Genomic DNA, 144,179 nt, shown 5'->3' with positions numbered 1-144,179 from the left:
GCTTATTCCGGATTACTAAGCGTCCCGGAAAGTGTCCCGCATTGATTAATTTTTTAATCGAAACCGTTCCTAAGGAAGAAACATAGGAAATTATGTTACATTGCATGAAAAAACCTATTGCTAACACCGCTCGTCAGCCGGTGCACACTCCTCAGTCACGGCTCGGCCAGCCGGCACCTCGAACTGTTCTCTTCATCTTCAGCTTTCGCTTCCTTATCTTTCAGTATTTTAATACTGGACGAACCCGGGGACTTCGCTCGTTTGAGATAAACTGAAGTTAATTGTCCATTGTAGCATGCATGCTGAAACTGCAGCAGGCTATCATTGGACTTTATGAAGGGCAAAATCCGCCTGGTGTGGTGAGGCACCTACCCCTGCGTATTTTCGAATTCTTATCCGTCACAAAACATTGGTTTTCACACGGATGCCAAAGAAACAGATCCCTTGCCAAGTCATGATCTTTTATCACGAACCCATCCACAAAATTAATCACGAATCTGCTACAAACCCTACCGTGAGCCACAGCATGAAGAATTTAATCGCTGGGTTCGGCTGAAATCGGCCTTCTTTGAAGCTTATTGATCATCGAGTCGGACACATGCATCGCGTTTTGTCCCCACCCGGTCGCACAGCCTACGAGACCGCATTCTAGCCTTTGTTTATTGCTTGAGGCTCCTGTTGGGCTTCCCGCCTGCTCGGTAACACTTGTAGCCATTCCCAGACAAATTCGCCGTACAGTACAGTGGTCAGTATTCAGTTTTTTCACTAAAGCACAATCCGTGAGCTGAGATCAGCCTTGACTTTCCGAATGTTGACGATCAAGAGTTCAACTCCAACGTCTGGCCTGCGCCTTGTGGACAGCCCTGAGAGTTTCCTTGCACCCCTCAATTACTCACACTACAGCTCTTTTAGGATAATCCGTCAGTCCCGCCAGCTCTCAAAACGACGCTGATGGATTCTGCAGATGACCGCACACAATTACTTTCATGTCTCCATCTGCATGATGAATATCTCGATACCACGTTACCTTTGAACTGCGAAAAAAAACGTACCGAGCAGAACTGTTTACAAATAACACAACGCTACCAAAAGCTAGCATCCTTGGCCATTGGGAGCGCCGCTATCGGCAAAATGCAGTGGCAATTTCTAAATGATCCCATCTTTACTACCGAACCGGTTAAGCAAATAAGCCATTCAATATGTCCCGCATTCATCAAAAAAAATCTGGCCACTTTGAATTACACTGAAGTCGCTTTCTACGCGAATTTCGGAATTAACGCGGTTTTGGTTTACGCAGAACGCATCCATCACGAGCAACATGTCAAAAGGTCCAATGTGCGAATGAGAGATTCTCTTTGCGTCTCCTCTAAAAAAAGGGAATGAAAATTCCAATTTTCTGTTCATTCGTTCACTCTACCTTTGAATAATGCCAACACTGCTTTCTCTCACATTACTGGGACTCGTATACAAATAGTGGCCGTATGTACATGGAATACGTCGTATACGCAACTTAGCAGGCGCTACGTGAATGCCCGCTATTGTCTGTATTTTGAGAGGGTTAGTAGTAAAATAGCCATATATTTTACCAAAAGATTTTTAAGTAGCATTTGAAATTAATTAAGGCTTATGGTGTTTGTATTGCATTAGTAATCGGGCATGATATGATCACTTTTACTCAATTTTGATTCATTTGACTGTATCGTCTCAGCCAAGTAGAATTTGAATGTTCACCTGGCTACCAACGGGATAGCAGCATTGTAGTTTTGTAGATACAAAAGATAAAAGGCAAAAGCAAAGCAAAGCCTAGGTGCTGCATTCCGTCACCGAAACTTAACCTTCTGTTCTTATATGACAGATTTCGCAGCCAGCTGTTAGAATACAGGACAAGTGCAGGGCCAGTTGCTACAATCTTATTGATTCCAACAGCCTCTCCCAGCTGAGATTCGATCATACGACGACTGGCTTTCTAGGCCAGCATCATACATCGAGGCCAACTGGAAGGCCAAAATACAAAAGATACAGCAAAACTTTATTCAGCAATATTGTAGATAGTAACTAGTTCTACAAATGCTCTATATGCAACTTTTCCAAATTCTGCTTTGATAAGACGGTACTCTCAAATGAATCAAAATTGAGTAAAAGTGATCATGCCATACCTGTTAGTCATGCTTATTTTACCTAACTGGGGATGCTTGAATCCAATTTCTTCCACTTGAAGTATAAAACCAATTTTTTCCTTCTCTCGACACAGCTACCCAAAACACGCAATCACAACAATCGCTACCACCGGTTTCCTACGTGAAGGCCATCGACGTCTGGATGTCGTCCTGTTCGGTGTTCGTCTTTCTGTCGCTCATGGAATTCGCGGTGGTTAACAACTATATGGGCCCGGTTGCGACCAAGGCGATGAAGGGTTACTCGGACGAGGACCTGTCGGAGGCGATCGACTTCAACAATAAGAACGGTTTCAACAAAACGCATCGATCGTCCGATATACCGCAGTACGATACGTTCTGCCACGGCCGGGAGACGGCCCTGTGCATCGACAAGTTTTCGCGCTTTTTCTTTCCGTTTTCATTTTTCATACTGAACGTCACCTACTGGACGACCTTTTTGTAGGGCGACCAAAGTTAGAAGGAAACGAGATCTGTCGCTTTGCAGCCTCTAGGATAAACAGTTTAAACCTAAGCAGCCTCAGTGCGTCTAGTAGTGTAACGGTCTAGCTTATAATTAAACAATGTTTCACGCGATAATACACTTGTTGAGCGATATCATTTAAAGAAGTATAAAGTGAAAAACTTACGGCCGGATTTTTCTTCATATCTGTAAAAGTGAATCCACGTGGATCCGAGTAAGGACTGCGTGCCATACCACGCGCCGGTGCAATCTACAATAGAAAAATAAAGCGGTACTATTAAATTTATTCAGAAGTTTGTTATTCTTTTGTGAAAAACCATTCTTACTTTGGCAGTCTGTACCTGCAGAAAGTGGCGGTAGTACGGCGTTGATACAAAACGCAACGACATGATGAGCTTTGTCTTTAGACCTGTCCGCTCTGATAGACGTTTATCGATTGCTGTTGCCTGTAATAAGACAGAATTGTTTGGTCAAAATGTGCTGAATCATTATGAGCAACATCTTCGATTAACACTTGGAAGTGAATTTCTCGTCAAACTTTTATTGGAAATGGTCACATGAGTGAAAGCAATCAACCGTTGTATTCTTAATTGTGAGAAATATACGTAATTGATCTACTTTTCAAAGTAGATACGTTACTATTAGGGTACTTCAACTGGAATCTGGAAAGTCAGGATAAACCTGTAAGCATCGGTGGCCATCATAATAAGCTGGAAAAAATGTTTGTTTAAACAGGTAAATAACTATATAAACCGACCGGAAAGCTTAATTGCGCTTCTAGTTGTATTTAGTATAATGTCTATAAAGTTACTTTTTCAAAACTGTCAGCAACATAATTGAGAGATTCCTTCACAAAAACAGATTAAAACTATCCACGTAAAAATACAATGCTTAACTTTTACGAGTATCCAATGGACAAGACACAACACATATCGCTTTTACAAAACAATCCCATCTGGTGAATGACCGTCTGAACTGAAACCGCATAAAAACTATCCTATTAAATATTTTCTAACACACGGATTTGCAATAACCTACAAAAGTACCTGTACACTACATGATTTTTTGTGCGATCTAAAAGATAAAATCCTTCTCGAAGTCTCGAATAGTTATTTAGGGCCCTTTGAATTGCCTAGCTACATAGGATAAACGCCGCTCCATAGGATATCCGCCAGCTAGCAACCAAACAGGTCGCTTAAGCAGACCAATTTGGTTGTTTGGCAGTCAGTGCTCGAAAGCTTTACGATTGAGAATTGACTAAATTCGGCGGATGGATTATCATGGATGGTGAGACGCACGTGAAGGTAAAGGCTGCGAACCGATACCAAAATAATGGTCTTACAGAATATTTGCAGTTGCGGCCAGAAATCTTTCGTGTTTATCACAGATAACACGGCGAAATTGTATCGTTACAAAAAGGAGTGCTTCCAGAATCGTTTTTGTCATTCAACCGGTGAGATGTTTATTAATAATTAATTAGAGTTTATTTTAGAAACAAGATTTGTGCGAACGTCTTATTTGTACCATGCTCACTGACGCTACTGCCGTCAGTCTAGCGTGTTATCAGAAGAGGCAAGTTTGGGGTGTTCATACAGACCGGCATAACTACTACCATAGTTACCGTAATTGGATGGTTTGGTTGCCTGGGACATAAGAAGCATCATATGTCATGCTCTTGCAGGTGAAAAATCTTATACATATTGTTCTTAATTCGTATTAATGAAGGAATCTGATGTGAATCTGAAAAACAAAGTTTAATTATTAACGATCATTTGTCAATGATTCATCAATCGCTGCTTTACCAAGCGAAACTTTCACCTAAATTGTTAACCTTCTAACGGGTGACATCGTAAAAACAATACGATACAGATAACGACTATTTTTTCGCTTAAAAAAGCTCAAGTTTTGATTTTCATGAAAAAATGATTGTTTGGAGGAACGCCAAGAAATAAGTCCAAATTTTCCCAACCCAGATATTTTTTCAAATCAGTATAACAAAATTCAAAGTAAACGTGTAACGCTCGCAGAAAATTTTTGAGGTCAATCTTTTTATTCTAGATATTCTTTTTTTCAACAACAAAGCAAGAGGCCGCAAAAAGTTCAAACCTTATAATAAGATTTTAGATGGTGATCTGGCAAGACATAAGCATTCTTAATGATTTCAAACTAATGTAGCAGATTGGATGACAACGAAGACAAACTTGTCGCGGTTCGCTTTTAGTTTTAGAGCAAGAAATGGAGGTATTTAACGGATTCTCAAAACATCGTGGGGGAGTACAGTGATGGAGGCTCTCCTGTCTCCTGTACAAACGACTGTGAAGTAATCCACTCAGTGCACTCCGAGTAAAACCTCGTTGAGTCCTGTCCTAAGATTGTACTTGGTGGTAGATGATTAACAAGGTTCGGTTGACTCAATCCCACTCGCACGCCAAGCACATAAACTGGAGAATCGTAAAGAATAGAATCACGATTATGATTTTGGAAATCTGCTTTGGTCGTTTTAACTAATGCCGAAGGATTCCGGAGGACGATTTATTTGGTAAGTTTCTTTCTACTATTGCCATATTTGGGGGAACTATCCCTGAGCTGTGCATTCTGGATTCAGTGCTACGAAATTCGTGAATTACCTCCATTTTTTGTGGTTAATCCAGAGTAGTTAAGGAGACGCCATACTCTGTGGGTCTCAGCCGAACCGCTCCTGAGAAGCGAGTCCAGGCTTTAAAACGCTTCTGGTACATCCACTTTCTAGTGGGCGCAAAAGTACCGGAGGTTGATATAAAAAACGTCGCACGATTCACAGATCTACGGAGTTCCTTTTCACCCCTGCTTGTCTAGAAAGGAGGGTACAAACTATGACGTTCCCTTCAAAGTGGTTAAATTAAGCCGCTATGTTTGGGAGCACTGGACTACTCAGAGATTACTTCTTTATGACTTTGTACGCGGTCATGACATAAACCCCATTTTTGGGAGTGAGGAAGTGTCTAGTCAATTTGCAAATCGAGCAAGCAGCCAACGATGCCTGCTCACGCAAGCGATAAGCATAGCATTCAACACTTACGCCACTCACACAAGCGTAAGACAAGCAGCCGCCGTTGCTGTGTGTGAGGCGAACGCATAGCCTTATATCGTCTTTTTGCATCGTCCACTCCACAGTGCTCCAAAAGTGCGAAAAGTGGAACTTTTTTCCTAGTATCTTTTGCTTTCATTTTATCATTTATGGTCTTCAGCACTTTTGTTCGTATGAATATCCCCCCTAATATAAAACTGTCAAAAGTTAGTCATTGCTTACTATAATAAAAATAAAAAAATAACTTTTTTGTGTTGGGAAATATAGACATAGTTTCTGCGACAAAGTTATAAACATTGTAAAAAAAAGCAACTTTGCGAAAGAAATAAAATTTCTATCTTTATCGAGTGTTGAACTATAGGGCATATTCTTTGAAATTTCTTAAAAAAATAATTTTTCATTCTTAGCTTTTGTTAGTTGCATTTTACAAGAATACAATGTTCTAGGCAATTATCGAAGCAAGCTCTCAAAACACACGTTTTTGCAGAAGACCGCAAATCTCTGGGACTTTTACTTTCTAAGTTACCATATATTGAAGCTTTAAATTTTCGTAGCTTCACGAGCCTATAGGGTAAAATGGGGCAAGTGGATTTATGAAATCAGTGCTTCATGCCGTTTCTATATTGTTCGAGATTATAAAGTGTACGAGAGTTCTCGATGCTGCCAAAAATTATATAACCAAGGATCAACATGGTTTCATGTCTAGACGATCAGTTACGACAAACCTAATGAGCTTCGCGTCGAAGGTTATATCACAGTATGGATGAGAAAGCGCAAGCTGACTTAGTTTATACAGACCTAAAGGCGGCGTTTGACAACATTGACCACAGCATTTGGTTGCATAAGTTGTGCCGATTTGGTATTGTCAGGCAATTAATAGTTTGGTTAGAATCTCATTTTACGGGCGTAAACTTCGGGTGAAGATTGATGGTTGAGCATTCTCTAACAAATCTGGAGTCCCACAGCCACAAGGTAACAATGTCGGGCCGCTACTGTTCATTTTGTATTTCAAAGATGCTGTTTTTGTTTTGGATGGATGTTTTAAGCAGATGATTTAAAACTTTACATGATAGTGCGAACGCAAGAAGATTGTTTCCGTCTACAAAATTCGCCGATATCGTTTGCTGAATGGTGCCATTGAAACAAACTGGTTATTATCGTGTCAGAATGTCAGGTGATTACGTTCCATCGCTTGGTACAGCCGATTCTGTTCGATTACCACTAATTTGGGAATTCTACTGGATTCAAAAATGTCTTTCCGTATTTCAAGCAGATCTCTCCGAAATACGACGTTACAGCAGCCAATTTTTCAACGAACGTTGTTTGGATATTAACCTGTTTTAGCATTTATTCGCGCATTCACGGATGTTGAAGAGTTTTATGAGTTTAACGAACCAAGTAAGCATTTTTTGTATAGAATTAGACAATTAGATCGTTGTAAATGAACTTTATCAAATAAACAAAATAAACATTAATTAACCAAAGATAGCGAGCGGAATTATTAGTCTGTAAATTTTTTAAACACGGAAACGATTCAATGTGAAAATACTCACAGGTTATAATAAATTCATAAACTGAATATTTGTGGCATGATGTATATGATCAATCTATCTATCTTATATCTATCTTCTATATCTATAAGAGGCTTGTCTGTAGCCAAAACCAGGTATCTGTCAGGATGTCATAAGAGGTAACTAAAAGCAGGCCCCTGACTGGACGTCATGCTTTCGTAGCAATGGGTTGTATTCTCAGTCACTTCATTGGTCGACTGCTGGACTTGTCGATTGCTCAACTGGTTGACTAGACTGCTCGACTGGATTGGTTGATTAGACTGCTCGATTTGATTGTTCGACTTAACTGCACGATTGAATTCGACTCAACTGCTTGACTAGACAGCATTCTGCTGCTCGATTAAACTGTTCGACTGGACTGCTGTATTCAATTGCTCGACTGGACTGCTCGATTCGACTGTTCGTCCCAACTGCTTGATTCGACTGCTAGACTCGCCTGCTCAACTCGATTGCTTGTCGCGATATCATATGGTCAGTGTTAAATCAGACCGGACCAAGTCGCAAAATTTAAAAAAATGAGGTAGTGACAGCAAACTATCAAGAGTTTTCTAAGCAACATTTGACCACATTTGACTCTTATCTATACCTATAAAAAAGGATTTCTGTCTGTCTGTCTGTCTGTCCGTATGTTCCTTATAGAATCGAAAACTACTGAACCAATCGGCGTGAAAATTTGCATGTAGAGGTTTTTGGGGCCAGGAAAGGTTTTAGTGATGGTTAGAGACCCCTCCCACCACTAAGAGGGGGGGGGGGGCTCCCATACAAATGAAACACATATTTCTGCATAACTCGAGAACTAATCAAGCAAATAGAACAAAATTTGGCATGTGGGTGTTTTCGGTGACAAGAATTTATTCTATGGTAAATTGAGACCCCTCTCCTCTTTATAAGGGGAATTATAACTCCTCTCCCCTTCAAGAGGGGGAGCTTCCATACAAATTTCCTCATAACTCGAGAACTAATCAAGCAAATGGAACCAAATTTGGCACGTAAGTGTTTTTGGAGGCAAGAATTTTTTCTGTGATGAATTAGGACCTCTCCCCACATTAGGAGGGGGGCTCCTATACAAATGAAATACAAATTTCCTCATAACTCAAGAACTAATCAAGTAAATAGAACTAAATTTGTCATGTGAAGGTTTTTGGAGGCAAAAATATTTTCTTTGGTGAATTAGGACCCCTCCACACTTTAAGAGGGGGGGGGGGGCTTCTACATAAATGAAATACAAATTTCCTCATAATTCGAGAACTAATCAAGTAAATGGAACCATATTTGGCATATGGGTGTTTTTGGAGGCAACAATTTTTTCCATGATGAATTAGGACTTCTTACCTTTTTAGGAGGGGGGGCTCCCATACAAACGAAATACAAATTTCCTCATAACTCTAGAACTAATCAAGCAAATGGAACCAAATTTAGCATGTGGGAGTTTTAGATGGCACAAATTTTTTCTATGGTGAATTACGACCCCTTCCCTTTTTAAGAGGGGGCTCCCATACAAATGAAATACAAATTTCCTTATAATTTGAGTACTAATCAAGCCAATGGGACCAAATTTAGCATGTAGGAGATTTTTGATTCTTGAATTTATTTTATGATAGAGATCTCTCACCCCTGTGGTAGGGGGGTATGGACTCTCATACAAATAAAACAGAAGTTTTTGGGAAACTCAAAAACTAATCGAACTCGAGAAATTCGAGACTCTTCCATAAAACATTAGTCAATTAACTAGACCACAAAAACTATCTATAGTAACACTAGACCATTCAGGACGAGACGGCCGCGAGTGTTGCCGGTGACCCACCGTCGGAAGCGCCGCCCACTGGGGGGCTTGCAAAACTCGAGATTGTGACAAAGATCATCCGAGATTCATGATTTATGTACAACACAGGTTAATTTGTGGCAATACGAAATTTGGCGGATCAGCTAGTCAGATTATATAAATGTTGCAAACAGCCAGATTTATAAAATGATCCAATGACACACCATACAGAGCAGCAAACTTTGAATGCGTTTTTCTCGAAGTCAGAATTTTGTCACTTGGTTCTGCCTGATTTACCATCCACCATATCAATCGGTTCGCGGCAGAAAATGGACGGTTCAAAGTCACTCACACAAAAGAGACATTTTCCCCACCTATCAGAATCAGCACAGTGGAGATAATGTTTATATTCAGTTGAATAAAATCCAATGCGAGCATAAAAACTATTTGTTTCAGTTTCCGGCTGAGACTGTTTTATGTACAACATCTTAGAGCTATATTATGCAATATAAGAACTCAAAACGGTGAGATGCAGGAATTTTGCCATGCCTGTGATGTGCAATGATAGTACTGGTAACCTGCTTACCGACAAAACGGCGGTAGCAGCCAGGTGGAAGGAGCACTTCCAGACACTGTTGAATGGAGCGGTAAATGCGGAGATCAGCAGGGACAGGATATGAATTGTAAACGATGGTCAAGCTGTGGAGCCACCAACACAGGAGAAGGTTAAAAAGGCAATCAGTGAGCTGAAAAACGGTAAGGCTGCTGGGAAGGACGGTATCCCGACTGAACTTCTAAAAGCGGGGAGCGAGCGGCTATACGAAGCAATCCACCGGATCATTGTCAGGATCTGGGAGGAAAAACAAATGCCGGAGGAGTGGTTGGATGGCCTCATTTGCACAATTTTCAAAAAGGGACATCGACTGGAGTGTAAAAACTATCGAAGAATTACATTGCTCAAATCTGCCTACAAGGTGCTTTCCTGTATCCTGTTCTGCAGACTGAGACCGTTAGCCGAGTCCTTCGTCGGTGAATACCAAGCTGGTTTTCGTGAGGGTCGCTCCACGACGGATCAGATGTTTACCCTGCGTCAGTTGCTAGACAAGTTCTGGGAGTACAACTTGCAGACACACCATCTGTTTGTGGACTTCAAAGCGGCGTACGATTCAGTTAAATGAAATGAGCTGTGACAGATAATGCTAGAACAAGGTTTTCCGATGAAACTAGACCTATTTGGTGCTCAAATCAGATAACTCTACATACAAAGACCCGAATTTTCAATTCAAACCATGAATCCGAATTGCTGTATGTTTGCGAAGCGCAATGAGTCTCAGGGGAGACAACGCAAAAACTGCAAATTTTGATTAATCGCTACCTGCGATATCATTCGTGCCTGGTGGCCTGACAACTGGATATCCAACAAGGAACTTCACCGTGGATGTCATCAACGACCGATAGTAAGAGAAATTCGAGAATGTACGTGGAAGTGGATCGGAATTATCTTGAGCAATGGGGGGAACTTGGTCTGCAAAGTAGCACAACGACATCCGGGCAACCGTCGGCAGTGGAGATCTTTGGGGGATTTCATCTCTTTGTTCTGACGGACCGGCGGACATGGACCAATAAGTAAATAAGTAAGTTAAAAAAGCATCATAAAGCTAAAATCATGGTTTCCAAAACTCAAATGACCAGGTTTTCTTTGTTTTTGTGACGCAAATGGCGAATATGAAATAAAATGAATTTTTTTCGTAATACAAAACCTAATTTTTCACCAGATCGGAAAATTTTGCGAAAAACTTTCCACAGATGATATTTTTCTTTTTTTTTTAGTTCTACGATACTTAATTCACGAGTTATGAATTTTTGAAATCAGTGGTATTCGGAGTAATCGAAAAAAATCCAGTGGAGTTTACTGCAAAAATTAATAATTTCAATTTTTTAATGAATAATGGTTGTTTTTGTCCACTAGTCCATAAACTATGTCAATGAATAAATTGATATTTTGATTTCTGGTTCTCTAAAGTTAAAACATGCCGTCATCTTTAGAATAGGTTCTGCGCCTTGCATTTTTTCTAGAATAACAGTCGTAAATTTGAAAGCGTGAAGTCATAAAATATATATACAGCTTATGCATGTGGGGAAAACCCCTAAACACAACCAGAAGACAATTTTGTTTAGCTGATAGTCGGCTGAACAGTATCGTTATACAAGTTTGCCTTATCGTTATAATATGAACGGAATGACGGCGAAACGGCTGCCTTGCCTTGCATTAAAGGATGACTAATAATGTAAACCACAAAAATTCTCCAACCAAAACACGCATACGCACGTGAATGCAGATTCATTAGCTAGTGTTATGGTTTCAGTTGTGCTATCATGTGGTGCTTATAATTCAGGAATAGAGAGACCTTTTTGCTCCGTTTCCCTTTTTTTAGGAAGCGTCCATCGAATGCCACGTACGGAATCTCTAAACATGGTCGGGTTTCCGAGATACTTTCCGAGAAAAACGTTCGATATTTTTAGGGACGGCTGAGGCAATGCTTTTTTAATACTAATATGTTAAATCCAATTTCTGGTCCGCCATTTTTGGTTTAAAAACAGTTATGTTTTAGGTAGATTACATAACAAGCTTGATTGTAGTAATCAGCTAGACGAGTGTTAATGTGAATTGGGCTTAAGGTGGATTCCAAGCTTGATTGGGAGATTAATTTCGAAAGGGATTCGACTAAGAAAACTTTAAATCTAGGAATTTAATTAAGCCACATTTGTTTTGGTTGCGACAAAAATAACTCCTGTGGCTGCGCCAAGTCTGGCTGAGAGGTAGGTTCTTTCCGCTACCAATCCACTATCAGCAAATCCTAATACCGGTTAAACAAAAATTTCGTGCTTTCCTTACCTTACTTACGTCACTCGGTGTCCCGCACGGCACTGAGGCTCGTGAATATTGATTAAAAGCGGATTCAATATTAGTTTACTGTAATTCGATTCTGAGGAAAGTGTAAATACTCGAGAAGTTATCGTGCATTTTTTTTTGCGATATCAGCTCATTTGGCTATTTTGTTTTGTCTGAAATTCCATTGGCTGATGGGAAAATCGAGTGAGGGATTGTCATATCACACAGCAGGAATAGATTAGATTTACAATCACTGAAGAGACGTGGTGTGTTTATCTTTGGAGCATTTCACTGTCAAGCACAGTTGTTGGTAAACTTTGCAAATGACGAGGGTTCAAGCGGAATTGTAGTTATAGGCAGGCAGTCTTCTTTTAACATGGTTTTGGATGGTTTGACTAATTAGTAAGGTATTTTACCATTATTCTGCCCAGAACATGGTTTCTTTTTAAAGCTTTCATACTCCTAATACTGGTTTTCCACGGGTTTTCAAAAATACCACAGAAAAAGAGGGTTAAAATAGGTACAGCATATTGATGCAAGCTGTATTGAAAATTAAAAGGTGTAAAAAATCGCTAAAATCTTAGTACATTGCTAAGAATACTAAATATATTTAACATACGATTATCCTGATAAAATACTACAATAAAATAATGAACTCGGAATAGTAGAGTTCTGTTAAATCTTCACTGCAATTCACTTTTCACCTTTTACTTTAATGCATAAAATCAAACAGGTTCATAGATTTTGATGCTGTCCAAATTTCGGCCCCTCGCGGTAAACTAAATGCATAAAAAATAGAAGTGGAATGCAATAACTTGTTTGAGATGCGTCATGCGATGATTTTTTGAAATGTTTCTTTACGGTTCTCTAGATATTTGCTTGGAAGAGTTTTGACAAAATAACATGGTCATGAGGCAACACAGATGTATCTTTCCTAATGAAGCGCGAATGCAGATGCAAAACCTTTCACCCGATCTTCACATTCAATGCGTAATATTTGCTTTTTAAGTAAATGTATCTTTTGACGCAGTATTCTGACACATGTGTTAAATTTAACATCTTGACAAAACACACGAGCCCACTAACAGTAGAATGAATTACGGTATTTCCATAATTAGCCACACTGTCTCCAGCAGCACTCACCTTTTTACCGCAAGCACTAGTATCAGATCCGGTGCCGGAAAGCCTTTTTTCGTACAGTACAACCGCTAGTATAAGAAAGTTTCACCTCCTGGCGGCTCGCTATCGAGGATGCAGACTAACGAGCCGGTTTGCGCTGCCCTAGCCCAATCGGCAGAAATCCGTTTGAAGAGTGCAGATACTGCAGCAGATAACAAAGTTAGAAAACGCACGTAGCCACTTTTCGAATCGAGCGATATGTAAACTTTTAAAATTCGCACTTCTAATACTGTTGCTATATTTTTAGCGCTATATACCGATGCACGGTTTATCGCTGTGCTTGCGATTGGAGTAAGTGGATCCGATAAAACGATCGCTCGAACTCGGAACGATTTATTATCCGACACGTACCTGTAAGTACGCTGCTAATGTTTGAACAATTTCGCACTTACTTCCTTCTGGATTGGCTAATTAAAAGATTATTACCAAATGCCGATACCGAACAGCTAGGCTGATGCGTCTATCCGTGAGACCGTACGCCCAACGAATGAAGACGCCTGGTGGATAGTTGTTTTTAGGAAGGTTTACAAGCAAACGGAGCCGGTCGATGCCGGTTGTCGGATGCGTTCATCAGGGATGGTAAATATACAGTAGTGAATATATACCTACCGCTCGGTCGAAGGGTGGAAATGCCTGGGGGGTTGAAAATTGAAATTACGGTAGCGATTTTTTCTTTGTGCATTGCAGATACATTTCTCTTCCAGATATTTTTTGTTCAAATAATTTGTACAAAACGTGCCAATGTAGTATTGCTGTCCCGGAATTTGTTTGGTGTCGACATTGATGTAGATTTTATCATCCATCACAATGCTAAACGATTACCTATGTGAGCCACCTCCTGTGCAGCTTACTTGCGCGAGTCATGGCAACCGTGTATTGTTTGTCACTCCGGTTTGGTGCCTTCCGAATCTTGTATACATCTAGTCCAGAACACGTCATTGTTTTTTTGCCCAAAAAGAAGCCTTGGTCTTTTTTGTCACATCCCAAATCAAAATGTTCGTTATCTACCATCCCGGCCTTCTTCGGATTAAATGGTGAAACCTACATACTTCAAGACTACTAAAGGCTACTCATTAGTTTGATCGTCCTTCATTAGTTGATTCTTTTTGTTAGACGTGGCAACCTGTCACTATTCAATTTTTTTGTTTTCTTTTGTTTTATTGCTTTACAACTCATCTGACTTAAAGTCTAAATGAACTACTATTAGTCTCACTACAAAACACTAATAATAAAGTACGATAATTGTATTGTCACCAAACGCTTGAACTTATTCTACGGTTCACCGAATTCAAAATATTCCTCTACTTAGTTGAGAGTTTTTATACACGATGCAACTGGTTCATTACGGCCAAATTCAGTGCGATGAAATCGGTTAGTCAACAGCGACGTCGATCTCAGAGTCCTTTGAGATGCGCGGAAATTTAGAAGCGACAGCAACTTTGGGCAGTCAATCTCGCCATTCAGCAGTTTGGCCACGAACAAAGCCTGTTGCACCTTACGCCGACACTCAAGTTTGACCCAAGAGTGGTACAACGACAATGGCGTTCCTGTAGTTATCAAGGAGTGAAATCCGGTCAATAGCATTCCGGACGTTCGAGAAAAACTGGTGAATTGCAAAAAAAAGGGTGGAGTAGTTTCGGCGAAAATAGAATTTGGTATAGCGCTATTCCGGTCAATAGCCACTAGTCTCCAGTGCCTCGGTATCCAGTGCTCGCCAGATCTTGTTTCATCTGGTCTTGACTTTCGCTCACTTGTTCTGTACTGGGACATGACGTGACAAGTCGTGTTGCAAAGGAACCGATTTTCTGTAATAAAGAAGCCGGAATTCTGATTGATTAATTTTAAGCTTGCAGCTGCAGAAACAAGGTAAAATGAAGAGTAAAGTGTCGACTTCTCAAAGAAGGTAATATTCATTCTGTTTTTATGTAATTAGTGGCCTTTCAGTTTCGAGGTACGATGTTGGTCTAACAGTAATCGTATTGTTCAAATCTCAGTAGAGTCGTTTCACTAGGCCCGTAATTTCCCTGTACTCTAACAGGCAGCTTCGAAGCCTATTGAAGCTGGAATTCAAATATTCTTTGTAACGTATTCCGCTGCCAAAAAAACGCTGAAGAAGAACAAGAAGCCACTTGCCCTGTCCGGTGCTAGGTCTTGCCCAACGTATCCATCTGCCTTCAACTGCTTTCTGAATACTGGTTTTGCAGCAGGCACGCGCGAGTTCTTCGTCTTCATACGTCGTTCTTCTGCATGCCGCCAACGTTGTTCTTATCGCCCATGGTTCGGAAATTCAGAGTGCTCGTAGGTCCATTTTGAGCAGTGTCTTTTATTCAGTTTCATGTCCATAGATGACTTAGGGTACGGGAGGGTACATTTAGCCCATTAAGTGATTGCTTCTATTTTATCGGCCTAGGCCTAGTTTTAGTGGAAGAACAGCTGGTTTTGATGTTCTTTTAACAAAAAAACTAGATTAGTTACATTTTTGAGAAAATGATTGTAACATGTTAAAGTTATATATCGGCAGAATATACATTTAGCAAAAGAAAAGGAAAGTAAGCTGAATTTAGAAACAAGCTGAGAATACCCGTACCCCACTTATTTATTGGTCTATGTACGCCGGTCCGTCATAACTGCCGACGGTTACATCGACAGTATTTACCTTATGCCACTCCAGCACGACCTTTGCACAATGGCATGAAGTCAAATCTTACCAGAAACTCGTAGTATAGTTGTGAGACTTCAGAACTTCCCTTTATTGGTGAGAGCTTGTCTTGGTGACAGGTGAAAGCCATGACGTTTCAATGACGAAATTAAATATTCTTACACCAAACGATCGGAAAATCTTCTAAGAATTGACCCAAATGAAGAAAAATATGGATTCTTGATGTTCAACTATTGAAAAATTGAAAATAATGAACCCATGTTTTACCAGAATTCTTGCTTCGTGATTGGTTGTTGGAAATGACGTCATCAAAGTAGCAACGCGCTTTCACACTTCGGCTTATAATTCAGTCAATTTTCAATAGATTTCCAATATATTTACATCAATTGATCGGAAAATATTGAAAATATAGAAAACTATTGATTTTCAATGCGCGTCATTGAAAAATTGAATTATTTTCATATTTTTGCCTTCCCTCGTCAGTGCTTCCCTAGCACGGATGACAGAAATATATACGATATAAGCTATGGGTTAAGCTTCCTTATGATTGTATTTAATTTACGCCCTATAGAATCCGATCGAAAATTGTTGAGCAGATGCTGAGCGTGTGTTAGAGCTGGAGCACCCATTTCGCTGCCGTGATGGAATATCTGGCTGCTGAAGTTCTGGAATTGGGAGGAAATATACTGCTCACGACAACGAAACGATCAGAAATTATCGTCTCTTGCAGCTGGCCATCCGCAACAACGAAGAGTTTGCTGTCCCGTGTCACCACTGCTCAGAGAAGTGTCTTTCCGAACATCCAAACTGTTTTGTTGTTGCCCAAGAAGATGGAAAAAAAGGCTTCAATTTCCAACATATCACGTCGACAAAATGACAAAAGATTTGAGGAATTTTCGCTCACTGATTTTAATTCTATTTAATTTAGACTGATTCTAATTGTTCACTTCTAATCAAATAATTTTAACCGATCACCTCTCGCGCTTTTGTTCGCTTGTTGCTGCTGGTTGAGTTGGCCGTCTCGGAAGGTAAGAAGCAGTCAACAAATATACCAGCTCAATGTATTCGGTCAAGCGTCAAAATGCATAAAACCATTGCTTTTGCATCTTCATATAAGAATTTGTTCGTTCTTCAAAGAATGGTAATTTCGGTAATTGATGAAACCTAGGAAACTTGGAACTTAGGGCTTTCCACTCGGTTTTCTTTAGCAACATAAATTTATCCATCACCAATGCTACAGTAATAAAACGTAGCGTAATTTTTCTTTGGCGGCAAAAGGCAAACGGCTCACTGGTAACTTTGCTCTTTTGTTCAGACTAAAATTAAAATGCTCTATTATATTTAACATAGATGATAGAATGAAGGACCATGAAAAATAGGTGTGGCCGATTCTTGTCGCTTGCTCTGGTACATAATACGTGGTAAGCCGGCGAACAGCATTATTCAAACGCTAGCTGAGGTACTGCCAACATCGTTTGCCAGGGCAAACGAAAGTCAACTCGTGCACGTTTGCAGTTCCCGGTCGGCTACTGAGCGTGTAGGAGCTGGAGCACTCATTTCGCTGCCGTGATGCAATATCTGACTGCTGAAGTTTTGGAATTGGCAGGAAATATGCAGCTCGCGACAACAAAACGACCAGAAGCATCCCACGACACTTGCAGCTGGTCACGTGGCGGGTATTTCATCGTGATTCAGGACTATACACGAACGGCTTCGTTGATCGCATAGTTGCTGAGGCTTTCCGGCTGGTCCGTTGCAAGAAGCCCTGCCTGGTTAGCGGTTATCGGTACTCCAATTTACTGAACAGAGAATTACGTTAACTGCGTTAGTGCAAGTTTATTGCAAGCTGGAGTTATGATAGTCAAACAATCGGTCCTTTTAAGGGCGACGCAACAATTGAAGAGCTTATTATATTTTCATGCCCAGTTAATACCATAATAACACAGGCAACGAGGGAAAAGTTGAATTTTTCGCCATTGCGGACGACCAACAAATGATAGAAATAAGTTTTCTGGTCACGGGCGACATTTTCTGCGACTTCCAAAGCGTCTGCAGGTTGTAAATGCTTTATCAGTGTTCTTTTGTAAGCCGCAGAAAAGTTGCGCAAAACTTTCAACTTTTTGAAAACTCGCGCATACCATCTACCGATTACCAGAGGAAAAGCACTATTCAACGTAGAAACAGATCATAAAAATTTATTTACTGTTTGGTTTCGTTTTAATAAAATAGATTTAATCAATTCATGGATATAACTCCAAAATCGGATGAGGATTGAATGTATACAATGTTACTACTTTAATAAACGTTGCGTGTGTAGCTCGTATACATGAAGAATCGTAGTATTACATTCATGGATACATCCTACTATCACTACAATGATACTTACGTGGTCCTACGTCACCTATGCGGTTGTGTCTTGTGCACAACCCCTCTGATTTTTATAGACAGACTACGCAGCCGGTTATTATAGTACAGGAAAATTACGGAGCTAGTGCAAAGATCCTATTGACTCTATCGCAGCACCGCTTGTTAATCCAGCATCGCAACCCGTAGATAACTGGACGGGCAGTTCATAGGCCTCCGCTTTTCGTTCGTAGTCCACCAAAACTAATCCGCAACACCTTTCGTTCAAACACGGCAAGTGCACGTATATCTTCCGTAAGCAAAGTTACAGTCTCAAGTCCATAGGTAGAAGACTAGCGGTCTGATTAACGTTTTGTACACCATCAGCTTTGCACGGCGGTGTACGCTTTTTGATCGAAGTGTCTTGCGGAGGGAAAAGTAGGCCAAACTTCCAACTTAACTGCTTCGTTGAATCTCTTTGCTCATAATAATGTCGGAGTTGATTATAAATCCCAAATATATGAACTCCTCAACTACTTCGCGTTCCCCACCGTCAATAATCAGGAACTAATTCTTGGATATCCAGTTGTCTGGCCACCAGGCACAAATGATATATCGCAGCCATCTTTAATAAATACCTGCAGTTTTTGCATTGTTTCCGCTGAGACGCACGTTTCGCAAACATTTAACATTTAGAGCCTCAGTGATCCATGCGATTAGTTTAGTTTGATTATAGTGACGTTAAGGATTTTTCTTTACAGAGTTATCATTAAAAATTGTTGAAAACCCGGTACATTCTTTGAGGAAACTTGACAAGGAGGCCAAAATTTCTGAAAAATCCTCACGAAGACTTGCTTCCATCTTTCAGAGCGAAACGTTGCTTGATTACGGGGTGGGTAAAGGAGCTACTAGTGACTCGTCCAAAGAGTTTGCGTTCTTTGTTAACGGGAAATTAACAGTCATTAACTTTTCGTCGGAGAGCCCAATTTCGGAAGCAGTTTTTGGGCCCAAAAGCTGGGTTCTGTTTATAGAAATGTATTCACTGCATTCTTCTTGCCAGTCTGAACACAGCGAATATATTTTCATGTAGGTACAGAACTTTGGTTTCAAGCACAAAAAAACTGCTTTTGAAATTTGCAAAATCGATGACGACTCATTTCACCTTAAAGAAGAAAAAAATGATAATCTTGTTCTCCGAAGAAAAGCTGCCTTGATGAACCAAAAAGATTCGCAAAGAATCTCTGGGATTTCTCGCATTTGAATCGTGTGGTGGAATTCTGCATAAGATTCGTGCAGAATGCCGTGCTTATAGAACCAGGTTTCTTGTATGAGAATCCAACACGCGAATCCTCAGGATTTCTATAACTCGGTAAGTGAAGTGTGTATTTTGACCACGTGCTTGCCTGGGTGATCGACAACTTCTGTGAGGATCAATACGTTGTCCTACAGCAGGATGGAGCGCCATGTCACACGTCAAATCAGATCCAACGATAGTTGATTGAAAACATGAAGTTTTGGCCGAAGCATTTGTGGCTCCCTAGCCGTCCGGACCATAATCCGTTGGATTATTCGATATGGATAATATATTGAAGAACAAGCCTGCAAAACATCTCACACTAGTGTCAAGATCCTGAAGTCTGTCATAGCGCGCATATATCCGTCGATGTCGGAGGACTATGTGCGAAAGGTTCGAAAGGGTGTTCTGGTTTTCGGCGTCATATTGAGGATATCATTGATAGGAATAGAGGACACTTTGAGAAAATTTGTTTGAAAGGACGTAATAAAGAAAACTGCACTTGAAAATGTGGCTATTATTGCGGTTTATAAACTGTATTGGTATACAACAGGCCGGCTTCATGGAGGGTCGGTCTACAATGGACCAAATCGTCACCCTGCGGCAGATCCTCCAGAAGTACCGCGAATTCTGGCTCCCCACGCATCACCTGTTCATCGATTTCAAAGCCGCTTATAACTGTGTAAACGGACAAGAGCAATGGAAATATTTGGACGAAAACGGTTTTCCGGGTAAGTTTATTAGACTTATCATGGCTACGATGGATGGGATCCAGTGCTGTGTGAGAATCTCGGGTGGATTGTCGGACCCATTTGAATCTCGCAGGGGACTTCGACAAGGAGATGAGCTTTCCTGCCTGCTATTCAACATTACGCTTGAAGGTGTTATAAGACGAGCGGCGATCGAAATGCGGGGTACGATTTTCAACAAATTTAGTCAATTTATCTGCTTTGTTGACGACGTGAATGCTGTCGGTAGAATATTAGAGGCGGTGGAAGATCAGTACACCAGGCTAAAACCAGATCCCTGTCACGACAGCTGTCAGCTGAAGCCCCCTCCGATAGTGATGGTAATAGAGGTAGACAACAAATTTTGAAACAACAATTTAATATGCATATGCTGTACAACTACGGATACTACTGAAACTTTATTCATTATTCTTTTGGATATTTTATTATGGTCGCTATAAACCAATTCCGTCACGATGTTCTGACAGAAAAACTTCAAGTCAACAAATGTGGCTGGCTGATTGAGCTTTATTGTCTTAACAAGCTTTATGCTTTATAGCTTTCTCGAACAAAGCAAAAAGCTTCATTAAATTATGGCGGTTGCTGTCAAACAGTGAAAATCGGTTTTATTGCTGCTTCCAACAGAGTATAATAAGCTTGAGGTTATGACCTGACTCTAATAGAGGTTAAAAAACCTTTTGAAAAGTGGGCCACTTGGTCGAAAGGCAGTTTTATAACGGTCATCAGAGGGTTCTAGTGGAGCTCATAGTTTTATTAGCGATTTTATGAAATTGGCCATGTAAACCGCTAGAAGAACGTGGACATTAAATTGCTGCTTGGGATATTGTTAAACTGACAACAAAAAATATTTATGGAATTTTCATCGATCAAACCGCATACTTTCTACCGATTACACCCCTGCCACACATTGGCTCCAGCAGAGAGCGTATCGCTTACGCTAGTCTGTTGGTAAACGGAAAATTGTAAGCGCACTACCAAACAATTTGACACTCTACGAACATTTACGATGTTCATCATACCGTATCCAAATCCAGCAGCATCTGTAGGACTTCCTTCATTCCTTATTTCAAGTAAATCTGTAAGCAAGGAAAACTGTCACCACCGGAACAACCAGATCCGAGGCGAACGGCGGCGGCACTCGTTCCAAAAAATCAGCTGACATTGAAACTCCCGAAGAGTGTTATTTTTCTTTGGTCACGCACTAAAAAGGACATTTCAATGTCGTGAGCGAGTGCGCGGGTGCCGCCGGTGGGATCTATAAATGACGTAGCTGCTGTGTAAGTAGTATTATAGCTCGGCAATCAGTAGCATAGTCCTATACCTGATTACGTAGTACTATCGGCACAGCAGGCCGAACACCGGTTTATTTATGAATGGCGCAAAATAATGTTGCTGGCCGATTTTGATCAATAGCTGCGACTAACTGTGGAGGTGCGTGGTTGCTGAAAAGAAAATATGAAACATAAATGTAGACGCAATCACGTAGCGCAAAATTGGGCAGAAAACTGGTGATTGAAAATTAAGGCATTGAAGTAGGATTATATTGCTCAAAATCCAAAGGGATTTGCTGAGTAAATTTACTTTTACATTTTCATTGTGCAATGTTATTTAACGAATCTTGGACCAAGACAAGAGTTGTGCATTTTTTATACAACCGATGCGATGTCCGAGAAAAGCGGAATAAAATCCCTTGGCGTTTTTTGGGAAAATTGGAGACTTCGAATTTATAATTTTGGTCTAAATTAAAATATGAAAAACGCCCTTAGGTCACTTGACTACAAATGGCCTTAATTCTATGACTAAAAATCAAACCTACGGCCATTCTTTCGTCAATGGCGACTGTTTAAGTTTACTCTTCGCTTTCCCAAGATGATAACTGTTACAGATGACTTCATTCGTCTGTCAGAATGGCGTTGACTAGTACAATATGACAAACGAAACAAAAACTAATAAACTAGAATCACAGAAAATTTTATTAAATACCGATCTATCGCCTTTCTATCTGCATAAAAAATCCATCGTTCATTCGTAATAGAGCATCAAATTGAAATCGCATATCAGACTTTTGAATTTTAGTTGCGAATCGGAAGTTCTTTACCAAATAAACCATCATTATTTTCATGCTTATCATGGCATATCGAGCACCTGAAATGAAAAAATTATATCAATTTTCAGTATTGATCTTACGCTTTTTTTCCTTTTTGGTTTACCAATACAATTTCTCGAACCACCACTGAAGGCAAGAAAAGCGAACGGATGTCTATCCTTCGAACGTGCAGCAGAAAAGCGTTCTGGATCAAAACTCTCCACGTCCGGTCCCCATAGATCGGCGTTGTGGTGTAGATTATAGATATGCACCGCCAGTATACTGCCAGCGGGAATCTTATGACCTCCAACGAGCGTTCCTTCGAGGCTTTGCCTGGCCACCATTCCTGCAACCGGATACAGTCGGAGAGTTTCCTTCAGAAACATCTCCAAGCATTCCAACTGTTTCATTGAATCCGGTGAAAAGTCCGGCTCTTCTTCGGGATGGCTCTGCATTATCTCGTCGTGTAGTCGTTGCTGCCATTCTGGATGAAACGCCAACAACAGACACGCATAGCAAACCGTAAGTGCCGAGGTGTCCGTTCCGGCACCTATGATAGTGTAAACGTTATCGATTATTTCCTCGTCGGAAAAATGCTTCAACTTGTTGGTAAAAATTTCATCCACGAATATCTGCGGTCTTTTGACGTCGTTTTCGGGCTGGATGAGTTGTCGTTGTGGTTCGGCGTATCGGACAGCTACCTCGTTGACTATCTGCAATATTTATATTAAACAAGTTTTTCTACAGCCAGAGTCAGAAGCCAGAGCTTCAGGAAGCGGTCCTACCTTAGAAATAACTTGATCCAAACGGTCTCGTAAATATTGTTTTTCGCGATAAATGGTAGTCCGGCGATAAATAATATCTGCATAGTGGTAGATATTCAACAGTCGCTTAGAGGATAAAGAAATATAGCTGAAAATGGTAAAATAATGCTACCTATCTTACTTCAGCTATAATAAGAATCACAATATTTGCGATATTGGCTGGGAATGGTTTATGTACATTAACGAAGAGATAAAAATTTACCGTTCAACTTCGTGCACTATTGAATCTGCATCATCGATTGCATTGATATCCAATCCTAGAGTTGTCCCAAGCACCATCTCCATTGTATATCTGCCAACATACTGCATCATGTCAACCGTAGATCCGTCGGGAAATGTTAACAATCGATTCACTAATTTTTTAGATCCATCGGAAAATATTGGAATGAAACCATGCAGTATTTTTGTATTGAACGACGGATTCAACGCCTTCCGTTGACTCTTCCACAGCTGATCTAAGTAAAGTGTGAAGCAGAGTGTGAATTATATGACCTGCAAGTCGAAAATACCGCAGAATATTTACGTTTCGCTCCAAACAGGCCATAGCTCATGTCGAAAAATTCGTACAGAAAAGGTTTGTCCAACCACACCGGATCGGACATAATTTGCTGCGTTACATCGGGATCACTCGTTCCGAAGATCATCTTAGAGCCCAACCAGAATCGGAAAAGTGGTTCCTTTGTGTTGAACAAATTTCGCATGTTCCAAAACATTTTCTCACTACTTTTGCCCACGAAAAGATAAGCGCTACCAATCAAAGGATAACTTGGCTTAGCGCATGGCACGGTCGCTGCGACTTCATACTTTCTTCTGTAACTTAGATACTGAATCACACTGATTGCAACGGCAAATCCGAGCAATATAATCCACATGTTCTAACTTGTTTTACCTAGCCAGTTGTTGGGTTCTAAAGTGCGCACAAACTGAAGTCTAGAACTTCCCGACGTGATATTATAAGTTGCCTCATGCATATTTGTGACAAATGTAATCCATAAAATCTGATATAGTGTTTTTTTTGCTCCATTTCCAATGTAATATACCTTTCGTTTCTACTTTGTGACGAATGAAAACAATTAGAGACTGTTTTATTAGCAGAAAAACAACATCGACAGAGAAACCCACAATAAAATGCAGGTTCCGTAGAACGGGGTAAGGTTGGATTTTTTTTAGCGCCGTGTCATTGTTTTTCATGTTTCCGTGTTCTGGACTGTTTTGACAAGTGTTGTTGTTGTTGTTGTTGTGAATTTTTGTTTTTGCACAATTAATTCAACAATCAAAACAACCAGTAAAAAAGAATTAAGCGATGTAATTTAGAAGCTTATCAATTGATTTTTGTACAATTGAAGTCCATTATAAGTGTATAGAGTAAGACGAAATGCAAGTTCAACTCAGGATAATATGTCTATAGGATAGAAACAAATAGAAATCACAAACCTTCTCATGTAACTCTTCCTGTCAAGTATGATTATCACCACCGTACGGTAGAGAAGCATTTGAAAAAAAAATTCTACAGTAATTCAATGATGGAACAATCAAATTAAAAAGTTTAGTTGCAGTCTGATTTACGACTTCAGTTTGTTTTTCTTGTGCGTATTAATGCATTTCGCTGTAAGCATGTCATCCGAATTAGCGAAACTGGATGAGTAAGACGTCAATAAAATGTACGTCAATAAAATAAAATATTTCAAATCACCAGGAAAACAGTTAAGCCATTACAAATATTTTATAAAGTTTTTGTCCTTCCGGTGTTCGGTCACTGGAGGGGGGCGGGGCGAAAAAAAAAACAAAGTGAATTTTTTAATCGAGCAAAAAAAACATGGATTTTAAGAATTTTTAATTAAAGTTTAAACGTGAAAACCGAATCTATTCTTGCTTATAATATATACGTTATTATTTTCTATGCAAAAATATACGAAAAAAGACAAAAACGAAGGAAAATTTTTTTGGACGATTTTCGGAAATTCCATTGTTGGAATTTTCATTTCTGTTTCGTGCTAGAAGCGTTAATTCAACTCGGAGACTCATTTTTCGAGTTTTTCAGACTGTAGAGCCCACAGACAATTGGTTTTATAAAAAGAAATTTGACTTATATCCTACAAATTATTTTTTTGCCCCCCGATTTTTCAAGCCAATTTCCAGGGAAGGGGGGGAGGAGTGACAAAAACTTTAAATATGATTTGCAATGGCCTTAATAATAATAATATTAATCCTCTAGGGTTTAACCCGACCAATTGACGGGTTAGGCAAAAATCTCTATGAATCCTTATAAATCACTAGTACATATTTTTAATGTTAACATACACTCATGCCGTCTTATTGTAGACTAATCTATCTATTTAACTACATAGTTCGATTTATTACGTTAATTTGAAACATTTGTTTCGTGTTAAATAAAATAAAATCAAATAAACTGAGAAGCTTGTGCTAATTTATCAACTTATTTTTTTTTTATTTATTGAATTTATTTATTTCGTTCTTTTTTTGTGGAGAAGGGAAAAGCCCATTGGAGTTAACCCCTTTCAGGTTTCACCTTCAACAGGCATAAAACCTCCTCATCTTTTTAACTTACGTTACGTTGGTAGACATTTTACAATTTGTAATAGTAACCTCCAGTGAGCATTAGCAATTTTAAGGAAGTATGTTTGCGACATTATGCGATTAACTCAGCCATCATAGGCATTTTTTCGTATCAGTTCGATGTTACGTTGTAGGTGGGTGGCGGCGTTGAGTGATTGGGGGGCAGCGGGTGGCAGTTGACGATTGGTGGTGGTGGTGCGGTGTGGCGGAGTGGTATGGCGGAGCAATGTGGCGGTTGGCATCGGAAAATAAAGAAACGTTGAAGTGTTTTAAATTAGTGGCATCACGGAAGATATTGTTGGATCTTGTGTTTCAGCATTTGCTTCACAGCAAGCGTGAATTTTGCAATACTGGAAGTAGTTCTGGTGCTAACTGGGAGTTCATTGTATAATTTACAGCCGATATATGTAAGCTTTTTTCGTCCAAATTCGGTGTTGGGCGTTATTAGTGAGAAAGGACCAGTTTGCCGAGAGATGCGATTCCTTTGGATTGTTGTAACTGTTGTGTTATGATGCACTGAATTCGTTGCAATTCTGTGCATGTGAACCAAAGTTTGATGTTCGCATAGAGCTTTAACAGGTAATATGGAATCACTTGCAGAGTATAATGAGCTAGTTGGGTGGAAGTATGGCTTATTTAGTACGGTTTGCAGCTCACGTATGTTGGATCGGCTAGCTCTGCCCCAGTTCACAGTGAGATATTGGAGTCTGGAGTAAATCATCGAGAAATATAACTGTTTCATCCAATTTTGTGGCACAAAATAAGAAATTTTCCTCAGATTTCCACAGCAAGCTGCCAATTTCTTTTGCAGGTTGCGAATATGTGGCAACCAGCTCATGGTGGAATCGATAGTCAATCCTAGGAAGGTGTATTCGTTGACTTCCTCAATGACATGTCCTCTAATTTGTATAGTATCATGTGATGGGACACGTTTCCTTGGAGAATGTATCACCATAAACTTCGTTTTACCGAGATTCGAAAGCATATTCTTTTCGAAATAGCAATTTAATCATTCCAAGTCGTATTTGGTTTGACGTTGAATCAATTCGCATGTACTGGCTCTGTAAAATAGTGAAGTATCATCCGCGAAGAGTCTAACTTTACCGTATAAAGGCAATCTGGAGAGATCGTTAACAAACAAAAGGAACAGTACCGGTCCCAGGTGCTACCCTGGGGAACACCTGTTGTTATAGTTGTCGTGGAGCTTTTGCATTTTTCGATTGATACATATTGCGATCGATTAGATAAATAGGTTCTAATTAGTTGTAATGCTGTTCGCCTTATTCCATATGCTTGAATTTTCTCTAGAAGCAACTCGTGGTCAATGGTATCAAAAGCTTCTTTTAGATCAATGAAAACCGCTCCTGCTAAACTGTTGTTGTCTAGTGTGATTTAGATTGTGGAAAAACGTCTCGACACATGCAAGTCGGCTTACACCTGGTCGAGCCATCTAGCAGTTGGGTCCCTCTATTCCTGGTACCGGTGTGATTTCCATGCACAGTGGTCCGGTATTTCTGCGCCGTGGCCGGCCCACCGTAGTCTCCTGACTTTCGCCAGATGCACGGTGGGAATCTCTCCAAGCAATACCTACAGCTAGTGGTTCATACCACGCGACACGCCCCGATTTCCGTTTGTACTCCGCTATCCACCTTTTACCAACACCTTTCGTTCAGATACGGCGTGTGCTTGTATGTCTCCCGTAAGCAAAGTTACAGTCCCAAGTCCGTAGAGGACTACCGATATGATTACCGTTTTGTATATCGTCAGCTTTGTGCGGTGGCCTATACTCCTTGATCGAAGCACTTTGCGGAGGAAATAGTAGGCCTCACTTTTAGCTTGAATGCGTCGTTAAATCGCCTTACTCGTATTATTGTCGGCGGTGACCAGATATCAAGACAATCCGTCTCATTTTCTTACCCTGTGCGCGATTCGAAAGAACTCGAGAGTGCCCTGTTCTCGCGTATTATCAAATACAGTTGTTCGCGCTCGACTGTATCGTATGCTGCTCTGAAATCTACGAAAATATTATGTATGGGCACGCTGTACTCCCGATATTTCTGAAGCCCGCCTGATACTGCCTTATGAAATCTCTTGCTTTAGGGATAAACGATGTAACAAAATCTGGGAAAGCACCTTGTAGGCAGTGTTGATCAGCGCTAATTACAGCAATCGCCGATTTTTGTAGATGGGACAAACCTTTCATCCAGTCCTCCGGTAGTTTTTCCTCCTCACACATTCTTGAAATTATCCAGTGAAGTGCCGTTGTTAGTAGTTCGTTGTCTTTTTTTGTAGAGCTTTGTAGATTATTCTTAGCTCTTCGAGATCGGGAGCCAGGATAACAGCGTCTCGTCGTTTATAGGCACTCATAGGTTAACTTCCGTACGGTTTTCCGGACAAACTGAAGCGACTGATCAAAGCTACTCTGAGCTTTGATATAGCTTTGAGCTTTGAGCTAGCAGATGGTTGTGGCAAGGGGATGGACTGTCCTGTATGTTTTTCAATATCACTATTGAAGGTGTGATCCGGTGAGCGGGTATCGAAACAAGACGAACGATCTTCAGCAAAAGTAGCCAACTCCTAGTGTTCGCAGACAACCTTGACATAATTACTAGAAACCTTGGGACGGCGGAAGCAATCTATGCCAGACTAAACACGGAGGCTAGGAGGATTACAGGCTAGGGGAGGCTAGAGTTACGAATTAATGCGTCGAACCAAATATATGGTAGGAAGAGGCTCCAGATAAAGCAACGTTTGCCAGCTACGGACAGTGGCTATTGACGGTGATAAACTGGAAGTGGTTGATGAGTTCGTATATTTGGGATCTCTGGTCACCGCCGATAATAATACGAGTAAGGAGATCCAACGACGCTGAAAATCGAGCCTACTTTTCTCTCCGCAATACGCTTCGATCTAGGAGCATACGCCGCCTCACAAAGCTGACGGTGTACAAAACGCCAATCAGACCGGTAGTCGGACTACGGACTTGAGGCAGTAACTTTGCTTACGGAAGACATACGTGCACTAGCCGTATTTGAACGAAACGTGTTCCGGACTATTTTTGACGGAGTACGCTACAGGCTACAGGTACTGCTTGGAGAGATTCCCATCCCGTACACCAGGCGAAAGTTGGGAGACTACGGTGGGCAACCACGTCGCAAGGCTGCCGGACGATTGTGCAGTGAAATCTGTTCTCTTCAAGAACCCCTCGGCACCAGGAATAGAGGGACCCAACGTGCTAGATGGCTTGACTTACAATGGAGAGGAATTCTTGATGCCACCCCGACTCTCGGCTGCTAAAGTAGTAAGTAGTAGGTTAATTTCTGCCCCGTCTCCTTCTGTTATATCGGGATTGAGATGCCCATTGAAGAGCTGCTGCACCTGTTGACCACCTTGCGTTCGTTTGTGACCAGGTTTCTCTAATCGTCCTTACATATATCTGGTTTCGATGTGTGTCTTTTACGAGATTGGGCCATTTTCTCATAGAACTTGCGCATGTTATTACCTCGGAGTTGTTGTTGTTGTTGTTATTTTATTTGAGTGGTACCGTCAAACGGGGTAACTTGCAACAGTTCTCAACTATGAGTGCAAGTGAAAACTTATCTGTAGTACATTTGAGGACATTTAATTAATAGTCTAGCATAGAATAATTTCACATGTTGAGAAAAAATATGCGATCAATATTGGCAGTTGTAGAATTTATTAATTAATTTGTTACTAGTGGGTTACACTATGCACTATGCAAAATCGCGTCATGAAGTGGAGTGGGAGAGTTAAAAATCATCGATATCTTGGTTACGTAATATATGAAGGTTCATTACGAGTGTTTCGTAATTAGACACTGTCATATTGCTGGTCGATTCTCTCAGTGAGGTTATTTTCTTTTTGGACTCTTCTATGGCCATTTTCAGTATATCCAGAGAAAAACTGACGTATTTCCGACTTACCGAAAGTATCTTACACTCTTCAGGTGTGCTTTAGTATTGTTTGATGCAAAATTAAATGATAACTTGCCTCTTGAAGCTAACGGAACACAGCTTTTTATATCTACCAGCTGTTGCAAGTTACCCCGTTTAAGTAATTGTTTTACGAATAATGTGGTAACAAGTAAGATAAACAAAACTAGTCATCATAAATCGATTATTTTGTTTCCGATTATTTTCATTTTACTATAAAAAATATATGTTAGGCTTCTTTTATTTGAAGTGCCTGTGTGCGACACAAACGTTTTACTGACGAAAAATTGACGATGAATTTGACACCATCTTGCGGGATTTTTTAAAAATCACCAAAACAATAGAAAATCAACATAACAGTATCTAAGGTTTCTTTGAAGTGTTAACCACACGATTCAGTGAGTGATATAGATTAAAGTAAATTAAAGATTGAAGTAACAGATCAAAAAGTGCAGTAAATTGGATCGATATAGAGGGATTCCACGCCGAGTGACGAAAAAATAACATATTTTTTAATTTATCATTTTTGATTTAGCTGAAACTTTGCATGGCTGTTCTCCTTAAAAAATGGTGTCATTTGATCATATCAGGTATTTTTTTTAAGATGTCGACTGCTTTTTCAAAAGGGCCTAACCAAAAATGGTGCTAATCCATTAAATATTTTATATTGGAAAAATGGATTATTTGATCGAAATAGTGTCTTCAGCAGTTGTAGATGTAGATTGTGTAGTTGTAGATAATAAAATTGCCTTTCTAAAAAACATATGTGCACCGTAAAAAAATTTTTTTTGTTGAAAAAAAAAAACGAAAATAAATCTAAAAAGTTAAATATCTAAAAAAGCGCATTTAAAAAAAAAATATTTTTCGACATGTTAAAGGTAACAATATACACTACTTTTTCTAAAAGTGTCATTGCTGGCGAATGAAGGGCAAATAAGTAATAATATTTTGAAAATTTCATGTATTTTGTTATTTTTACCAAAAATAATTTTTTACAGTGTACAACTTTTTCTAAAGATGAGAATTATAATAATTCTTATAATTATAATTCTCATCTTTAGAAAAAGTTATACACCGTAAAAAATTATTTTTGGTAAAAATAAAAAAATACATGAAATTTTCAAAATATTATAAGGCCATTACAAATATTTTATAAAGTTTTTGTCCTTCCGGTGTTCGGCCACTGAAGGGGGGGGCGAAAAAAAAACAAAGTGAATTCTTTAATCGAGCAAAAAAAACATGGATTTTAAGAATTTTTATTTAAGGTTTAAACGTGAAACCCGAATCTATTCTTGCTTATAATATATACGTTATCATTTTCTATGCAAAAATATACGAAAAAAGACAAAAACGATGGAAATTTTTTTTTGGACGATTTTCGGAAATTCCATTGTTCGAATTTCCATTTCTGTTTCGTGCTAGAAGCGTTAATTCAACTCGGACACTCATTTTTCGAGTTTTTCAGACTGTAGAGCCCACAGACAATTGATTTTATAAAAAGAAACTTGACTCATACCTACAAGTTATTTTTTTGCCCCCCGATTTTTCAAGCCAATTTCCAAGGGGAGGGTGACAAAAACTTTCAATATGATTTGCAATGGCCTAACTTATTTGCCCTTCATTCGCCAGCAATGAAACTTTCAGATAAAAGTAGTGTATATTGTTACCTTTAACATATCAAAAAATAAAATTTAAAAAAAATGCACTTTTAGTCTTATTTTTCGTCTTTTAGTTTTATTTTAAATTTTTTAGAGTGCACTTTTTTTAGAAAGGCAATTTTATCATCGTCTTTGCTGAAGACACTATTTCGATCAAATGAACCATTTTTTCCAATATAAATTATTTAATGGGTTAGCACCATTTTTGGTTAGGTCAAAAGGGCCAAACAGCAGTCTAGAACTTAAAAAAATACCTGATATGATAAAATGACATATTTTCTTGTTATGTTTAGGAAAATGCAAAGCTATGCAAAGTTTCAGCTAAATCAAAAATGACAAATTAAAATCGATTTGCGAAACTCCGTGGAATCACTCTATAGTGTTGTTGCATGTTACCCCGCTGTTGCAAGTTATCCCGTTTGACGGTATTACACTGTCGTGCATTCGCCTCTATTCAATAATTTAAGTACATTGGTTCTAGATGCTATCATACAAATTTGTGTCATGGAGGAATTTGTTTAACCGATCTTCTGCCTGGTGGTAATTGCACAAAGTGTCTTGAAACGATGTTGTTATGTCGTTATTCTGGTGTTGTGTTTCATAGACAGGACAATTGGCTATAATATGAATATGAAATACTCTATTCATTGCTATTAGAAATAACGTTACCGAGAGAACGGAGCCTTGCGGCATTCCAGTTTCTTCACTAAACTGTTGAGATCGAGTACCGCCTATAGCGACTTGAAATGTTGTGCTGCTGAGAAAATTTTGTAGAAAAACGGGTAGGTTACCACAAAATCCTCAGTCTTGTAATTGTTTTAATACACCTGCTCTCCAAGTCCTATTGTACGCTTTGGAATTGTTTAGTGTGGCAATGTTAATATGATGTCCTTGATTTCTGGCAATGTTCAGAATTTCCCCTAGATTTACGAAATATGCACCGATGCACCTTTTCCTTTCCGAAAGGCGTACTGGCGCCAGTCGAGCAGATTTTTCTCTTCCAAGGCTGTAATGAGACGCAGGTTGACCATCCTTTCGGCTATTTTTCCAATGCAGCTGGTTAGACTAATAGGTCTATACCCATCAGGTTTATTCGCACTTCGACCGGTTTTCGGAATTGGGATCACAATACTATTTCGCCATAGGTTGGTAGATATCAGCATTGTTGTCAGCATTTGTCTGTGCGGATGATAATGTCTCAGATGATTCTGTTGGAATTTCATGCCGCAGTGCCTGACATATAGGCTTATTCCCTGCGCCGACAGCCGTCGGAGGATCATCCGTGACTTGTGCTAAGATGTTTTGTTCGCCTACGGGTTGTTATACAGCGGGATTTGTTGTTTTTCGGTGCTGTGTCTTCACGATTTTGCGTGTCATCCTTGCGCAGGGGCCATGCTAATCTTCTCTGTATCGTTCCAATTTTAGTATATGTCCAGCCGAAGCTAGTACATAACGCCGGAGTAGTTGTTCTAGCTCTTCACGATCTCTGTTCTCCACTCGACACAGTCCGCGCTCGTCGATAACTTGCTAAATTCTGCCTCGTGGTAATGCTTATATAATTTTCCACTCTTTTTTCCATCGTTCCTGCAGTACGTGGTTCATACCCAAGTAGCACACTTTTGTCATTTCTGGTTGCTGGAATCCCTTTATGACTGAAATTAGTCATTAATCGGTTACCACAACTAGTTTATAACAACTGTGCTAGTAGGGTACGCCGCACTACTGTCCGGTTTCCGTTTGTACTCCACCAAAAGTAGTCCACAACACCTTTCGTTCAGATATGTGCATGGCGAGTGCATGTGTCTTCCGTAAGGAAAGTCACAGTTTCAAGTCCGTAGAGGACTACCAATGTGATCACCGTATATTGTCAGCTTTATGCGGTGGCGTATACTGCCTGATTGAATCGCCTTGCGGATTGAAACATAAACCCGACTTCCAGCTTGAAAGCGTCGTTAAATCTGCTTACCAGAGATCAGGACAGTTCGTCTTCTTGCCGCAATCCTGTGCGCGAAAGGACTCGAGACTGACCCGATCTGGCGTATTATCCAACAAAGTTGTTCGCACTCGACTGTATCGTATGCTGCCTTGAAATTCACGAAAATATTATGCGTGGACACGGCGTACTCCCGATATCTCTGGAGGATTTGTCGGAGAGTTATCCGTAGTAGCACTAAAATCTGGACAAAACCCGCCTGGTACTGCCCTACGAAATCTCTTGCTATTGGGGATCAATGACGTAACAAAATTTGGGACTCTCAGACTGGGAGAGCACCACGAAGTTTCTTCACCTGACACCATGGTTTTATCCGTCATTATTCGTCTTCAAGGGTCGAAGTCCCTAGCTCCACAGAGAAACAGAAGACTACACAGAGCAGTAGAATACAGCTACTAGGTAATGATACGAGTCGAGAAGAGCATAAGTTGGTGATGTTCGAGAAAAACCGGCCATCGATTAGAATATGTTAAATAGGGGGGGGGGATGGGGGTAGTTTGCAACAGAAAAATGTCTGACATAACCTAAATCTAAGGAGATCATTCAGGAAATGGGGAATTATTTTCAGTTGAAAGCTCTTTTAGTTGAAATAGATTGTTCTTTATTTGATAAAAAATCGAAATGAAATAAAAGAATTACAATTTTGCCTCTTAGTTGCTGTTGAGATACGTTGTATGTTCAAATATCAGCTGGAACAGGCTATTGGAATCAATTGGAAAAAGTGTCATCGAGACGCCGCGAACGTGCAGATAAGCTAACATCATCGCTCTTGAGTGGGTGATCCGACGAGTAGATATCGAAACGAGAGTTTCGATTTTCAGTAAAAATAGCAAAGAGGCCACACAGGTGATTTTGATATTACAGCCAGAAACTTTGCCACGGCTGAAACCATCTGTGCTATACTGTAAGCGTAGGCTAGGAGGATAGGGCTTAAAATAAACGTGTTGTAGACCAACTACATAAAAAGGTAGAGGGTCAAACCAGACGAACATGTGCCTTTCGCGGACGGTAATCGTTGACGGCGACAGACCAGAAATGGTAGATGAGTTCGTGTATGTGGAAACACTGGGGGCCGCGGACAACACAATAAGGAGATTCAGTGACGACGAACCTACTTTGCCCTTCGCAAAAAGATATCATAAGGCATAAGCCGCAATCCCGCAATATGAAGCTGACGATGTACAAATCCCCATCAGACCGACAGAGTTTATGGATTTGACATTGCTCACGGAGGACATACGGGCCCTTTCCCTTGCCTACAAGGTAATCTCCCTGATCCTGTTACTCCGGCTGTCCTCGATTGCAAATGGTTTTGTAGCGATTTTTCAGGCTGGCTTTATAGGCTCTCGCGGCGCTTCGGACCAAATTTTTGTCATTCAACAGATCTTGCGGAAATGTCGAGAATTCAAGACGACGCCGAACGAAGTTGTAGACCAATTGTTAGACCCATCAAACTGTGCACTAATATAGCGCTGTCTCAATACTGAGATAGTTTTTATCTGCGGAATCTAGTGGAAAAGAAGAGGCGAACACAAAACTCAAAAAATCATTTACAGTCATAGTAACAGCTATAGCTATAGGCGACAGATTTTCGTACCCTATGCCCCTAAAAGATTATAGGTATATTAAATTTTATTTGTTTCTAAATTAAATTTTAAAAAGAAAAATCGATAGATCTGAAGGATTGACTAAGGTCTTCTTCATGCCAATGTACGTCAAGATTTTGTTCATCGTCTCTGATAATTTGCTATCATACTAACCATAATAGGATTACATACGAAATTTAAAGGACATCAGAAAAGATACATTCCAATGTGATACCGTCAACTACATTGATTACTACGTTTAAGATTTTTATTTCAATCAAATTTTATTTTAGACTCAAAAATAAATATTTGCTTAAATGTTAGAATTCAATTCAATTTTTAATCGCTTTCTCCATCTACTCGGTCTTTTTCACACTCCAGAAAAGAAAGAAAAAACAAACAAACATAAGCCAGTATAAATGGGCCTTCTAGCTCCTTCCAGACGACAGAGACTTTGACACAGCTTCATTGGAATTGACTCCCGAAAAAAACACAGGCTTTGCACAAAAGATTTTGCTATGGAGTTGGATGAAAAAGAATTCGAAGATTTCCCCACTTCTATTTATTTCCCGCACCACAGAGTGACTCTTCTATTGACATAGATATCTCACAAATTTTAAAACGTTTCAGTACGCAGGCAATATACACATTTGAGATATCCAAGGTGATGGCGCTCTGGTTACTAAATTCGGTAGCCACCCTTAGTACGCGTCTCTATCGCGCAGTTGCTTAGACCCTAACAAATAAAAAGCAAAAAGGTATTTAGAGGGCACTGACTATAGAATAAATCTAAGTATTTTTTACTCACCGGGGAAGATTGCATATTTCGCATGTTGGCAGTTCTCGACTGTTGATGAAAGTGCAGTGAGAGCAAGTCCAGTTCTGCTCCACTTCTCCGGCCGAGACGAATTCTACGTCGTTACTCATGCTGGAGCTGCAAAGTTGTTAAATGGTTAATGTTAAATGGGTAATGGGTTTTTTTATTTAGAGTCCTCTACTTACTCGTCATTATGTGAAGTAGCAGAGATCAGTTGTTCTAATGTTCGCCACACTTCTTGATTCTTCCATTCATTGGCTACGGTTTTGTCCTTATCGCGTACTGCTTCCAGCAGTGAACCCATTTGAGATTTCATTGGCAACATATCCATGCGGTAAAGATACAGAAGCAGATGGAAATCCGACATCGTCTAAAAATAAAGACATGTTGAATCTGTAAACAATCGTTTGGTTGTAGTTTTCTTACCTCTAAAAAGTCCATAGATCGCGACCTTCCTAAGTAGTCGCTTAGAGCAGCAAAGTCCTGAATATGTCCATCGATGAGCCGGTTTTCCACCGGAAAATAGTGACTGACGTCTTTTCGTTCGTGGAATGTATACAGTGGAACCACTGGCGTTGAAGCGGGCACATCAACCAACAAGTATTCTACCGGCAACGGTCGCCCCAGACGTTGAACCTCGTTACCATAGACATCCTTCTCCTAGAGCGATAGAAAGAGAAAAACGAACAATCAACGGGTGGGAAAATTTTATGCTCAGGTACCACGTGTCGATGTACCTGTTTTGCACGGCACTCTCCGTGGAGTGGAACACCGGCGTTTGCGTATTTAAAACCTAAAATCAATCACCTCTGATCCCGCTGGGAGAGAAAAAATTACAGTGGCAAGATTGTTACAGTTCTTTACAACTCACGTTCCAGATCCGGTTGAACGTTCGAGGTTCATTCGGCGAACGCGATGATACCTCACACATAAACATTCGCGAGCGTAGCATGTTGGAAGCATGCGCACACTGCCTGCTGGAAACCACTCTAGCTCTCCCGAGAGACAGGAGTTTGTTTACACCAGATTCCATCACGAATACCTGCTCTGCTGGAATTCATTCCGATGAGCGATGGGGTAGAGGGCACAACACACAACCGCAAGTCAATGTCACTGTTCGCTACTCGCGCTTCATTTCAAGGTGATCTTTGAGTGAATGTGAATCCTGCTCTGTACGAGGTGTTCATCTGGATTAGTTACCTGGGCTTCGACTGGTCGAATTTTGGGACAAGCTAATTCATTGGTTTACTTGTGGAAGCTTTTGATTTTACCCGGGGGCCCTTTGTGGTTCAGATTCAATCGAAAGGAGCAGATTGGTATTTTGTAAGCTCTGCTTACTGGTGTTGACATGTTTGATTCAATGTCAAACGGCAACAATGTGGATGTAGTTTAAAAATGAAATAACAAACAGCCTCAATCCACCTAACGGTGAATCCATACTTTGCTCAAAACGCGTTTTACCTTATTACATAAAATTACAAAAAATTAACGTTATTTGAAGGTTGGATCTTTCGACGGGTCATAACGATTGTTAATGCTGAAGTTATTTATATGTTATATAAAAATATTATCTGATGTATTTACCACTTGAGTGACATCAAAAAGGTTGAAATCACTTCCGATTTTAACACTTCTTATGTGATTTACAGACTTTCCATGGTCAAATAATTATCGGTTATCTGCTTAATATATACAGTACAGACTCTTGGCTTCGTTAAAGAACTGCCATTTTGGAGTGGAAGTACAACTGTTCTGCGATAAAGAAGGTAAAACTTATATTTTCTAAGCATATCACTAGTGCCGTATTCAGCTATCGCGGTAGACAAAATGCAAAATCACGCATTTTGTGGTACCTATTCCATTAGGGAATGCTGACGCATGGGTTTTAATTGTTCGGAAGCGATTTTATGCGCATACGGGTTTAGCAACGTTCAGTAGTGCGGAAGGAAATGATTCATTATATGTATAAGTATGAAATCGAAAGAACTCTACTACCACAGTCTTTTTATACATCTTGTCAATCTTTGAGAGCGTTTTTCGAGGACTTGCTAAGAAAAATTTAGGAAAAAATGTTTGGTATACAGTTTGATCGACACGTTACAAGCAAAACATCAGAAGTTAGAATGAATTGTTCTTATTTGAGAAGCTCGCCTCCCAGTTGGCCTCGTGGTACGATACTAGTCTAATAATGTCAGATGTGTGAATCTCGACTGGCAGAGCCAATATTGGATCGTAGAAGTTTTAGCTTACGGTGATATACTGGTAAATAAAGTAAATACAGTAAGTATCTTTCGTATAACATAACGATTTTATGTAAAAAAGTATGAAATTTAAACATACTAGCAAGTTTCATTAAGTTACTAAGAACGTACACAATTATGCTCTTAGTAACTTAATGAGGTTTTCATGTTTGCAAAATACATTGTATTGTATTGTTGGTTCATTTGATGTATAATATATCTCAAGCACCCAACATTGTGTGCGAGGTCGTACAGGCTCTTAAAGAGCAAAGTGGAGTAGTGGTCTTGTCTGGACCCAGGTAGCCACCATACGACTCTCGCTGGCGGACGGAAACGAAGCCCTGAAAGCTGCTCGGTTAAAAGTGGGGTGGTCGGTATACCCACTGAGCGAGCTCAAGCAGTCAGGGGCTTACTTCCGGTGCTTCGAGCACGGGCATAAGGCCTGCAACTGCAAGGGGCCAGATAGGAGTCAATTGTGCAGGAGATGTGACAGTGCTGGCCATAAAGCAAGGGACTGCGCGGAGCCGCCCAAGTGCTTGATCTGTACCGGTAAACGGGACGCAAAGCACGTAACGGGAGGTCCAAGGTGCCCGGTTGGTGTGCCGGCGACCAAGCCACGATCATAGTGCAACAACTCAACCTGAACCACTGCAGCACGGCTCAGCAGCTGCCACACCAAGCAGTTTCCGAGTCGGCAACGGACATTGCCATCATCTCGGACCCATATCGCGTCCCTGCCAGAAACGGCAACTGGGTCTCGGATAGGTCCGGGCGGCGACTATATGGACGACAAGCAGGTTCCCGGTTCAAGAGGTTGTGTCAACCGCAGACGAGGGGTTTGCGGTTGCCAAAGTGGGTGGAGAGTTCTACTGCTCCGCCGAGATGGTCTATCGAGCAGGTTTACGCGGATGGTAGACCGAGTATCAGTTGTGCTGACTGGTCTAAGGCCGGTGATTGTGGCGGGCGACTTTAACGCTTGGGCGGTAGAGTGGGGAAGTCGTCGCACGAACCAGAGGGGTCGGATTGTGCTTGAGGCTCTAGCAAAGCTCAACGTAGATTTGGCCAACGTCGGCACCACAAGTACCTTTAGTACGAACGGTGCGGAGTCTATCATCGACGTGACATTCGGCAGTCCGGGTCTGATAGGAGACTGAAGGGTAGACAATGGTTACACTCACAGTGACCATCAGGCGGTCCGCTAAGGTGTCGGTCAGATAACGAGGCGGCAGGCGGCGACTAGAGCCGATACTCCAACCACCCGTGGATGGAAGACATCATACTTCGATCCCGAAGTATTTGTAGAAGCGATCCGGAAAGAGTGCGGTTATGCCCGTTCCGAACGCTGATCATTTGGTTGAGGTACTGTCGCGAGCGTGTGACGCTACCATGCCTAGGAAAGGTCGACCTAGGTATGGGAGGTCACCGGCTTAATGGTGGACAGATGAAATTGTGGAACTCCGCGGAGCGTGCTTTCGTGCAAGGAGAATTATGCAAAGAGCTCGTTCGGACGAGGGCAGGGCTGAATGTCGAGTAACACTGGTTGCTGCACGCGCAGCGCTTAAGAGTGGGATAAAAGCTAGTAAACGAGCCTGCTTTGAAAGGGTTTGTGCTAGTGCCAATGCAAACCCGTGGGGTGATGCGAGCCGTTCGCCCATCTCTACTACAGGGTCATAATGGCAAAGACCAAGGGCATGATGGCGCCCGCAGAGCAATCGCCAGAGATGATGGAGCGGATCATCGAGGGCCTCTTTCCGCGCCACGAGTCAAGGCCCTGGCCCCAGGGCGCTGAGTCGTCCCACGGCCGACCTTCCAGTATCTCAGACCATAGCGTAGCATGGTCGGCCTACCAGTCGAACATCCAAAGTAATGTGGGCGACGGCGGTTTAGAGGTCGGGGAGGAAGTGATGGTTACGAACGAGGAACTCATTGAGATCGCTAAACCTCTAAAGGTGAGCAAGGCACCGGGGCTAGACGGAATCCGATTATGGCCATTAAAGCGGCTATTCTAGAGGCTCCCGAATTATTCGGGACAGTAATGAGTAGATGCCTCGAAGCTGGCCACTTCCCGGACAGATGGAAGCGACAAAACCTGGTCCTATTGCCGAAGCCGGGAAAACCCCCGGGTGTCCCCTTGTCATATAGGCCGATCTGTCTGCTCGATACTGCCTGCAAGGTGCTGGAGAGGGTTATCTTTAACAGAAACGTACAGTATCCTGAGGGTACAAACGGTCTGTCAAGGAACCAATTCGGCTTCCGAAAAGGCAACGGTGGATGCCATCTTGTCTGTCACTAAGACAGCCGAGGTGGTAATCCAGCCCAAGAGGACAGGTATTCGTTATTGCGCAGTTGTCACGCTCGACGTGAGAAATGCGTTTAATAGCGCTAGCTGGGACTCCATAGCCAACTCGCTTCGGAACGTCCAAGTGCCGGTGTCGCTGTACAGAATTCTGGAAAATTATTTCCAGAATCGTGTGCTATGCTACAACACGGAGGAGGGTCAGCAGTGCGTTCCAATCACCGCAGGGGTTCCGCAAGATTCCATACTGGGCCCGGTGTTGTGGAACGTCATGTATGACGAGGTGTTGAAGCTAAAGTTCCTGGTAGGGGTGGTGATTGTCGACTTTGCGGACGATATCACCTTGGAAATCTACGGTGAATCTATCGTAGAGGTTGAGTTGACGGCTGCCCACTGTATAAGTATTGTTGAAGATTGGATGCGATCCAGGAAACTGGAGATAGCGCATCATAAAACGGAGGTTATCGTGGTGAATAACCGCAAGTCGGTGTAGCAAGCAAATATCAGCGTCGGGGACTGCAATATTTCGTCAACGCGGTCCTTAACACTCCTGGGAGTCATGGTCGACGACAAGCTCAAGTTCGGGAGCCATGTCGACTATGCCTGCAAGAAGGCTTCCATAGCTATTTCGGCATTGTCTCGTATGATGTCTAATAGCTCTGCGGTGAATGGCAGCAAGCGAAGGCTATTAGCCAACGTGGTCCAGTCCATACTCAGGTATGGCAGGCCGGTGTGGTCATCGGCGTTAGGCACCAAAAACTATCTAGCCAAGCTGGAAAGCACCTATCGTCTCATGTGCTTGAGAGTGGCGAGTGCGTATCGCACAGTTTCGCATGATGCAATCTGCGTCTTAGCGGGTATGATGCCTATTGGCATCATCATCAGCGAGGACGTAGAGCGCTTCAACCAACGTGGAACTAGAGGCATACGGAGTACCACAAGATCGGCCTCGATGACCACATGGCAGCGGGCATGGTCTACTTCCACAAAAGACCGGTGGACACATCGACTTACCGGAACTATCCGGGTGGGTCAACAGGCGCCACAGCGAAGTCAACTTTCACCTGACACAGATTCTGTCAGGGCATACTTGTTTTAGACAGTATCTGCACAAGTTTGGGCATGCGGAGTCCCCCGCGTGCTCCGAATGCGTGGATGTTGTGGAAATTGTAGAACATGCTTTCTTCATATGCCCTCGTTTCGCGGGTGCGAGAAGCAACATGATGACAGTGAGCGGACAGGACACTGCTCCGGATAACTTAGTCCAAAGGATGTGTTCCAGCTCGGACGTCTGGGGAGCGTCAATGCGGCTGTTACCCAGATTGTACTTGAGCTACAAAACCGCTGGAGAGCCGATCAACGGCGAATAAATAGCCTAACTACCATAGTTCAGTAGTTATCTAAGAGAGTGCGTTAAGCACAATAGCCCCTCCCTGAAGTAATACCGATAAGGTGGTGTCAGGGGGAATGGAGCAGATTTCCCTACTCGTAAAAATAGCACCCAACATAGAACTTCTCCAGAATTAGTCATTTTGAGTATGAATAATAATTAATTATTCATAATAATTTCACTGAAAAATAAATCAACAAACCCCAGAAACTACGCTTAAGGCTGTGTTCGTATTGTCAGCTCGATCCCGGAGCGAACAAGTTGACCGTCATTGACCCTAAATACAGTCGGTCCACCATTTACAACTTCCTCTTCCTTTTAGAGCAACGCGAGAGCGTCGAACGGAAGCCTGGTTTCTGCCGCCCGACTGTAAAGTCGCTTCCGACCTGCTGGCTTCATCAGTGTCTGTATTCGAAAACAGACACTGATGAAACCTGCAAGTCGTAGGCGAAATGCGTATCTATTGTGAACAAAATTCACAATTCAATCGAGCACGACGTTGAAAGAAAGCGATCGATGAGCTCTAGGCGTTTTTGAGCATAAGATCTGGCGATTAATTTTTAGCAGCGTATTAGACGACGGAATGTGACCCAGTCACATGAATCCTGAAATATACCAAGTATACAAAGATGCGGATATTGTGAAGCGACTAAAACAGGACAGGCCACAATGGGCTGGCCACGTAGCAAGGATGCCGGATGAGAGTGCCAGCGAAAACAATATTTAGCAGGGAATCCGACAGAGGCCGACGACTTCGAGGCAGCTACCGTACCCGTTGAATGAGCACTATTGACGTGGATGCTAGAGCAGCGGGTGTTAGAGGCAGGGGCGGACTGGCCCACTGGGCAACCGGGCAAATGCCCGGTGGGCCCCAGAAAAAAGTTTATCGTTACACAAAATGAGTTTTTCCAGAATTTTTAATTCAGTTAAACTCTTTCAGCAACTCACGAATGTTCAATTGCTGGGGCCCCATGATTTATGAAATCAACCGATTTGATGATTGAAAATTCAGCTTCAAATGGGACTATTGGGGCTCCGAACTTTAAACCAAAATTTCTCTTTCAATTAAACTTTTTCTATGACTCGCGAATGTTCGATTGCTGGGGCCCCATGATTCATGAAATCAGCCGATTTGATGATTGAAAAATCAGCTTCAAATGGGACTATTGGGGCCCCGAACTTTAAACCAAAGTTTCTCTTTCAATTGAACTTTTTCTGCGACTCACGAATGTTCAATTGCTGGGGCCCCGTGATTCATGAAATCATTTAAGTTGAACTGTTGGGGTTAAAGCTCCGAAAATATTACTAGCTACAATTCTGAGTATTTAAAAGTAAAATTAGTATTACATCCGCAGTTAACTACTTAAAAGTACAGTACAGTAGCAGTACAGACTACTTAAAAATTTCGAACTGTCGGCTTAAGCTCCATACTTGGTTTACTTCAGTGGCGACGGGCCGTTATCGATCCTGCTCCGAATGAATTATGGTCCTCCAGTATTCAATCCTGAGCTACCTTTCTTTAAACCCCTCGAACACCAGCTGAACGTGCATCATCCTCGATAGCGCACATCTATCAGTGCGATGTCTACTCCGAAGTTTACGGCCTCTTCTTGATTCTCTGCTTAAAATAATTTTGGCTACTCTTTCGTCGGGCATTCTAGACACGTGACCAGCTCAGCGCAGACTGCCACACTGTACTATCTTCATTATAACAGCATATTTGCATCCTTAATATAGCTCGTGGTTCATGCGTCTGCGCTACACGCCATTTTGGATTTTGCAAAATTTAACGCTAAAACCCCAAGCATTCGTCAATTAGCTTCTTTTAGCGTCCATGATTCATGTCCGTAAAGGGCCACCGAGAGGATTAGTGTTCTCTAGAGCGTCAGTTTATGCGAATTTGCAAGCTACGGGACTTCAGCTACAAAATGTAATGCCTACGTAAAGGCCAATTCGCAGCTACAATTGGTCGGTGTTAAATCAGACCGGACCAAGTCGCAAAATTTTAAAAAATGAGTTAATGAACGCAAACGATCAAGAAATTTCTAAGCAACATTTTACTCCAATCAGACTACATAAATATTGCAAACAGTCATAGTTATGAGATGATTCCTAACGATTGGTAGCATATAAACCATACAGAGCTGCACACTTTGAACGCGTTTTTCTCGGAATCAGAGTTTTGTCACTTGGTTCGGTCTGACTTAATACCGACCAATTAGTCGTTTTATTTTGCGATTTACATCGTTGTCACATGTCACGAGCAAACCAAAATATATTCAGTTCCTCTTCGACACCAACACCATTTGGATTTCCACGCCATGTACTTCGTTTTGGCGGTGTTAATGGTAAGTCCCAATTTCTCAATAAATGACCTAAAGGCTTCTTTCCCTGCTCTACTTTTGATTTCGGTGATATCGACGTCATCCGCAAAGTCAAGAAGCACGTGAGGTCTCATCTGCTATTCTGACTCATAATTTTTACTCATCCAGCGTCACACGAATCAGCGTAACTAGTTCTGTGGGAAAACCATGTCCTTGCGTTAACTGTCACAGCTCATTTCGTTTTACTGAATCGTATGCCGCCTTGAAATCCATAAAAATATGATGAGTCTGCAAGTTGTACTCCCGGAACTCGTCAGTTACTAGACGCAGGGTAAATATTTGATCCATCGTGAAGCGAGCCTCATGAAAACCAGCTTGATACTCGCCAACGAAGAACTCAGCTAACGGACTCAGTCTAAAACACACGATAGGCAGAGCACCTTATAGGTAAAATTGAGCAACGTAATGTCTCGATAGTTTTTACTCTCAAGTCGATGTCCGTTTTTAAAATTATGGGAAATGAGGCCAATCAACCACTCCTCCGATATTTATTTTCCTCCCATATTCTGTTCCTGACAATGAGGTGGCGAATCGTTTCGTACAGCTGCTCGCTCCTCACTTTTAGAAGTTCAGCCAGGATACCATCCTTTACAGCAACCTTACCGTTTTTCAGCTCATTGATTGCTCTTTTGATCTCCTCCTGTGTTGATAGCTCCACAGTTTGGCCGTCGCTCAAAATTCTTATCCTGTACTCGCTGATCTTCGTGTTTACTTCTCTATTCAACAGCGTCTGGAAATACTCTTCCACCTGGCTGCTACCGTCGTTTTGTCACCAAGTAGGTTGCCAGCACTATCATTGCACATCACAGGCATGGCAAAATTCTTGCACCTGGCCGTTTTGTAGAAACTTCGTGTGTCGTTGCTGGTGAACATCTCCTCTGGACTGGCGAGCACGTGCTCTTCGTACTGACGTTTTTAGACGGTGGGTTCTTTTTTCCGCAGCTCTACCAGGACGAACCAAAACGATTCGCGCAGAGACTCGGGCATTCCTCACATTGAAATCTTGTGAAGAAATTCTGCAGAGGATTCGCAGAGAATACCTTGCTTATAGAAGCAGAATTCTTATAGGAGAACCCAAAAGTTTAATCCCAGGGATAGCTATAACTCGGCACGGGGATCGCCTGCACTATGAACTGTTCTGTTCTGACGTGAAGACGCAGTAAGCTACTCATATATATTGAACTGTTGACATCCTATTATTTATAAAATCAGCTTATTTGATACTTGCAATTTTGCATGTCATTAACCCTATAACATAAAATCTGCAGAAATATAAATGGGTGATAGATGAGAAAAACGTTGCATTGCTGGCAAAGATGCACAGTGGCACTTATCAGAATGTGGAAAGTTCTCTTCCGGGTTCGCTGAAGCACGGTCAGTAAAGAATCAAATATTCACGCTGCGGCAGATCCTCCAAAAAGTTCATGAATGTAGAATTCTACGTACAATTATTTCATTGATTTCAAAGTTCCGTATGATACCATCGACCGTAAAATCATGGCTATTCTAACCTCGAAGTGGACTTTATCAACGTGATGGTCCCTCATGTGGGCTGTTCAACATGCCGTTACAGAATGTTATGAAAGGAGCAACACACAGGCACAATCTTCAGCAAATCTAGTTAGATCGTCTGCTTTGCCAATGAAATGGATATTGTCGATAGAACAGCATCTGTGGTGGAGGCTGAACAAACTAAAACTCAAAGTAGCGAAGATTGGGCTGAAGAAAAATGCGTCCAAACTAAGGTACCGTGAACCTCTAATATGACGCACACGCTAAAAGCTGGTAACTCGGTCCTAATAATGACTGAGTTTGTTTTGTTCCGAGCATCGATCCGCTATGCTTCCCGTTCTCCCGATACTCGACACTTGACAGTGCCTGAGTCGAGTCGAGTTGCACGACATGACTTATAGAGCCCATATTCAATCGATTTACTGTCCTTGTAACGCTGATGTCTTTTGAGTAGATGTCGTTTTTTGTGTGTTAATTTACTATCATGAGAATATTGCAAACTGGGGCCCCTAATCTCAAAGGCCCGGTGGGCCCTTTGGCTCCCAGTCCGCCCCTGGTTAGAGGCGACTGGAGAGCGGCAGCCAAAGACCGAGAAACGTGGAGACGTCTCCTGAATTCGGTATGGATTCAATAAGCGGATTATTGCCGAAAAAGTAAGTAAAATAGTTCCACAATTTATAAGAAATATCAGTTTTAGTCTTTGTATCGATAAGAGTATACAAGATAATGGATAAAAAAAATCATTTTGCATTTGTTGAAGAACACATAAACCACCCACTTTATCTACAAGTTACCAGAGCTACGTAAATTACAATTAGAGCATTTCAGATAAGCAAAACAAGTTGAATATTTAAAGTGAATTAGCATGATAATGACCGGAAAACAGTATTAAGTAAACATCGTGTCAGTAGATATGGAGTTGCGTTGAATAATCGTACATCATTTGACTGTGGGCGGTATTGACAGATAATTTGGAAGACTAGTAGAGATAAAATATAATATTTTTGCGAAACTTTTTTGATGGGTGAACTAGATATATACAGGGGTGGCAATGTTGGGTAAGTGGTATTAGTGCAATGAAGAAATTTCATCATGGTGTGGGTGGAATCGTAAATCGACCAATCACGATGAAGCATGACGTCAAACTCCAAAAACAAACCCCATTGTCCAACGCGGTTTGTTTTTGTAGTTTGACGTCGTTTTCTGATTTTTCGCTACTAACACCATCAAATGTCTTCATCTGCCACACCTTTTTAAACCTCATTGGTTAGGAGTATCTCAAAAAATCTAACAGTCATAGGGTATGTTGCTGCTTCGTCGTAATTGCCTATTCCCGTCCTATCCAACACAAATTATTAAAAATATCAGCATTTTTATGACACACAATGCAAAACTAGCTATTCCCTAATATTTTAGTTTGTTGTCTATCATACACGATCAATCAAAATGAGCTGAGATCTATTTAAATGCTTTTTATCATTAAAGAAGTCCTACCAGCCGAATTTCCTACTTTTTTCGTGCGACGAAGAAGAAAATGTCGACTAATCCGTTTAATTTCCGTCATTCATGAATGAAAATAGCTTACACAACGCATTGCCGTTATTCTACAGCCAGGAAAACTTGCCTGACCTGCAGAAATTTTGCAAAATAACATTTGTCATGTCGTCCTGCCATGCGCGTTAGCTTCGTAAACATTGTGATTTTTAGTTCGGACGATAAAAAATTTTGATGGACGGATTTTAAAACGGTACGACGAATTTAAGAAATAAAGTCAGTTATGTAATTTCAATAATATGCTTTAATAATCGCTTTTCAGTGATTTCAAAGTTCACGGATCGGTAGGTAAGTGTGTTTTAGTCAAATCAGTACAAGAACTTTTGGAGAATTCATTAAATCCATCCAACAAATGATGAAAATTAGAATGGCTTTACTTACTACGACGGGAATTAGAAATAAACCCTACATTTACAATTACAAGAATGGTTTGTAATTTAATTTATGAATGTTGTGCTTATTGTAGGCCCACTAGCTAACCAGGTAACAACAAATTAAACAAGAAACAAAACGATGTCACTTGACGGAAAACATCATCATCATCATCATCATCATCATCATCATGATCGTAGTAGTAAAATGTTATGTCAATGTCAACGGTAATTGCTGGTTTCACCTGCTCATTTGTGTATATTCTCTGTCCGGTTCTTTCAAGCGAATGAAATGGCATATAAAGGTAGGTACGCAGAACAAACACCGCCAGCAGCTGACCTCACACGAACAAGCAACGGCAGCGGCAGCAGCAGCAGCGAGTGCAAAAACACACTTCCAGCATGGCAGGCGCGAGTGTGCTGGGGATTAGTGATTTGGATTATAATGGCCCATTGCCGAAAAAAAGAACTATAATTGCCGATGCGTATGGAGAGTGCCCGATGGCGGTGGCGGAGCTGACGGTACATTGATGTCGTTATTTGCAGCGATTCTGGTGGAGAAAATCATTTACATTTTGGTTACCGTAGTCAGCGTCACAATGCGAAGTATGTGCTGTGCGTGGTGAACACCTGCCGGCGAGGTTGCTTTCACTGTGATTTTACCGAAAATGTGGGCTGTTTTTGCTGGTGGCCTATTCTGCCAGACCAGATTCTGCCTGCCAGATTTTATAAAGATTTATGTTATCTTACGACTGTCATTAGGAAAATTTATGTGAGAATTGAGCGTACACGTGGCAATTCCAAAACTAAAGAATTAGCCGTTGTGGACGGAACCAAGATGTTTTATGAGATGGAAAGAAAATATGAAGCTCAATGAAGTATTCGAACACATCTTATAAGACCGTATAAGACAATATATCAAAATATTCTTGTATTGGTCCAATTTTGATGGAAATGATAACAGATCACGGGCAAAGAACCCTAAAACAGAGCGTATCAAACAATAGTACACTGAATGGCGACCGGTAACAGATTTTTTTGCTATTTTAAATAACCCAAGTTGTTTATTTGCTCTGGAGACAATGCCGTTATTGTGCATATAAAATTAGATTGTGTGCACTGCATGAGCGTATTACTCAAGCACAAAACTTTAAATCTGTCTGCTAGCCGTGACAGTTCTATACAGTCGGAGTTGGTTTTGATCATCTTAAAAAATTTTGCCTCGTCGGCATAAAAAGACCAACAACCAGTTGGCAGGAGAGCTGCTAGTTCACTTGAATAAATGAGTGCCTTGACATTAAATAATATTTGGTTTAAGACAAAGAAAAAGAGAAAAAAGCAATGGTCCAAGATTGCTTCCCTGCGTTACATTAGAGATGTTGAAGAATGAGTCGGATCGCCTAAAAATAAATGGACAGGCAAGTTTTAATTTTTTTTTTCAAAGTTGATATATGACCAGTAATCGACGGGCTAACTTAACGTAGACAGTTGTTGCGAGTGGATTTTCCCGACAAGCCAGGTTTCCGATTATTACGGGTGACCACTAAAATTTTGGAATTTTTTTCTCAAGCTGTCCAAAAAAGACAAAGATACATGAAGAAGATCTGATCTACCAACATTAAAGATACATTATCCATTGTTGAAAAAAAATTAGTGTACATTTCAAAACGGTCCGTAATCCGCTGTTCGGCGAAGCTTTCGTTTGTCGTCGAAACAAGAGCGTTGTATCAGCATCTTTGGTTCGAGCAGCACGTTCCTCACAAGGAACGTTGTAAGGCCGTCATGTCAACTTTTGATTCTATTAATCAACTTTTTGCAATTCCGGCCAAAACACGTATGGTCCATCTGCATGATGTTTTTGTAGAAACGGGATCAAAATTTTCTTCAAACATGCATCTGATGCATCTTAATTGATAGCCAAACCAGAGGGCTTGTTGTTGTAGAAACGAGAAAGAGAAAGATGTCCTTCTGCGTCCATAATTTTGGTTGGTCTTCCACTACCTTGCTTGCGAATAGTTGTTGAGCATCTTAGGATATGGTACAGTCGAAGCCGCAACATATTCGCTTTTTAAATGTTGTACCGTATACTTTTTGCCGAGATTTCTGTGGCAGCTCGTAGAAGTGTACAACGCGCTCTCGAAATGCTTCGTGTTTCGACGTCATTTTAAGCAAAACAAGGCAAGCATAAACGAAACAAAAAATACTGACAAAAAGAAGAGAGAGAGAGAGAGAGCTAACACATACATACTCTCATTTCTCTCTGAGCTTGTTTGTTGTGGAGTATAAGAGCCTCAAAAAAACTCCAAAATTTTAGTCGTCACCCGTTATCGAAATTCGGCTCTGCCACAAAACAGAAAAGGAAAGCCTAAATGCTATGTTCCGATTGCGAAACTTGACCGTCTGTTTGTATATTACAGCAATGTTGCAAATCGAATGAGAAGGAAACGAGCCTTACCCTCACGCGATCGAGTATGAGAAGCATAGCATCCAACGCTTACGCCACTAATGTAAGCGTACGACAAACAAACGCTGGTGCTGTTTGCAGACATTCTGCAACCTACACACTCGCGAACGCACAGCCTCGTAGCGTCGTTTTGCATAGCCCACTCACGACGCAAACAACTTGTGACCCGCCAACTGCCCGTGAGGGCTAGTGGCACACTAGGATCAGGGATGCCACATATACTTTTGTGTTTTTTGTTGGAAAATCTGACCATCTGTACAACGAGGAAAAATATCTGCGCAAAAATCTGTCCAATGCAAAACAATGAGAGTGAAAGAGACGGAGAGTAATTATGCTGACTATTTCCGACTCTTTCACCCTCATTGTAAAAGCTCAAAAATCTGTTTAATCTGTGTAATTGGCGAAAATCTGTATTCTATGCATATAGATTCTGTACAGGCGATTTCTTTGAAATATCTGTTAAACACAGAATAATCTATGCATGTGGCAGCCCTGACTGGGATACAGATTTTGCATTACTTTTTCTTTTCTTCTTTAACTTACGCCCTCAATTCTACCCACGGATAAGGGTGCGAACTGTCGCGGGCAATCGGTATCAGATGCTTGGGCTGCAATGACGAGCGAGTTCATGAATAAATGAGAGCGAAAGTCCGAAAGCGATGTTTATGCCGACGTGTTCGTTAGAACGAGTACAAGTGTGTGAGAACATTAGATCACACGAGTGTGAGCTTCACCATACTGTACTACAGACTTTACAGCCAGCTGAGTACAGGACAATTGTGGGGCTAGTGCTGCTAGTGGCTACGATCCTATTGATTCCTACAGTCTCTACCAGTCGAGATTCGAATATGCGACGCCTGGCTTGCTAGGCCAGTGCCGCACAACGGGGCCAACGGAGCCAAGAGGCTCTGTCACAACACTAAAAAATAATCGATTTTGGTTTGAAATCCACGCACGTTCTGGTAGCAAATCAACAGCGGATTGGATTGCGGATCAGACATAGAGCTGTAAACGGGGACTGTGCCACCAGAAGAATTGCTAAAGGAATTATCGATATTTTCTGATCTGGTTGCCCCGTTCCATACACCCGCGCGCAGGACCGGAACAACTGTTGTTCGCTGGCAGAAACGGATTGACTAGCAGGGAACTTAAAGGCTTCCATGAGTTGGGAATGCATCACAGCATCCGAAAAAGAGCAAATCAATCCTGGTTTACCCAGGTAACTTTAAAAATAATTTGCATTGGCCTTAATTGTCTAGAACAATGTATTCTTGTAAAATGCAGCTAACAAAAGTTAAGTATGGAAAATTTTATTATGAACGAACTCTTAAAGAAAATGCTCTAAAACTCGGCACGTGGTAGAGATAGAAATGTCATGTTTTCAGCAAAACTGCTTGTTTCTACAATGTCTAAAACTTAGCTGAAGAAACGATGTGTTATCTCCTAACAGAAAAAGATAGTTTTTTGATTTTAATCATAGTCAGCCATGAATAACTTTTATAATATTAAGATTATGGGGAATATTCATACGAACAAAAGATCCGAATACTGTTAAAATGAAAGCAAAAGACGCTTCTACTTGCGCCATTTTGAACCAGAGTGCAAGATGGCCTAGTCAGTACAATTAAGCCGCCTTTCATACGAATGATACGTTCCACGTAAATGGAGAGAAACGCAAAAATTCCAAAATTCTGGTATAACCTGGAATCAAAAATTTCGAAATTTGCGAAGAATTTCAGTTGTTGCAGTTTACAATCGCACAAATTATAAAACTCGCGTAAAAATGCGTAAATTACAAGAAGAACCTGACCATCAGGGCTTGAAAAGGGATCGCAAGTTGAATGTGACTGCCGTGAATGCGAACTTTCCGCATTCAAACTCCGCTTTTTGAACGATCATTTGACTGTTTTTTGAATCCAGTCAATCTGCCGCTTGCGCTGCTGCCGTCTTACAATTCATGCGGCATCTCAGCAAAAGCAAACAGTCGATCTCCCGTTTTGCTTTGCGCTTTGAGAATATAAACTGCAAAATGACTGGAAGCATACGTTTCTCTTTTTGTCTCCAAATCGGTTGCTCACAGTAATAGTTTGTCACCCGGACGTCGGTCCGACGCAAGCAAAATATTCGTTTGTATTGGACGGAGTCCGACCGACTTCTTCCATGCACATGTAGTGGTTGTTTTTTTGTAGTATTGAATCATACGATTGTGCGGTTGCTTTTCGTTAGCGTGGTGATTGCCAGTCATTTGACTGTTTTGCAGTCATTCGCTGCTCCAAACGGTAAAGGCAACTTGATCGAAACGAAAATGTCAAAAAACTTTAGAACGCGTTCATTCTGCAGAGTGCAATCGGCGTTTGACTGAGCAAACTGCCAGTTGTGTTATGCATAGCGTTCGTACTCCACCTCTAAACGGACGGTGTGAACTTGAATGCGCGTTTGGTGTGACTGCGGTAGAAAAAAAGATCGACCGAAGCCCTGCTGACCATATTCACTCGCATTGCCTTAGGAACATGCAAAATGAACGTTTTGGTGCTTCGCCCGCCATCGTAAAATGGCTAAGACCGTAGCATTTTGGTTAAGCGTTATCTTTAAAAATAGAAAGCCATGAATTACAAAGTTTGGCTGGAAAACGGCTGGGTAATGCGTACCATCGGTGCATTCCGCACTGGGCTTAAATAGACCCCACAGTGGTCCATAGCCTCTTACCCAGCAACTTCTACCCCTACCTCCTCGTGGTACCAGCCGGGATACGAGCAACCTCGGTGGAGATCGGGTAACCAACCCCGGTGGAAGCCAAGGTCGTATGCTGACAGGGGAGGAGGGCTCCTTCGAGCAACGCTGACCCTCCGGCGATACTGTGGGGTTGGTTGCGGGCTTTGCAAGCCTGAACCACTAAAAATTCAAAGCAATGGACTCCGTAAGTAATAATAACTCTAATCGGAACAATCGGCAAAGACCCAGGCGACGAAAACGGCTACAACGGACCAAATCTACACCCTGCGGCAGATCCTTCAGAAGTCCCGCGAATTCCGAGTCCCCACGCATCACCTATTCATCGATTTCAAAGCCGCATGTGAAAGCGTAAACCGACAACAGCTATGGAAAATTATGGACGAAAACGGCTTTCCGGGTAAGCTTACTAGACTTATCATGGCTACGATGGATGGTATCCAGTGCTGTGTGAGAATCTCGGGTAAATTGTCGGACCCATTCGGATCTCGCAGGGGACTTCGACAAGGAGATGATCTTTCCTGCCTGCTATTCAACATTGCGCTTGAAGGTGTTATAAGACGAGCGGCGATCGAAATGCGGGGCACGATTTTCAATAAATCCAGTCAATCGGTAGCCGACATAACATTTGAGGCGGTGGAAGATCAGAACACCAGACTTAAACGCAAAGTAGAGAAGATTGGATTGAAGATAAATACGTCTAAAACGAAGTGTATGCTGGCGAGCGGGACCGAGCGCGACAGGGCCCGCTTGGGCAGAACCGTGGTAATCGACGGGGATGAGTTCGAGGTAGTCGACGAGTTTGTATACCTTGGCTCACTGGCAACAGAGGACAACAATACAGCCGTGAGATTAAAAGGCGTATTATCAGCGGAAGTCGGGCCTACTGCGGACTCCACAAATACTTGCGGTCGAACAATCTGAGTCCTCGTACAAAGTGCACACTGTACAAAACGCTAATTAGACCGATTGTCCTCTACGGCAGCGGTTCCCAACCTTTTTTCGGTTCGCGTACCCCCTGACGGATTTCCGTATACTATTCTGAAGCGAACTAAAGTTTTGGCGTACCCCTGGGGGTTCGCGAACCCCCATTTGGGAACCGCTGCTCTACGGGAATGAAACGTGGACACTACCAGAAGAGGACCTACGAGCACTCGGCGTTTTTGAACGGCGGGTGCTAAGAACCATCTTTGGCGGAGTGCAAGAGAACGGTGTATGGAGGCGAAGAATGAACCACTAGCTAGCGCGTCTCTACGGCGAACCAAGCATTCAGAAAGTGGTTAAAGCTAGACGGATACGTTGGGCAGGACATGTTGCTAGAATGCCGGACAACTATCCTGCAAAAATGGTTTTCGCATCGAACCCGGTAGGAACAAGACGAAAAGGGGCACAGCGAGCGAGGTGGCAAGACCAGGTGGAGCGAGATCTGGCGAGCACTGGGTGCCCGCGTAACTGGAGATCAGTGGCCATGGACCGAAACAGATGGAGAAATTATACTGCGCAGGCCTTGTCGTAAGACGTTAGGCCAATTAAGTAAGTAAGAATTACAAAGTTTTACCAACTGTTCGGGGGCACCTCAAGGAAGTAACCTGGGGTCATTACTCTTTTCGTTTATCGATCTCAAACTTAACCTAGTAGGTACGTCCGACGGCAGGACGGGAGTATTTTTGCATTTCAAAAAGAAAATTGAATAACATTTCTAGCATAAAACCGATCAATCTTCTTGAAATTGACACTTATAAGGTCTGCAAGTCAGAGTGAAATATTTATGTCAGTATAATAAATTATAAATAAATGGAATTCAATGACACTTAAAAAAGACACTTAAACAAATGAACATTCAAATGATAAATTTTCGACAGTTAAAAAATTGTAATCGGCTGCTGCTGAAATGATGTAATTTCTCATCGGTGTCTTGGTTGAAAAATTATCAATATTTATTACAACCATATAGAACGGTATTTTCCCATTTGGTGAATTATATAAGACCTAATACTTTGTATGATCTGACGCCGCTAGCCAATGCCAAATTTTCACAGTTTTCAATATATTAGTGTACTTCGGATTTTTGGTTCAAATTCAAATTCTATGTCGCAAAGTGAAAACAGTTTCGTTGACATCACTCGCGTCCCTCGGAACATGTCCGGTGTGCTTAAACCCCCGTACCGGTGCACAATATGTCACGCAGAACTCTGCTTGCTGCAATCGATGATGGATAGATAGGTTGGATGGATGTACGAAATCGTGTCAACGGCTGTCGTCGTCGCCGTTGTTGAACTTCTACGCCGACGCGGTCGAGTTTTTCCAGCCCTCTTTTTCTACCTGACTATTTGGTGCGGCATTGACGTCAAAGCGAACCATCAGCAGCAGCGGCAGCCAGCAGTAAAACGAGAGAAAGAGGTGATCGCACATGGTGTAGGGAAAAAACCGGGCGCTCTCCATCGTGATATCGGGGGGAGAGCAAAAAAAACGTTCTGCAGTGTGTGTGAGTGTGAACAAAACAACGCAAACACAAACTGCCCCTGGATCGCGGGAAGGGTTGCGTTGTGTTGTGGAAGGTTGCAACGCATGAAGCAGTTGTTTTTGTTTATGATTTTCACGGTGAACTTGTGGCGGACGCCCACAACTACTAGAACGATCCGATGGATGAACGCTGAACGTCGATGCCGCGCGCGCGGCCAATCGTCACAGAAGCGAACTCAACAGATTGGTGTTGTTACGTCCTTCCACCGTGCTTTACGCTGCTCGCTTGAAAAGCAAGGTGAAGGTGAGAGAGAACGAAGTGCTGCGACTCAGCTGATGTAGAGCAACCCTCTCCAGCTGTCGCCAGTCTAATTGTATTGTACACAGTCATGGAGCCGGCGAGGGTGATTTAGCGGCCGCAGTGTGGAGCAGGTGGAGATTGTTCCATGAGAATGGAACGAAACGAATACACCCGATGGGGCGCACTAGAGAGTGAATCTGCTAGGATTCGGCGCTAGGTGTTAGTGAGCCCTCTGGTACCGAAAAATTGAAGCATCGAACGGCTGCCGCCGAGAGAATCGCCAACAGATACAGAGAATCGCGTGAGTCGTGTGGAAGTAACTGCGGAAAAATTGAAACGAAAATCTCACTTTTTGTTATTATTATATCATCATTGCAAATCAAACAGCGTAATAAGGCAGAAAACATATTGTTCGAGCACAAGTGGTTCGATTAGGACTCGGTTCAGGTCGTGTACGGATGTGGTTCCGCAAGAGCAAGGTGAAACAGCCGCAGAAATGACGGCACGAGTCCGCAGCAATGGCGAACTTTAGCGGGAGTAATGACGCGATAAATAGATGTAATCAGACATGAAAATATTGCATGTACATACACGAGAGATAATCCACAGTGTTCCACACGGAGAATCGGCAGCAGAAGCTGCAGAAAAAAACGTCGACTAAAATGGCCGTCGAGACGAGCTCGGCGTGAGTAGGAAGAATTTGAACGGAAGAAGTCGTGTCAGCGGCAGCAAAAACCGTGAAGAAGCAGTTCCGAAGCAGAGCGTTCGTTTCTCCGGGACAATCTACGACAACATCCTGATGGTGCATAAATAGTCACCAGAGGCGAAATTTTCGTTGATGCGTAGATTGCGGACGCACGCAGACATTCACACGCGTATATAAAAACAACAAACATCCAAAACGGGACGAAACAGTCAAGTAATCGATAATCAATAAGCGGAGACCCTGCAACCGGAAAATAGGTACAAACTAGCTGGAGCACCAAAATACGCATTAAAAATAAACTCACAGCCCTGCGGATCGGAGGCTCCCTGTGCTGATCCGATGGGGCTTTACAAAAATCTACTTCGTTGTAATCGTTACCGAATCTTTACAGTCATCTTTATCCGTTTTATCTAAAAAAAAACAAAAACCGTCGAACCGTCAATACTTTACAGTGTAAAAAAAATCAGATCGTCCGGAAAAGTTAATCAACTACGTGTAATTACATATGGTAGTGATTACGTCGTCACACCAATCCTTATCAGTACGTATCGTCTAGTAGAGCGATGTAAATGGGTGACTGCTGCTCTCGGTCTTATCCTTGGTATCGGAACAACACGCAGTGGTGAAAGTAGCAGCCGCGACCAACAGAGACACAGTATATAGTCTTTACCGAAAATAGCTGTTCAAAACAACGCCTCTGACCGTGCAATCTGTTATCTCGAAGTTTTGTGGGAAACGCCACGCTGATTGTCTTTCTAACAGCGAGAAACAGTTACAATCTATTACATACGAGGCAAAAAGTGTAATGGTATTGATTGTTTTGCCCTGTAGCAGGGCAGCAATTTATTCGATTAAAAGATAAGCAAAAAAGTAGTAGCTCTAGCATCGACAGCGCCAGTGTCGAAGCCGGGCTCGGTGGAAATAAAAGTCCAAATAGCGAACGACAGAAAAAAGTGTGTTAATAACTGTGATATTACGTAAAGTTTCCGAAAAAAAGTAAGAATTCGTGTGGAAGAAGCAGGAAAATATTTCGGTGTAAAGTCGAGCGTCTAATCGCACCCGGCAGCGAGGCAGCGACAAGTAGTGACAGCTGGAAGGTAGCAGCAGGAAGGAGCAGCAGAAGCAGCACGCGGACGGCTATTCGAAGGCAAAAGGAAGCCGTCCTCGTTAGCGCACGCAACGTCGTGTCCGCGTACATTTTTGTCCCCAGGCCGATGAACCTATCAATAAGCCACTAGAAGACGTGTAGGTAGGTAGGTGTAGTGTACGTTTGGTGCTGTAACCTACGGGCAAAGAACAGCAAAAGGTTTTCTTTTTTTTTGTCGCTTTCCAACCAACTGGCACGCACCTAGGACGAAGTTCGGGCTCAAAAGGAAAAACCTACGACGACGGTAAATGATGATGCTAGTAGATGCTTTTGTATAGTATAGCCTTTGTCCTTCCATTGTATAGTGAGCGGTGTGCCTTGCCTCCTTGATGCGGTGCGCTATATGGCAGTCGTATCGAAAAAGACAACGCAAAAGCGAACACACCGGCGATCATGCGTTTCCATCGTTTCGGGTGTCGCTGCTGCTGAGTGGGGGCGGACAGGATGGGAGGATGATTTGTGATTGGGGTTATGTGTAGAAAAATGTTTACAGGATTTCGAGCCAGTTCATTAGTTGCGTACGTTGGAAATGGTAGTTATTCGATGGTGGATACACAAACACTTCTAACTAACTACCATAATTATCTGTTAGGTAGACACACGGCAAAATTATGGAAATGAAGGCGTCTCCATTGATATTTTTATTCCTGCTTTATTTGTGCCTCCACTAATCACTAGTGGTTGATTAGGACCGCAACAGGCCTCCGGCCTTGGCGTGCGACAGTTTTGCGAAACTAACTTTACATTAGTGATAGTTTGCAGTTAATTATTCGTGGATTTTTGAACAATAATTTCCTCAACACAAAAAGGTAAAAGTTTATATGTCCATTATTAAGCCAAATTGACGTATCATGTTTGATTAACCATTGCAGAAAAAGATACAAGACGAACAGATGATTGACAATAAACTTGATAGCAAAACGTAAATGTATTGATTTTCAGACAATACTCGTTACTTTGATCACATATTTTCAGTGATATACATATGTAATTTATAGTTTTACGGTTTACGGTTCTGCACCATTATCAGATTTCCTGACCAATGTCAAGAAAATAAAACTAACTAAAACTTATCACAAACGTACTACAAAATATCAAATGCGCAGATTTTTTTAATCCTTTGTTTCAGGACATAGATTTACTATAGATATGATCTTCTAGCCATGAGGTTTCCACCATTCCAAATTATCAAAACATGAAAATGAAGAAGGCGTTTTCTTCTCGCTTATTTAGATCATAAACGGATTAGCTGGATTTAAAAATTTTGAAGCCAGTTTTCAAGCATCCAACTGTACTGTACCGATCTTATTTCCCAACTAGTCGCTAGAGTACAATTATCCTCTGACTTAAGCCGATGAGTATGAGCATACAATGGTCTAAGTTTACCATATTAGATCAAATAAATGGTCTAAATGTCTAATAGAAAAAGAGGCTCTACGCTTGCGAAACATACTTTCAACATTACACGAATTTTGATAATAAAATTCAATGATTTGTGAACATCGCACGGGTCTAAAGCTCTCTGTGCTAACATTGTAATATAAAACTGAGCATATTTTACTCTGACATATGTTAGTAATCTCGCGCATGCTGTCTGAAATCAAAGTTAGGAAAACGAATCACCAAACAAATCTAGCATTATTGTATTCGGAAGGATCACCAAAAAATTGCGGTGAACTTCTAGCAAGCAAACGCAATTGTTCGAAATGAATTTTTCATTTGGAAGAATCGCGTTGAGATCAACTCAGGAGCTACCGAAGCGAGTTGGACTGCCCAGGACCTGCTGAAATTTGGGATTGGACGTTTTAAGAATACCGATTGTTTTGGCGGCAACGATATTGAACTGCAAGTAATTGGATTCACAATCATTGGATAGGGGGAGCAAATAGTATACTTAATAATCCTGGTTCAGGGTGACTTTTACCGAGTCTGCCCACATCGACGTGAACAGTGTTAGTTTAACTGTCGAATTTTCCATCGGATCTTGTTAATTTGAGCTGAAAAAAAAGTTTCACACACTTCGAGAAATGTCATTCATTGGACGAAAATAACTATGCTGGCTGGTCCGTGCAAAATCGAACTTAATATATTAAAGAACTAGTCGAGTATCCGATCTTCCCAGCTTGCACCAACTCGTATATCAATGTACGAAAACTATCGTAAATATCTCCTAACAAACTCGAAATCGTAACTAAAGCTGGATAAAGTGGGATCAAGTTGATTTTCTGTCGTATATAATGAAAATGACTGACATACATACGATTTTCAGCACAAAATCGTAGAGTAGTACGGAGCGACTCGCGCTTAATCGGATATTATCGTAAATAAATACTTATATAGTCGTAACGCTCAAAATTATTCGTAATCACGTATATCGCCTTCAAAATAGTACGGATATGCCCATTTTGCGCATGAAATACGATTTATTTAGCATGTATATCTGTACGTAATGCTGATTTTTACCTTTTTTACACATATGAAAATGCTAGCTGGGTTACTTGTGGCCCCTTGGTCCCCCAGTCACTTGCAAGTGACATCTATTGCCATAAAAAATATTCCCATAATACTAGCCAAAACCCTTTTTCTATATTTGGACGTACCTTCCTTCTTGTCAGCTTCTTTCCAATTGTTACCCAACCACCCAGCCCAGCATATAAAGAGAAACAAAAGCTTTTTTCTTTATATAAGCCTCCTCTCTTGTGAACAGCCACCCTAACTCCGCTCTTTCAGACCTGCTTCTAGTTTCCTAGCCACAAAAAATGCTCCTTGCTCTTATTTGGTCCTTCTTGCCAGGGGCCATCACCCTTTTTTAAACTCCCCTGTGCTGATTCCCTTATGTCAAGGAACATATTTGCCATGTTTTATGAAGAATCGTCCCAGTGTTGCGAAGTTATGGTTTGCTTCGAGTCGCGTTACTTAGATTTGCCACGGGGACCTTGCCTTGATTGCTGGGGAGTGTATATTCAATAAGTTTCGCGAGTCCCAAGATCACGAAGCAAGTCTTTTCAATCCATATAATTGCTATGTGAAAAAAATAGCTTTACTTGATAGTTCTGCTCTTTCTGCGCAAGATGAGTTAATGTAAGAGAAAATAGTATTTGGCATCATCATTCGGGGGCAGAGCAAACGGTCGAACAGAAAACGAAAGCACTTGGTTGCTGTAAGAAACAGATTTCTCGGTTTCGGTATGATTAAGATGAGCAAATATAAGCCTGCTTTTACAAAACGTTTTACTTTACTTTTTTGTCGTACAATCGGACGTATTAATGCACACAGTGGCGTTGGACAATGCGTGGTGTACGAAAACCTACACGAAATCGACGAAATGAAACTGCACGAACAATAGTGTAGACTGCAGTAGAAAAAAATAGTTTGAAGGTATGTGCCTAGTGGCACTAACGAGGGGCCCAATGCAGCTTCAATTCAGCAAAGCTTAATGCCAATGTTTTTCACGCAAATTTTTAATTTACGTGTTATAATAAAAGCTCTGAAACATTCTTATAAATTTGATACAAGAAAGCAAGTTTGAAGTTCCTAAATGCCTTTATTCTGTATATCAGTTTTTTCCGTTTCTTAGAGTTTCATCAGACCACAACTTATTTTTGGTGATTGATGACGATATCGCTTTTTGAAAATTTTGTGTGACTTGTAGCACTAGTTAACGTTAGGTAACCGGTTTGGAACGAACTGGTTTATGGATCATGCTCAAAACATAAAACAATTGTAATTGGACGCACAACTTACGGTTGAACGGAAATAATAAATAAATAATCTGGGCTATCATTTACCACTTGTTCACATTCGTCAATTTCCTTGTAAAACAGAAGATATATAGCACCATTAATTGTGACAAGTTGATTTGAAAGATAATAACCTTCAACTAACATACGAACAACGAGTTAAAATTATGATAGTTAAAATATCATCAATTAGCTAACGTCCTCTGCACATTAATAAGTTTTTGACACCCTCTTTATCAGTTATTTCACACTTGACAGCAATATGATCGCAAGTATGTAAACAATTGCATGCAACTAATTGCAAAGTAACAAATTAAACGGTCAAAAACTATTTTCGGATCAGACAGTCGCTGATTTTTCCTCGCTTTGAAAATTGCTGCATCATGCCCCTCGCAGGAATATTCCGTCAACCCCTTTTCATCAGTTTTGAATAAATTATTGCAGTATGTGGATACAACCGGGCGAAAGATAGGGTTCATTTTTTTATAATTGTTCACTTTTCAGGACACCAAAGTGGACTTGGTTTGTCGCGGTCGTAAGAAATCTTGTTGGGACGAGGAGACTTATTTCTTTTTTCGTCGCACTTCTCTAAATATCAAATTGGTCTAGATTTAGAGCAGTCCTAAGAAATTTTATTAGAACAAGAGGACTTTATCACTTTTCTGACGTGATTCCCAGGCACAGATATTCAAATTAGTGTGAACATCATAAAGAATCTTAGACCTGTTCGGACGAGGGGGCTTTGTTAATTATTTTTGACGTTACGTAGGACTACGTCTTTGTTTACTATACTGGGACTGGGTAGAAAACGAAAATAAAAGTGTAACGTTTGAATGAAAGATTTCCAATTTTAATAACTATATATTCGTTTTTCCTGTAGTTATCAAAGCACCATGCGCCTCCATTCCATTATCGAATCTTTTTTTAAATTTCAAAGCAAAAATTAAAACTTTCTTGTAAAAAATTCCCTGCTTTTTAGAAAAAATATAACGACCTTAGAGTCTCTTTGGTCTCCACAACACGAAAAAAACGATACAATTATGTAAAGCTTTGAGATTCAATTAAATATTTTTCCTAATAAGTTTATTAAAATACCGTTTATTTGCTACCACAATCATGCTAGCTTTTGAGTTAGGGTGTTTCCACCCTAAAATCATCATTTCTGCTCGTTTTTACTTTCACAGAAATGAATGCTTACATTTTGGTCGTCATGTGACGGAAGTATCCCATACATATTTTTTTCAAATTCTGGTGGGTTGAGTCAGAGGAATAAAAGAGTCAAATAGGGCCTCCTTACTAGTGCATATGATTTTTACTTTTGATTTAAACTTTATACTCTGCTGTATTGACATCGTTTCGAGAGTCGCTTGTAATCCGAGATTACACTTAGTTATCAGCAAAACTTTACTCACATTCGTTTCAATCATTTCTAAATAATTCATATTCGGTTCAATTTTGTTTTTTTAAATGAAAGTTTTCAAAAGATTCCAAGTAGAATAATTTTAAAATATTTTGAAGCGTCTTAGCAGCATTGCCTTTTGTTCTTGTTGATTCCATGTTTTTTATAATTTTGTTAATAAAAATGGTTTTAAGCCCGGCTATAATTGGCTTCGATTAAAACTTGTTTCGATCCGCGGATCCTCCAGCTTGGGTAAACAGTACAAAACTTCTTAAGCGTTGCTTCAATGACTCTCCCTTATCTAATTTTCCGCTCTATTCCCTTCAAGCCTTGTCCCGTTATGTTTCGATACTATCAACACCGTTTTGTCCCCTCACCCCGTCGATTGTAAAAGACTACTGTTATAAAAAAATCCTTATATGCCGACCTCATTAAAGGCCAGTATAAAGCACGAGGTTGGTCGATTTCCTATTTATTTTACCGGTCCTTCAGATATACTCTTCTACTATTCTTAATCTTGTTACTGTTTGATCTTGTTATCGAGGCTCAGCAATATGGAAGTAGGCAAAACGAAATACGTTAGGACGAGTTGAATTATTTTTCATGATTATCATTGCGGAAAAACGTACACTTGATGAAGAGCCACTTCAATTTTTGAAGATTGATCTAATTTTTTTTAAAACATTTGTTTGAAGTGAAGAAGTAATTCAGAAACAAAAGAGTTAGTTTTAAATTTTTTTTAAAGTTCAAGATTTTAATGACGTAGTTCTACCTCGCTCAACGCTCAACGTAGTTCTACCTCAACTATACGGTTGTATCTGTAACACAACCATTCCGATTTTGATTTAATAAAATCGGTAGAATAGCTCTTACAAGACTGGGTCATTTAATTTTGTTTTTTCTCATTTGATAAAATCACGTCAAGTAGCGCATGGAAGCATTCTAGGATTAATTCTCTTTTTGATTTGTAAAAACGACGTTATTGCTAAAAACAGTAAATTGACTAAAACATTTAGACAGCTTGTAACGGTTATGATTGGACACTCGTTAAAATGACTCAATGCGTCACAAGCAATAACAAATTGGTTTTTGTAGGCTTGCATTGGACGGTAATCCAGACTAGAAATTTAACGTTGTCTTTCACAGAGTCGTGAGTCGTGTACAATACAAATTATCCGTTTTCCGTCTGTTGGTGGTAATTTTATTAAAAGGTGTATTTTTATAGGATTTTTATTATTATTTTAGGGTTGTTTTAACAATCTCCGTCCATAGCTTTTTTGCATAGCTTTTTTCATAACTTTCCATAGCTTTTGTGGAACTTTACGGTGAAAATATTTGTGATTAGCGGAATAATTTACATTCGGGAAAAGTCACGAATGACCCAAAACTGGTTAAAGTGACTATAATCTACCAAAAAAAAACATTCGGAAAGAAACCATTGTAGATTTAAAGCATGTAGAGAGACGATACCATAAGCAGGCTTCAAATATTCTGCAACAACATCACAGAAAATGTTGCAGCCCTGTCTAAACCCTTCCAGCGGCTGTAAGAAAAATCTATTTTATTGAGTTATTTGTATTTCCGTAGTAATTTACTAAAATACGTAGTTGTAAGCTGTGCAGTTTTAATTTGGTCATACGGCAATTATAGTACCATCACAAACACGATGACAGATCATTTGCTAACAATCAGCAATCGAAAGTGATGAAAGGTTGACATAAATTGCATAGTCGACCCGATATCCGATAGCGGAGTTTTAAAATTAGCTAACCATTAATAGAAAAGTGGAAACACAAACAAAAAGCAACCACTCAACCCACCCGAGTTGCCGCCTCCTGCTGTTCCCTCTACGCTAGCTAAATCGGAGCGTAGAACATTTTCCGCTATCATCGGTACTACCCCGACAATCGTGCACAGGTCATTCGCAGCATCATTTCACTTTTCCAGTGCTCTCCCATAGAAAAAGCAGCATCTGGTAGGACGATGAGATGAGTGGTGAGATGTTTTCGCTGATCTCACCGGTTGCCGCTCACCGTTGTGAAAACCCATATCCACCAGCGTGTGATTTCGTTTGGTCACAAGGTCACGGTCAAAGCGTCGTCGTCGTGCATGGACAGCGGCCGGAGAACGAACGCAAATCCAGCACGCATACACACCGGGGCCAGCCTCACGCGCGGGTTAGTCAGTCAGGCAGCAGCAGCAGCAGCAGCAAACAAGATTCACTCACATGGCTTCGTCATCATTCGGTACCAATACAGTGAAAGCGTCGTGAACGGGCGAGGAAAAACAAGTCGCTGGCTGCTGGTTCGTTTGGCGCTGAGTTCGATTTTTCGGCAGCATGATTTCCGAGATAGGACACCGAGCGAGTGGTGAAAGGTTACCCGCCAAGACAGGAGAAGAAAATTCCAACAACTCAATATTTTTTGAAGGTTTGCTTGGTGCTGCTGTTTTTGCTGCTGCGAGGAAGAGTACCTCAAGCGTGGCCGCATTCAGCACAGCGCGAGTGGCAGCAGGAGAAGTGGTGTGTTTGTCCAAATTTTATTTTTAACGCGCAGTGAGTATCGCGTAGTGGTGACATATCGACGTTGAAGTTTCGGAAAAATTTAACGCCAAATGGAAAAGACAGAAAAAAGCTGTTGCATAAATGTGAATTTCGCAGCGTGACCCAAGCATCCGAGTTAGTCAACTTTCGCTTTCGCGGACAGGGTAAAAATATCGCTTGCACACATACCTACCAGATCGGAGCGAAGGGTGTTGTAGATGGTTGTTAGCCACCATATTTGAGGATAAAATAAATGGATAAATACTAACTACGCATTGCTCTGACGGTTAGTGCGCGGCGGCGGCAGCAGTGATGGTGCGCTGGTGAGAGGAAGTTTTCCTCGAAACTCAAAGCGGAAGATCAACAGATTATGTGCGTCAATGGCACTCCCTCGGGGGCGGAGAGTGTGAATGCTATTGCTGCTGCCGTTGCACGCACGGTTGATGCGTTGCTGTTTTGTTTATTTCGCAGCCTGTGAACCATCTTGAGCAAAGTAATTTCAGCCAAAAGTGAACTGTGGATTTTTACGGGCTAGAAATCGATAGAGTTAAGTTGGACTTCGTAGCAAGTGGGGAAAAGTTGGGCCTGTAATGGATGGGAGTGAGTTCGCGTGACAGCTTCGAGTGTTGTAAGAGGCTACAGAATGACTTAATACCCTCGCCTCTGGCGATTGGTTATTGTTTATTCCCACGGAATGGAAACCGATGAAAGCAAGTGGGTATTGCTGGTAAACAGACCGACCGACGACGCATCGATGTTCGCCAGCAGGCCAAAGAAAGGAAAAATAGCATACCCACCAAGAAACTGGTTCACGAAAATGCGATTTCAATTTCGATTTCGACGTTCGCTTTGACCTTCAGCAGCAGCAGCAGCAGCAGCAGCAGTGGAGAGTGGAGCGCGTTTGCCTTTTTAACCCGGGGGTAGCAAGTAGTTCATTACGGTGGTGTGCACAGCAGGGCTGGATGAATCCTCTGCATGGGCGGGGAAATTTTTGATGCAAGGACGCTTTCCGGGAAAGCGATTGCTGCGCTGTTGCTGCTCTTGCTCGCAAGAGCAATGACCCAGTGCGAGGAATTTAAAATGTGTATATATGTGGGAGGGTACAACCAAAAAACAAGGAAAAAATGATACAATTCGCGTTCTGCATAACAACCGCGTGTTTACATTGATTTTAGCGTGGTGGAAAGTTTGATGTTGGACGATTAGTCAAACACTGAGGGACGATTTCGGGAAAAGCAATTAATTGAATAAAGTTTTTGGTCAATAAACGACTAAATTAAGCGGTTTCATAGGAAATTCCAGAAGAAATGTGAATATAAACTGGAAAAACCAAAAACTTCTTTCAGTGTTGATGCAATAATATCGAATAAGAATCTTGTGACGATAGGAAATTGATTAATTTTCAAATTGTGAATGTTAACAATAAACGACAAGCTTAAATTTGAAGATAAATTTAAGGCTGAAATAAAACAGCATAACGTAATAAGCGAATCGTTGTATCTGGCCAGGAAACGGATACTTTTGGTTTTTCTTTGCATAAATTATCAATTTCTGTGTCACGTAACAATAAAACACCATGCGTCTCCATCGTGTTACCTTGCAACTTTCGCAATCTAAATCAAAATCTTGAATTAAAATTACTGTTTTTTTTTCAAAAATTTTAGTTGTTTATGTCCCCTTAAAATACCTTTTACTGGATACGTAAATCATTGAAAATCGGCTTTGAATTAACGGAGCATGAATTACAAAAAATGTAAGGACAGAAATGAGATTTTTTTTAATCCACCATTTTAATCATTTTTTTAAACAACACAGAAGGGGGCATCCAAAGTGTTAAATAAAAAAAAATCGGCAAAAGAAAAAGTGCAAAGAATTTGAATAGAACTCAAGCACCTTTAACCTAGTACTTTTTTCGTAGAGTTGCAAATATGTAGTCTGTTTGACTTGAAATCGTATTGTCGTTAGTGTAATTTAAAACTAATTAAACACACTTTGGTTTGATTGGTTCTGATAAATGGTGCACTATTGAGAAAAAATAGAGAAAAATTGTGAAAAATGTTTACTACATTGAAAATTCAATGCTAAAAATTGTAGATTAATTAGAATTTTGTCACCGAAAAGAAACAACAAGCTTGCATAACATCGGTACCGCGGCGATGTAAATGAATGTAAGCGATTGAAACGAAATAAAGTGAAAATAGTGGTTGACACGACACGAAAACCTTCAAAGTCCGTGGAATAGTTCCATGCCATGATTCGGAATCGGTTATTCTCGGTGAATCCCTTTTTAGGCTATTTGAATGAAAATAACGGATTTCAAATTTTAATTTAAACATGTCAGGATCCTTGATTTCATTCTCATACTATATCTAATTAATAGTTGCAATTTTACTAAGTCACCGCTATATTACACTCATATTTTTCATAGACCATGTCGACGGCATTTGGGATTTAGAGTGAAAAAAAGAATAAATTCTTTCTCGTTTAAAGTTTTTAAGAAAACTTGTTATTGATATCAACTAAATATACCGATCTTAATAGATACGTATATTTTGATTACTACTTGTAATCTTTAGGCGGATGAACAGAATTTGGGTAGGAGACATACCTATGTGAAGTGGCATTTCATTCTGGTGACAGCAGTGGGATGCCTAACATGAAATGGACCACTTCGTATTAGTTCACCAAGGATAAGCATTGTTCGCCTCGTAGTATGGAATTTTCCTGTTTTCTCAGACATCGCATGTTTAAAAAAATTATAACTCTTGATATAACTCATGTGCAAGCAAATTTTCTCCATAATTTTGAAAGAATACAAATGAAAAGTAGGAAGAAAAAAAAAGAAAACTGTCTTGTTCGTCAATCCCTAGTCTTTCAGTGACATAAACTTAACAGAAACGTTTCTTTTTCGTACCTAAGTTAGGGCTTACTTTGATAATTCGTAACTCATGAACCAAGCATCGTGAAACAAACATTTATTTGTGACGATGCAAGTAACTTATTGTGGGATAAAAAGTGCGCCGCTGTTACTCGTTAGTCGTGAGTTCTTTGACCATAATTCAAGAAGGAAAAATAATGCCAGCGTGAAATTTTTACCAATAAACCAATTAAGATTTCAGAATCAAGTAAAAAAATTCTAAGTATTTTTCCAGTGCTAGAATATCGTTTTTCTTACTCTCCTTTAAAGTATTTTCCACTGTGGAAGATTTCGTGATAATTTTTTTGCAATAATATTTTTGCTAAATCGTACAAAAATATTTTATAGTGCTTGCCCTACTAGCACAGTTGTTACAATTCAGTCTTCGCAACCGATTTACGACTAATTTTAGTCATAAATAAGTTTCTGCAACCATTAGTGCGAAAAATGTGCTGCTTGGGTGGTTGCTGAGATATGAATTTTTGAAGTAGACAAACAGGCTGGCATGGTCTTTTAATGTTGATTCTGCTCTTTTGTCTGACCGACTCAACCAATCATCCTTCGAAACAATGATGTATGGGGCGCTTGTTGACTTAGTTTACTATCTGCAATACTGCTAAATCTTTTATTAACTATTTTTAACCATCTTGTCTTATCTTATATCTTTTATATTAACCTGACATAAGACTGTCAACTCTTTGGCAACAAAAAAAGCTCTCTTATTGCTACCAAGGACAATATAAGCCCTACAGTACTATAAATATAAAAGATAAAACTATGCTTACTTCAGCAATATTGTAGATAATAACTAGTTCGACAAGTGTCCCATAGACACACTTTTCAAATTTTGTTTAGCTAAAGCGGTGTAGTCAAAAGAGAAAAATCGATGCAAAAAGAAAGTGTCAACCCAAGCAACAAAGTGAGTTTTATTGTACTCTTATAGTAGCTTTCAAGATCAATTTAGTCATAAAGCCCATAATAAGAGTGTAATAAAACCCAAATTGTTGGTTGGGAATCTTGCAGGTAAATGTTCCGGGGAATGGAGTTTTTCGTTCAAATGAATGATAATATAAATCGACAACTTGGAGTTTTCTACCACTATGCTAGCTGAGAAATTTACTTAAATTTTCATTAAAAAAATTTTGTTCTAGAGTTCAAGAGTAATGAATTTTCGTAATGAGCTATGCGTGAAAAAATCGTAAAAACTTTCTTTAAAATTTTGTAGGAAAAAGGCAGACTTTGAATTTTTTTAATTGTTATCTGCGTTTATATGTCTATCAGCTTTGCCCACCTGTAGCATTTTATAAAATTCTGGGATCCTTCAGCCAGTTTTGTGCGGTAATATTCAAAAAATGCCCACGTGTACCCACTTGTTGACACTTGTTGAGTGATGTACTCAAACAATGCTCCCGGTTCATAGCCAACACGCTATCGGTTTTGGATACCGACCATAAAACTGCAACACAGAGCAGAGCTCTTTAATTTGGTGTCGATTTCTACTTATTCGGTGCACGCCAAGTGACATCGTGGTAGTTGACCGGGCGATTCTGAACCAAAGTAGGGAACTCGAGTGCCGGGTTTCTTCTTCGCTTAGCGCCAACCGCCTGTAGAGGTTTTCAACAGTTTAGACACTTAGCCTAAAATATGAACGTATAAACGAGCAAATACTGAAGGCGAATATCACGCAAGTACCGTGCCGTACGGAGCTGAGTCGAAGAAATAAAGCACCGCGCTTGGTTTTTTTCTTTTTCTGCTAGCGCCCTTTGCAATACATATATGGGCTACAAGCGATAATAAATCTGGTGACAGCGATGGGATATCTAACAGTGAGCACGGAAAATGTCCTGTTATGTCGAAGTTCAGCTCTATCAGCAAAATTAACAGTAATAATTAGCTAGGACTAACAAAATTTACAAAATTTCCTTCGAAGCCACCCATCAACAGCACATTTGCGGGGCTGGTGCGAACGAACACTAGCAGCCTCTCCAGGCTGTGATTCGACGACTGGGATTGATTAGACCATTGTTGTATTGCACCACGAAGGCCGACAGCAAAAAAATTTGTTAAAATCTTGATTTTTGTTTCAATTTTTCGACGTCAAAAGACATTTTTCGATGGTCGTAATTTGTGAATAGTGAAACTATTCATTATATCAAGGCAAAAACTGAAAATTTCATCAAAAAGGCGGAAAATGTAAGATCTAAAAATATATTTGGCCTCTCACCCTTTTTTTAAAGACAATTAAAAGCGGGGCAGCGGGTGACAAAAAATTATTTGCAATGGCCTAATTCCGTAAAATAAAGCTCCGATTTTGTTTAAATCTTGTTTAACTTGTTTCTTTTTTGGATAATTTTTAATCCGTATCTTTTTTGTATAAATGCGTATCTTTTTTGTATAAATGGGTGTTCCTATATCCGTCTCTAATTCATGGTGTCTCTAAAATTATCACTTTTGCCCATTTTTGTTTTCAGATCTTGTTTAGCGAATTCATAACTTTTGAACCACTGCTGTGAAAAATTGGTGTCCAGAGATAATTTTTCAAGTAAAAAATCGGAAATTAAAACCTATAAAAACCAACTTTAACAATAATAGTCTCCAATAGGTCATTCAACATCATAAAATGATTAGCAAAAGTGTACCAGAACGGATGCTAAAATAGCAAGAGAAATTTGGTTCGTCGATATTTGGTAAAAATACCAAATAATCTACAATAAGAGTTTCCGCAAGCAACTTGTGACCTAAATAAGATTCGATAGTCATGAGTAATGGAAGGAAATCCATTCAGATCTGCTGTCATAAACAATAACTAATGATGAATTTGAAATGAAAATTTATCTCCTTTTTGAGAAGAAGCCCAGGAATATATGCTTCTACTTATTTGTTCGGTTAGCACGTGCATCAGGTATCAGCATTTGTGGCTCAAGCAGCACGTTCCTTTCAATCAAGTTGAAGATTTTCCCAGAACGTGACACCGTGAAGGCAGAAATTTCACTCTAATACTGACTGGTATTGAGTTTCCGCATGGGAATGGTAAAATTTGATCCCAAGGAAAACATTTTTGTGTCAAGTTAAATTTCGCAACCGAAACCGAAACCTTTTGCGACGCTTGTTGTTACGTTTGTTACTCAAATCACTCCCGGGGGTTGCTAATGTGAGCTCCATAAAACGAACGCCACACGGTCACTGGATCTGGCGACTATAATACCGGCGACAGAAAGATACCATCACAGTCCGACCGCCGCTTTGCTTCCGGTTTATAATTAACTTTTCTGCGGCGCCATCTGTTGACCCCCAAGCTTTGCCTCGTTTGGAAATGCACCTGACACGGTTCTGTCTCTCGAATCCTTACTTTTTTTCTGAATCTTCCCATCAAACTGTTGCGCACCCGAGCACATATCAGCATTATAGCATCGACTAGAGCTAGCTAGTCACGATTTTTCACAATCCATCATTTACATTCGTAGCTCCATCACCATCGTGCGTCATGAAATCTGTTAATTTGAACTTAATTCCGCTTAGTCTACGGCGGGAACGCTACCTTGTGAGGCAACAGGTGTTCACTTAGTAAAATCCTATTTTTTCGGCTTTCGCCATGCTCTCCGAGCCGATTATCGGCCAGCAACCCTTGTGACACCTTGAACTCCTTCCAGGCTGCGGGCACGAATTGGATTACATGCCTCCCAATCAAGCCATATAATGACGCCCGGCCGTGTCGGATTTAACGATTTCTTCTTTGTTGTTATTTTCATCGGACATAATTCGAAACCTGGGAACCACTCTCCCTCACTCTCAACCAAGGCTCCTGGAGGAATTAATTAATTTTTGTCGTTTCCGTTCGCCCTTGTATCTCAAGGACTATTTTATTTCCTTGCCGTGTGGGAACTTTAATTGGAATTAGTTGTTCGGCTATTAATAAAAATCAATTATCGATCAGGTTGGAATCAAATTCGATTAACGTTTACTCTTTCTGTTTTCCGGTTTGCAGACTATGGACTTCACACCGCTGCCCACGGAACTGGAGGAGCTGATCCAGTGCAGCTGCTGCCATCTGCCGTTCAACGATACCGATGCTATACCGAAGCTGTTTTCCTGTAGACACTACTTCTGTCTCAAGTGCGTCAGCCAGGTGCTGATGAAGGGCAACGAGCTGTACTGTGTGCACTGCTGGAAACGAACCGAACTAAGTGGACCGGACATGAAGCCGGAAAATCTGCCGACGCACAGTGCGATACTGTACCTGTCGCAGAATCTGAGCATGATCTCTAGTGGAAGTGGCAATAGTGTGGGAAGCAGTGCAACCTGTTCCGGCACGAGTGGTACCGGTGGAGGCGGTGGAGGAAATAAAAAGCCTCCCGACAAGAGTGGAACGAATGGAACTGGTGGCAGCTCGCTGGCTAGCGGTGCAACCGCTTCATTGGGTGGAAGTGGAAGTGCGACCAGTAGTGGTAGCGGATCGAACGGAAGTGCAAACGGTACAAACGGTAGCCTCGGAATAGGTAGTAATAGTGCGAATACGGGCGGTGCAATCGGTTCCGGAAAGTATAGAAATAAGGGCGAAAACTGTATGACACACGCGATGCCGAATGCGCTCTGGTGTCTCAAGTGTAACATCATCCTGTGCCGGGCTTGCGCCAGTACGGAGGAGCACAGAAATCACACCGTCAAGACACAGGCGGAAGCACGCGACCAGATCCGGTCGGATATAGCATCGGATTTGCTGCTGATGCAAAAGTCTCTCTCGGAGCTGCAACATTTCGTATTTAAGCAGCGAGACTTTTTGCTCAAGATCCTAGAAGCTTGCACAGCGCTGAAGACTCAGGTTGAAACGGAACTAATTAATCATCTACCGACGTTCGAGGTGGCGGAAATTCGAAGTAACCTAACGAAAGCGAAACTATTTCTTAGCATGCTGGAGCAGCAGTCCCCGGCCGAAGCTTACAAACTGTACGCCAATTTGAATATCGAAAAGCAACGCCTCCAGTCAAAGTATCAAGAGATGTACCTGCAATGTAAGCTAGACGATTTAATACAACACTACGGAATATTGTTTGACTTCGAATTGATCAAGCAAGCTCTCTCGAATCTAAACACAATCGATCCCATTTCGTTCGGAAATGGAGCTATTGGTGGTCTCGGAGTGACTGCCGGAGGAACTACGATTAATGGGCATCACAATTCGATATTGTTACTTGCCAACTATTGCATTTCGCAGCTGTACTCGCGTCACATCCTAACCTCCAAGCATCACCAGCACCATCAACAGCAGCAACAATCGCAGCATATCGATGCTAGTCTAAGCTATGCAATATCATCTCCTTCGCAAGCCGGAAGCTCGGCAATTCCCCAATCACCAAACCACAGTGGACTGTTGGGCGAACCGCCCGGTATAACCCAGCCATCGCATAGTGGAAGTTACGCCAGTCAATTGAACGATATGGCCATCATTATTGCTCCACCCTTGCACCAGCAGGGAAGTCGAACCGATGGCACCAGCTCGGCCCGTACGTCCGGTTCCGGATCGGCATACTTGAGTGAAATACTCAACGGTAGTGCACTACAGCATTTGCATCAACATTCCGGTTCTTCCCAGCACCAGCCACTGACTCCGCCCGGGCATCCGCTATCGTCGTCCTCTTCCAGTGTGGTTTCACTAGTTCCTACGTCCGCCCAGCAACAGGTGCAGAAACAAGTACAAGCTGCAGCGGCTGCAGCCGCCGCCGTTGGATCATCACTACTCTGTAACCCATCCGTGCATGTTTATCCGATCTACTACTTCAACATTGAAATCAACGGGCAACCGTTCGGGCGCATCCTGATCGAGGTCCGCAGCGACGTGGCGCCGAAGATGGCGAAAAATTTCGGTGCCCTCTGCACCGGCGAGCTCGGTTTCGGCTACAAGGGCTGCAGCATCTTCCAGTGCTGGGAAAACGAGAGCATCATAACGGGCGACTTCGAGCTGAACAACGGACGTGGCGGGCGGTCCGTGTTCGAGGAGGGCTTCTTCATGCCGGACGACACCAAGATCCTGGCGATCCGCGGCTCGGTCGGGATGAGACGCAGCCAGAAGCGACACGACAACATGGGCCTCGTCGGGTCGCAGTTCCGCATCATTCTGCGCGAGATGCGCGGCTTTACTGGGATTTTTGCGTTCGTCGTCGAGGGACTGGAGCTGGTGGAGAAAATCAGCCAGGCAGGCGACTCGGCCGGTAAGCCGCAGAGCAATGTACTCATCGTGAACTGCGGTAAGTGGCAGTGAGCGAATTGCGGAAGGCGGAAAATTATGGCGGGGGTTAGGGTTTTTTTCTGTTGCTTATTTTTGTTAGAATCGAGGCGTTTATTTTTTGTTGTTGTTGGAGCGGTAGTAGATAGATAGACGCAGGCTGTTGTTAGTTTCCTATTAACTTGTTTCGGTATTAGAGTTTTAGTTATTAGGGCGTTACATTTTAGTACAATATATTAATAGATTAATAGCAGAAAGGTGAGATGTTTGGCGGGTTTGATTGATTAAGGATTCGAATTTTAGGATCGCTGAAACTTGAAAATATATGTGGATAACAAAACTTGTTCGATAAAAACGTACTGTTAAAAGCTAGTTTCGAAAGAAACAAAGAAATTTAAGGAAAGGTTTAAAACCCACAAATTTTACCTTTCTGCTAGAAATTCGCATTTCTCGCAAAAACAAATGTAGTTGTTGAAGTTTAAAGCCAACCTTTTGTAGTTTTTATCTTAGACCAAACGGGATCGGAGTACCAAAAAATAACAAACAAAAAAAAAAATGATAAAAAAGAAGGAGAAAAAAAAACAGATCACTATTGGCAGTGCAGGAGAATGCTATAAAACTTCTCCCCAAAGCTTAGCGAAACTAGCGCGTATAAAGCTAATTCAACTTTGATTGAACACAGCAGTTGTGTAGCTTATCCTTCCCGGTTTGCACCGGAGCTCTGTTCTGCGCCATTCATTGGTTCATATTGTTTCTTACAGTGCGAATAATTTTTGAAAGGGTGTAATAAACCATTATGACCAAAACTTTATGAAACGAAAATAGAACACATCTTATAAGAACGAAGCGAAAAAAAATACTACAGGGTGATACTGTTTTTCATTTTACCTAGTTACCATTTGTAGGCAAAGCAAAACGATGGATCTTTTTAGATGAAAGCTGCAATTTAAACCAGATAACAAAGCGTTTATACTGATCCAAGATACCTAGAGAATATTATACTGATCGATTCCACCGAAAGAAGGAAGATTTCGCTGTTTTTTATCACTATCAAGACGCGACTTGTGCGGAGCGAGTGAATGTAGAACGAACGTAGTCTCTAAGTGATTTGCATGTTGCAGAGATCGAGCGGAGCAAGCACCGGCTTTAGATTCGAGTTAGGGAAGAATTACGATAGCGACGCGATAAGTTAAATGGAATTGAGTAAACCTAAACATACACTATGATCACATATAAAAAAAACCAGACGGAAAAGAAAGTACAATAAATTGCGGGGAAATCGTAATTCATGCGGAATGATAATATGAAACGGAATAATGTTAATGTGTAGTTTAATCATATTTAACAAACACTAAATGTACGCAGACTTATTTTACTGGGCAGTAGAAAGAGGGCAGAAAAGAGGAAATAGTAGATAAAGAAAGAACGATGTGTAAGTGTTGCTATAACCTATTTCTTCAGGAGTTGCCGTTAAAATGCATACACAATGAACTGCACCGACGATCCATACTTTATTATATTGAAGAACGATATTTGACACACAAAACAATTAAAATGTATTTCTGAAACTCGAACAGAACGAACTAAACTGTTTTGTAAATGATAACACACATCACACATCCACAAACACTAACACAAGCATACAAAACACACCCACACGTAATCATACAGAAACATAGAAACTGAAGTATATCGCTAGGAATAGTTCACGAATGTGAAAGAAGAGACTGAATGTTTTCGAAAACGAATAAAAACGAAACTATAAGAGTAACGTTGATAACCAATCCCGCAAAATAACAATAGAAAAAACTTTTAACTGTAATACAATCGTGCACCGACCGAAAGTAAGATGGGTGTTATTTTGATAACGCATACAGTAAACAGCTGCACACGAAAACACCGATACACGCGCGTACAGCTAAATCCATTGGTTCCCGACGCTCTCGACTTGTTGTGTGCGTACGATATCGCAGCGCCACGCAAACACGTAACCGATAAGTGAACCGTTAGTGAACAACAATCGATTCGTAATCCCGATAGCCACCGTCGAAACAAACACTATTATTTTCGTTTGCGGAATCACTACCGATAATCGTCTCGTGGTGCACGTTCATTAACTTCCCCTAAACGACTTAAATAGAGAAACCGGAACACCCACAAGCTGGAAGCTGGGCTGCTGTAGACCATTCGGCCGGCCGGAGCAAGTGCTCGAAGCGACTAACGCGGCTGGAACGTATCTTATGTTTTTGTTTCTGTTCAAACACGTAACTAAAACGATTAATTTTGGCAACACTGGTTACAAAATCTCAGATTCTCGTACTGAAGCCGTGATGGGATCGAAACGTAAGGCCTTCCAAAAAATGGTACAAGATGGAGATAATCAAGCGAAATGATTTCGAAAGTGTAACTAACCCTCAATATTATAAACATATAAATCGATATAATCGTTCAATGAAGTATAAAATCTCAATTAAACAAAAAAAAACAACAATGTCGTTAGAATGATTGTCGTCAAAATATGTTATGAAAACAATAGGAAAACAAACGTATATAATTATATGAGGTTCGATTGCGAAAAAAAGTATCTACTATAAAAGATAAACCAAAATAGAGCAAGCGTATAATATCTAACATGCTTAACATTGATGTTGTATTATTGTATCTTGCGAACATACATAAATAAGGATAGAGCTCTCGGCAAACCGAACTAACAGTAGAAATTGAATTATTATAACAAAACTAATTACCGATCAGCAGAAAAACCAAACATCAAATAATCACGTAAACGTCACGTTATAGTTTTAATCTCTTACGCAAAGAAAAATGCAATCTTCACCAAACTACACAAACTATACACAAATACACACGCAGAAAAAAATAACAAAACAAGAAGAGGAATGTAAACCTGTACCTGGTGTTAGAGAAAGCAAAAAAACAGTAAACATGTAACGAAACATAGCTCGCAATTACGATTGTGCGAAACAAAACAGAGATAAATCGAAAGAAAATAAACATATATTTTTGTCGCCATCTTCGAAACGTAGTTAATAGAACAGAAACAGACGCAAATCAACAAAAAGAAAAATACTAAAGAAAGCAGCACTAAATGCAAACCGGAAAAAAGAACCGAAACTATATCTTTCAAGAAAAACTAAAACAAAAACAAATAGTAACCAAAAGTTAATTAAATCAAGCGAACAGACAGTTTTAATCTGACAGGGGATAAATCAACAATATTTCATAACGAACAATGAATAGCAAAACAAAAAGCAGAAAACAATTCACTTTACTCCGTAAAAAAGGGGAAAACAAACCAAATGTACCGAAACACTGTAAGCGAACTTCAACTTCATCCAAGATAAGGAAAAACAAGGAAGTAACCAAACTAGATGCAACTCGAAGAAAAGAAGAAAAAAATGCTGCGTGAAAACAAAAAACTTGAAACAAAAAAATTAAAACAACTTAAGCAGAAGCATGCAGTCTATAAAACATAAACATATTACTATTAACTACGGAAAGTACGTGTCGGTGTGTGCTACGAACGACGGAGGTTTGTTCCACGACGGGCTGGAAGCAAGCAGAATAGTTGTAGCGAGCGGAAGAATTGTAAAGAAGTTTCACGATAATGATATAAAAATGATGCAATAAAAAAAGCCGAAAAAGGACCAAACCCCGCGGGTGTGTGCGCATTTGCCTTTTTTCCGAATTCGTCACTTTTTTTGAATATAGATCAGTAATTTGGGTTTAGTGCCCCTGATTTAGCATAGGAAAAATATTGCTACCTAAGAAAAACATTGAATCTTTTTCATTGCTGTTCTCGATTTAATTGTGTAGTTCGGATTCAATATGTCAGATAGTTTCTCTTGAAGAGGTATTTTTTGCAATATGAAGCTTTCTTCGGGATTCCACTAGCAGGGTTTACTCAGTTTGGACGAAAAAAATACCAATTTGCAACTATTATAATGACATGCCAATTATAGAAGAATTTATACTTTGTAATTCTTTCCAACAGAGAACTCTTGTTGATCGATTGCTGGTGATCGATAAACATCATGTCTGACCACGAAATAATTAGCTGAACTATTGATCAAATTTATAGTTTTTTATATTGGAAATATCCGCATGAGAAGGGTCGTTCATCTTCCGCCGTCCACTTCTAGCTTGTAACTAATTCTAGAAAGGGACCGTCCAATTCTTGTCTGCTCAGCATTGCGAAACAAGGTTAACTTTTAATTTTAATATCATCAACGACTTTCAGAAATTTGTTCCACACTACATTTCTTTTTTGAATCGCGAAAAATGTTAATAAAAACTTATCCTTATTATTTTTCCTGGATTTCTAACAACTTGCTTACACAAAATTAATAAATTCTGGGACTTTACGGCCCAACTGGTTCCAGTATCTTGATAAATGTTCGATTTAGTCAACCGCTTTTCTCTATTACTTTCAACCGGAACGCCAAGCAGGACGAAATTCCGTTTCATTTCAATATAAGCCAACCTAAGAACCGTCAAGTCTGTCGATAAAGAAGGGTAATGTCTAAAGACGGTATAAACCCATGGCTTTGCTTTTTAAATACCGTCAAATTGTGCATCTAAAATCATGCATGCGCAGGCGGTTCATTGGGTCCTACCAAAAGCTTTTGGGTTCAAACGTCTTTCAAAGATTTGATCCTTCTTTATCGACAAACGTCACAGCCGGCTGTTAGATTACAGGACAGTTACGGAGCTAGTGCAATGGTCCTACAGACTCTATCTGGCAAGGTGCACCGCCTAGCCGAGATTCGAACATGCGACGACTGGCTTGTTAGACCAAAATTGTACCCATTGGCGTAGCTAGAGGGGGTGCCTAGGGGACCAGGCCCCCTCCAGAAATTTTCACCATTGGAATTTGAAAACCGGAAAAAATTCACTGTATATGTTCTCAAAAATAATTCCCTCCTAATGGCGAAGCTGCAAAAAAAGGTGGTACAGAAGTTACCCTGAAAGTGCCCATGGCAGACACTAATGTCCTAGCACCTGATCTCCAATTAAGTTAAACGAGAAGACGGGATAAGAAGAAGACCAATAAAGCCGTTAGTAGGGCCCGTCTACCTGCAGAGCTTTATAAATATGGCCGATCGCTGGGAACAGCTCTAGGTTATTTCCAATATTTAGGAGGAGGAGAAACTACCGTAGGAATTGATAGAAAGTAAGCCGCTGGTAAAACCGCCTTCAAAGTACTCTCCCATATCCTGTTACACCAGCTGTTACTGATAGCGCATGGTTTCGCAGGGAATTATCGCGCAGGCTTCATCAAAGCTCGGGCAACATCGGACCATATCCGACAGATCTTGCAGAAATGTTGGGAGTACCACGTGCCCATAAACCACATCTTCATTGTTTTTGAAGCAGCATACGATACAGTCGATAGAGACCACCTATATGGCAGATAATGCAAAATCACGGTTTTCCACATAAACTGACGGGACTGATTAAAATTGCATTGGATCAAGTTTGTGTTTCGTGCGCATCTCGGAGATACTCTCGAGTCTGGGTATGAAATGGGGAAGGCAAACGAGAAAGCGACCAACATAGCTTTTGCCAGCCCAAGCTCCTACCTAGCGCCTCCACGTGGCCATACCCGGTAATACTCTATTGAGTAGCTAAGCTAGGAGGTGCGATACCGTGTGGTACCCAGATGCAGACGGCTGAGCCACACGGCCATGGCAGCAGGTAAGTATAATATGTTATTTTAATTATTTGTTTCGTTTTAGCTCAAGCACCTCCTATTGTGCAATTAAGACTCTAACCGTAACAAGCTTAAATAATGCACATGGATATCGTAAGGAAAAATTAAATTACTTATTGGATATTAGATGATGGAAACTGACGCAATTTTTTTTCATTCGAAGAATTGATGGTGAGATTGTTCTATTTTTCCCATATATGCTTCATTTAATTTTATTTTTAATATTTTATTCATATCGTATATACTGGGTAAAAGAATACCTATGAAGATTGCGTGAGTTTTTACGCATCCTCTTAAAGTAGGTGGTCAACTAACGTACCCATTTCTACAATCGTAAGGACATGGCCAGATGTATGGTGTACTTATTGGTACATCATATCAGCCACCCATGATGTGTACGGTTGTCTATGCTATGCTATGCTATGCTATGCAATCTCGGAGATACTCTCGAGTCTCTTCGAGACGCAGCGAGTGTTGAGACAAGGTCGAAAGTCGGTAGGATACGGTGGTCCAGACACGTTGTAAGGATGCCGGACGACAATGCGATTAAAATAGTTCTCTTCGACAACCCCACCGGCACCAGGAACAAGGGGGATCCACTTGCAGGATGGCTTGATTAAGTCGAAAGTAATTTACAACTTTTGAGACGACTGGGAAATTGGCGTCGAATGGCCCAACATCAAGTTGAATGGAGACGACTGCTTGAAACGGCACGCTTCTATGCTGCTGACGACAGCGATGACGATGGCGCTTATATAATTTTTATACGAAGAGATTTTTTTTTGGAAGGCACCCCCTAGGCCCCTCCCAGAGAAATTCCTTAGCTACGCCAATGATTGTACCTCGAAGCTAACTGGACAGTTATGGGTCCTATGGTCCTATCAAAGCCCACGCAGCTTTCCGGCGTCGTTGTCAAATTGAATCGAAACCTTTTTCTTCAAAATGATGCGGTTGTCTCCAGTTTGTGGATATGAAAATCTACTGCTTGAACCTGGTGATGATCCAGAGTTATGATCGACCAGGGACTCCCCATATGCAACCCCATATGGCATAAAGTTATTTGACATAACAATGTTTGGTATAGCGCAATTTGGCATAAATCTATTTGGGATTTGGCATAACGACTTTTGGGTATAATGGATAATTTAACCAGATTTTTTTGTTTAGTGCTTGCTAACAAGAGGCCGTAACTGATAATGCGGCTAAAGCGAGGGCTACCTTGTAGTCGGTAAACCTAATGAAACGAAACCTAGACAGAGGTGATATCTGCAGTGGATGGCGCTCTCGACGGCGCCGCGGCGGGTCACCGGCAAAGTCTCGCGTCCTACTGCCGTTTCACAATGATTCATCTAGGAAAGCGACCATAAATTCATAAAATGATGTTTGAGCAATTATGCCAAATGGTCGTTATACCAAATGGTCGTTACACCAAATGGTTGCTTATGATTATGGTATTATGATCCCTCGTTTGTAGATATATAAATAGTTTTGTCGTTTTATGCTTTTGCTATAATTTAGGATTAATCTATAGCAAAAGCATAATTTTGCTGGTTGTTGTGTTTTATCCTGAGAGTTTTAACTATTTTCAGAGAGCGACATAAGGCGCTAAAACCTTGACCTAAAGCAGCTGAACTTTGAGGTACAATCGCTTAAGTTCATTCTCGAGGAATTGCGTTAATCTTTATTAGTAATACAAGTAACAATGCAAGTTTTATTGCACTCTTATTGCAGGTTTCATGACCAATTTTGGTCATAAAAACCGTTTTAAAATTGTAATAAAAACTACATAGCGGAGCTACAATGCTAGTACCTCATAAGTAACTAAATGAATGTTCATTAGCATTGTAGCACCGTAACTACAAAAGATACAGCAAACCTTTATTCAGCAAAATTGTAGATAATAGCTAGTTCTACAAATGTCTCGTATTGTTTGCCTCTTGTGATCGGCGATTTTCAGCGAAAATAAATTTAAATTCAAGTGCCAGTCTGTCCGTCCGTTTCGAGCTACTTACTGACCGATCACGAGAAGCAAACAATATGAATTGCAGCGATCAACTCAATGGAACAAATGTCCCATATATTAAAACATTGGTCAAATTCTGCTCGACTGAGACGGTACCGTCGAATGAATCAAAATTGAGCCAAAGTAATCGGACCATTCGTGGCTTAGGAAAGATACTCCTAATGACTTTACAGATTCTTGACGTCAATTTCTAGGATGCCTTCAAGAATTGGACGGATTAATCAGATTAGATAAGCCTTCATTGGAACAAATATTTACCGATAATCTTTGAACTACGAGCACGACCTCTGAGACATACAGTAAAAATCTTTAAAACAATGATAAGTTCTAATTAAAAGTTATTACGTTGAGCGTCTTAGCAGAATCTCGAATACGAGTTAAGTTTTGAAAGGTTTTCCGTTTTATTCTACTAAAAATTATACTACACAATGTTCACCTTAACGATGATTACAAAAGTTCAAATTTGCCACTAAGAATGTGCAAATCGATTGCATACTTTCGGAGAAACTCGATATAACATTTTTAAAAGCACTATTTTCATGTCAACTTTAGTCAGAAAACTTCCTCAGGCTACTTTTACATGAGCAGTGCTAACAATTTCTCGATAAATAAGACTATCACTATGAACTAGACTGTTAAGTTCTAGGCCTATGGTCGATTCAGATGACCCAGTATTAAATATTATTGCGTCTGAGCTGCTGTCTTACTGATCTATTTAAAGGTTTAATGAAAGTCTACTGTACTGTAAATCATATTTCACCAAGATCTTTTGATTCCTGCCTAGGTAGTTTTAAAAAGAAAATTGACCAAAATGAAAAAAAGTAATACATCAGGTCATGAATGTGCACGTGCCATGGTTGAGTGCATGCTTAAATTTCAATTCCAAATAAGATTGTTTTTCTTTTGTCAACCCTGTAACATCATTTGATAACCAGAATAGTTTCTGCCACCATATAGAACAGTGTTTAAAGTTGTTTCAACCTGTTTTATGAACCCAACGAAGATTAGGGGTAAGGTATATTGTACCTTTTAACCGAGATAAAAAATGTCTTGACTTAAAATCGTGGTTTTGTATTGACTCAATAATGAAGTCAGACATTATTTGAATAAAATTATATAAAACAACGATAGTCTTAGAATATGACAAAAGAAAGCAATATAATTTAAAACCAGAATAGTTTGCCAAGGTAAGAGACACGAGAAAGGGGAAAAATAATGTGATAACAGGGTCATTTTAAGTACACTTATTAGGTAATTTATTGTATATTGCCAAGCACGGGCTTAAAGCGGCTTATAACTCGAGCCGGTTTATATAAATTTCCTTGCCTCAATAACATCTAATTTTGGTAGGGAAAGATTAATCATATTGGATATAAGTAATATCCTGAAGGGGGAATATTAATCGATACTCATTAAAAGATAGCGTTCAAAAATGTGGTACCTACATTAGACGAAGAAAACTAGACTGGCATTGACATAAATGTAGCACGAACATCATTAAATGCAATTGGGTACAACCAAAGCACTAATTATTTAATATGGCCATCAGGAAGTTTAAAAAGTTGCCTGATTGATAAAAGTTTATCCCCAACGCTCGGCATCAGAATCCTTCAGGAAAAAAGAAACGTTTTGGCTTCTTATTTAACATGGTGTCTGAAAAGGAGTATCGACAAATAACCAAGAAAAATCTAAGCATCTTAGTAAAAAAACTCTTATACTCATAAATTGTAAATCGTGAGTAGTAACATATCGTAAAGACAAGTAATTTTCGACAAGTAAATTTTTTGCTGGTTTTCCGGTACATCTACAATTACGATTGATGCCCGGCGTATTATTTGGTAGAGAATTGCACATTTAATTAAACTATATGAATGAATATTAGTGAAAACTTGTGCAACTCGAATTACAAAAGTAGTCTGAAGGCCAGCTGACTTATCAGTCAAAATTAACTAACTCTAAACGTCTATAATAAACCTATTATTAGCATTCACTTAAACTTCTTCAATGATTTATCAAATGTTTCCCAACAGCGCTAAATGTTCACAAAAAACGTTGCACGTTGCAATCGATTCATTGCGATCAAATTTAGTGCTGTGAAAGTGATTATTCGGTAGCGAGGATGGATGATGCGTGTTAACGCACGTACCATGCCAGTCCCTGATATACACGATTACAGACATGTTACACCACAGGTGACTACATGATCTCATTTGATAACGCCAGTGAGTGAGAATTTGAATTTGAAAAACTAATGTAAGGGTCAAATGTAGAGTTAATTATTATCTACAATAATGTTGAAGAAGTTTAGATGAAACAGAATTATTATACTATTGCTGGCAGACATTGGTAAAAACTTAAGTTTAGATTTCTATAGCTCTAACACATCGAGCAGTTAAATCGCCCCAGGAGATAGTTATTAATTCCTGATTGTTAATTAAAAACGGTAACTATTTACTTCCTTACCGAAACAACAATAAATATATCTATACATTCATTCAATTAGCAGGACATAGTTTCCTCAAGTCACCTTTGAAGCGAGGTTATATTCGCAGTACGAGAAGACTTATTGTAAGTAAAATTAATAATATTGTTGATAGAAAATGCAAATAAACACATCACATTTAGTAATTTTGCCACAAACAAAACCTGTAGTACCTTACGTCGGCCTTGCATCTAGGCCAAGCAACCGACGGCGATCGAGATACGAAGGTAAATTATCTCGGTTACTCTAAGACAAAGGTTTTAATAAACCTGATGCGAAGTCCAACTTCGCATTTTCGAAAAGTGGACGGATCGGTAAAACCTCGTCCAAATTTGGCAGCAAATCCCAATCGATGGGCTGCTTTCGAAAACCATATTCAGTAGATTAAACTTATATTTAACCATAACTGTTTTGCCTTAGAATGATGAAATGCAATAGAAGCATTATTCCAAAGGTTGAATTATAAATCGTTGTGTTTAATGAATTGCTTATAAATGCCTTTTGCAGATGGCATAAAAGTTGTAAACCAATTGGGACAGAGAGCATTAAGAGGGTTCAAATTTAATTGTTAGCAAAACAATCAATGAAAAAATCTTGCGTGGTTCGATTATTTTCGAAGATAATGGAGCAGACGAACCAAACCGACTGGGTGACATGATTGATGTAAACAACGACGGTTTGACCCAGATGGAAATATGTTAATGACTGTTGCAACAACCAACATTTGTAACTTCTAGCATCATATTAATAAGAGTTTTCCTGACAAGTTGCCAAGGGGTTGAAAAAAATATATATGTGAAGATGATTTACTACCCACTCTTTACTATACACTCTAATCCCGAGCACTCCGAACGAGCATAGTTTGCTTCCGGTACCTTTATCAATAAAATTAGTTCCTGTTTAAGAGATGACACGATAAACACCCTGTGCGTTTTTAGGCGTCATTTCAACGAACTAGCCCATTAGTTATGTCGAAAAACCTGAGTAAAACTGATCCACGGAAATATTTATTTATTACTGAAGCTCTGACTGTCATCGATTTGTAGTCGGTTGTTGTTATTGCTATTTACCGTTTACTGAAAAATGGGGTTTCGAAACATCCCCCCACTAATCGCAACTCTATGTTTAATACTTTAATTTTTCCGGTGATTTTTCAACATTAGAAAAGTTTCCATACACCGTTTAACTTTTTGAAGGAATTCCTGCCAAAAACATCGTCGTGCATATTTTGCGTGTACATTGGCCACATTTCTAAATTGAAGTATGACTATCCCCTCGGATAAGCTAATATTTTACAACCGCTTATCCATCGGTTTAATTTATTGAAAACGACTAAAGATTGACAGTTTGCCACGGCTAGCGTAAACCGCAACACTACAGTACTCAATATCGCGTTTTAAAATGCACTTTTCTTTTTAGATTAACCGGAACGAGTTTTGGGTTAATTTATTAAAACTGACTGCAGTTCGGTTAAAATTACGAATTTGGGTAGAATTCGCCAACTGGTAGGATCTGTTAGTCACTTTTCCGTTTTCCGCCTCATTTTATACATGAGGAAACATTTTTTACATTTTCATTAATTTGTTTTTCGCGTTTCTGTAATCGTCATTCAATACTAAATAACTATCTAGAAATATAACTCTGCCTTCAGTAGCAAATTTTTCTCAGAATTAAACCTCCATTATCATTTACGGGTCTATTTTATCAAGAACAGAACTATGAATAACTTCATGAGAAACATAATTTTAAGGAAACGTTTAACAAGAGGTTGTGCTTTCTGGAAATTGGTATGTATTGGGAAATGACTTTCAGTGGAACGCAAGTTTGTGAGGAAGGAGTTTCTGGAGGAAAGCATTTGTAGAAATCGTTACAACCGTTGAAATTGTATGTGGTTATTGCTCATTCTCGGAATATTTTTCCGCATTGGGCCAACTACAACTTGACATTAGAATTGACGTGACATTTTTACTGGGGCAAGTCAGTGTTGAGTAATGGACCTTTTAGTGGTCCCATGAAGTTAAAGACGACGAGTGCAGTTAGAAGGTAGGGATACAAGCGGAACGTGTTTTTGTCTAGCTTAGTGATGGCCAAACGTGCAGCCCGCGGACTGATTGAACGGATGATGGATGGGAAATCTTTTCAATGGGTGAGGGACATGCAGTTTATTCGTGATTCATCGTGCATGTTGTCGAGCTGAATGTTTTCTAGTATGAATGCTACAGTGATGGTAAGCTTTACATTTTGTTATGAGCAGTAATGGTCAAAAGTCATTGCGGCTCGTAGCTTCCAAGCGGTGATCTGGTTTGTACCGCGCCATTTTGATACCTGGGAACCACTGGTCAAGTCAACCACTGGTCAAGTGGCTGGTAAACGGCTGAATAATGCGTACCGTCGGTGCCTTGTGCACGTGTAGGCATAAAATAGACCCTACAGTGGTTCATAGCCTCTTATTCAGCAACTCCTATTCCTACCGCCTCGTGGTACCAGCCGGGATACGAGCAACTTTGGTGGAGATCGGGTAACCAACCCCGGTGGAAGCCAAGGTCGTATGCTGACAGGAAAGGAGGGCTCTTTCGAGCTTCGTTGGCCCTCCGGCAAAACAGGGGGTTGGTGTAGCAGGCTTTGCAAGCCGTCACCACGAAAAATATTAAAGCATGGAACGAAGAACAAATATATTCTTACTCGAACAATCGGAATAGACCCACGCGACGAAAAAGGACTATGGATTGGAAACTCGGGACGTGGAACTGCCGATCTCTCAACTTCCAAGGGAGCACTCGAGTGCTCTCCGACGTATTGAAGAGCCGCAAGTTCGACGTCGTAGCGCTGCAGGAGGTGTGCTGGAAGAGCTCAACGGTACGTACGTTCAGAGATGGACATACCATCTACCAGAGCTGCGGCAACACACATGAGCTGGGTACAGCTTTCATAGTGATGGGCGAGATGCGGAAACGTGTGATTGGGTGGTGGCCAATCAATCCTCGAATGTGCAGGTTGAGAATCAAGGGCCGATTCTTCAACATAAGCATCATCAACGTGCACAGCCCTCACCTCAGAAGTACCGATGACGACAAGGATGAATTCTACGCGCAGTTGGAGAGTGAATACGACCGCTGCCCAAAACATGATATCAAGATCGTCATCGGGGATTTCAATGCTCAGGTCGGCCAGGAGGAGGAATACAAACCGGTGATTGGAAGGTTCAGTGCACACCAGCGGACCAATGAAATGGGCCTAAGACTTATCGACTTTGCCGCCTCCAAGAATATGGCCGTACGTAGTACCTTTTTCCAGCACAGAATCCACCATAAGTACACCTGGAGGTCACCAAATCAGACAGAATCACAGATCGACCACGTTTTGATCGACAGTCGGCACTTCTCAGACATTATCGATGTCAGATCCTATCGAAGCGCTAACGTTGACTCGGACCACTACCTAGTGATGGTTAAGATGCGCCCAAGACTCTCCGTTGTGAACAACATTCGGTACCGACGCCAGCCTCGGTTAGATCTCGCACGGCTGAAGCAGCCAGACGTCGCCGCAAACTACGCGCATTCACTCGAAGCTGCACTGCCGGAAGAGGACGAGCTGGACGAAGCCCCTCTCGAGGACTGTTGGAACACTATCAAAACAGCCATCAGCAGTGTAGCGGAGAGCTCCATCGGGCATGTGGCCCGGAATCAGCGGAACGATTGGTTTGACGATGAATGTAGGAGGGTGATGGATGAGGAGAACGCTGCGCGGGTGGCCAAGATGCGCAGTGCCACACGTCAGAACGTGGAAAGACACAAACAGAAGAAGATGCAGCGAAACCAAATCTTTCGGGAGAAAAAGCGCAACCTGGAAGAGCAGGAATATGCGGAGTTGGAGCGGCTGCATCGTTCTCAGGAAACGCGGAAGTTCTACCAGAAACTGAACGGATCCCGCAAAGGCTTTGTGCCGCGAGCCGAAATGTGTCGGGATAAGACTGGCAGTATTCTGACGGACGATCGTGAGGTGACGGATAGGTGGAAGCAGCACTTCGACGAACACCTGAATGGCGCCCAGGCGGAAAACCATGGCGGCGGGGAAAGCGATTTCGACGGTGCAACAAACGGGGAAGAGGTGCCAGCCCCAACGATAGGCGAAGTTAAGGAGGCCATCATGCAGCTAAAGAACAACAAGTCAGCTGGAAAAGATGGCATCGGAGCGGAGCTTATTAAAATGGGACCAGAAAAGCTGGCCGTTTGTCTACACCGACTAATTGTTAGAATTTGGGATACGGAACAGCTACCGGAGGAGTGGAAAGATGGGGTTATCTGCCCGATCTACAAAAAGGGCGACAAGTTGGACTGTGAGAACTATCGAGCGATCACCGTTCTCAATGCCGCTTATAAAGTGCTGTCCCAAATCATTTTCCGCCGTCTATCACCAATTGCGAATAGATTTGTGGGAACTTATCAAGCCGGCTTCGTCGAAGGTCGGTCTACAACGGATCAAATATTTACACTGCGGCAAATCTTCCAAAAGAGCCGTGAATACAGAGTTCCCACGCATCATTTATTCGTTGACTTCAAAGCCGCATATGATACCATCGACCGGAAAGAGCTATGGAAAATCATGGACGAGAACAGCTTCCCCAGGAAGCTCATCAAACTGATTAAATCTACGATGGATGGTACGCAGTGCTGTGTTCGGATTTCGGGTGGATTGTCAAGTTCATTCGAATCACACAGAGGGCTTCGTCAAGGTGATGGTCTTTCATGCCTGCTGTTCAACATAGCGCTACAAGGTGTTATGAACCGAGCGGATATCAACACGCGGGGCACGATATTCAACAAATCTAGTCAATTCGTCTGCTTTGCCGATGACATGGATATTATCGGCAGAACATCTGTGGCGGTGGCTGAACAGTACACCAGACTAAAGCGCGAAGCAGAAAAGATTGGGTTAAAGGTAAATACGTCTAAAACAAAGTACATGCTGGCCAGCGGAACCGAGGCCGAACGACACCGCTTGGGCAGTAGTATATTGATCGACGGCGATGAGTTTGAGGTAGTCGATGAATTTGTCTACCTTGGCTCACTGGTAACGGCGGACAATGATACCAGCCGTGAGATTCGGAGGCGTATTATCAGCGGAAGTCGTGCTTACTATGGGCTCCACAAGCAATTGCGGTCGAGCAGACTAAGTCCCCGTACAAAGTGCACCCTGTACAAGACGCTTATTAGACCGGTTGTTCTCTACGGGCATGAAACATGGACAATGCTCGAGGAGGACCTGCGAGTGCTCGGAGTTTTCGAACGACGAGTGCTAAGAACGATCTTCGGCGGCGTACAGGAGAACGGAGTATGGAGGCGGAGGATGAACCATGAACTCGCACAGCTCTATGGCGAACCCAGTATCCAGAAGGTGGCTAAAGCTGGACGGATGCGATGGGCAGGGCATGTTGCAAGAATGCCGGACAACTACCCTGCAAAGATGGTGTTCGCCTCAAATCCGGTAGGAACAAGACGACCAGGAGCGCAGCGAGCAAGATGGTTAGACCAGGTGGAGCGAGATCTGGCGGAGAGTACTCGGTGTCCGAGGAATTGGAGAGCGGTAGCCCTCAACCGAGTTACATGGAGAAATTTTGTTCAACAGGCTTTGTCTTAGGACGGCAAGCCACCTAAGTAAGTAAGTGGTCAAGTCAAACTCCAAATTCAAAATGTGGCTTACATGACCGCAGTGTGGAATTGTCCTCTGTAAGCTCCGTGTGGTACAGGAAATATGTGAACCAGCCCACAATCAAATCCATTTGCAGTCATTCGCTGCGGTGTGCTCTGAAAAGCGTTCCTGCTGAGGCTCAATTTTTAGTCTATCTTTCATTCGGAAACGCGGAAAATCAACATGGGAGGTACACTCCTATAGCAGTATGTAAATCATAGAAACCAGCTATTTAGAGCTTTGTTGTTATGGTTAATCATAATTCATTCTCGTCTGTTTTCAGAAGCAACACTTAACCGTGAGTCGTGAGATCTACGTCATTTTTATGTAGGTACTGTAAAATTAACTGAAATGGTTGTAGCTTTTTTGTTTGCCAATGTTTTTTCAACCAATTTGGTTTACCGAAAAATTTGTTTAGTTCCATATCTTATTGGATCGAACTGAACCAATTTCTTTAAAAAGACATGGCATGATTATAATAATACAGGACATAGTTACTCGTTTACAACCTACGCTTAGTGGAAACACTGGAGTTTAGTGGATTTTCCAAGGTTATTTTCATGTTCGAATCTACCTTCAATTAAAAAGCTTTTAACAACCGAAATTCAATTTAAAACATGTTTTTATCTTTTGAAGCTTATGAGCATTCAAATTAAACCAGAAATCAATTATGTTAGGAATTCCAAAGAGGAAACCATTCTTTCATATAACTTTTTTATAAAAAGTGTATATGCATTAATTTCATAAGGATGATTTTTCTGAATCAACAAAACTAATAATTAAGCCAATAATTTTAATATTACTGAATAAATCAATTTGAACCAAGAACTTCGTGTAAATATAAAAATAAAACTTGCAACTCGTTTTTCCACTTGAAAGGTAAACTTTACTGACACTGTAAAAAATGGCGGTCGAAGAGGGCAAAGATACAAACAAGTTTGAATTGCATGCCACGGCTCTGATAAAGTTATGAGCCAATGTAAAAATATAATGACGGGAGAGGTGCAATGCATCTTGAATTACCCAACAACATTAAAATCGAACATCTGGAAGTACGAGTTCGATTCCAACTACCGATGTTAAAGAGCAAAACCATCACTTACCTTGTAGTAGACATCCGGGACGTACTGCTTGTCAGAAGATTCTCGAATATATCCGAGCTCTGGGGCGTCTTTTGTGGGAATAAGACAGTTGTCACGAACCAGCGCCATGCATTGAGCCGATACCGCATATCCTTCCATATGTACCTGCTTTTTAGCGTCACCTGCAAATGAGATAGTTTTATATTTACTATGATAGCATTATTTGATTCTCGTCAACTTACCAGTCACACAAACTGTAATAAATTTCGACCCAAAGTACCCGTTCGATGCGTATTTGCAACGGTTGGGATATTTGTTCTGCAGGTGGCCTGCCAGTATACATTCCTGAGCCGTCAAAAAATGTGTTTTGATGTTTCGCACGTGCTTAACAGTGCCAGCTGCAGCATCCTCTGCCAGCAGATCGGTGAAAATCCACCCGACACGGCGCAAGCCTAGCTTTTGGGCAAATTCATCCACTTCCGATTCGTGTTCATCGTCCAGCAACCGAATGGAGTCCCGTGTACTCTCTTGCGGTGGCTCATAAATGGCAGCGACTCGAGCTCTGATTCCCAGCGGAACATCCGGATGAATTTCATACGTTCCGAAAAGCATGCCGATACGTTGATGGCCGGTTGTTCGCCAGTAGTTAAGGAATCTCTCAACGATTCCCGTGTTTTCAAACATTACATTATCTACGTGTCGATAGGTCTGCCGGTTAAGCGTTATGGCTGACGGTTGACACTTGGAGCAAATTCCTTTGGGCCATGGTGGATGATCACGACAGCCGTTCTTGATTTTGCAGTTTAAATCCTCCATGGCTACAAACTTGCCGCGGTCGACACCAGACGTGAGTTTCTTCAAATACGTGTGAAAGGAGTAGTGCTTGATTTTCTGCTCCTTGAGGTAGGTTTCATCCCACGGTTCCAGTGGGGAGCAATGTACGCAGCAACCGTTCGAGTTGTGGCGGCATCTTAAAATCAAACAAATGTTATTTGCAAAATGTGTTTTAAATTGTAAAACATTAAGCTTACAATTTTTCGTCTCTTTTTCGCGTTATCCTTCCATCAATTTTATATAGTTCAATATCCACAGCATCCTCTCCATTCAAAGCCGCTGTTGCTCCTAAGCCGGTGCTTGGGGTAGCTTCACGACTTGAACCCGCGGCTCCACCAAACGACGAACTGTTTGTGGAAGACACAGAGGCCACCGAAGAGCTTCTTACCTGCAATATACCAGAGTTTTATGAAAGATTCACCTTTTGTATCGTAAAGAATTCATACATGTCCTTTCGAAGTTGAAGGTCCCGCTATATTCTTCAGAAAAATCATATCACCGTGCTTAAGTCCATTTTCCTTAACAGTTTGAGATCGACTTGAAACGATCTAAAATAAATACAAAAATATTAATCCACCCGTACCAAACATCGGATAACATTAATTACTTCTTTGCTGCAGTTGCGTTCCTTAAACAAAGCAAAGCCATAGTCATCAAAGGAAAAGCTGCTATGTACAAGTTCGTACAAATCTCGCAGGGTACCATTTTCGGGTATCTCAACCCGTTTCGTTCCATCGGACGACTGGATCCGGAGAACCTAAAAAACGGAAGCAAACCTTATGAAAATGAATAACGAGATAAACTAGCAACACTGAACGCAGCAGAAAACAAAACAGCCGTACAGAATGACGTTCAGTTTGTCGTCTTCAGGTAGAGGTTAGTGCGGAATCTCGGGAACTAAATGTTCGTCAGTTGGCCGGCTTTCTGACAATCCTTCGCGAACACTCAAAATTAACCGAGATCCCACAAGGGAAGAGTCCGGACGAACTTCTGACGACAAGCCTGGCACAATTTTAAACTGACACTTTAGATTTTTCGGCACGTCATTCCCTTTGCTCCACCGATGCCTATTGCTGACAAAGGGTAAGGGAAAAACACTATCAGAACAAGCAGACTTACGATTTTGCTGGCTTTGGACATCTCTTTTAGCCTTGGTTGCAACGAACAGTATAATCTAATCCTATTCAATAGTTTTACTCGAATCAGCGACTTATGTAAGTAGCAACTGCAGCACAAATGATGGGGCAACCCACAACGGCCAGTTGGACATAAAATAAGGAAAAACACTCGCGTAAACCCGATTTCACTTCACTCTCACACCGACTTTCAACTGCTGGTAGAAGTATAAGGAAACTGTGAGGTTGCGAAAAATCACCAACAACAGCAAAAGTGTTTGACGTTACAGAAAGCCAATAAAGTATATAGAGGTGTGGTAGGCAATGGTCGTAAAGAAAGTAAAGAAGTATTAGTGCTTAAGTGCTTAGTGTGCAACGGAAAAATACTGTCTCAATTTTATCTAACTATATTATTAAATCTACCTGTCTATAAAATTGATTAGAGTAAAAAGCAGGTAAATTAGGGTTATATCATTTTTCTGTGACTAAACTGACGATGGTTGCTCTTTACACACCGCTTTAAGTTTCATTGAAATTGGAAAGTTGTCAAAAGTGCTGAATTTTAGCGTTAGTGGACTAAATACAAAGGTGAGGTGTAAAGCGGTATAAGCAAAGTGAAGATAGAATTAACAAAAGGGCGAATGTCGCAAGCGTAAACAAACCGAGTGAGGGTTGATTTTCCTATGCTGGTCCAATAAAAAGTAACTCTCACTCGTTTTGTTTACATTTGCGACATTCGCCCTTTTGTTAATTCTATCTAGAAGTGTACACTCGATCAGAAATCTATTTATCCAACGAAAACGGAAATATCATGAATATCACATAAAATAAATTTGAATGTTTACCTCTTTAGGCAAATTTTGCTTAAATTATTCAAGCGAATGTTGATATTATTGTTTTTATGCATTTAAATATAGCTCCAGTGCCAGTGCCTGGTAATTCCAGTGCCTTCGATGCTCTTCTAATTTTTTTTATGGAAGTGACAACTTCAGTAAAAGGTAGGTAAATTTGGGTAAATACCATTCTGCATGATACTACACGCTTAAATGATTCTACCTGTAAATTGATCGGATTTAGTTAAAGTTAGGTTGAAACTACTCAAAATGCCCTTAAAGTGTACAAACTCAGATTTTGAGTAGTTTTTCAACCAAAAAATTGGTAGAAGGAACTTAAAATTACGTTATTTGTCATAGAGAATAATTCAATTATCGGTAGCAAGTAGCCAAAATTGGTTGAAATTTTTACCCAAAGTTTGAGTTTGTACACTTTAAGGGCATTTTGAGTAGTTTCAACCTAGCTTTAACTAAATCCGACCTATTTACAGGTAGAATCATTTAAGAGTGTACCAAACAGCTTGCAGCTGCTTCTACAGCCACTCCATCGACAGGCAACCATGCTTTTGCAGCCAACATCTCAGCGTGAGCGAAAATGAAATAGCATTTCATCACTTCGTTTCACTCGATTGCGCGCTACGGGGTGAACTGGCTGTCAAATTCATACATTTTCGATGTCCCACGCATAGGTACCAAAATGTTAATTTTGACAGGAACCAAAAAATTTGCTGGGAATTCCCCTTTACCGAGGACCATTTGAAAGTTGCTCTCTTCACTCCTACATGAGAAAGAGATAGCAACACACCATGTCCTTGATTGCGCGCAGCTTGATTTGGGCCCGTTGTAAAATTTTGATACCAGGACATGCTGTCGCTGACGTTCACTGCAGCTCGATAGGGATGTAGACACCGTAGACACCCCACAGCTCTTCATACCGCATTGAGTATGGGAAACTAGAGTGACTATATACAGAGTGGCGACAAGTCATCCTAAATGTATGCAATGCGGTTTTTCCAAGGTTTTTCTTTCTCTTTCCTGCATACGCGTTGGATAGGTCGTCTGCTCGATTGGAATGACACTGACAGATAATTATCATTCCAATTTTGACATTGTCGCCACTCTGTATACAGTCACTTTATGGGAAACGTTAAAAGTGCTGATTATCAGCGTAAAATGGGCTGATAAAAAGGTGAGGTGACTGTGGGCGAAGGGCACCCGATAAAAAGTTTGACAGATGGCATTTTACGGCTGCCTAAAGGCCCAAACAGAATGCTGCGTCAACGCATCCGTCAGCGTCAATTTGAGAGTAAACCCATCGAAAAACTGTCAGAATAACGCTGACGGACGCGTTGACGCAGCACTCTGTTTGGCCCTTAAGACATCAACCTACTAATCAACCTGCATCGTCGGGTTTCGTAGGTAGGTTCATTTCGTCACCCGACTTATTGGCGAATTTAATCTGTTATCGTAGGGTATCGATTAAATCGAAAGAATCGGTTTAGGTTGCAAGGATTAGTTTGTCAATTAAATATAATATAGGTATTTCAATATGATAATCGTATGTTTGACAGCAATCTGCATTATTAAGGATAGAATATTGTGCTTCCCGAGAAAATATTTCGTTTTTCAGCTTTATATAGTTGTGCGCAAAGGTAAATCATGTATTATTGACAGTGTAAGTTTTCTATGTTTTATGCTCTTATTGTTTGCTTAGATAACTTTTGTTTTGTTCTATTACATACAGACTTACAAACAACACAGTTACAATGTCTTACGTTAACCGAAAATGATAAAATTTAAATGCTGATTGCGTTTGTAAAAATTTATTCTTGTTTGAACGGGCAAACACGAAGCAAGCTACCCTAGCATTCAGCTGATGAGCGAGAGAGAAATATTGTTGCTTTTCTCATCACTCTTGCGTTGACAGTTTCTTACGAGATTTCGTGTGAGTGTAAAAGAGATACTTTGACTGCGAGCAACCAGAACAGAGCTGCGCGCAACTGTTTGGCGCACAACTAAACCTACGAAAGAAAAATTTTAGATAATAATCGCAATATAAACTTGTGCGCACATTATTAGGCATTATTTACGAATCCTAGTTCGTTACGAGATATTTACGATAATTTTCGTACATTGATATACGAGTTGGTGCTGGCTGGGTTGCGGAGGGAAAAGTACACACTTAAAAAAAGCACCGAGTTCGGCAAAATTTTGCCGAAATTTCAACAGCCGAACGTTCGACAAAAATGGCGATGGTGCAAATCGACGTTTACGGAACGTCTCGAACATAAAAAACTTTGCCGAACGCTCGGCTGTGTCGACAAAGCGCGCAGCGGGTGGAGGGAGTGGATTTCAGAAGAAACTTGGAGGAAGATCGACGAGCGGAGAAAGGTGAAAGCCGGCATTGAGCGAGCGCGGACCAGATCGGCTAAGACACCCAAGTAACAACGGTAGCTGAATTGCAAGAGCAATGGCTGTTTACGGGTTGGTTTAAGGCGATCAAAGCTGCATAAAGTAAGCACTCAAATGGTGTTTAAATAAGCGATGTTGAAGCTATTTAAAGTTTTTCAAACCAGTTCTCTCCCAAAAGCTGATAAAAAAGCTTAATAGCGGATTTTCTTGCTAAACAATCTGCTTCTAAACAGCCGTAAACATCAAACCGATTTACGGCTGCTTAAAGGTGTTAAAATGTAGAGTGGAAGCTTTCGTTAGGCTTACAGCTTTCAAACAACTTTAAGTCTGCTTAAGGGTGTTAAAGTGGCTTTACAAACTTCTACCAAGTTTTCATTCGGCTCACAGCACACATACTGTCAGATCATAGAATTTCGCAATTCGGCTGACAGCAAAAGTTTGTCAGTTATCGACATTATCGACTGCTTCACGCTAGGCGGGCTACGCTTCAGGTGTAAAGATATTCTCACTGTCTGTTCTGCAGGTGCAAATGGGGCGGATCATACGGTGAGTGCTTATGGATCAAAAGATGGCGGGTTCAATTCCCGGAAAAAAGACATGCATTTTTAATTAGCTAACAACTGACTTGTACGAATGAAACTTATTCGAAACTAAAAATATCGCGTTCACGGCTAAATAAAAAATAGTGACGCCGTTCCACATTTTATTAAATTTTTAAAAATAGATTTTTTTGGCTGCATAAAATTTGATGAAGCGTTGATTAAGCGACTGGAAAAGTAGATTGCATAACTATTTCTCGTTCTAAAAATAGAATTGACAGCATTGCGCAAATTGGCTATTTAAAAGTGCAAAAAAGTTTCTATTAAGCTTCATTGCAGCTTCGAGAGTAGCTATTAATTAGCCTGAAGCTTGATAAAATCACCAGATTTAGATGTTTAAGAGCTGAAAAAAAGTTTTCATTTCTAAACCTAAACCATAGATCAGCCACAGGTTGAATAAAATCAGCTATAAAAGCGTTTGATCAGCCTGAAATTGTTACTTGGGCAGCTGCCCGTTAACCCTTAAATGCGCAATGTTGCTTTAAAACAACATAGCGAAAAACATCCCCGGAGTAAATTATTTTCACCGCCTTTAGATAAGTAAGTTTTCTTTATAAATGAATTTTTTCAGCGTGCGCATTTAAGGGTTAACGAGTAGGAGTTGGCTAGTAGGAGTTGGCCAGTTTTACCAAAGATTTTTCTTTTCGTTTCGATTTCGATGCGCGCTTGCCGGATTACATCTTCAATGGCGATGTTAAATTTAAAATGACATACAGAATGATCCATTCCCCTGCCGCAAACCTCTGAGCGGTTTGAAGGGATTTTATAGTGCTCCCGAAACACGCACGTAGTACATTATTCGATCCAGAGTAGCTTTGATTAGCCGCGTTAATTTGTCCGCTGAAATTCACGAAACTATTTCACGTCGTCGTCGTTGTCGTCAGCAGTATAGGTTACTGTTACAAGCAATCGTTATCATTCAACTTGATCTTGTGTCACTCGTTCCGAATTTGGTAATCGTCTTAGAAGACACAAATCACTTTCGACCTGGGCGAGTCATCCTGCATGTTGAGCCCTCTTGTTCCTGGTGTCGGTGGGGTTAGTAAAGAGAACTACATATTTTCGTCGAATTGTAGTCCGGCATCCTCATGCCGTGTCAGTCCAACCGTGGTCTACCAACTTTCGCCAGATATACGATAGGAACCTCTCCAAGCAGCGCCAATAGCTGGTGATTCAAAAGCCTCGTCCGCAGCACTTTTCATTCGAACATGGCAAGGGTGCGTATATCCTTCATGACCAGCATAACCAAGTTCATAAAGAACTGCTGGTCTAATAAGGGGTTTGGATATTGTCAGCTTCGTACGGCGGCGTATGCTTCTTGATCCTAACGTTTTGCGAAGGGCAAAGTAGGGTCGGTTTCCCACTTGAATGCGCCGCTGGATCTCCTTACTAGTGTTGTTGGGTCACAGGTCGCGGTCACCACCGATCCAAAATACACGAACACATGTACCACTTCTAGTCCATCGCCATCAACTGTTAGCGTCCGTGGAAGGCACGCGTTTGTTTCCTTTGAGCCTCTTCCTTTCATGTATTTAGCTTTTGGCGCATTTATTTTTAGTCCAATCCTCCTAGACTCGCTTTTAGTCTGGCGAAGATTGCCTCCGCCGTCGTAAAGGTCCTGGTCATGATATCAAAGTCATCTACAAAGCCTAGAAGTTGGCTATCCTTGGTGAAACCTGTGTGAACTGGCCGCCCTGCTCTTTGTTATTGTTTTGGTGGTTTGTTTTAGTTGGCAGTTGCAAGTGCGAATATAGCATTTTCTGATTTCCTTCCGGTGTCCGCTCAGCGTATTACCCCTCAAGAGCGATATTGAAAAGCCTACAGGATAAGCCGTCACCTTGGCTCAACTCTCGCCGCGCCTTGAAGGAATTAGAGAGTGTCCTCGAATTGCACAGGAAATACATCACTCGATCCAATGTAGCTCTGATCAGTTGCGTCCGTGTATCCAGAAAACCGTGTTCGTGCATTATCTGCCATAGCTCGTGTCGGTCTCGATCGGCTGTATCGTATGCTGTTTTCAAGTCAATAAAGGAAGATGAGTCGGCTGGAAAACGGCTGAATAATGCGTACCGTCGTTGCCTTGTGTACCTGTATGCATAAAATAGACCCTCCAGTGGTTCATAGCCTCTTATTCAGCAACTCCTATCCCTACCTCCTCATGGTTCCAGCCGGGATACGAACAACCTTGGTGGAGAACGGGTAACCCACTCTGGTGCAAGCCAAGGTCGTATGTCGACAGGGAACCAACCCGGCTTCGTCGAAGGTCGGTCTATAACGGAACAAATATTTAAACTGCGGCAGATCCTGCAAAATGGTCATGAGTACAGAGTTTCCATGCACCATTTGTTTGATGCTATCCACCGGAAGAGCTATGGAAAATCATGGACGAGAACAGCTTCCCCAAGTAGCTTATTAAATTGATGAAATCTACGATGAATGGTACAGAGTACTGTGTTTGGGTGGATTGTCAAGTTCAGTCGAATCACACAGAGGGCTTCGTCAAGGTGATGGTCTCTCATCCCTGCTGTTCAACATAGCAATAAAAGGTGTTTTGAACCGAGTGGATATCAACACGCGGGGTACGATCTTCATCTAGTCAATTCGTCTGCTTTGCCGATGACATGGATATTATCGGCAGAACATCTGTGGCGGTGGCTGAACAGTACACCAGACTAAAGCGTGAAGCAGAAAAGATTGGGTTAAAGGTAAATACGTCTAAAACGTAAAGTAAAGCACATGCTGGCCAGCGGAATCGAGGCCAACCGATGCCGCTTGGGCAGTAGTATAATGATCAACGGTGATGAGTTTGAGGTAGTCGACGAATTTGTCTATCTTGTCTCACTGGTAACGGCGGACAATGATGCCAGCTGTGAAATTCGGAGGCGTATTATCAGCGAAAGTCGCGCTTACTATTGGTTTCACAGGGCATGTTGCAAGAATGCCGGACAACTACCCTGCAAAGATGGTGTTCGTCTCAAATGCGGTAGGGACAAGACGACTAGAAGCGCAGCGAGCAAGATGGTTAGACCAGGTGGAGCGAGATCTGGCGAAGAGTACTCGGTATCCAAGGAATTGGACAGCGGTAGCCCACAACAGAGTTATGTGTATGTATGTATGTGTGTATGAGAACTTCCACCTATCTTAGCAAAACAACCGGTAGCCCACAACCGAGTTATATACAAAAACCTTGTTCAACAGGCTTTGTCTTAGGACGTCAAGCCATTTAAGGCAAAGGTGTGTTACGTTACGCGTCGTAATCTCGACATTTCTGTAAGATCTGTTGAAAGATAAGAGTATGGGCCGTAGTTACGCGAACCACCATGAGGCCTACCTGATAATTTCCTACAAATCCATGGGCTATCGGTGACAGCCACAGGATCTGCGAGAGTGCCTGGTAAGCGGTGTTTATCAGCGTTATGCCGCGATAGTTGCAGCACTCAAGCCGATCACCCTTTTTGTAGATGGGACAAACCACTTCTTCCATCCGGTTTCCCAGTAGCATTTCCTCCTCCCAATTCTTGGAAATAACTCAGTGTAGAGCCAGCGTTTCCGCAGTGTAGAGCAGCCATGCTTATACAGCTATGCCGGTAAACGGTCCTTACCAGCAGCTTTTTTGGTCTTCGGTAACCCGATTTTTCGTTTGATTTCTTGGAGATCACATACTGGGACATTATTATCTTCCATAGACCTAGGTTCCGCCTCCTTTCGGAAATTTATCATTGAGGTGTTTCTTCGAAGAACTGCTTCCAACTGTCGACCACCTCGTCCCTACACATATCAGGTTTCAAAGTGGACTCTGTTTTGATGTGTGCCCTGCACGAGATTGGTTCACCTTCTCATTAGCCCGGAAAAGTTTAACTAGCAGTCCTCCTGCAGGCACTTTTTCCTCCACAAGAGCACAACTAACTCATTCCGCCCTCGTCGATACTTTGTCAAATTCTTCCTCGTGACAATGCTTAGATCCATCGGCCATCGATGAGAATATGGTCGATTTGGTGTAGTGTTTCCTGGTCAGGTGGTCTCCAAGTGCGTTTGGTGATATTTGTGCTGGAAAAGACAACCCAACAAACATCCGGTAGCCGATCACCGGTCTATATGTCACCGGTGCTAATTAGCCGCAGAAATCTTCTCTTTCTACGTTTATTCGTTTGTATTGGTCTACTGGCATTAGTTAGATTTCCCTAGTATCCTCACGAGATATCGCAACGATATATCCTCTATGCAACAGTAAACGGCTTTGTCGGGCACACTAGCGCATGGGATCCATCCTTCTATGGTATGTGATGTAAAAAAATCTTAAAGGTGTAACTATAGGAAGTATGGCGATTTTAATTTAAAAGCTCGATAATTTTGCGAAACATAAACTAACTGCGCTAAAATAGATCCAGTCTCAAATCAAACTTTAGGTCCAACTTCAAATAAAACTTTAAATTTAATTTAAATTCTAATTTCAATTTCAATTTGCCAATTCAAATCGAATTTCAGGTATGATTTCAAAGAAAAATTCAATTTTGAGTCCTAATTCCTGATCAATTTCTTGTTCCAGTTTTAGTTCGATTTCATGCTGTATTTTAAGCGCAATTCCATGTTCAATTTAAAGTGCAATTTCATGATATTTTAAATCTAACTTGCTCAATCAAAATCCAACTTACAGTGTAGTTGGAAGTAAAGTTTCCGGTCTAAATTGATCCAAAGCAAAATTTCAATCCTATCCTATTTCAGTCCTATTTCACGTTTAATTTCGTTCGATTTCAAGTCCAATTAATGTCACTTTTCATATTCGATTCAAAGTTCCATATCAAGTCCTATTTCATATCTTATTTCCAGTTTAATTTTAAGTCCAATTTCCAGTTCATTTTGAAGTAAAGCTTATAAGCACTGATGAACTGACATGACACACAGAAGAAAATCCTTTAAAAAATATGGTCCTACAAAGTTTTCAAGCCCAATTGCCGTGCCGATTTCTATTTGAGTATTAATTTAAGTTTAATTTCAATTTCTAGCTCTATTTCAAGTCCTATTTCTTGTCCAATTTCTCTATGTGTTATTTAAAATCGATTTTGAAGCGTAAATTCAAGTTTAATTTTGAGTTTCATTCAAAATAAAATTTCCTATTTAGTATGAGGTCAGCCCTAAAGACTAAAACAACATTTAAGTCTAGTTTCATGCTCACCACCGGCTAAGCACGCCAGCGCTCAGGTGTATGATATTTTTCATTTTTTTTCCATGTTGGGTATTTTTATCACTGCGACCATTTTTTTGATCTATTGTGATATATTCCCCGTTTTATTATAGCTATTTTGTCAAGATGACGCACCACTATCAGAAGTGATTGTCATTGTTTGACTAATAGCATTTGTCCAGCCCGGTGATGCACTTCGGATGAAGTGCACTACTGCGCTGGGACTTGTTCTCCAAATATCAGAGGGTTCTAACAGCCCTCTTTCGAAGAACCTTCATCTTTTATTGAGATTTGCCGGACATCGGCATAACAGGTGTTCCGAGTCTTCTTTTTCTATGCCACAGAAGCGACATATATCATCATGAAGTTTTCCCATTAGCTTCAGATGATAGCGGCTCGGACAATGTCCTGTTATAAGACCAGTATAAATGCTTAGATCTTTTTTCGAAAGCTCCAGGATTTTGCGAGTAATTGAAACGTTTGGAGAGATGAAACATTTCGACTGCCTAGCTTTGAAAGTGTTATTCCAATTTGATTCCACTTCGTACATTCCCATGCTTTTAGCTCCATTTTTAATGCAGAAGCAGATAAGCAACAGAAGGGCTCAGGTCTTACAAATTGATGAGAAGATCTGAGTTTTGCTAGTGCATCGGCTCTTTCATTTCCATCAATTCCACAGTGACCTGGGACCCAGTACAAGTTGACTTGGTTACGACAAGACAATTTTTGGAGTGATTGAATACATTCCCAGATAAGTTTTGATGTGCATGTCGCCGACTTTAGAGTGTTTAGATCTGCTTGGCTGTCGGAGATGATGCATATATTTGAATGTTTATAATTCCTGCGCAAGCACACAGTCCTACATTCTAGAATTGCTTGTATGTCAGCTTGGAATACAGTTGGCCATCTGCCCATAGAAATTGACATGTCTATTCCTGGGCCAGTTACTCCTGCTCCCACTTGATTGTCTATTTTTGAACCATCTGTATAGAAAACTGTCGAGCCTGGACGAATATCGAAATCACCATCTTCCCAGGAATCACGTCTAGGCTCAAATACTATACGAATATTTTTTACTTACTTCCTCTGTTCTGTGCGTCATGAAATTAGTATCAAAATAAACTAAAAAAAGTCTATGTCTAAAATCAAAATCGGAAATGGAAAACAATTATTGATTTGTATATACTACTATAAACAATTTATACAATATATGTACTACTACAAACTATTGATCAAGGTTAATCAATAACATCTATTTTACATGCAGTATTTATTTTATTCAATAGAAATATTTAAATTAACTTTTCACGATGAAACCTCCAACAAAAATTTCCGATTTGGAATGTAATGCCAGGACAGGACTTTGCTTTTTATTTTGTAATGTATACTACATAATCTGTATTGGCTTAAATTTCATGGAAATATGAATCATTATTATCCATTAGATGTATCATTCATCAAACAAACCATTTATCATACTAAAAACAATACCGAGCGCAGCAAGTTCGATTGCTGATGTTTAGAGTTTATTTAGATTGTTTGATTTGTCTAAGATCACAACTATGTTTAACAAATAGATTATTCTGATTAATCTGATTTGCTAAATATATATTGCGGTCAAAGTATGGGCTAAAGGACAGACAGAACCATTCGAAGGTGTAAGTTAACCTTTAATGTGTATCGGCTGGAAACGGCAGTAAAAATTTGTAGGTCTTTCTGTTATGGAGCTAACTAAAAATGCAGCTGGTACCGGAGGTTTCACATGATCAGGTGTTTATACATAAGGAAGGACATCCAGACGCGAAAAGAGGAGCGAAAAAATGCCGAATATGTAAGGACAGTGCCTCACTCGAGGGGCTTCACTTTTCCATTCTTTTTTCCTATCGACACCATCTCCAGCAAACATCGAAGCCAATAAAGTCAGCTGGACCATGAAAGAACCTTTGCTGACCACCTATCTTACTGATTTTTTTTACTATTATTGTGATATCTGGCCCGTCATCGTTCAGATTTTCCCATTCGATTTCTTTGCTTTGGTTTCGGAACGCGACGTCTCTGCGCCATGTGCAGCTGTGGAAACGAAAAATCAACGAGAAAAACAAATGCTCCGCAGTAGGGTTTTTGCTTCGGTTTTACGAGGCTTTCGACAGACCTGATAAAGACTTTTATGGGCTTAAGTGCTGAGCTGTTGAAATTTGCGGTGGAATTTCAATCAAGGTGAACGGGAAATATAGCACCTTTGCACCGAAGTTGACCAGATGAGCTTTAATACTTAAATATGGTTTATGGGTTTTCCTTAGATAGGCGGACGTAGAGGTATGTAGACGGAAATCGTACGATTTTGGGAGGAAAAACGGTACCAATGGAAATTGAACGAATGGTTCGGGAAGATGCACTGCAAAATAATGCATGATGATTTAAAAACTTTCTATCGTGTTTGTTTACTAACGGCATTATCAAGCTAACAAGATCAATAAATTTGTTTCATTCAGTTTAACTAAATAAATCGATTGTACTCCTAGTTTTAATCTATAGAAACGAATTTTTCTATATATTAATCATCACTATTTCTTTATAATATTCAAAACAACTTCATTAAAACCAAAGGCATTACGATAATATACACTTTTTCAGATATAGGTGCCTACATTACATTAAAACATTGACCACATTGACTCGTGTTTTTAGTCTTTGACTTTGAAATGCGGTCAGGCATTAATATTAATATTGTTCTGGTTCTACAATTACTTTCCCCTACCGTCCCTCCATCAATTGTAGAACCATTGTTTCAAAAAATATTAATTAAAACATTATCAAAACTATCGTACAGCTTTGCGCCAAAGGGTCGCAGTATTTGATGAAATTTCGTACGTGTGCATAGTGGAATGTAGAAAATTATAATCTAAAAAAAAGTTCCTTACAAAATTTTTCATGGCAGTGGAAAGCCCCGAAGAATAGTAGGATAAACTATTTTCTATATTGTAAAACCACTTGAGGTCAAAATTTAGAAACTTTTCAAATTAACTCATATGGCCAGCGATAACAAAAACTCAAATCACATATCCGCAGGAAAGTGCGTACTACGTGGAGGCCCTTTCGGATGGTCGATATTTTTAGCGTTCGCCGATATGCGGCTGATTGCCTTTAATTGGGTATAGGTATCAATCTCATAAAATGCGTATGTGTATTTTAACTAAAGCAAAGTGTGACTCCCATCTGATTGACGGCGAAAACAGAGGGGAGACCAGACCAGACAGATGTGGGTTGTCAGCGGTACGCCGAGCTACTGCACGGCCGCGCCGTTGAAGTGTCAACAGAAAACAGAACCCATTGCCAAAGGGAGCTGGAGCATCAATATCTCCAACAACAAACCGACGACGGGTGACGATGATGGTTTAATTGCGACACCGGTTGGTGGTGACTGCGAGGGGTTGATAGAGACATTGGTCGTGCCTTCAAATGAGCGAGAGGATATGCTCCGGATGGGACTGGCGCTTATGTGAGCATATCAACTATGACTACTACTATGTAGTAGTACTACTACTACTACTGGCAGCTGCAGCAAAGGAGAAGCAGAATGATTCGTGAAATTAACCACCAGCGCCGCAATAAAGTGTCTTCGTTTCGGATGAGTGCTATTATTCCATTACTTTTGATCAATTCGCGTACTTCTCAAGCAGCACGCGACTTCACGACATCGTATCCATCATATTCGGACAGCAGTGGAGGTGTTTGGTCAGTAATGACACTCGGAAGTTGACATTCCGGACCGAGCGACCGTGTTCTCAGTCTATGTTGGTCTGCCGCGCGGCTCGGAAGCAAGCCTCCCCCCGAAGAGGATTAGCTGGATTGGTTGCGAACGACAAAGTACACTTTATTCCTTTGACGGTTGGTATTATTAAAGGTGACAGAAGCTGTTAGTTGTCGACGCGGACCATTAGAAGATTAACGCGCAGAAGAATATTCGACATTCCCGGCGGTATTCTGCGCCAGATACAATTCGCATCATATTCGAGCTGCACAAGTTAGTTAGTGTTTCCAGTAGCAGTACAGCTCGATTGATTTATTGCCTATTGGTGAACCGCGGAAAGTGATACCAATATTGTGTACTCAAATGAATCTGAAGTGATCAAGTGTATTCAGTGGCGGGTGCAATCAAACTCTGTAACTTGCTTGGTGATTGTTGTCAGCTTTCTCGATTCTACTTGGAAGATTGTTCCTTTTCTATATAGTAGGTATGTATTTATGGTACTATAGTTACAAGACTTGTAGTTACATAACAAATTTATGATTGAGCTCAATAACTGGTGCCAATGACTAATTATACTATAGTATATACGATCAGCATGCATATGTAAGATTGTCGCCTTTTTGCCAATGAATTTATAAAGATTTACTCCAGGAGCAACAGACATCATGAATTTGTTATACTGTTGTTACTGGTTTTACTGTTCGATTTAGGGCAAGGAAACTATTTTAAGTAGTCTAGACGTATCACTGATTGTTGTATTTTATTATAAGCTATGACTTGTCTAAGGGGGGATATAAGGATACATATATTCTTGTTAACTTTAATTCTTTAAGCTGTTACCACTGAAAGTCACTATTATCAAACTAAACTTGTGATACTTTACACTAAAAATTAAGGCACTGAAACTTATTTTAATCAGCACGAACGAATTTTAATCACCAAGGTGCTTTCTTAAGCAGTCCTGAGTCTTACTGACTTGTCCCAAATGATCAAGTGACACAAGCGGTCACATTTTTGCTACAATATAGTATGTGAAAATTGAATGCTTGGCTTTTGGAAATGCAGCAATTAGTGCTCAAAGTAGCGAGCTGGATTGTGTTTTTATGAATTACATCTAAGGTTGAATGATTCTAGATGATGGTCTTATTAAAAGATTCTGAACCTTTGACCAAAATACTGCATTTCAACCTCATTTATGTTCAACTGATTAAAATAGGCGACCCGTGATTAATCTGTTCGTTACCCTGCTTTTTTCACTAATTTAGCTTGAAACCAAAACAACTAAACTTTTAATATTTTTTGAAACGATGGTTCTACAATTGATGAAGGGACGGTAGGGGAAAGAAATGAAAATTTTTTGGTGAAAGAGGGGAAGAGCGGAAAGGAAGGGGTGGGGGAGGGGGTTATTGTTAGCTACGCTTGACAAGTAGTCATTTTGACTCCTACCTTTTGTCCATTGTTGGAAGGTGCATGGGTCGAACCAAGCTATAATCTGAGATTATAACCGGATTCGAACCCACAACACCCGCCAGGGCATGTGGTTCGCTGGTATTTGTACCTTTGAATCATAGAGGCGCTGGACAAAAGGAGACTGCAAAATCCACTTATCAAGAATGCGACGCGTTTGGTTGGGTTATCGACACATATTGTGCCGCTTCCTACATCAATTGCAGATTACCACCGAGCGAGAAGTTTAATCTAACTAGTTTTTACTTTCAGGACGACGACACTATGCCGGCCCTTACGACTTGCAAGGTACTGCACGTGACGTTGTTCGTCTGTCAGCGTGTGTTAGCCGCGTTTCTCGGCGCGGGTTTTCGAGGGAAGGCCCCGTTCCTATGTAATAGACTAATCTCACGCGCGAAAGCGGCTAACACACGCTGACAGACGAACAATGTCACGTGCAGTACCTTGCAAGTCGTAAGGGCCGGCATAGTGTCGTCGTCCTGAAAGTAAAAACTAGTTAGATTAAACTTCTCGCTCGGTGGTAATCTGCAATTGATGTAGGAAGCAGCACAATATGTGTCGATAACCCAAACGCGTCGCATTCTTGATAAGTGGATTTTTCAGTCTCCTTTTGTCCAGCGCCTCTATGGTTCAAAGGTACAAGTACCAGCGAACCACATGCCCTGGCGGGTGTTGTGGGTTCGAATCCGGTTATAATCTCAGATTATAGCTTGGTTCGACCCATGCACCTTCTAGCTTTGGACAAAAGGTAGGAGTCAAAGTGACTACTTGTCAAGCGTAGCTACCAATAACCCCCTCCCCCACCCCTTCCTTTCCGCTCTTCCCCTCTTTCACCAAAAAATTTTCATTTCTTTCCCCTACCGTCCGTTCATCAATTGTAGAACCATCATTTCAAAAAATATTAATATGTATGTATGACCGCATTTCTCAAGCTCAAGACTAAAAAAACTTGAGATTAGTCTATAACTAAACTTTTATTACAAACAGTTTGAAAGCTATACCTTTGCATATACGTATGTTACACCATAACTGCGAAATACCGAAGGATGTTTTTTAACAAACTTGGCATACATGTTCCTTGACGTAAATAAATCAGCACTGGTGAGTTGATACAAGGGGAAATGTTGGCTGGAGGGAGGTCCGAATAAGTAAAAAGAACGGCGTTTCTTTTGCATTTGGACCGATAACAGTTGGACAAGTGGCTAGAAGACGAAAGGGGGAAATCCTGAAAAAGTAGGGGGCACTACTACGGGGGAAAGTCGAAATGATTGCTTTATTTCTCTTTCAATATAGCGATTTTTTAAAAGAAAACAGATGTTTTAGAAGCTGGCACCAAAGAAGGAGAGCTGACTGGAAAAACTAACAAGGGGAGGGTGCAGTACTCCAAATGAGGGAGTTTTCTTTCCTTGTATCATGCATTATGGGGTTTCCTAATCTAATTTAATTTAATCTAATCTCACTCTAACGCAGTCAATTCTTGAAAGCATCCTGGAAAACAACGATTACTTGTATCAATCGTCCCAGCAAACAATTTGGTTTCTGTATTTCGATTGCAACCAAGAGATACGTAATCATTTCTGCATGAAAAAGTTATATTTCACACCACATAAGAACATATAAGTACCAAAGTGGAGGCAATATACATGCATAAATTTTGATAATTCTATCATGCATTCATTCAAAAAATTTTGGAACACGCAACTTAATAATCCTGAATATACGATTAAGATATAATTAAATGTTACAATCATCTGTCATGTTTTATACTTCAAAGCCAAAAGTTATATTATATGAAGACATTCACAATTGCAAATAACTTATAGATCACTTCGCTTTGACATTTTCTAATCATTATGCAATTCCAATGTAAAATTGACATGCATACGACTTAATGTGGACTTTCAAACACGATCTTTTGTTATCTGGGGTTTTTCTTGTCAACGGTAAGCCCACTGTGCAGCATGTACTTACCGCAGAAAGAATTTCGAGGAATCAAGTGGAACTAGAAATAATATCTAATTCCATGCAACTACTTCAAACTAAGGGGAGGAAAGAATGCGTGTACCTCCCGTACCACTTTGGGAGTATCTTTGCTAATAAAGGTTACGTGATACTCCGGATCCACGGGGATGAACTAATGGCATTTATACCAGAAGCTAGGCTGCATTTAGCCAAGGATACACGCCTTTTTGCCTGTATGCACTCATCGCTGCGACCAACATCGTTGATCTATTGTGCTATCGCCCGGGTGATTGCTGTATAACATACACTGCATTTTTGTACTATAATCGCTATTGAATGAGCGATATGCTTAATAAGTTTTATGCGTGCTTGTGTGTAGCGGGGTTTATCCTTCCTTCGATGCTATCAGCATCTTTGGCTCGAACAGCACATTCCTCACAATCATGTGGAAGATTTATAATTTTCCCATCTTGCCAGTGTCATCACCTAATGAGGACGGGGAGGAAAACAGAAGTAACAGGAAGGGATGGATGAGGAACTGTCTCCAATTACAGCCATTGCTGGCGAGGCTGACCAGTACATTTAACTATAAGAGAGACTTTTTGCACTGTCAAGAGTGCTTTTAAGGAAGTCATGTAGAATTCAACATGAAGGAAGGGTAATGAGAGCCTCAGAATAAACCCATGCTAAAGTCACTTGACATCGAATGGCCTGATCCTACTAAGATTTGAACCCACGACCACACGCCTTTCAAATTAGACTCGGTAACTTTGCCCCTACGGAGTTCCCCATATAGCGCTTTATTTCGCTCTCTGAAAATTGGTAAGGACATCTATATTAATTGTATTAATATTATTTTAAATAATATAACACTTGAAAATAAAGTAGTGTATTTCTTTTATTGCCTAAAACTACAGGTCAGGGACTGACAACCACACGACTCCAAATTAATAGTGAAATTTAATCGTGATAAAGTTTTCTTTAATTTCAATCTTCGTTTTCCACTAAGACGCTCGAAAAACTTCAGTTTTTCAGAGATGTTTTTAACACTGGAACAAATCAAATAAGTCCCTTATCTTGGTCAGTCTTTCACCTATATCGAGTTAGAGGAATCGCAATATCTAGACGCAAAGCTTTATACTCCGTTAACCCTGATGGAATTCTATCTGCTCTACAGAAATGCACTACTCCATTGCATCGTATTTTTAATATGTTTTTGGTTAGAAGCAAACTTCCAAGTTTTTCAAGAAATCTTCGTTTTTATTTTTTTCGAAACGAAAAAATGAAAGATTTTGAATGCTAATTGCTTTGTCAATTATGAATGGATGTTGATGGTTAGAATACCAGCTGTTGTAGAAGGACCATTGGGCGGCCCCCCAAAGAAGAGACACTTGCGCGTTCCGGGATTATAAGAATTTCCTTCCAGCATAAGGATCTTACCATGTAACAATCAATTTCGCTGCACCAGCTTTAACCCCCGTGATGGTTTGTTTGTTCGAAGAGTGCAACATAAATATTGTTTCAGACCTTCAGGAGTTTCCTCCTAGTGATTCCGGTTAACTCCTCACTCCATCCTTCAGTCTTCCGTTCATATGATGCCTGTATATTTATGAATTTATCATATAATTGGTATAATGAATTTATCACATAATATATAATGAAATGAAATTAATATGGATAAAAATAGAACGAGCTCACCAGCAGTCCTTTGAATCAGTTATAGTTGCATCATTTGAGTTTCCATCAGTCCTACATACATCAGCCCAACAAGATCCGTGTACATTATTAGTAAGTTTTACGGTCAATGTTTCCATTGTATAGTAGGTGTTTGAAGAGCTAGAACGAAACAAATAATTAGAATATATGTTGGGACTTACATATCAACGGGGTCGGGTGGATCGACCGTCTGCCCAAAACCACAATTTTGATATCAGCCAGCCGGGATCCACGCAGCATCGCACCTCCTAGCTTAGGTACTCAATCTTAACGAAAGAGCATTATCGCGTATGACCACGTGGACGTGCTAGGTAGGAACTTGGGATGGCTAGAGCTATATTGGACGCATCTTCATTGCCTCCCCCCTTTCATACCCACTAATCGATTCATAATAGATGTCGCAATTATGTGGTTTGAGTTACAATTTTTTATTTTCAATCATTAAATAGAGAAAATTAATGAAAAGTGTCAAGGTCAAATTTCCCCATACATTTTTTTTTGTGATTACCTTGCTTCACAGACAGGGATGACAGTTAAACACACCGTCTGTTTTGTGTGGTTTCCTTTTACAAAGAAAAGTCACAAAACCCCCCGTATCAAGAGGTCGATGATTCTTTACGACGTTTACACCTATACCAATTTGATATCTGTGCTTGGAAAGTAAGCAAAACCATCTCTTTTATACAACCGATTTTATCGTTTGAACATTTGACCTAGTACAATTTGATGTCTAGAAAGCAAACAATTTTGTTAAAGTGTGAAACCACCCCTTTTCTTCAATCGATTTAATCTTTAAACATTGAGTCTAGTTCAATTTGCTGTCCTGAAAGCAAAACGTCATAGAAAAGTGGTTAGGAAGGAAAGGTTGACCTATCGCTAGATTGCATCCATATACTACAAGAATTTGCTCGAAACTGTTGTCTTGCACGGAAAAAGGACTGAAGGGATATTTGTTCGGTGTTAAATCAGACCGGACCAAGTCGCAAAATTTAAAAAATGAGTTAATGAAAGCACATGATCAAGAATTTGCTAAGCTACATTTTACTCTAATCAGACTACATAAATGTTGCAAACAGCCAGAGTTATGAGAGGATTTCGAACGATTGATAGGTATACACCATACAGAGCAGCAAACTTTGAACGCGTTTTTCTCGAAATTATAGTTTTGTCTCTTGGTTTGGTTTGACTTAACACCGACCATTTGTGCATGTGACGTTACGCAGAATTCTCAAAGTGAGGAAATTCAGCGCATGTCTCATCCGAGAATAGCTTTTGAACGTCTCATTTGCTACTTCGCGTCAATTAGTTGCTTGCAATTCTTTACGGAGTTTCAATTGTATTTCTGTCAAGTAGACAAATAGCTGTAGAGAGTCGAAATGAACTGGTATTAAGATGCAGAAGACGTTAGCTAATTTAACTTTAACCGGTTATTCACATGTTAGTTAATTTCGTGGAAATTGACGAATGCGAAACAGTGTTGTAAATGATAACCAAGAATAGTTATTTATTTTTCCGTTCAACCGTAGTTGTAAGCAAGCTCCTTAACCCTTAAATGCGCACGCTGAAAAAATTCATTTAAAAAGAAAACTTACTTATTTAAAGGTGGTAAACATAATTTACTTTGGGGATGATTTTCACTATGTTGTTTTAAGACTATTGTAATGTAATCGTAGCCTGATAGTTTAACTCTTTGTGGAACTACAAACTCTAAGAAACTGATAAAAATGATATACAGAGTACAGACATTTAGGCCAATTTAAATTTAACTTCATTTAGTAAATGTACATAAATGTTTTAGGGTACTTATTACAATACAGTAAATTATAAATTTGCATACTTTCAAATTGTCAAGCGTTGTCGAATTGTACCCGCATTGGATCCTACGTGAACCACTCGTTCGTTCTCCTAGGCACAGACCCCCACACTTATTTTTATAAAAAAGGGAATAAAATGCACATTGAAAAATGTCATGAAATTTCTGCCCTGAGCTCGGTAGCTAAGCCAATAACGCATTGTTCACAACCAGCATGGATTTATGGCAAATCCTTCTATTGTAAGCTGTAACTCCACTCTACGCTAACTAAATTGGGAAAGTTAGGATTCGGCGGAACAGTTTTTAGTTGGTTACGTTGATTCTCACTGCTGGCCGTTAGTTGGCAGTGAAAATTTTGTGTTAATTTCTCTGATGAATTTTAAACTTCATCTGGTATTTCTCAAGGCAGCACCCTGGGACCGCTATTATTCCTTTTACACTTCAAGCATGTGAATTTTAAACTGCAAATCTAAAATGGAGAATCTTTAATCAAATCAAATCTATCGTTGATATCCGTATGTTTAAGCTATAGTTAACTAGGGCACGGGAGATTATTTTCAGCCCATTAAGCGATTGCATCTATTTTTTCTGACTATGGCTTAGTTCTAGTCGAAGAGCAGGTGGTTCTGACGTTTTTTGAATAAAAAATAGTAGATTACAGTTTTGAGAAAATAGTTATAACATATTAAAATTGTATGTCGTTAAAGTATTTTAATTGGCGAAAGAAAAGGCAAATAGGCAAAAGGTAAATTTAGAAACCTGCTGAAAATACCCTCCCGTACCCTAGATAACTTTGAGATCGTTACTGCATTAACCGTATGAAAGTTAATGCGAGCAAATGTGCCACTTTTTCTAGAAGAAAAATAACTTTTATTCTTCGACTACAAGCTCTTGGGAACTAGTATTGGAAGAACGAACTGCGTCAAAGGTCTAGGCGTTCTACTAGATAGTAAACTGTCGTTTGGGATTTACAAATATTCCATTCGTCGTCCGGAAGGGCTCTAGAAATCTAGGCTTTATGTTACGAATTGCTAAGGATTTCGCTAACATCTATTGCCTGAAGTCGTTTTACTGCAGTATTCGGCTATAGGAACAACCGAGAACTCTGCGAAGTCAGGGATTTTTACACTTGCTATCAGGCGGCCGAATCACGGCATGTACGGTAATACCGATGGATTTCTCAGGTTATTTAATAAATTTACAGAAGGTTTTAACTTTAATGTATCTAGTGAAGTAGTTAAGCGTAATTTGAAAACAATTCTAATTATTTCAAACATAATTAGGGTATAATACTAGCCTGTTGATAGTGTAAATATCCAAAGAGGCGAACCAACCTCTGAAATAAAGAATAAAATAGTACCAGGTAATCCAGTCCATCGCGAAATAAACCCCTTCAAGCCATGTTTTTCAGTTTTTATGTGATTTTCTTAAGTTTCAGTATTCTATAAAAGTCTAATGAAAAAACGATTATTTGGTTCTGCTTGAACAGAGAACTAGCATTTAATGAAACATAGGCCATCATTAGCTAATCGCTTCAAACAAAAAGATAAAGTACGTGTCCCAGCGAGTACGCTAGAGATTGCGGTTCTTACCCGTGTTCATTAAATTTAATAACCATTACTTAACATGTAAAGCTACAAATAACATATCAAGAATTCTCCCACACTCCAGTCTAAGAGCCAAATTCGTCTTGAATAAACTGAATGTCGCTTAACAATCGAAATATGTACTCCTCCACCGCGGTTGGAAATGGTGAAGCTCTCCCGAAGGCACCGAAGCTGGCAACCGGGGTCGTCCTTAAAGCGCCGGAGCGTCGGTTCGCCGTTCGAGCTCGATTGCTATGTAAACACGGAGAAGTGCTCTGCGGTGAGCTTAAACATTGGAAGCTGCACGCAGCAAGTTGAGAGCAGCCAGCAGCTTTTCCTTGTCGATTCAGTCGTCGTGGAAATTGTCTCCGGTGCGGTCGTGTTTTTCAGGCATCAGTGTCCTTCGGAAGATGCAGCTGGCGTGACGCGTTCGTTGGTCACACATCCTCCCCGTTCTGTATATGTAGTGCTATCAACTAACTGACTATCGTGTGATAAGGTGATTATATGAATATGTATGCCGTGTCAGATTGCTACGCAAAGCGGAGATGTTGTGTTTTGTTTTGATTGGCTCTATATTGCCCCCACAAACAGAAATCAATCATCACTTCCGGTGTGCAAATTCATTCAGCATCCGATCTTGTTAGTGTGCTTTAGTGAGGAAGAAGCGGAGTCTCTCACAGCAGGCGAGATTATTTCAGTGGGTGGTAGAAAAAACCATAAACATTGGCACCAGCAGCAGCCGTCGGCGTCGGTCGCCTGAGTGTGTTCGTGTCAATGGAGGAAGTGTACGCTCGGGTAGGTGCAGTGAATATTTTCGTTTTGAGGGTGTTCTTTTTTTCTTCTACAAATTATCGCCTTCTCCACCGTATTTATAGCAGGAAGTTTCTGTTACCGGCTGTGAAGGAATCGTACTTTTTTTTCCTCCCGTCAACTCCGATTTGCTGGGAGCCTGGGAATAGTAGCTTGGAAATAAGTTGTGTATATCTGTTCCGGACGACCACCCCCGGGGCTACTAATGTCACAGGGGATGCGGGATGAAGGGACTACGCATCCATTTCAGTTTTTATTCTCTATACAGGGGTTGTACGCCGCATCATGTAGGTTGAATTATTGTTGTTTAGCTAATTCGAAGTAAATATATTTTTCCATTATTTGTTAGCTAAGAGTAGTTTTTGAAAAGACTTCAATGCATTTTGCTTGAAAAAATGTCATGTACTTATAAATAATATATTTTTAAGTTACAGTTTATCGTTAATCTTATGATATTTTGTGATCTCAGGTAAGATCACTCCGTCTGTGAAGTACTCACAATGATTTCAATTACAGTAATGACCCGATTTTGTCACCCCCATGATGAATTTAGGGGTGACTAAAACGGGACAGTGACAAAATCGGGTATATTTTCAATATTAATTTTTTTGCAGATAACTTAGAACGAACTACATATATTTCATTCTGATTACTTTTAGGACATTTCGCACTTCCTTCTACCTCTCTGTGGACATTTGTCACCTGTTCACAGCACAGCCCACAGGTATGAAAACACGCGTTTTTTAATTGCGCCGAAATGGTTGATTATACTGGTTAACTATGTTCTGAGAAATTTCACAGCGTAAAAAGCTCTTTCTTATGGTATGAACGATTCTTTGATTAACCCCCCTAAAAGTAAGATACAAAATTTATTTTTCAAGTAGTAAGAGATAGAGAAAAACAATGTTCTACAAAATTGTTGAGAAGATTATTATAAAGAACTTTGCCTAAGAAAATGACCTTCTAGCTATTATAGTTGTGGAGATATGAAACAACTTTTGTGGAAACTCCACGATAATCAACACAGTTCTTTTCACAGTGTTTTAACACATTTGACATGTTTGGAAATGATTTTCAAACTAAGCTTTTGATAAATCAAAAGCGTGACAAAATCGGGTAAAAAACGTGACAAAATCGGGGGTGACAAAATCGGGTCAAAAACGTGACAAAATCGGGGGTGACAAAATCGGGGAGTGACAAAATCGGGGAGTGACAAAATCGGGTTACCACTGTATCATTATTCCCATGTCAATTATTCCCGATGTTTGGTAAGAGCTATACTTTAAACTTATACTTAACCCTTTGAAATTTGGAATTTTTCTTGACAGCAGATTTGTAATGTAATTAAGTTTCCCTTCTGACAAAACATTGTCTGTATTAGTGTCGGCAACATTATTGAATTTTATAACTAAATCAAATTTTAGATCGCTAAATTTATTTTAAAGTATATTGATTTGTTTTTTGAACCTTACAAATCATAATTGTTACCTTATGAACTTAAAAACAATGCGCCTCCATCGAATCCTAGGCAAAGGGAGCACATGGTTGTTTTTCGGATTCATCGTTAAAAGTTCTGAAAAATTATTCAAAAACTGGTCCTTACACCGGAAATCCATCTCCACCTCTCGGCTATGCAAACCATACAAATCATAATAATAAATCCGTAGGCAAACGATACCGCTTTATTAATAAATTGTTCTGTTTTCGAAAGTTTTTCTTTCATTAACCGCATCACAGCTCAGAAACTCCGGTAAGCTTATTGTTATGACATTTGCGGAGGGCAAGCTCAGCGTGAGCTAACTTTTTCCATGATTGTTTCACTCCGCCTCATAGCGGCAGCTACCGTTCAAAAGCAGATGTTTGTGAACTCTTTCGGGGCCCTAAAGCGCAACGTGCAGAATAATAGAAACATGACAGGTTAAAAGGATATTTGTGCTGTTCAAACATTCAGAGCAGATTTGTTGGTTTTGGAAAGTTATGAACAGCGGAAGGGTTGTGATACGTGTGTCTCATGCAAATGCTAGAATTTTTCGGTACTTGTGGATGGCAGCGAAAGTCGTGATTGGCTGGGCTTCCTTGGGATGGTGATTCGCCTGCAGGTACGATGTTGACCTAACCGTCTGTCGTATGTTTAAATATAACAAGTCTGTTAAAAAAATGATTTAGGGATCAATTTTTAGAAAACAAAATTCATAATTCACAGAAAATCCTGTGCAACAGAGAAGGGAAAACTTTAAGAAATCTTAACTAAAAATAAAGCTGCTCACTGCTACTGGAATCAATTGGTTCGACGTGGAATTGTATGAAATATTAAGTAGTTCGAAAGTCACGAACGTTGGCAGCGATGAAAGTGTGTATGTTGTTGAAATTATTGCTGCTGAGTGCTACGTTGCTGAGCAATAACCTCCATCCATCCAGCAGCCAGCCAGCGGAGCAGATTGGTTGAAACATTCTCAGAACTTACGAACAAGGAGGCATGAATGATGATGGTCCGCTGAGATATGATTGATTGATATTGCTCTATGATAAACATGCGTAGGCAATGATCCGGCTGAGGAAGCCGAGGGAGTCAATTTCCCCAAGTGAGATTGCTATTGAAAATCTGTTTCCACGGGCTTTTAAAGGTGAAACGCCATCGCGGTTGTTACTATGCAAATTGGCTTCACCTCATATTCTCCGGAATTAATTGAGAAATATGTTTGATTGATAAATAATTTTCAATAAGATTATCGCACCTTCAATCATAAGCGGGAGTAAATCCAGAAGATGTTGAACCCATGTCAAAATCTAACACACTTTAGACATCTCTTTTAACCTAGCTGTACTACCTCTGTCAAAGTCAGCTTCAAGGGATTGAGAGTTTCTTAGAACGGTATTGATTTTCAAGGTACTTTATATTTAACTTTAAGGTCATAACAGATTTAATTTCGTGCGATACGAAGGTGAGCTAAGTGTAATAGAATTTTCAACGACCATTTCAAGCGCTATTTATCCAACATGTTATATGATACGATGTATAAACGGGTAAGAAGTTATATTTCATCATATGATAATAGGTGGCAAAAAGGCGAAACAGAAACCTAAGACTAATGAAGCCTTTGATGAAACTATCCAAACGTAGCAGTTAGAGCAGAGGTTAAGCAAAAAATTAAGCTTCATTTCAATAAGCTTCAGTAAATTTTACTGCTTTGAATGTAAGAAAATTGCCAAACGCTGATAAGTAAGTGAACAAATCAGTAAGTGCATTAATTTACGCGAACCTTGTCAGACAGATTACGCGATTATGTGAACTGACTCCAGATTTGCTTGTATCATAAACTATAGGCAAGTTAATACGATAAATCTTCATAAAATGCACTTCATAAACTTCATTGCTCAGTGACGCTAATTGAAAAGTTACTCAGATGTCAAGACACAGTCCATTCCAAGTATGGTCTTAATCCCAAAAGGACGATAGTTTTATAAATCCAGTAGCACCGAATAAGGGAATAGGATTAGAACTAGTTGACACTACTCCATGAATGCTGAACAACGACCAGACTTCCTTCCCCTATCTCTTTCATATCTCTCATATGAAAGAGATAGAGATTCATATCTTTCATATCTCAAGCGCCTCGATACACGTAAGTCGCCTTCAAACTGGTCGAGCTATCTAGCACGTTAGACCCCGTTATGCCTGGTGCCGGTGAGGTTCTTGAAGAGAACGGATTTCACTTCACAGCCGTCCGGCAGCCGTAGTCCCCCTAATTTTCACCAGGATCTCTTCAAGTAGTGCCTGTAACTCGTGGTTCATATTTACGCCTACACCACTCGCCGGTATCTTTTTGTACTCAGCCAAAAAAGTCCGCAACATCTTTTGTTCAAATAAGGCAAGTCTTCCGTAAGCAAAGCTACAGTATCAAGTCCGCAGAGAATTACCGTCAAACGGGGTAACTTGCAACAGTGCAACTATGAGGGCAAGTGAAAACTTATCTGTAGTACATTTGAGGACATTTAATTAATACAAAGTTATTAAGTCTAGCATAGAACAATTTCACATATTGAGAAAAAATATGCGATCAATATTGGCTGTTGTAGAATTTTTTAACTAATTTGTTACTGGTAATCCCTTTTTTTTTTTTTTTTTTTTTTTTTACGAGTTGGGAAATCTGCTGAGCGCCTTAGAAGATACGGTACTATCAGACACCTGAGAAGATACCTCAGGGAGTGGGGTTTAGGTATCCCGACCCCCCTAATGGGGCGTGAGGATCCCGACCCACTAAGACCCTACTCGAGTCTCCAGCCTCAATCCCCCCTGGAACCACCTTATCGGTATTACTTCAGGGAGGGGCTATTGTGCTTAATGCACTCGCTTAGATAACTATTGGACTATGGTAGTTAGGCTGTTTATTCGCCGTTGATCGGCTCTCCAGTGGTTTTGTAGCTCGAGTACAATCTGGGTAGCAGCCGCATTGACCGCTCCCCAGATGTCCGAGCTGGAACACATCTTTTGGACTAAGTTATCCGGGGTAGTGTCCTGTCCGCTCACTGCCATCATGCTGCTTCTCGCGCCCGCGAAACGAGGGCATATGAAGAAAGCATGTTCTGCCGTTTCCTCAACATCCGCGCATTCGGGACACGCGGGGGACTCCGCATGCCCAAACTTATGCAGATACTGTCTGAAGCAACCATGCCCTGACAGAATCTGTGTCAGGTGGAAGTTGACTTCGCCGTGGCGCCTGTTGACCCACCCAGATAGTTCCGGGATAAGTCGGTGTGTCCACCGACCTTTTGTGGAATTAGACCATGCCCGCTGCCATGTGGTCATCGAGGCCGATCTTGTGGTACTCCGTATGCCTCTAGTTCCTCGTTGGTTGAAGCACTCTACGTCTTCGCTGATGATAATGCCAATAGGCATCATACCTGCTAGGACGCAGATTGCGTCATGTGAAACTGTGCGATACGCACTCGCCACTCTCAAGCACATGAGACGATAGGTGCTTTCCAGCTTGGCTAGATAGCTTTTGGTACCTAACGCCGATGACCACACCGGTCCGCCATACCTAAGTATAGACTGGACCACGTTGGCTAATAGCCTTCGTTTGCTGCCATATACCGCAGAGCTATTAGACATCATACGAGACAATGCCGAAATAGCTGTGGAAGCCTTCTTGCAGGCATAGTCGACGTGGCTCCCGAACTTGAGCTTGTCGTCGACCATGACTCCCAGAAGTTTTAAGGACCGCGTTGACGAAATAGTGCAGTCCCCGACGCTGATCTTTGCTTGCTGTACCGACTTGCGGTTGTTCACCATGATGCGCGAGCTCCAGTTTCCTGGATCGCATCCAATCTTCAACAATGCTTATAGAGTGGGCAGCCGTCAACTCAACCTCTCTGATAGATTCACCATAGACTTCCAGGGTGATGTCATCCGCAAAGCCGACAATCACCACCCCTACCGGGAACTTTAGCTTCAACACCTCGTCATACATGACGTTCCACAACACCGGGCCCAGTATGGAACCTTGCGGAACCCCTGCGGTGATTGGAACGCACTTCTGACCCTCCTCCGTGTTGTAGCATAGCACACGATTCTGGAAATAATTTTCCAGGATCCTGTACAGCGACACCGGCACTTGGACGTTCCGAAGCGAGTTGGCTATGGAGTCCCAGCTAGCGCTATTAAACGCATTTCTCACGTCGAGCGTGACAACTGCGCAATAACGAATACCTGTCCTCTTGGGCTGGATTGCCACCTCGGCTGTCTTAGTGACAGACAAGATGGCATCCACCGTAGATTTGCCTTTTCGGAAGCCGAATTGGTTCCTTGACAGACCGTTTGTACCCTCAGTGTACTGTACGAGTCTGTTAAGGATAACCCTTTCCAGCACCTTGCCGGCAGTATCGAGCAGACAGATCGGCCTATATGACGAGGGGATACCCGGAGGTTTTCCCGGCTTCGGCAATAGGACCAGATTCTGTCGTTTCCATCTGTCCGGGAAGTTGCCAGCTTCCAGGCATCTACTCATTACTGCCCCGAATAATTCGGGAGCCTCCAGAATAGCCGCTTTAAGGGCCATATTCGGGATTTCGTCTGGTCCCGGTGCCTTGCTCACCTTTAGGGATTTAGCGATCTCAATGAGTTCCTCGTTCGTAACCGTTACTTCCTCCCCGACCTCTAAACCACCGTCGCCCACGTTACTTTGGATGCTCGGCCCGGAGACCGACCATCCTACGCTATGGTCTGAGATACTGGAACGTCGGCCGTGGGACGACTCAGCGGCCTGAGGCCAGGGCCTTGGCTCGTGGCGCGGAAAGAGGCCCTCAATGATCCGCTCCAGCATCTCTGGCGATCTCTCTGCGGGTGCCATCACGCCCTTGGCCTTTGCCATTACGATCCTGTAGGCATCACCCCACGGGTTCGCATTGGCACTGGCACATAACCTTTCAAAGCAGGCTCGCTTGCTAGCTATTATCCCACTCTTAAGCGCTGCGCGTGCAGCAACTAGTGCTACTCGACATTCTGCTCTGCCCTCGTCCGAACGAGCTCTTTGCATAATTCTCCTTGCACGAAAGCAGGCTCCGCGGAGTTCCGCAATTTCTTCTGTCCACCAGTAAACCGGTGACCTACCATACCTAGGTCGGCTTTTCCTAGGCATGGTGGCGTCACACGCTCGCGACAGCACCTCAACCAAATAATCAGCGTTCGGATCGGGCATATCGCGATCACCGCACTCTCTTCGGATCGCTTCCACAAATACTTCAGGATCGAAGTATGATGTCTTCCACCCACGGGTGGTTGGAGTGTTGGCTCTACCCGCCGCCTGCCGCCTCGTTATCTGACCAACACCATAGCGGACCGCCTGATGGTCACTGTGAGTGTAGCCATTGTCTACCCTCCAGTCTCCTATCAGACCAGGGCTGCCGAATGTCACGTCGATAATAGACTCTGCACCATTCCTGCTGAAGGTACTTGTGGTGCCGACGTTGGCCAGGTCTACGTTGAGCTTTGCCAGAGCCTCAAGCAGAATCCGACCCCTATGGTTCGTGCGACGACTTCCCCACTCAACCGCCCAAGCGTTGAAGTCGCCCGCCACAACCACCGGCCTTAGACCAGTCAGCGCAACTGATACTTGGTCTACCATCCGCGTAAACTGCTCGATCGACCAACTCGGCGGAGCATAACAGCTGCAGTAGAACACTCCACCCACTTTGGCAACCGCAAATCCCTCGTCTGCAGTTGACACAACCTCTTGAACCGGGAACCTGCTTGTCGTCCATATAGCCGCCAACCCGGACCTATCCGAGCCCAGTTACCGTTTCCGGCAGGGATGCGGTATGGGTCCGAGATGATGGCAATGTCCGTCAACGACTCAGTAACTGCTTGGTATAACAGCTGCTGGGCCGCATGGCAGTGGTTCAAGTTTAGTTGCGTTACCTGCACTACGCCCGTGTTTTAGTCGCAGGCGCGCCTGCCGGGCACTTTGAGCCTCCTGTTGTGTGCTTAGCGTCCCGTTGGCCTGTACATATCAGGCACTTGGGCGGCGCCGAACAGTCCCTCGCTATATGGCCCGCACCGCCACATCTTCTACACAGGTGGCTTCTGTCAGGCCCCTTACAGCTCCAGGACTTGTGCCCTCGCTCAAAGCACCGGAAGCAAGCCTCCGGCTGCTGGAACACGCTCAGTGGGCATAACAACAGCAACCCCTTAAACGGGTAACCCCTTAAACGGGGTAACTTGCAACAAGCAATATTTTTTGGAAATTGAACGAATTTAAAGATTTGTATGAGTTTCTTTTGACTTGAATATGCAAATGGTAATCCGACTTGTGATTTTTAATGCTTTTGCTATGAATATACGCATAAATGTCCTATGTCACGTTGGTGAAAAAAAATTTATGAGCCCCGTAACGGAAATTACAGAAATAACTTTTTATATTATTGATGCAGTAGATATTCCTTGTCTGGTTCCTTCAGAGCTGCCTTTTTAAGGACCATTCACAAATTACGTAACGCACTTAGGGAAGCGGGAGTTGTGTAATAACGCATTACACGTCGTATATCCACTATGCAAAATCGCGTGAAGAAGTGAAGCGGGAGAGTTAAAAATCATCGATATCCTGGTTATGTAATATATTAATGTTCATTACGTTACGAGTGATCGTAATTAGACACAGTCATATTGCTAGTCGATTCTCTCAGTGAGGTTATTTTCGTCTTGGCCTCTTCTATGACCATTTTTAGTATATCCAGAGAAAAACTGGCATATTTCCGACCTACCGAAAGTATCTTACACTCTTCGGGTGTGCTTGTTTGATGCAAAATTAAATGATAACTTGCCTCTTGAAGCTAACGAAGTACGGTTTTTATATCTACCAGCTGTTGTAAGTTACCCTGTTTATGTACTTGTTTTACGAATAATGTGGTAACAAGTAAGATAAACAAAAGTAGTCATCATTAATCGATTATTTTGTTTCCTTATAGTTCATTTTGCTATAAAAAATGTATGTTAGGCTTCTTTTATTTCAAGTGCCTATGGGCGACACAAACGTTTTACTGACGCAAAATTGACGATGAATTTGCAACCATCTTGCGGAATTTTTTAAAAATGACAAAAACAGCAGAAAATCAACTTAACAGTATCTATGGCTTCTTTGAACTGTTAACAACAAGATTCAGTGACTGATATAGATTAAAAATTGAAGTAACAGATCAAAAGGTACAGTAAATAGGATCGATATAGTGTTGTTGCATGTTACCCCGCTGTTGCAAGTTACCCCGTTTGACGGTACCAGTCTGATTAGCGTTTTGCACGTTGTCAGGTTTGTACAGCGGCGTATGCTTCTTGATCGAAGTGTCCTACGGAGGGAAAAATAGGCTTGATTTCCAGCTTGAATGCGTCGTGGAATCTTACTCGTATTATTGTCGGCGGTGACCAGTGATCCCCAATATATGAACTCATCAACCACTTCCAGTTCTTCCAGTTCATCAATAGTCACTGTTCGTGGCAGGCGAACGTTGTTTTCTCTGGAGCCTTTGGGTTTCACTGGGATGATCCTGTGTGTTTACATAAGACGTAAGTAGTTCTGTTGTGCCTCACCCACATCTGCCTCTCGTACTGGTTCGATAGAATCCAAGTTAGAAATGTGCTGGAATCGCACTTCACGAAAAATTGAAAGACTTTTAACTCTACTGGTTGCGCCCACGTGATTTAATAAGTGAAGAGTCCATACAAGAAAAAATTCGGAATCGTAAATAAAGCTTAATAAAATGCGCCCAAATTGATTTTCAATCGTATATAATGATAATAACTGACATTCATACGATTTTCTGCACAGAATTGTATAGCATTACGGAGCGAGTCGCGCTTTATTGGATAGTATCGTATATTAATACTCATATAGTCGGAACGCTAATAATTATTCCTAATTGCGTATATCACCTCCAAAATACTACGGATAGGCCAGTTTTGCACATTAAATACGATATATTAGCATGTATATTTGTACGTAATGCTGATTTTTATCTTTTATATACATAGGAAAATGCTTGCTGGGAGAATAGCTCCTTTGATACTAACACGTTGTTCCAGTAACCTTAAATTCTCCGTCGCGTCGACTATTTGCGTAGTCGACTTCCGAATCATCCTCGCTTGATTATCATTTTTTCCAGCAGTTCAAAAGGGTTTGTTACGACAGTTTCGTTCAGGTATGCAATCCTGGACTAGCTGGATGAACTTTTATTCTAGATCAGTCCATAATAAAACATTAAATTGTTTGTATCGCGTTTGTTGGCAAGAGTTGAAACTAGAACAGAAGTTTTGTAGAAGTATGTTAGCTAGGGTATTATGATTGAGAGCGGCTTCTCAAGAAATGACAAATCGGATTGCTGAAGACCAACAAAGCCGCTGGTAAGGACTGCCTGCCGGCAGAGTTAAACATAAACATGGCCGAGAAACGCTGGCAACAGCTCTACACTGGGTTATTTCCAAGATTTAAGAGGAAAAAAAGCTGATGGAGGAATGGATGAAAGGAGTGGCTTGTCCTACCTACAAAATGGTGATCGGCTCGACTGCTGCCACTATCGTGGCATAACGTTGGTAAACGCCGCCTACAAGGTACTCTCCCAGACAGCGCTGCCACGAATACAGATATTTGTGCATGCCGCAGGGTCCCACCGTTTTCTCCGGAGTATTTTATTTTCTCGGTCTAATCTTTTAAATAACATAAATGGTTCATGGAGTACTTTAAAATTCAGGAACATTAGTAGAGACAGAAAACACAGCAACTAAAATAATTGATGGGTCTCAAATTTCTACATGCACAAATATCTGTAATTGTGGCAGCGCTGCTCCCAGATCCGATTACGCCGGCTGTCACCGATAGCACAGGTTTTTTAGTGAATTAACATTCGCGATACTGCGGACCAGATTTTTACCATCCGACAGATTTTGCAGAAAGTCGAGAGTAAAACGTGACCACACATCCCATCTTTATTGATTTCAAAGCAGCATAAGATACAGTTGATCGGGACCAGCTATGGCCGATACTGCACGAATGCGGTTTTCTGGATGAATTGACGCCGCTGCTCAGAGCTAATTGGATTGAGTGATGTGTATCATGGACATCTCGACGACACTCACAAGTCCTTTCGAGACGCGTCGAAGGATGAGGCAAGGTGGTTGCATGCTGTTCAACATCGCTCTTGAGGGGGTGATCCGATGAGCGAGCATCGAAACGAGAGGCATGATTTTCACCAAGGCTCCTAAGTCTTGCAGATGTCTTTGATATCATTGCCAGGAACTTTACGAGGGTGGAGGCAATCTACACCAGACTGAAAGCGGAGCACAGGTGGATTGAGCTAAAAATAAATGCTTCGTAGACCAAATACATGGAAGGAAGAGGGTCAAAGCAAACAAAACCGTGCTTCCCATGAATAGTCACCGTTGACTAGAAGTGGCAGATGAGTTCGGGGATCGCTGGTGACCGCGGACAACACTAGTAAGGTGATCTAGCGGCGCATTCAAGTATTCGAGCCTATTTAGCTCTTCACAAAACACTACGATTAAGTACTTCTTGACAAGAAGCATACGCCGTCGATGTACAACCCTTAGTTCTTTATGGACTTGAAGCCGTGACGCTGCACTCGGAGGACATGCCGTGTTTGAGCGGAAGGTACTGCGGACGATATTTGGAGGAGTACAAACTGAAGAGTGGCGGAGACGTATTGGACACGAACACTGCTGCAGGCACTGCTTGGAGAAACTCACATCGTACATCTGGCGAAAGTCAGTTGGCTATGGTGGGCCGGACACGCCGTAAAAATACCGGACGACAGTGCGACGAAAACAGCTGTCTTGAATAACCCCATCGGCACTAGGGAGAGTGGAGCCCAACGTGCAGGATGGCTCGACCGGGTCGAAAGTTAACCGCGACTTCTGACCTGACTGGGAAATTGGCGACGAGGGGCCCGGTCCCATTGAATGGGGCCGACTGCTTGAAACAACACGAGCCACTCCGGTTCTTGGCTTCATCTTCACGCTTCTCGTGAAGGGTTTGAAATACGCAACTGGCTGTCAAACTCCAGGATAATCGAGATGACAAGAAAACGGGTAAACTGATTGAAAAGCAGATGACACGGATCGCACAACTACTACACTATCGTTTAGTAAGAGTTCTCCGATGCTACCGAATCAGAACGTTTACCTACTGAATCGGCTAATAATGTGAAGTTTCACATATTTTGTAACGTATCCTTCGGATTCGATAAATGAACGTGTAATGCATCGTAACTGGATCAAAAAAACCTTGTGTCTCATTGGAAGTTTCCTGCTATTCCCGGTCTTGATCTGCAAACTTCAGTAATGGGAGCTCGAGTTATCGAGTACATTGTCGACTTCAATGACATAGTCTGCTGATTACGTTCGGATCATCGACGCTACGGTCAATGCGTATCCATACAACACAACTGGTTAAGTGGAGTTACGGACGAAGATATACAATGGCAAAGGTTATCTAACTTTCAGCCAGGCTATCGCTGGTTCCGTGGACCGGATTTCTTGTGGGAGCATGAGAGCCTAATATCAGTAAAGAGGTTCAACCATGAAGAAGATTCGTCCCAGTATTCTTCGTCATGCAATTACTAATACACACAGACTTTTTAAGGTGAAATCAGCTGTTGATATTAGCTGGGTTTGGCAATCGTTTCATTATGAACCTTCGTAAACGTGTTCAAAGGATCGGAATAGGGTTAGGTACACTAACGCAGGAAGAGTTGAGTTAGAGTTGATTAGCAGCGTTCCAGCGATCGTTTTTGTATCCTGGAATCGCATATTTTAGAGTGATATCAGTACTGATGTCTGCAGATGTACCGAGAAAAAAGAGGGGTTCCCGTTCACTTGCATCTCAGCAATCAGAGCCGTGTAGAGCGAAATCGGTTCATTCGCTGACAACAGATTCGTACGTAAGAGTTGCATAATTTCGTTATCAGAAGAGGGTCGCCGTTGAAGATCGTGAGCGATGAGTGCACGAAACTCCTGAAACAGGTAGACAACAGTTTAACGGTTTAACGGTACAGTTTTAACTGAAGTTCGTCGGTCCAAATACATAGTGAACATTCAACCTTCCGACTGCTCCACATTTTGGTAACTGCTGGGAATGCCTAGCACAATCCGATAAGGAGACTTTGAATGATGTCAATCTCCTGTGGTTTTTTCCTGTATGGACTCATCACTGCGACCAGTATCGTTGATGTATTGTGATATCGCCCGGTTGTTTGCTATATAACCCGCATTGCATTTATTTTTGCTATAATCCCTATTTAGTGAGTGACATGCTTATTGAATTTTATGCATGCTTGTGTGTAATTGGGTTTACCCTTCTCCTTCAATGCTTTCTCTACTTTACTCACCTCGTTCCACATGACAGCGCTGTTCTCAATTATAGGCATCCCTGGCACAGCAAGAGTCATTTTTGCACTGTCAATAGGCCTTATCGGGATAATATAAAATTCAGTATGAAGGAAGGATGATAAATGAGAGGCCTGAGAATAAACCCATGCTAAATGCACTTTGACATCGAGTGGCTTGATTCTACTTAGTTTGGAACCCACGACTAATCGCTTGTCAATGCAGACTGGAGGTTGACATGACATTAAATACTCCGCTTGCTCCTCGTTTTGGTGGCCGCTGAGAATGACTAGTACAAGCCGTTAAGGAGACCTTGAATGATTTCAACCTCCTGCGGTTACTTTGGATAAAATTTTGTGCTTCATGCTAATGGAGATTGAGACGATGGTAAACATATTCCAATATATTGACTGGATAAATTCGTTTTACTGTTCAAAGAAAAGAATTTCAGTTACAAATATTAAAAAAATGTTTCTTCACTATAATGTCTTGGAATATCGATTGAATTTATTGATTGTAAACGATGTCTGACTGATAGTAGGTAGAAGCCGTGTTTAGTCATAATAAATAAAGTGATTAGGTGTGTATAATTTCGAGTAGATCGCCGAGCAGCGCTAAAATAAATTGCTGAATTTGAAGGAAAATAAAAGTATGGAGAGCATATATCTCGAACCCTGAAACATTCCATAACCTCTAATTATGTCTCAGCCTGAACCCGAAGCGATCCAACCCATTACAGGCTTTTATTATTAGAGCTTAGCGGGGTGTGCTTGACCTGTGAATGCTTCTCGGCGGAGTAGTACCTATTGTAAAACGAAAATTGTTGTTCGGCGGAAGGGAAGATGAAAGAGCGACCGAGCAACAAAATACTTCTAAAGTCTCGAGTGAAAGGTGAATGAAAACCAACGAGCACTTTATTTGCCTTATAATGGCTTCTTCTTTCGCGTTCTAAGTACATATCCAGTCCTAGCTAGCCGCGGATCTTTCGGGTAAGGTATTCGACCGAAGTGGAGCATAATATGAAGAGGGATTTGTTATTTAGCTGATAGTAAAGTACGATTATTTCGAGCGTTAGTGAGGTGCTGTTGCAGCATTGTTTATTCAATAGGTAGGAAAAGTATCTTGAAAAGGATATTGAAATAACTTCTACAATAAAGGTATTTCATAATGTTCTGACTTAACACCCATTTGCGAATCAATTGAATAATTAAAGTTGGTTGTAATGTCAAAATAGCTGACATTACTAACTGAAAAAACCGAATTTGTCACCTAACAGCCTGTTTTAGGCTGAGCGCATTTCATTTCCACCTGTACCGGCAACAGAGCTGAGATGGGAATTTTGAAACCAACGCGTAAATTGAGAATATAATTAAAATTAAGGAAAAGAAAAACCTTTTTTTTCTGTGGGTGAAGTGAAGGTGTAAAAATCGAAACAGGAGATTATTTAACATTTCACCGGGGCGCGACGAAAGTTCAAACGGGTTCGGTGCTGATTTCTTTTCGCGATAATTTCCAGCCGAAAACACAAATCAATTTAGTATTTCTCATTTGGGATTTCCTGTCGGATGTCAGTTGATTTGGTGCGAGGAAGTGGCGCAACAGGGGACAGTAATTAATTGTGAATGGCATTTCAGTATTGGTACCTCAATTGGTAAAGCAATTGGAATCGACCATGCTCCATGATCAGGGTCTCGAACGCGGTTATTTGAAATTAGTTTTAATCTACAATTAGGCACTTTTCGGTGAGTTGTTGCTGGATTGGGGCTAAATTTGGATGCTTATGCGATCGGAGAGTTGAAGAATAACTTCAAAGAAGCACTAATTGATGCTGTTCAGCTATTTTGGTAATACAATAGCGGTTGTTTGGCCTGAGCTGGTTAGAGAAAGATAAGGAATTCGCAGGTTGCCTTCAATTTTCAGCTTCACCTTCACCGTGTTTTTTCTTAAATGAAACAAGCAAAGCAGCTTCCGTCCGCTACGGTAAAGTTAAATTAATTGCTTCCTTCCACGATGGGAAGCTCCTCGACGTGTAAAGGTCTCGGATCAAAGCATTTGTTCTCTTAAAGGTACAAGGCGCGGGAATGCCTAATTTATGCTATAAAAGTGTGGGCTGTTTTTAATGATCGAATTATGAAAGTATCTTAAAAAAATGCTTAATGATAACCATAATTCCTCGAAATTGGATACTGACGGTAGTTAAAAACTAAAACCTAGACATAAACCACTTAAATTCCACTTTCTTATATTTAAATAATGCCTACAGCGATTTAGTAAATCTTTGCAATAATGATTTAAAATAATTGAAATAGGTTTTATCATTAATCTAACTGAATCTTAATGAAACTGGTGACTTTCACTTATCTGATAGCTTCATTTCACTAAAAGTACACACAAGTCAAGACGCTTTTTTGTGCTTAACATTGGAAAAGTAGTTCTATTCTACAGTAACAAATAAAGAAAACGTTCCTGAACGTAAAATCAAACTGGAAAGAAATCATTCTTTGATGGAAGGACAAACTAAATTGAGCTTTCCGTCGATTTAGTTACAATTGCAGATGAGTTCTTTTCATTTGTCAGAGAAGCTTCGTTTGCGTCTTCGCCACTACTGCCAACTTTTCCATTCAATTTTCTTTCGGCTTTTGTCAAACGTCTGACAGAGTTGCTGGGACAAGAAACGAATTGATGAAATTTCCGACTCCTACAGGCAACGCTTTCATCTTTCATCCTTTCGGATAGAAGCGCACGTCTGGCGAGCAACTTTTTCAACAAGATGAATCTGGTGATTTAAAAAGAGTGAAGTACCTATTCGTCTGACTGTTGAATTTTGCTGCACGCAATTGCATTCAAATTTTTAATCACGCTAGTACAAAAATGTTTATTTATTTAGTTTTGTTCAACAACGCAATATTTATTTGTATTTGCATGACAACTTTTTGTTTTACTGACTAACAAATTATAATACTCTGTTAACTGCGTCCAAGTGCAACATGACCTATTTATCCTTAACTAAGTTTCTCCCAACGATGAAGCACGTAATCGGTTTCATTCACTTTTGGAGGATGCGTGGGTCAGTTTGATTCTTTTTTTTCGTTCGTCGTCGAAGGTTGTGTCAGACGGAGATAATTACGTTGGGTGGTAAGCTGGTTAAATGCGTGCATGTTGAGCATATTTTAATGGCTATACCTACTTCAGCCGGGGGTCGTTTCTTCCTATTTCTTGATCACGTTATGTCCTCCGACGCGTCGGCTCGGAGGAAAATGGTGTCGTTCTTTTGTGGTAGGCGCGACCACCTACCTTATTCAGCGTCTTTAAGCCATAAATCATCAGTTCGGTAAACGTGAGCCAGGAGAAAGTCTTCGAAGCTTATGGTTTTATCGGCCCTCGTAATGCAGACCTAATACAAAGCTATGGCATTATCATTTACTGTCGTTTTTATATACTTACATAATGTTTTGAACATCCTTGACTGGTAACTTGTTCAATTTTCCCCCTGAGTTGAAAATAGATTCATAAAAAAATTTCACTATCATTCACTATTTCTGCATAACTGCATTTCAAGACACGATCGAGCTTTTCGAAAATATTTGTCGCTTCACTGCTTTCAGTTTACTCAATTATGAGGACGCATGGCTATTTGTAATACCACATAAAGTCCATATTCACACGGTTCATGTTCGGAAATGAATTTGCTTTTTCAGTTTAATTTCCTAATTGCATGATGCATCATTTATAGTTGGCCCTAATTGAGCAAAATCTCTTTCTTCTGGTCGTGTGGTTTCACACTTTAAATTATTCAACTGACTGCTTTCATTAGCCACAAAGCGGAACTCGTTCCAGAACTACATAATTCATAATACCTGTACACTGATAGCAGCTGTTTCACACACTCACTACTCAAGCGGAAGGAAGTACGAGATGCCTATAGTAATTCAATGGAAACCTCCGGATTTTCCCGCATTTGCTAATCGATTCCTTTCTTGTCAGCATGCCGGTAGGATATTAATCATTCTTTCTTTACCTACGAAGAAGAACCGCATTAGACAGTAATCTTCTAGAACAAGGAAAGTATTCATTATCATTTTCTGCACACTCGTTCTTATCTTCCTCTTCAAACCGTACGTCCTTCTGAGCTGTTTAGGCAGAGCATTCTAAGGCTTATTATAAGCATGAGTGAACTCGTCGATCAATGATTATTTATTCACAATAGAAATTTCACATTATTATCAGACATCACCTCATCATATTGTAAGATTTTTGGGTAACCCCTACAGTCGATTTTTTTACACAGAATGATTTTCTGCTTTATGCCTGGGTAAATGCAACAGTAGCAGCTATAATATACAAAAATAAATTAGCTAAAATTATCTAAATTAATTTTTATGCTGTTCAATATGTACATATGATTCGCCAGCTAACAATATGCATACATAAGTTGATTGCTGTTGAAACCAAAAGAGCTTTAAGGACTTCTGCGAATGCAGTGATGCCCCTTTTGCTTCCGTGCATAATTCATATTTCAACTCAGCTTCTCATTCAATTTTAACACAGCAGAAAGTTTGCATGAAGCAAACACTCGATGCGTGTAAAACGAAGGAGAGCTAACCTGAAGATAACATATATGATACCCATGGGAACCGTGAGAACTACCACATATTTCATGAATGTTCCAGTGTTGCGCAGCACTTCATCTAATTATGTATGCACTGTTTCGAGATACATATGTAGTTGAAAGGAGGTAGGTGAACGGTAGAGTTCACCTGGTGTGATGGCACGCTGGAGCATAACTTGAACAAAAAGGATTCTACAGCTAATTTGCTGTATCAGATCCTACAAAGGAATTTTCTTCGTGATGAAAAATGAAAAAATGAGCAAATTTGGTGATATTGGAATGTACAAATCTGCGCAAGGGAACGTAAACATGAGCAACATAGCGGAAATTATTTTACCGAATAAAAGCTTTGCGTAAATCGGAAATATTAACAAGCAGAACAAATCACTTTTCTCGATTCGTTGGAAGTGGAAATAGAACTTCCAAATGCTTTTCTACGGTTTATAAAAATATACTTCCTGCTAAGTGTAACAAAATGCGCAATGCGCAAATTGTTTCCGACAAAGTAAACTGGATGTTACCGTTTATCCTGTGCATTTATATTTCCACCTGCACTAGAAGTAGCATCATGCCTAAATTTTCCATTTCGAATCACGGTTTAGGACAACATTGAAACGTACAAAACACTTCTGTTTTACCTGCGTATTTCCTGGAGGTGGAACGCAGAAAAACGTGTAAACAGGCATTGTTTTGATGTAGCAGGATTAAATACGGTATCATCAATTTGTAGTCAGCCAGCAGGTTTATCGTTAATGTGTCCTCAAATGTTTTCCACTTTTACTTTGGCAACCAACAACAAACCACAGCAAAGCATCTTAATGGAATTTCGGCTGAATGTAATATAAATCCCACAGATTCCTGCAAGATGTTGTGGTCGATGGCGAAGCAAAGTAGCTAACATTGGAGACTTTCGTTATTTAGGGATTATGGGTTTAAATAGAGAAAAGATACATGCATGGGTGCCATACGGGACCGTCTGTAATAAAATAAACTCTGCCACCATTATGCGGTCGAGGTTATTTTAAGACCAAGGCAGTAATTAAGAAATCACGTTGGTGTATGGGAGAGAAAAGTGATCGCTTTTACTAGTATTAGAAACATTGGTTAATTTGTAAATAATCTGATTAAGACATCGCAAAACTCTGTTTGTTATTCATTGAGGTACGGTAATTCCGACAAAGACACTCGACTTGCCCGGCACTGACAGGAAAAGATTGCAGGGTAATTTAAGGAATTTCATTATATTGCCCTACTTTCGAATCCTTCTGCTTCTGCAAATAAAAAGAGAACACATTAAAGTGCTTCATTATCTACTCAGTATAAATTATGGTTTCTGTGTGGCCTATGTACCCTCTAACATTTCGCACCTACACTGATTTCTCTTCTTGGAATTCATGTTATTAAGTTGACAAGTATTTCGTTGGACCCTTTCAAGGGGAAGGAGTCTTGGCAATGGTTTGCATTCAACATAAATTTAACACGCTCATACATAATAATATTCAACTTTCGAGCACTTGAGTAAAACTTTTGGGTAAATGGACAAATAGAATTGAACGGAAAACTTTTGGGTAAATAGACAAATAGAATTGAACGGAAAACTTTTCTTTTTCCTAATAAACCCTTATATCAAAATTTCAAAGTGCACCGACTTTGTTTAAACTTTGTGTACTTATTCCGCTTAGTTATAGTTTAAAGTTTGTATTTTTTTATCCGGTGCTTTGGGTGTCTCTTTACGAGTTGGTTTGGTCCAAAAAATGTAATTTTTACCAACTTTTCTTTCTTTCAAAATTCATAACGTTTGAACCACTTCATGGCTTTTAGGAATTTTTGATTCCAAATAAGTAAAAAAGGAAAAAAGGTAGGTAAAAAAGTAGGAAATGAACAGTATGTTTAACATGAAAAGGTCACCATAATAGAAATTAATAGAACTCACCGAAGGAACAATAGATAAAAAATAACATAAAAATGATACAAAAAATTAGACTAAAGTCACACCGAACTGATACAATAATTTGTAATAAAAATAAAATATAAGTGACATACAAATGACACAATAACAATACAAAAGTGACACTCGAATAATACTAAAGTGTTAAAAAATGGCACAATGCATTAATAAACAAAAGACACATAGCCTAGGTGCTACATTCCGTTATCGAAACTTGACCTTCCGGTTTTATACGACAGACTTCGCAGCCAGCTGTTAGAGTGCAGGACAATTGCAGGACCAGTTGCTACGATCCTATTGACTCTGACAGCCTCTCCCAGTCCAGATTCGAACATAGGACGACTGGCTTATTAGACCAGCGTCAAACCTCGAAACCAACTGGGAGGCACGTAATAGAACCGTAATAGAAGCACACATACATAAATACCCACACACCCACATACTCTCGCACACACGCACACACACACACACACACACACACACACACACACACACACACACACACACACACACACACACACACACACACACACACACACACACACACACACACACACACACACACACACACACACACACACACACAAATATAAACATACCATGAAAATAACACGAAACTATTTAAAAAATAAAATAAAGTAAAACAAGAAAAATTTAAAGATCTCAAAATGAATATACGAATGATCTAAAGATGGTGCATATAATGTCATAGAAAATGTTGAACAAAATAAATTGGAGTGAAATAACTTTAATATAGAAAAGATACAAAAACTAGAAAAAATAAACAAGAAGTTCAAAAATGTCTAAAAATTATTAAAAATCATTAAACATCATCACACAAAATGGTACAAAAAGATGAATATGATGCAATAATCACACAAAATTTAGTGCACTTTAATATATTTAGTATACATAAATGACGCAAAAAATACAGGAAAACAAAAAAATATGTACAAAATGATATAAAAATTAACATGTAAAAAAATAACACATAAAGAAATAAAAATCAACGTACATAACACTAAAGAAATACAAAAATGATAGGAAAATCTATGTAAAAATGGGGTGCGCGACATTAGGCAAACGGACGTTAGGCATACGGGCGTTAGGCATACGAGCTTTAGGCATAATGGACGCTTGGGATAACGGATGATAGGCGTAATGGATGATAGGCATAATGGACAATAGGCACAATGGACGATAGGCGTGATGGACGTTAGGCATAATTTACAAAATTACGCTTTTCTACGAATACGCCCTTGAGTCAATCAACGCCGTGTTACATACAATGAGAAACTGGTCCGCCTATTTAACATAAATTCTTTTGACTTAATGCTGCTTGGCTTAACGTCGTTTGCCATAAAACATCGGCATAGACATAACGGACTGAATCTATCTATCACAATAGATCTAAGTGCTGGTCGAAGTGTTCTCGTCTGCTATAAACAAAAAAAATCGTCCATTATGCATATCGTCTATTACGCCTATCGTTCATTATGCCAAACATCCATTATGCCTATCATGCATTATGCCTAACGTATCAATGCCGTACCTCCATTATGCCTACCGTCCGTATGCCTAATGGGGTACACTCTTAAAAATGGCACAATATAAAGCTAAAACGACTTGAAAAATGTACATAAATTACACAAATTACAGAAATATGTAACATGAAAATGTTTAAAAAATACCACAAAAAAACTATACAGAATACCAAATTATGCAAACATAACGAAAAATAATATATTTATATAAATTATAATATAAAATGGCGACAATGATGAAACGAAAATGATATATAAACGGTAAAAAATGATACAAATAACGTAAAAATAATACAAAAACGACACAAATATGATACAAAAATGATACAAAAATTACGAAAGAACAAAAAATATAGAAATTTGATGCAAATAGGCTAAAAAATTACTCAAACAATAGCAAAAATTTTACCAAAATCAAATACGATATGATAATGATACCAAACTGGCACAATAATTCACAAAAAATACAACGATAATAATAAAACGGCGCGCAAAAGATATATGAAAATCACACAAAAAGCGTAAAAACATACACAAATGGCGCAAATTACATATGGATATGATATGGAAATAAATCAAAAAGAAATTTAGCATAATAATTTAAAAATTGCAATTTTGATGTGACTTCGAAACTGATTTCAAATTAGTCAAAAATGTTGCAAAATGATACAAAATCGCTCGAAAATGGTACAGTAACGGCACAAATATAACATAAAAATGGTGCAAACAGGTTACAAAAATGTTTCAGAGATGGTAAAAATTAATCGGAAATTATCCAAAAATAACATACAAATGTGTGTGTGTGTATGTGTGTGTATAACCTATCTATCTCCCACTGTCCGGCAGTGATATTATGAAAAAAGCTAACTGCATTGATGGTTAGTCTATGCAATTATCTTAGTTTCGGGTTATAGATGATGTTAGCTCTACTGACTATCCAAAGACCCATAAAGAATGACTGAGTACTTGCAGTGCATTCCGGAATCATTTTCTAGTCAGCAAGCCCCGCCAGAAGGTAATACTAGAATCATATGGATTATAGTATTACATTCGGACTTTCAACTCGTTTGGTATGTTATTACCAAAAGAGTCGACCCGTATATAGTGGCATGTGGCACTTGAAACGATCTTACCAAATTGCTGATTGGGTCCATATTACATTTTCTTACTTATCGCGTCATTTGAGTTTCCACCAGTGCGTCTAATATCCAAAAATTAAATTAATTTTTCCATCTGACATCCATGTGCATTATTTAAACTTATTAAGGACAAATTTCTACTGTATAGGTGCTTGATGAGCTAAAACGAAACAAATAATTAACTTAACATATTAGGTTTACCCGGTAACTAGGCTGTGCGGCTCAACCGTCTGCCCATAATCTCAGCTTTAAGATCAGGCATCCGAGAACCACGAAGCATCGCACCTCCTAGCTTAGCTACTCAATAGAGTATTACTGGGCATGGTCGCGTGGAGGCGCTAGGGAGGAACTTGGGCTGGCGAAAGCTATGTTGGACGCTTTCTCGTTTGCCTACCCCATTCATACCCTTATCCAAAAATAATATACAAATGATGCAAAAATAGATATGAAGATAACATAGAAATTACAAAAGTACCACAAATGACAAAAAGATACAAAAATATTAGCAACAGGAGAACATAAAAATAACTACAATTTATCTGTCTATATATATAAGAAACTTCTCTCTAGCCAAAATGAGGGGCGCGACATGTATTTTCGTGGTTACATTAAGCAAAGACTCAAACCAATCATACCAGATTGCCAGCCACGTAGCCAGAAGTGGGGGCCTGGGGGCCCAATTTTGATTTTAGCTGTTTTATGCGCATATTTTTTTTGTATAGAACTACAATACATTAAATGTATTGTACTGTATTATATTTATAAGCAGTAAGATATGAACATAATGTATTAGGAGCTAAGATAGGGCTCGTGGCCCCCCCTTCTGGCTACGTGGCTGCAGTTTGCTATCAAGACGAGTAAAAGTAACGTAGTTGCACCTTATAGAGTTACAAAGCGTTAGCGTTACATAGCGTACCACCAATTTGCTCTCAATTAGACGCGAGGCGACTCGCGCGGGTTACAGCTAGTCTATTCATAAGAGGCTAGTCTGTAGCCAAAACCAGGTCTCTGACATGACGTCATGCTTTCGTAGCAATGGCTTCCCCAAGCAGCACCATTTGTTGTATGAAGGGTTACGCAACTATAATTGAAACATTCAAGTATGGTATAAGTTCGCATCAGTTACCTTTATCGAACTGTTATGTGATTGAAAAAGCGCAAGAGGTGGAGCCTATATGCAACCAATTGTTACATATATGTTTTATGAAACATCAATGCGCATTATCTATCCATTCGCGACTACGATATTAAAAGAGCCTGTTCGCACTCCCACGAAATCCTATGCCGCGTTGTCGAAACTTGCGTGAAAACAAAAACAAAAATACTTCCTTCTCTTTTTTTCTCGCACAAAAATCAATGCGCGTTATCTACATACAAGCAAGTTTTCGCGACTACGATACTAAAAGAGATTTTAAGCCTGTTCGCACTCACACGAAATCCTATGTCGCGTTATCAAAGCTTGCGACTACGATACTAAAAGAGATTTTAAGTCTGTTCACACTCACACGAAATCCTATATGTCGCGTTGTCAAAACTTGCGTGAAAACAAAAACAAAAATACTTTCTTCTCTTTTTTCCTCGGACAAAAACCAAACAATTATGAGCAACTTTGTAATCGCGAATTATGTTTAGCAGGAAGCAAATTTCCTCTCTGGTCTCCAAGACGAAAATTATTTACAATAATATCCTTAATGCGAAACAAAACTTTAGTTTTTGGGCCTATTAGGGGAAGGGCGGTAAAGACGGACACTGCAGGAAAGACGGACACTTGTCATAGTTCATAAACAATAATTTTTGAAGCAAATCAATGATGGGAAATGTTTCTATATACTGAATGAACACTTTTGAATTAAACTGTTGATTTTTAGCAGCACAGCTGTCCAATTTATAACAAAAACAAAGAAAAAATGCGTAGATTCGAAAACCGACGTAATTTTATGTGTGAAGAAAATAGCTGGTAAATCGTTGAAAAACAACATATTCACGCTAAACCGACGACATTGCGTTAGTTTGATCCTTCACTGAATATCCATTGGAAACCTGGTGAATTTTTGAATATTCAGTAAAAAGTTATTGAAGTTTGAAAAAATGGTATCCAAGTCGGGAAAAACGGACACCCAACGGTAGGGAAAGACGGACACTCAGATTTTGAACCCGTTTTGCCCAACAACGATTTAACATTGCAAATACTTACATATTATATATGTTAAAGTAACCAGAAGTCATAACAGTTGGAATGGGCCAACTTTTGGAAACGATTAATTCGTCACCAATTAAAATATTGAATGGAACCATTTTATTTTCTCGCTCAAAGGGGGGATCGGGAAGGGGGTTTTCCCAAACCAATCCTATCCTAAATACATGATAAAATATGTTAATCTTTCTTAATACTGATAATTCGATGACGCGTGACACCTTTTTGCGAGCGCCCGTCTTTCCCATATCAAGTGTCCGCCTTTCCCGCCCATGCGCATAAACTCTGATTTATACATAATGTTTATAATATTAAAAAAAGCATACATTTTGGAAGAAATTTTCTAGCACACGTTTTAACTTTATTAAGCAGAGACTTAAAGGTTCAGTTTGTATGAAAATTGCGATCAATACAGTTATAATTGAGTAGATATTGAGTCTCTCCCTTAAGGTGTCCGTCTTTACCGCCCTTCCCCTATGTGCTAATCTTCATGCCATTCAAAATTTATCGTGCAAAATATAATTTTGCTTTGTATTATTTGATGCGCCTCGTGAAAGTTATTAATTTGTTAATTTTCAAGTTTAAAGAATTAAACCAGCCAGATTAAGAGTTCGTTTACGATGGAAAAAAGCGGTGTAAAATCGAACTAGATACTGTAATCAAATAATATTTTAGTAAATGCCATGGATTCCTGATGAATGTTCGTGTAATTATGATTAAAATAAAAACATTTCTTCGTTGAAAAATATTTTTTCATAAAAATATGGCGGAATATAATGTTACATTGATTGTATTTGTTTGGTTACATTTTATTTAAAAATATGCCGTAATCAACATGATGCAGCATCATGTGACATTATTGTTTAGCAATGACATTATAATAACACGATGTTGCGATGAAGTTTCATGTTACTAGATATAGACTAATATATTTGTGACAGCCAGTATAAGTATTGGATAACCTGAATCTAACGTATTAATAACATGAAGTTGCTTATTTGTTGGGTGTTTCAATACTGTAACCGGTGAAGTTTTTTGCAATTTAAACAAGACTAAATAGTGCTGCTTGGGTCTATTCTCAGTCACCTCACTGGACTAGTCGACTAGACTGCTTGATTTGGTTGCTCAACTGATCTGCTTGACTGGACTGTTCGGTTCGACTACTCGACTCAATTGCTCGATTGGACAACTCGACTTGACTGCTTGACTGAAATGCTCGATTTAACTGCTCGACTGAACTACTCGACTGGACTGCTCGACTCAACAGCTTGATTCGACTGATCGAATCGGCTGCTCGATTCAACTGTTTAACTCAATTGCTCGAAACTACTCGACTCGACTGCTCGACTTAACTACTTGACCCAACTACTCGACTATCTTCTCGACCCGACCGCTCGATTCAACTGCTCGGACTACTCGACTCAACTGCTCGATTAGATTGACACTGTTAGACACGACTGCTCGATTGAACTATTTGACTCAACTGCTCGGCTGCTTGATTCAACTGTTTGACTGGACTGTTCGGCTCGACTGCTCGACTTGACTGCCTGATTGGACTGCGTGACTGGCCGGCTTGATTCAACTACTCGATTTCACTGCTCGACTCGACTGCTCTACTTAACCGCTCGACTCGAATGCTCGAGTCATCTGGTCAACTAAACTGCTTGACTAAACTGTTCGATTCGACTGCTCGACTATTCTACTCGATTCAACTGCTCGACTGGACCACTCGACTCAATTGTTCGATAGGACTGCTTGGTTCGACTGCTCGACTTAACTGCTTGATTCGACTGTTAGAATCGGTTGTTCGACTTACTATTCGACACGACTGTTCGACTGGACTGCTTGATTGAACAGTTTGCGTCAACTGCTCGACTCGATTGCCTCGCCTGCTCGACTCGATTGCCTCGCCTGCACGACTCGATTGCCTCGTCTGCACGACTTGATTGCCCCTCGGGATATCAACGTGCAGCTCATTTGAATCGGTTTACGGTGGACGGTTCAGAGCCACTCAAACCAAGAGCCATTTTATCCAACTACAGGATCAGCACAGGGGAAATGCTTTTATTCAGTTCAATAAAACCAAATGCGAGCATAAAAACTATTAGTTTCAGTTTCAGGCTCTATTATGTACTGAACAACTTTGTCAAAGACACCAACCTTTTATACAGTTAGGATTACGAGTTATTCTATGTTGGAACCAATTGAATCACTTCCCACATGCTGCGTAGGTTCCAATAAGAACGTTCGATCGCCTTGATAGAATCATTCGAAACCGTTCTTATTGGAAACGTCCTTATTCAAAACCGCCTTATTCGGAGAACTGCTATATTGCAATAAAAGTTTTTAAAAATATTGAGAAAAAGTAAAAAGTCAAAGTGGCTGCTCTTGAGGTTTTTTCTTGAAAGCAACTGATTGCCGTTTCTACCGCACCAACCGAGTAGATGTCCATCTATCATCTGTGCGGCAAACACAAGAGCAGCCGCACAGAAACAATACTCTCGCTGAGTAAGTGTGTGAAAAATGGAAAAATTGGATGGACGCCACAAAATTAGTCTACCTAATAGAAGAGTGTGGCGGTGGTATAATCATTTTTTGCATCATACAATTACTCCCTTTCCAAAAAAAGTTTACGTCATGACAACGATAGAGTTATCATAAGAAAGAATGAAAATAAAACAAGAAAATATTAAGATTAGCTTTAGTTAAGATTTAACTCATTATAAGTAACTAACAGAAAAAGTTAGATTTAAGTTAAATAAAACAAAATAGATATAAAACGGTCTGAAACAAAAAATAATGCAATATCGAAATGAACTATGAAACATAATCGAAATACCATTCTGAACATGTTTAAGTGCACTAAAATTAAATTAGAATTAAAGCTACATTGTATAAAAACAAGCTTAGAACCATCTACCAAGTTCTGTAAACGCCAGCCTTCATTTATCTTGCTCCCTTCTATGAGTATTGAAGTGTCTAAGTCACGCTTCATTCAATCATTCATCAGTTCAAAACACTGCCAGAATTGGATTCTAGTTCGATTTAATTTCCGCTTGAAACTGATGTTATATTGGCTGGAGCAAAGTAAATTTGTTGTAGCTCGAAGGATATGAAAACCCAATAACGGAGCCTTTTGCCATACATCAGCCGCGATGGGGGCCGACGGACGGTTCGATCGCGTCGACCGTGGCTTTCACCCAGTTCAAACCGGTCGAACGGTATGATGGATAAACCGTCCCGGACGGGCTAATTAATTAATGTGAATTAAGTATCAACTTCCAATCCCAGCAGTACATCAATTGCGTCTAAGCAGACACCCGATGCAGCCGATCCTGCGCTGCTACAGTTTCAGCATCGTTAATCATAGATGTGTGTACTCTCGGTATCGTCCTTTTCTTTCGGACGTTGTTGGCGGACTTTGAACGGGCAACGCTGCGAACAGATGTTCTCGGTACTAATAGTCACGTCTGTTTGTTCCTCAAAATAACAAGCGAGAAGAGTTTGGTATTTGCGTCGAGGTTTCAATAAATTTTGCACTAGGTATATGTTTGCGTCGATACCCGAATAAAAATGTATAGCGAAAAAACATTAAATTTCACTGTTACAAACATTGAAAAACTTCGAAAAACCACATTGAAACAGTGAAAAACTTTGTAAAAGTTACACTGAAGTTACCATGAATACCGCTGTTTTCACAGTAAATTTTAATGAAAACCGCCAATTTTACAGCGAATAAGGGGGTGATTAAGTGATGTAACACTAAATTTTTCGGCTTTTTCCCATACAAATAAAAACCAAAAACAGTAAAATTTGTGGTACATTCACTATAAGTTTTACACTGTTTTACAACGAAGTTACAACGAAATTTAAGATAAGTTCTGCAAAAAAATTGTAGGCTTTCGGATTATTAGGACAAAATAAAACCGGCTGATTAATTACGGTATTTCATGTTTTTGAAAAGGTATGATGACAATGAATTTGATAGGCTTCGAACTATTATGATTTTCGAGCCGCATTCATCGCTCATATTAGGAAAGTATTAGAGGTCACTACACCTACTTAAACAAATTCCGCTTTTTCCCATTTACGCCTTATTTCTATCTGTTAGATCCTATCGACTCTTTATTTCATTACTGTCTTCTATCGTTCCCTCTGTCAATTGTAACATCTACCGTTATAAAAACTTAATTATATGCCTGACACCTCATTCGATGTCAAGACGTAGAAACAACGAGATTGATCTATTTCATAGGAACGGAGCCTTTCCCCGAACACCCGCGTTAAGAATCGCGGCTAATATGTTGACAGACGAACAAGTATGTCGCAAGCGCCTGCATAGTGTCGTCGTCCCGTCAGTAAAACGAATTAGATTAAACTTCTGGCTCGTCGGTTTCTACAGTAGACGGAGGAAGAAACACAATTTGTGTCTACAAATAACTCAACCTGCCAAGGATTGGACCTTAGATAGATTATTTCCTGCTTCGAAACAATTTGCATTGTTGCCGAATTATATGAAAATTTTTCCAAGAACGGTACAGTGAAGTTACAGCATAATGTGTTGTAAACAGTAAAATTCATAGTAACCGTAATGTTTTTACATTAATATTCGTTATGCATTTCTACCCGGGTAGTCTTTATAATGTGAGAAATGTTTAAATCAGTCTTGTGGTAAGAAAAAATACAAATTTAACAGTTTTGGAATTCATGAAAACATAAATGGTAATGATACAGCACATATGAAAT

The 144,179-nt window shown here is 40.6% G+C and overlaps 4 protein-coding genes and 1 non-coding gene across 9 annotated transcripts in view; 2 read left to right on the top strand and 3 right to left on the bottom strand.

Moving 5' to 3' along the window:
* Positions 1 to 2,619, top strand: part of LOC128744385 (glycine receptor subunit alpha-2-like) — a 6,479-nt gene extending 3,860 nt beyond the window's left edge. Inside the window, exon 2 of the mRNA XM_053841365.1 lies at positions 2,252 to 2,619. Coding sequence (XP_053697340.1) covers positions 2,252 to 2,619 — 368 coding nt within the window. The remainder of the gene's footprint in view (positions 1 to 2,251) is intronic.
* Positions 2,620 to 22,281: 19,662 nt separating this feature from the next.
* LOC128739594 (cytochrome P450 4C1-like) lies at positions 22,282 to 23,936 on the bottom strand. Its single transcript, XM_053835089.1, has 5 exons — positions 23,588 to 23,936; positions 23,267 to 23,519; positions 23,026 to 23,152; positions 22,342 to 22,953; positions 22,282 to 22,299 (listed from the first exon to the last, which is right to left on the bottom strand). Exons 1-5 carry the CDS (start codon positions 23,934 to 23,936, stop codon positions 22,282 to 22,284), a joined length of 1,359 nt encoding a protein of 452 aa, XP_053691064.1.
* Positions 23,937 to 32,594: 8,658 nt separating this feature from the next.
* On the bottom strand, positions 32,595 to 32,699 carry LOC128744846 (U6 spliceosomal RNA). Its single transcript, XR_008412468.1, has one exon. It is a non-coding gene; the product is annotated as a U6 spliceosomal RNA (small nuclear RNA).
* Positions 32,700 to 35,131: 2,432 nt separating this feature from the next.
* LOC128744724 (nuclear protein localization protein 4 homolog) lies at positions 35,132 to 93,189 on the bottom strand. 2 transcript variants are annotated; one of them, XM_053841920.1, is made up of 10 exons: positions 92,984 to 93,189; positions 92,472 to 92,621; positions 92,311 to 92,412; positions 92,062 to 92,252; positions 91,273 to 92,000; positions 91,052 to 91,212; positions 36,075 to 36,308; positions 35,834 to 36,018; positions 35,640 to 35,765; positions 35,132 to 35,567 (listed from the first exon to the last, which is right to left on the bottom strand). In XM_053841920.1, the coding sequence occupies exons 1-10, from the start codon at positions 93,002 to 93,004 to the stop codon at positions 35,561 to 35,563; spliced, it is 1,905 nt and encodes a 634-aa protein (XP_053697895.1). In that variant the 5' UTR covers positions 93,005 to 93,189; the 3' UTR covers positions 35,132 to 35,560. The 2 variants fall into 2 exon arrangements, with proteins under 2 accessions (XP_053697895.1, XP_053697896.1); XM_053841921.1 differs by lacking the exon at positions 35,132 to 35,567 and having other exon boundaries at positions 35,636 to 35,765.
* On the top strand, positions 55,673 to 77,684 carry LOC128744723 (uncharacterized). Of its 4 annotated transcripts, none has more exons than XM_053841916.1 (2): positions 55,673 to 57,308; positions 71,790 to 77,684. In XM_053841916.1, exon 2 carries the CDS (start codon positions 71,793 to 71,795, stop codon positions 74,058 to 74,060), a length of 2,268 nt encoding a protein of 755 aa, XP_053697891.1. In that variant the 5' UTR covers positions 55,673 to 57,308; positions 71,790 to 71,792; the 3' UTR covers positions 74,061 to 77,684. The 4 variants fall into 4 exon arrangements, with proteins under 4 accessions (XP_053697891.1, XP_053697893.1, XP_053697892.1 ...); XM_053841918.1 differs by having other exon boundaries at positions 57,295 to 57,312; XM_053841917.1 differs by lacking the exon at positions 55,673 to 57,308 and adding an exon at positions 57,352 to 57,450.
* Positions 93,190 to 144,179: the final 50,990 nt, after the last annotated feature.

Source organism: Sabethes cyaneus, chromosome 3, assembly GCF_943734655.1.
Source record: "Sabethes cyaneus chromosome 3, idSabCyanKW18_F2, whole genome shotgun sequence".
Taxonomy (NCBI): domain Eukaryota; kingdom Metazoa; phylum Arthropoda; class Insecta; order Diptera; family Culicidae; genus Sabethes; species Sabethes cyaneus.
This window is presented reverse-complemented; position numbering and strand designations above follow the sequence as displayed.

Excerpts from the sequence above, each read along its gene's own strand:
- LOC128744724 (XM_053841920.1), bottom strand. The coding sequence starts at position 93,004 with ATGTCCAAAGCCAGCAAAATC. Across the intron at positions 36,019-36,074 it reads GATCTATGGACTTTTTAGAG|ACGATGTCGGATTTCCATCT; the intron begins GTAAGAAAACTA and ends CTTTATTTTTAG. Across the intron at positions 35,766-35,833 it reads GCTACTTCACATAATGACGA|CTCCAGCATGAGTAACGACG; the intron begins GTAAGTAGAGGA and ends ACAACTTTGCAG.
- LOC128744723 (XM_053841916.1), top strand. The coding sequence starts at position 71,793 with ATGGACTTCACACCGCTGCCCACGGAACTGGAGGAGCTGATCCAGTGC.
- LOC128739594 (XM_053835089.1), bottom strand. The coding sequence starts at position 23,936 with ATGTGGATTATATTGCTCGGATTTGCCGTTGCAATCAGTGTGATTCAG. Across the intron at positions 23,520-23,587 it reads TGGCCTGTTTGGAGCGAAAC|ATCAGCTGTGGAAGAGTCAA; the intron begins GTAAATATTCTG and ends CACTTTACTTAG. Across the intron at positions 23,153-23,266 it reads ATAGTGCACGAAGTTGAACG|CTATATTTCTTTATCCTCTA; the intron begins GTAAATTTTTAT and ends TACCATTTTCAG.